Raw genomic sequence first — 144,179 nt, forward strand, 5'->3', positions numbered from 1 at the left:
TCAACGCATAACAACATTCAAACTAGAACAAACCCTCCCCTCCTCCCCGCTTATATGCCCAGGACCATTCCAGACTTCCAGTGCATGTCCAATGTGGGACTGTGAGCCCTTGACAATTAGCTACCAATCTTTCAATGCATTCATCATCATAACAAACAAACATAGATATGCTAATATAAATCAATTAATCAATGCTAGAGTAAAAGTACAGAGCAGTAAAAGTCCACTTATCAATTCTCAATTCACCTAATCTTATACAACACTCTAAAAATAGAAAATCTCTGAAGGCAAGATTGTGTGTTGTCTTCACATTTAACACGCATAAAACATGACATGCTACTCCTGTGTCCTCACTATAGTGCAATGACTGCCGTATTTGCAATCCTAATCCTACTCAATCTACAAAGAACCACACAACAAGTTTACACACATTCCCAGCCAGACTGACCTACGCAAAAAAACTAATTTTTCTCTGTCCCTCAAGTTTAATCTGCAATATTTAGCCTAATTAGTGGTCAATAAGATTGCCCATGTAAAACACGAATGATGAACAATTCACACAAAATCTTTACATTATCTTACGAATAACCAAATATTGAGAAATACAGCAAAACCAGCTCTCCCCACATCACCAAAATCACACACCGAACTATATCCCCGCCAAAGACACTTACATATAATCATAATTCAAGAAAATAAAGAAAAGCAGGTATTATATAGCACCGAAAATCACCCAGACCTAATTTCAAACTTATCAAAACCAAACTAGCAACATGTAGTCGTCAATTAATTATCATAATTATATATCAGAAAAAAAAAAAAATTAAAAGAAAAAACATAAATATATACTTATGCATATGTGTAGATCAAAGCAAAAACAAGAAGAATCACAGAGACATACCTCGCGAGGGATTCGAGAGAAAGAAGATGGAGAAAGGAAAGGGCTTTTAGAGAGAGAAAAAGAGAGTACGATCCCTCTCCAGTTCTCTCACAAAGTCACAAATAGTCTTGCCCTGATGGGAGAGTCCTCTTAAAGGATGAAGAGTAAGAGTACTTTTATATTTACCTGCGGGTGATAGAACTAGCCAATTATGGGTTACTATTTGAGTCCTTGGCGGATTCCGATTTTTCTTTGGAATGCGGAGTTCTTATTGATCAGGAATGTCTTAGGTCACCGACTCACCAACCGGTACTGAACGCGTTTCGAATTTATAATAAATTAAAAGATTGCAATAGACGGGAAGTTAGGGGCCTTAGGGCTGAGGTCATGTAGAAATCTGAGTCGTCCTTTGTAAAAGATCTAACGGTGATTATGGATTACAGGCAACTCTTGGCGGGGCTATGAGTCCATCCATGATGGACGTTGAAATGGCTGCGTTAGTCACATTTGATGGATTTTTAGCTTCTTTAAAACAACGACGTCGTTTTATATCTTTTGGAAAACAAAACAGTACATGGGCTACTTGTTTTGAACACCTTGTTATGTTCTCTCTTTTCTTCATAAAAATAAAAAATATATTTTTTATTAAATTAAAGTAAAAACATATTATTAAATATATTTTTTTTGTTTTGTCTTTTTAAGAGTTGGCAATTGAAAATAAATATTTATTTTTCGTTATTGAACACATCATTAAAAAAAAAAAAAAAATGATAACTATAAAAACATATTTTTTTTAGCTAAATTTTCATAAAATAATTTTTGAAATGTTGAATCGAAGGAGTTTTGTATAATTTTTTAATTATTAGTTGAAAAAATTGAACCAATTAAACTTGAACAATGGATTGAGCGATGATTTTTTTTTGTAACAAATAATACGTGTTGCATCAATAACAAGTAAATATAATTGTTGAGCTTGTTTAGACGCGTGAAGAAGGGCGACCTATTCCTAACTCACGTCTCCCATTTTGATCCATAAACTATTTTTTTATAAAAGTAAATGGATTAATTGCAAGGTTTTGTCAATTCCACTCCAGGGCTGGTCTGGTCCATCGTCGTACACATTCCATTCAGAGTAATTATTTAACATTTGACAAGAAATGTAAATAAACCAATATAACCCTTCCCCATTATTGCAATTAGATGTTCTCAACAATATACATATGCATATATATGTATCACAGAGATTGGGCGAGCTTCGACAATGACGGAGACCAACAAACTAGACAACAGTGATGGCTAAAGAAGTTCCCAACGATGGTGAGGCTTTGACATGGATATCACGACCCCAGGCTAAATTTCTCCAATGAGATGCAAGACGCGATTTGCTCCAAACATCAAACCGCGAAAGCGGGAACCGTATATGTGTATGTTTATATGGGATTTCATAATAGGGGTTTGAGATTTTTTTTTAGTAATTTATCCTCATAATTTGTTTATTTTTAGTAATATATCCATGAAATATTATATTTGCCCCTCTTACCATTACAAGAAAAATAATTTTTTATCACGGTTATTTTATAACTATAACCGCAGTAGAAAGTGAATTATTTTTAATGTAATTTAGGCAGATCTTTCAACCACGATTTTAAAATAACCATGATAGAAAATATATTCTTTTATCACGGTTATTTTTATAACTGTGGTGGAAAGTGAAACAAAAAAAATTGAAATCCCAGCTCCAATTTGGTGGCAGCAAAATTTTGCGCCCTAAGGTCCAGATAAATGAATTTTTTTAATAGAAAACATAATTAAAGTTTAGTCTCTCGTCCAAACCCTATCTTTCTCTCTCTACTCTCTTTCTCCCTCGTCGAAGCCCTATCTTTCTTTCTCAAACTGCTCTCTCTCTAGATGAAGAAGATGCCGACAAGATGATGTTGTAGCTTTGATATCGCCTCCCTATTCGGGTTCTCCATTTGGTTCGCCTCCTTATTCGGGTTCCCCTCTGGTTCGCCTCTCTATTTGGGTTCTCCCTCTGGTTTGGACACGACAAACAACCATTTGGAGCCACAATATCCTCAATTTGGAGCAAAAATTCAAGGTTTTATTTAATTTTGTTTTCTTGGATCTTTCTGTTAGCACCTGAGTTATCATCTCCCCATTGTAAACCCTAAATTTCAGACTCATGTAGAACAAGAATCCTGCCTAATCCTTCTCCGTTCCAATAGAAAACTCTACAGCTGGTCGATTTAGATTCAAAGAGGAGTAAGCTTGGCCATGGCTTCCATTTTTGCTTCAATCTTGTACTCTTTATCGGTGCTTCAACAGTTCTTCAATTTCATCCCTAATTGTGAGTTTTATTTGACTTTCTACTTTCTTTTAGTTTTGATGTTGTGAGATAAATTACCGAAAATATGAATTTAATTGTGAGATTGAGGTTTTATATATATATAATGGTTGAATCTGGTTTTTGGGGCTGCTTCGCTGCACTCCTTTATTGTGGTTTTTGCTGTCTTGTGATCTCTTTGTGGGTGTTATTTGGCTTGGATAGTTCGGTGGAGATTGGCATTGGGTATGCTTAAAGGAGAATGGGTTGTTGTTGATTTGTTCTTCTCCAACTGTAATACCCCTAATTTTGGAACACGGGTTGATCAAGTTCGCGCACAAAACTAGAGGATATCAAAACAATTAAAGTATTTCAAACAAGCACAGAGTACAAAAAGAAATAAAAAGAATAAATAATTCGTAGAAGGAAATTCTATTAAATAAAAATTCCATTAATAATTCTCCAAAAGTTACAACTCGGGAATCTCGTAAATCAAGGACCCCTGATAACATAATCCAATAATCCAATGATCTCTAAATAAAAATCCATTATCTAACAATAAGAAAATATCCTACATTGAAATAAGAAGAAAGAGTGGATAAGTCCTCCAGCTGCGGATCCTCAACCTTTAGACTTGAACTTGTAACAACCTGAAAAAAATAAATCGCGAGTTAAACCCTACGAGCAAGTTCTCTTTACCAGGCTTCTGAAAACCAATAAGTAGATCATCTCTGATCAAAACCAAACCTAATAAAGTTTTAAGTTTTAATAAACAATGATGCACATATATATAAATAATTATATATAAGACACTAATCACATCTATTAATAGGTTCATTAAATTTAAAATCATAAAATATAATTAAAAGAACATTATATTTAATTCCAAAACCAATAATAATTTTAAGTATTTAAATCACACAGTCAATATCTAGACTTTGACAAATCATCCATGTCACTACCAGTATTATTTTATTAATTTGTATAAAATAATACACTAACCTATAAGTACTAGACTATTTGACTTTAAGAATATCTAATCATAATCCAACTTACACAAACAGTAATCATAAATGATATATTTTAATCATCTAACACACAACAATATAATTAAACTTTGGCAAATCAGCCAAGCCATTATAAATATATTTATTTACATATCGGCAACTTAACCATGCCTCATTAAGTATGTTTAGTTATACATTGGCAATTCAACCATGCTTCCACAAGTATTCATTTATACCTTTAATTAGCAACTCATCCATACTTCCCATGTATGTACTTTATTTATACAAATACTTAGGCAATATATTTACGCTTCTGACAACTCATCCATGCCTACAATTCCACCATGTATTAACTTTCAACTTGTCAACAAGCTAATTCATACATAGCCATCTTATGCATATTATACGCATATCGTTAATTTAATAACGAGCCAATCAAAAGACAGCAAAATAAGAATGGTAATACTAACCATCTTACCTAATATATACATATACACATATATTATTTAATATATATATATGTATAACACCTTCCTTAATAATATTTGATTACTTAAAATCATATATATACGTATATATAAATATATATATATATATATATATGTGTGTGTGTGTGTGTGTGTGTGTGTGTGTACATACACCTCCTTCCATGGCAAAATATTCAATTAATTATATTTCTGCCAATTAAACACTACTAAACATCTTAGTAACACTCTAAGGCTCTCCAAATACCAAGAACACACCCTCTAATGGTTAATTTCAACCCTAACAAGCTTAAATTGATTCTGGGACATCACCGGACTGCACAGGAACTTTCCAGGACCCTGCACGCTTCTCCACGCGCCTTCACGCGCCTCCACACGCACCCAATTTATTTGCACGCGCTTCCCTATACTGGCAGGTGGCTTCACGCACTCACACGCGCTGTACACGCGCTACCACGCGCCAATTTCTCCTTCTTGCTGATGTGCCGCACTCTGGTTGGCTACCCTCCTCTCTGCTGTATGAGCTCACCTGCACTGGATCAGCCGCTCCCCATCAGCGCATCTCAGCCATTCAATTCTTGCGCGTACCATATCCCTGTGATCCGCGCCACACTAGATCCCTTTCTTTGATCAAACCTCATCCACTGGTCTCTAACCTGAGACGCACCAAAACTCCATGCGCCGCACTACATTGAATCAATCTATTTTGTTAATGGCTTTGATTCACACGCACACCAACCTATGCTATGCCGCGCTACACTGAATCAGAAGCCCCTTCTGGTCCGCCGAAACACACCCTCCCAATATATATAAATACAGAAAACATATATATATATATATATATATATATATATATATATATATATGTTTTCTGTATAATTTACCAAACAAATAATTGGAAAATAAATTCCTAAAAATGTCATAAAAATTCCAGAAAATTACAGGAACATTCCAGAAAAATAATGAAACCCTAATAAATCCTCTTGGATCACAGATCCACCTATAGATTAATTCTAAAATATATAAACAACACCTATATACACAATTAAAATCCGATAAATCCATAAATCAAATATAATAATTTATGTTTTTTTTTTTTTAATTATTCCTATCTAACTATGATTTAATTAATAAATTTAATTTAAAATTCTGATACTCAAGGTGATAAACTTATGGGTCCTAAGAGGAGAGTTAGAAAAGAACTTGTCTGAAGGTTTCGAAACGAAACCGACGCTTCAAGCTTTGATCGTCTCTTCCAATCTCAACGTCCTCCTTCGCAGATTCGGCCTCCTCTTTGTCGGCCTTCTCCTTATCTCTCTATCTTTCTCTCCCTTATTTTTCTAACATGTGTAAACCTTTAATCCTAAATCCTTATGTATATATTTATACACATTAAAACCTAAATCCTATTCCTAGTAGGACTACCAAAAATAATACTCTTTAAATAATATAATATATATAAACACATATTATATTACAAATACATATATATATCTCCCATAATTAACCATTGGTTAATTAAATCATATATCATATATATATATATATATATATATATATATATATATATATATATCCATAAATATATATATCCTTCTATAAAACTTATTAATTAATTATATTTTTATATATAATTAAATATATATATTTATAATTATACCAAAACTGATCATTTAAATAATAAAATAACTATGGGCTTTTATTAATTAACCTAGTAAGGTTTCATTCCAGCACAAGACCATATCATTTGGTCCAACTTCCCTTAAGCCCAAATCCAATTAATTTAAATAAATCAAATTATTACATAAACATGTAAATTAAAAATAACTAATTACAATTAATTCACAATAAAATAACACTAGCATAAAAATCACACGTAGTCAAATAAGCAACTTAAAACAACACAATCATGACATTCTCATGAAGCAAACCAACACACCAATTCATCAAATATAATCACGAAACATAATTTAATAAAAATAAGATCATTGACCATAACACTCCATTAAATAAAACAAATCATTTAAAAATAAAATAAAAGCAATTACTTCCAATTGAATCAAATAAATCATTTAAAAATCAAATAAAAGTAATTAATCCTAATTAATAAATCCTTTAAAATATCGGGGTATTATATGTTGAAATTAATCCACACTTGAATGGATTAATTTCAATATATACTCTCTTTCAATCTCATAAATTATCTATTATTTAAAGTCTTTCAATAGGCAAGTCAAATAAAAACATTTTCAGAAGAATGTGTCAGGATTTTAATACATCATATCACTGGGCATTGACTTCTTTCGGGTGGAGTATATTTTCTTTCACTTTATTTTCTAACGTTCTTTTATTTCACTAGTCATTTAATTTACAACTTCTTTTGGAAGAATATGCATAGATTTGCATTTAACTGTCAAACAAGACCATATTCCATGGAAGCAAGTAGACCGGCGACTTACCCTTTTTTCTTTATCGGTAATTAATCTTTTCCATCCTTTTCTTTGATGTGGAATAATGTGGCTTGTACTGAATTTGATGTTTTATGTTTTTCCTTTCCGCTTTCCATGTCGTATACGTTAGTCGTAGGTTTTTCATTCATTTTTCTCTCTTCTGTAATCTTGTTCTTTAGTCGTTGTTTTTGTGATAGGTTTGTAATTTCTCTTCCATTTCAATCTAAATAGTTACTAACATGCTCTTTTTACAGTATCATTTTGATCGAAGCAGTACCGTGAAGGTTGTACAAGATCCAATTGATTTTCTTTCTAAGCGCCTAAAAAACAAAATGCTTAGAAATAACATTAATTGGTCTTGTACACCAAACACCTTGATCCGGCTAAGTACCTCGATCCTTCATATGATTTTGATATAGAAATAAATGAACCAATTAAAAATCCATTATATATTTTTATTTATAATTTAGCTATCTGTATCATTATTATCTACTATTTTCCCTTTCTAGTGCTTTTATACTTTGAAAAGCACTATTACAAGGAGTACATGGAGCAAGAGAATAAACAGATGATTTCTTTCATGCTATTTATCCTTTTTAAATTGTTTTCAGCCTGTCGGTGATTCATTGCCTTTAAAATTTGTTCACTCAAAATGGTACTGATCAGTTAATCAGGATATGTAGTGTTGATATATTTTAAAAAATATAAATCAGTTAATCAGGATATGTGCATACACTAGTGTTGGTAAATTTAAAAATCATATGAAGCATTGACACTTAAAGAGAATGAACATGTTTCTAAATTCTTTAACATATATTTGTTCCTTAATATCTAATTTCCTCTTTAGTTTCAGTTTAGCCTGCCGCAGACATCTGTAGAGATGGCTTCAATGGAGAACTTACTACAAATCCCTCTGGACTCTGTTGGTTGCAAATCCCGTGGCAAGCATGGTTGTGCGACTCATCCTCGAAGCATCACTGAAAGGGTAAGAATTTCAATAAATATCACTCGTGCCGCAGTTGGACATCCTGATGATTTTACTGCTTTCATTTAATTCATATCCATTGTTTGTTTTTTCAAATTTTCTTTCTTGTTAGCAAGACTTCCATTCTAAAATATGTTGATAAGTTTGTCAATTCTGGAGATGTTACTTGATAAAATTAGTATCATACTTGGAAAGAGAAAATAAAAATAAAAAATAGGTGGATCAGAATATTCAAAATGTATTATTGTTGCAGTAGTTGTTAGTGTGTGTGTGTGTGTGTGTGTGTTTTTTTTTTTGGGTTCCATCTGAATAGTAACAAATTGGGTTGTGTGCAGGTGACTCCGGCAAGCTCAGGTGCACTTAGTTGCTTATGTTCTCCCTTTTATTGCTATGTGGGTAACAATTTTATTTTTTTTTTTTATTTTTTTTTTAGAGAATCTCAATTTAATCTTAATATATTATTCGCTTGCTTGGTTTAGTTTTTCTAAAACAGTTTTTTGTTTTTTTTAAAGAACCTATTAAGAGAATGCCATTCAAAATTTTATTAAAAAACCTTCAACTGCTCTATTAAAAAACTTTCGACATAGTTTCCCTCTAACACTGGCTATCACTACTTAATACAAAGAAATGGAAATAGGATCTCTTTATCTTTTTCCCATAGAGCTACAAAGAATCTTGAGGCTATGCATTCGTTATAACATAGAACTCAATAGTCAAAAATATAAATTTGAATACACTTTTAACTAGACTCAAATCACTATATGTGATCCCGCTTATCCATACTTGCACTTTGGCACTGCTATGATACCTCTCGATTCTAGAGCCACGGGTGATCAAGTCCGAGCACAGATCCGAGGGATATCAACTATCAATATGTAAATAAATTAATAATACGCTGAAAGAAATCTAAAATAAAAATCCTCAAACTTTAAATAATAAATTAATATAATTTAAATTCTTCAAATCCATACAACTCGAGAATCCATCTAGTGGACCCCTAATAATTCCAACTGATAAAACGTTTACAAAAATAAAATCCAAAACTAAAGTAAGAAAGAAAATCCTATATAGTCGGAAGAGTGAGGGTCTGTATCTGCATCAACATGATCAAGCTCTAAGCCTGGTACTAACGAACACCTAAAAAATAAGAGTGGGTCAGGCCCACATGCAAGTTCCAATCTACTATAATCCGTACATAAACCCGATACTCAGATACATCCTAAATAGCTCAACAATAGCTAAAGTAGTCCATATAGATATAAGTACACACTATAGAACGTTCGCTAGTCCAGTAGGTCTGTCTCAGCCTGAGTAGAGATACCATGCAAATCACACATAATGTGGTCATGTGTACCTAGACCTACCAGGGAACAACACCTATGTCCAGTTATCCATCCTAGGCGATATACACACCCTAACCGTGATCAGGAGACTCAAGCTCGTACCACGGTACCATAAATATATATATAAATTCCTTCCTAAGATTGAAAAATAAAGCAACCATCCATTATGTCGTTCAACTGTTTTAGTTGACAGGACATGCATCCATGTAGGAGTTAACTATTTTAGTTAATCCATTCCATATGTATGAATGGGTTAGAATTAGCGTTTTGATCTAATCCGTCCCTCCGTATGTCACCGTCCCATACCGATACATACAATGCAAATGATTCATAAATAATGCACAGTCAATTAAACATCAAATACATCCAAAGACAAACATAATAGCAATCAAATATAGACAAGGTCCTATTATGCATCTAGTATATGATTATAATCATAGATCCTCATTTTAAATTGTTAAAGTAATGGCAAACAATTTAAACCCATCCATTTCCATATAATTGACAGAACAAAAATTATAAAAGCTCAGCAATTAACAACCATAGCACAACATAATGCTAAACAGAATTGTAACTAAACACATTATACCAGAATGCCAAAAACAATACATCCATATTAGTCCATGTACTTTGCTAAAGCAACCCTAACAATTAAATCCTCCTTAATCCTTGACGACATGCAAATTAATATTCAAACTTCATAACGTCATTTAATCCTCAAATATAAACCCAAAGCATAATATATTGAGGCACAGAAGTATAAACTAAACACATTATATTTGAATGCCAAAACTACCTCCATACTAGCCCATTTAGTTTTCTAAAGCGAGACTAGCAATTACAACTTCCACTCCTCCTGACAGCATATAATTTAGTATCTAAATTTCATGATGTCTATAACTATAGTAGAAACCAACATTCCTGGGACTTAATAATGTTATATAAATCATTAATATAAAATCCCAAAATTACCTTTCAATTTAGTCTATTTAATTTGCTAAACAACTAGCAATTAAATCTTTCTCTTTCTTTGACAGCATGAATATTATTTTTTCTATATTTCATGATGTCCATTCCCATAGCCTACACCAATAAGCCTAGGTCTTTAATGTGTTATAAACATCATTTAAGAACCCCCATCAAAGTTCAGCATTGCCTTTTAGTCCCTGGAGTAACAAAAATTACAAAAATCCACGTACTGGGCACTTATTAAAATTGGAGCCGCCTCCAATTTTAAGTTGAGCCGGCTCCACCCACATTGGAGCCGCCTCAACACTTTATGGAGCTGGCTCCACTTCAACGGAGCCGCCTCCATTGAAGTGTGGAGCCGCCTCCACTTCCCCTGCCTGTGTTTTTCCTTCTCTGCTTCCTCTGTGTTGCCTTCTTCGTGTCCGGCAAAGCTTCAGCCCTCTGCAGTGGTGTAGCCACAGAGAGACAAGTGGGGGCAGTTGCCCCCACTGAATTTTTAATTTTTTAAAATTTTATATAGAAAGATTTTTATATTGGTATAATTGTCCCCTCTAAAATTTGACAATGCACGTATATATACCATATATATATATAACCAAAAGCCTCTAAAAATTGACAATGCATGTATATATATTAACACATATGTATATATAACCAAAAACTAATTCACGGTTATCTATCAATTATTACTTTTTCAGAAAATATGATATTTTTTTCACTTTCCTAAAATATTATATTCTTTTTCACTTTCCAAACAAAAAAAAAAAATTCATCAAGATATTCTATTATACTTTTGACTTTACCACAAACAAATAGATTGGTTCTATTACATCATCAGTCTACAAACATTTTCCACAATCCAAACAAAGCAAGCGGAGTTACCAAACAGAGACTCAATGCAACGGCAGACAGGTAATATGATATATTTTTTTTATCATCTAAATTTTACAATTATTATTTGATATTATAATTTTAGTTAGGAAAATTATTAGTTATTACTATCAAAATTATTTTAGGACTTGTTGTTCTTTCAAAATTTAGTTTATGTAATTGTGTTATTAATTATTATTCTGCAAATAAAACTTAGAATTTTTTATTTTTATTTTTATTTTATTTGCAGCCCAAATCAATGAAATCACAGATTCAATTCTATCAAATTTTTTGATAGATTGAATTATCTGCTTATAACTTATAAGGTTAGATTTAGTTATCATGATTTTTTATTTTTATTTTTTCTACATATGTGATATATTAGGACAATTAGGTAACTGTGTTATTTTCTTTTTCATTGAATATGATTTTTTTTTAGTATATTTAATTCAATGAATTAAATTTTGAAATAACAATGAATAATGTGAAAAATCATTATGAATGTACTGAATAGAAATATTTTAAATTTTACATATATTGTTTTGGTAAAAATTATATATATTTATATATATATATATATATATATATATATATATAATTGTTATTAAATATTGCCCCCACTGAAGGAAATTTTTGGCTACGCCACTGGCCCTCTGTCCCACCTTTTGTTAAAGATTTCTAAGGTTCAAATTAAGTCCTAACAATCCTAGAAACTTCTCCAACTCCAGAATGAATTACTTAACACAGGCTTAAACTATGAACGCAACAATTTATGTTTTCTCTGTTTGTCTTCTTCGCGTCCGGCGAAGTTCAACTCTCCGTTCTAGAATTTTTTTCTTACATTCCTAGGGTTCAATTCAAGTTCATTCAATCCTAGAAACTCCTCAAATTCTTTTGTGAAATTAATGACAAAAATTTAAAACAAAAACACAACAGTTCATAGTTTCAAAAACGAACAGGGGTTTAAACTTGTACAGAGACTCTATCATGCATAAAACATCCGTTTTAATAGTTAAATTAAATTCCTGGAGACTATAGAGAATGCACAGAACACAAGTTTACAGAAAGGAGATAGAATGAAACTTGCCTTAAGATTCCGGTTTGAAATCTTCACTGCTGTCTATGGAGTTTCCGACTAACGGACGACTACCGGCAACCTTCCTACTGCTCGATCCAGTTCTATTCCACCATCAACCTCTTCCTTCATCTGTGGCACACCTACAGTCTATAGCTGAAAGCTCTCTGCTTTTCCCCTCAAACCTCTCTGTTTCTCTCTTCTCTAGTTTTCCTCTATGTTTCTTCTCAAGATAATATGTCGTGAATAGGATTTGTAACCTAGCAGACCATCCTGTCTTATATATATATATATAGGTTCCTTTTAAACCCTAATCCCAAATCCAGCCCATTAATACGTCGGCTACCCTATTATACATAAATTAAACCCTAAACTTAATTATAAATACAACACACATAAATATTCTAAGCTACAAAAAAATATACGTCAATTAAGTTACGAATAATCAAATAATAATCAAATAATTAAATCACAAATACACCAATTAAATTAAAACACATAAACCATTACAATTAAATAATTAAAGTAAAACAAATAAATAATTCACAATTAATCAATTATGCAAATAATAAAATAAATAACAATTTCAATTAAACACCTAGCCAGAAAATTACATAAAAGTGCACATAAAACAAATAATCAATTAATCAATTAAAATACACATAAAACAAATAAATAAATTCCAGTTATATCCTTTTGAGAATTTGGGGTATTACAACTGCATAAACTGATACTTAGAATAACAGTTCATCTCATTTTTTTCTTCCTTATTATGTTAAATTGGTACTTTACTGATAGCTACGATCTACTGATAAATTATGGATCCACAATTAACTTCTAATGTAACACATTATTTGTACTGCTGTATTGTATCTTAATTTTAATTATTTATTTATTTTTTAATTCAGGGCGGATGAGGAACCTGTTGATACAAAGAAGCATCTTGAAGAGTCTTGCAAGCCAAAGTGTGTGAGACCTTTACTCAATTATAAGGTGTTTTTCGATAAACTATCAACTAAAATTTCTATTGCATTTCTAAAAGTTCACAAATATATATATATATATATATATATATATATATATATATATATATTCCACTTGACTCTGGTTAGGACATTGACTTGATTGTAACAGTTTTCTACGGAGTTTAGGATATATATATATATATATATATATATATATATATATATATATATATATATATCCTAAACTCCGTAGAAAACTGTTACAATCAAGTCAATGTCCTAACCAGAGTCAAGTGGAAAAAACTAGATAAATCAATAATCTCCTCCTCCCATCCTCCACTAGACTCCGTAGTTATAGATCACACGGGAACAGAAATCCCAGCCTCTCCTTTAATAGTTACTACCACAGTCACTGATAATGACACAAAGAAAATCATTGAACAAAATAATTTTACTAATCAATATTTACATACTATTGGGACTCAACTCGATAAGATTGAACTTTCCCTCACTCAGCTTACCATTCCACCTGTTATTTCCACCCCAATTGAGTCACCAATTATTTCTATGCCTACATACCGAAAAGGCCTTCCCATAGCCCTTCCTGATCCTTCTGTCATTCTCCAAATTGAGACTCTTCTCAAAACCATGGAGAAAGGCAAAGCTATTAAAGAAGATAAAACAATCACTGTTATTAATAATACTGATGATTCTGATAGTCCTTCTTCCACCTCTAGTTACCCCACTGATATCCAGCAAATCGAAAATGCTTTTTCTAATCTTGAAATTAATCGCATAATCAATAAACGTGTTAATCCAACTAGTCTTACCAAAAATTGGTATCCCAGACCGACATCTCCTGATCTTCAATATGAAGAAAGAAATATTCAAAATCAATTTTCTGTATCATCAGATAAACTTTATGAATGGAATATAGATGGTTTATCAGAACAAGAAATTCTTAATAAACTTAGTCATATTTCTATGGCGGCTAATAATTATGTTACTACACATAATCTTAGTCAACCAGAAATCGTAGATCTATTAACCTCAGGATTTTCAGGGATGTTAAAATCTTGGTGGGAGAAACATCTAACTGAAGATTCTCGAACACAAATCAAAAATGCTATTCAAAAGGATAATGATGGCCTTCCCATTTTTGATGAAGCCATAGGTCGTGCTATTTTTGATGGTGTTTACCCTTGTTTATACCATCATTGATCATTTTATAGGTACTCCAAGAAACATCACCTCCAGAATACATGACCAGCTCACTAATCTCTCTTGCCCAACCATGAGTGATTTTAGATGGTATAAAGATGTATTCTTATCCAGAGTTATGATGAGAGATGATAGTAACAAACCATTCTGGAAAGAAAAATTCATTAATGGATTACCTAATCTCTTTACTCATAAGATTAGAGATACTCTTAGTAAAGCCACAGGTAACATTGATTATGATACTCTCACATATGGCAATATCATCAGCTTAATCCAAAAGGAAAGATTAAGGATGTGTATTGACATGAAAATTAGTAACCAGTTACAAGATGATAGGAAAAGAGCTAAATATGAAATGAGAACCTTTTGTGAACAATATGGTGTTCCACCCATAGCTCCCTCCAGACAAAACCCCAAATCACAAAAGAAGAGTTACAAAGGTTACCATAGGCATTACAAAAATAGGAAACCAGTCTTTCCAAAAAATGAATATTATTCTCAAAAGCCTAAGCCTAAAAAGAAATTTAGTAAAAGGAATTTTAAGAAAAAGAATACCCCTACTGCCACAGATATTAGCAAAGTTAAATGCCACAAGTGTGGTCGTCTAGGGCACTTTGCAAAAGACTGCTATGCAAAAACAAAGATCAATCAGTTACAAATCCCTAGTGAAATTAAAGAATCTATTTACCAAATTCTTCAGTTAAAAGACACTGATGACAGTAGTAGTGATCCAGAAGTTGGTTCCTCTTCCCAGTCATCTGATACTCCTCCTAGTTCTCCCAATATTACACTAGGATGTAAAGATAGTTGCTGCAATCCTAATAAGTCACTTAATGTCCTTACAAAAAATGATGAACAAGAACATCTACTTATTGATTTAATTAGTAAGGTAGATGACCCTGAGTTAAAAACCTTATATCTTAAAAAACTTAAGATATTATTAGGCAACTCAGAACCTGAAGCCCCAACAATTAGTAAACCCAATTTTAGTCTATATAAAACTTTAGAAAGGTTTAATAACAAACCAAAAGAAGTCGTTATTCAAGACCTTCAAACAGAAATTAACATAATAAAAACTGAGATTAAAAATCTCAAGGCAGATCACCAAGTTACGAAAAATAATATTCAGGAATTAAAACAAAATCCTGCTTTTTCATTTACAGGAAAAGAATCTTCTGAATCTTCTGATGAGGAAACCTCTACTTATTCGGAAGCCTCAAAACATTCAAATTATTCTGAATCTTCTAACAAACTCCAAACTTTAAGTCACATTTCATTTCAAAAATGGTATGCTAAAGTTACCCTTATCATCAACAAAGATTTCAAACTTGAAGTCGTTACTTTGATTGATACAGGAGCTGATCTTAACTGCATTCAGGAAGGTCTCATACCAACTAAATATTATGAGAAAACCTCTGAAAGGTTGAGCTCCGCTAATGGTAGTAAAATGGACATAAAATATAAGCTATCAAAAACTCATATTTGCCAAAACAATGTATGTTTTAAAACATCATTTGTCTTTGTAAAAAATATGACTGATAAGCTAATATTAGGAGTACCATTCATCTACCTCATTTATCCCTTTACCACTTATAATGAATAATTAGTTACTCGACCTTTTGGACATGAAGTCCAGTTTAAGTTCCTCAGTCCTCATTCGAGAAAAGAGTCAAAATCAGTCATAGATTTTCCTGTTTCAAAAACAATAAACTTATTACATAGTAAAACTCAACAGTTGAGTTTTTTAAAAGAAGAAGTCAATTACAAAAGAATTGATGTTCAGTTAACTGAACCAGTTCTCCAAACAAAAATTCAAGATTTTGAACAACAAATTAAAAATACAGTTTGTTCTGATCCACCAACTGCTTTTTGGCATAGAAAAAGACATTCTGTGAAGTTACCTTACATTAAAGGCTTTAGAAGAAGACATAGTCCTACTAAAGCCAGGCCAATCCAAATGAGCCCTGAAGTTATGGAATTTTGTAAAAAGGAAATTAATGATCTTCTACAAAAGAAGATTATTAAGAAAAGTAAGTCACCTTGGTCGTGTCCAGCTTTCTATGTTCAGAAAAATTCTGAAAATAGAAAGAGGTGTTCCTCGTCTAGTTATCAATTTCAAACCTCTAAATAAGGTCTTAGAATGGATTAGGTATCTTATTCCCAATAAAAAAAATCTTATTAGTTGCCTCAGTCAAGCAGTAATTTTCTCCAAATTTAATATGAAGTCAGGATTTTGGCAGATTCGCCTTCACCAGAAAGATAGGTACAAAACTGCCTTCACCACTCCATTTGGTCATTATGAATGGAAAGTAATGCCCTTTGGATTAAAAAATACTCCTAGTGAATTCCAAAATATCATGAATGATATTTTCAATCCTTACAGTCATTTTTCCATTGTCTATATTGATGATGTGCTTATTTATTCCAAGTCAATTAATGAACACTGGAAACATTTGAAATCGTTTCTGGCTACAATTCAAAAGAATGGTCTCGTTGTTTTTGCTACAAAAATCAAATTATCCCAAACCAATATCAGGTTTCTTGGTTACCATATCTATCAAGTCCAAATTCGTCCTATTGATAGGTCTCTTCAATTTGCTGATAAATTCCCAGATCAAATTTTAGAGAAGTCACAACTTCAGTGATTCTTAGGGTCTTTAAATTACATTGCTGATTTTTACAAAAATCTCCGCAAGCAATGCAAGCCCCTATTTGATCGTCTTCAGAATAACCCTCCTCCATGAATTTCTGTTCATACTGATATAGTTAAATCTATTAAGTGTTATGTCAAGTCATTACCTTGTCTTGGCATTCCCACTACTGATTCCTTCAAAATAATCGAAACTGATGCTTCCGACATTAGCTATGGTGGCATCCTCAAACAATGAGTCAGTCCAAATGCACCTGAACAATTAGTTCGATTCCATTCTGGTGTTTGGACAAAAGCACAAAGTAAATATAGTACTATTAAGAAAGAAATTTTATCTATTGTTTTATGTATTAGTAAATTTCAAGATGATATTTTAAATCAAAAATTCTTAGTCAGAGTTGATTGTCAAAGTGCAAAATATGTTTGAGAAAAAGATGTTGAAAATATTGCTTCTAAATAGATTTTTGCTCAATGGCATGCTATATTAAGTATATTTGATTTTGATATAGAATATATCAAAGGAAGTAACAATTCTATTACAGATTTTCTTACAAGGGAATTCTTGCAGAAATCTGATGGCAGACAGACAGCCTCCCCAGAGGCCCCAACTAGTTAGACCCTTTTGACATTTGCTCCGGCAAAGCCCCAGTCACCAGATCACAAACCCAGTCACAATCCTCTGCTTTAGCAGTCACTAACAAATTCCAACCTCTTACTTCGCCACCCAGTTACAGATCAGCCCTAGTTGATCCAACCCTAGATCCTTTCTTAGACTCCCCCAAATCCCAGTCACAAATACCTACCTACACAAAGTCATCCAGTGATTATATAGAAAAACCTTACACTCCTTTGTTCTATATTGAGCCTTCCCTGAGTCACCTTACCGACCCTGCAGAATTAGTTAAAGCTTATTTCCTTCCTAATCTCCATTATTGTGCCAGTCAGCCTTTTAAGTCACTACAATTCTACAAGAATATCTTATATTCCATTAATTCCATCCGGATTAACCCAATTTATTATAAAAACAACCCCAAGAAAGTCATTTACCATTCACTCTACATCATCCGGATCATGTCTCTGGGAGAATGGGGATCTCACCCAGCATTAACCAAACCATTACCTGATCATGACTATTCCTACAATTATCATGATTATATGACAGCTTGGTCTGTTATTTTACTTCACCAGAATCCATCATTCACCCATTCATGGTTCCTTTGTTTTGATAACAAGTTTAATTACAAAGCACCAATTTCTACTTGGTTTCTTAAATGGTGGTCATCATTTGGCTCAATCACAGAAATCCTCCCTCTTACTCTAGTTGATCAAGTCACCTATTTCCACCACAACAAGTTACTCAGTCAAAACAATTGACCTCTGCCACTACTTTAAAGTCACACAAATCCATTCCTAAATCAAAGTTGGATTCCCTCAAGAAAATCGCAGCAGATTTAACTACTTGCATCCAAGAGATGTCACAAGAAGAAGAAGAAGCAGAAGATACCCCCTCTGCTGAAGAATCCAGTTACCCAGTTACCAACCTCTATGATGACCCAGTATTCCAAGACAGTCAAAATCCTTACGATGATCCTTACTAAGGGTTTTTTGGGAAACGTCAACATTACTACAGTAACAAGTCAAAGTCACTATTTCTACAGTAATTGTCGGCAAAATCACTATTTCTACAGTGCTCCCGACAAATAACTATTCATCTATAGTAACCGTCGGCACAAATGACAGGAATAGTAACTCACTATTCATCAACAGTTAATAGCAGTCTGAAAAGTCAAAAGTTACTTTTTGAAAGCTGAAAATTGCGCCTCAAATGTCTCTAGTCTCGCCTATAAATGCATTGGTCAGTCCTATTGCTCATCAGGCTTCGATTTCAGACTTCGTTTGAGAGAGTAAATACAAGCTTCGATATATTTTGTAATATTCAGTTCAGTTCTTTTCCATCCTTTCTGAGTGTAATACATCAACAGTATGCTGTATACATCAGACTATTATCAGTTACATTAAGTTTGTAAGTTATTCAGTTAATATTCTGTTGTAACTATTTTCAATAATAAAAGTTTGATTCAGTCATTTATTTTGTTTTAATATATAAATACTTGGTCGGTTATACACCGCCTTATCTATTTTAATACTTTACTTGTTTTAAGTTAAATGTGCACTTCCCCTTATATATATATCTATATATATATATATATATATATATATATATATATATATATATTCCTGCTTACAATGTTTGTAGTTTCTTGTCAAAAAAATATGTTTTTTCTCAGTTCTCTAACTTCTCTTGTGACGGAATCGGTTGTTTGAGCATCTTGTGAATTGTGTTTTACATTGCAGTTTAGTTTTAATGATGCAGGTTGGTATGCAATAGGTGGGCATACTATTATATATTATTGAGGTCGTTAATTGGAATCCTAGAATGCCTGAATAGTTACTGTTATATACTATTGAGGTGGGCATACTATTATATACTATTATACCCAGAATGCTCTATTTTTTTATTTTATTTTTTAAAGAATATGATGGATCATGAATATTGGAGAGTTGCATTTCTTTTTCACTATTAATGACATTTTATAAATGATTTGACTTCTTTTACAGGGCTTTTGTGTATGAAGTGCTTGGGTGTTAAGTTGTTGGAACGAACTATTTCATCTCTACTTAGGTCCCTATGCCATATAAGAAAGGGTAAGTTCCTCTGTGTGATTAGTGTTGGATTCTATGGCGTAATGAAATTTGATTCTTGAATCAAACTAATAGTGACACATTATGTAAATCCACAAAATCAAAGACTGCAAACTCTGTACATGAAGAGTCAGCATCTTCATTCAATATTACCAATCTGCTGGTTGTACCATGCCCTTCAGATATCATGCAGGTACAATTCTAGTCATCACTCATTTTCTATTTCTTGTCTTTAATAATCTGCTAGTTTTTTTTTTTTTTTTTCATGACTATCACTAACTATATATAATCTGCAATTTGACTAAACCACATATTAGTTACTAATCTGTTTAAAATCTTGTTTTCTCTTGTTTCATATTAAAATTGTTTAAGTCGGAATTAAATAAGTTTGAGCATTGTTTTATTAAGATACTTCCCCTCAAACTCATTAAAATATCTTTTTCTTAATGTTATTCCATTCCAACATTTTATACTTTACAAATATTATTATTTCACACCTACTTTTGTTTTTCTCAAATTACTTTTGTTGCACATTACTACTCAAATGATTTCTTTTGGTGATGGGATGTCAATGACCCAAGATATTGAGTTAATACGAAGAGTAGATCTTTCAATGTACCTTTATTATAATGCTTACTTTGATTGGTTTAATTTTGACAACTTTACAACTTGGTTTATATTCTCTGACTTCAACTATTACATCTTTGTAGGTCAAAGCTAGGATTGCGGTTGCCGTTACTTTTTTTGTTGCCGTTATATTTTTTGTATGGCTTATGAAGAAGTTGCATATATGTAATGGAAGAGAGAAACTAAAACAGAGTAAGAAGATATAAGAATTTTTGTCTTATTTTGGTATGGCATAAGAAGTTAGAAATTTATATATGGTTAATTTTTGTATAAAACAATGATTTAGAATTGGTTATATATATATATGATGTTATTGGTTAGTTGTAAATTATTTTGCTTATGATGCTATTTTTAATTTATTTAGTGTTTATTTCTGGAGTCCTTGCAAGGCTAGTAGTAAGGAAAAAGGAAAAAAAAGGCCTTGTGGGGGTTGCACTATTTTTTTTTTTTTTTTAAAATTATATAACATTTTCTACCACGGTTCTAAACCGTGGTAGAAAGCCCTTTTTCAACCACGGTTTTGCATTACCACGGTGCAAAACCGTGGTAGAAAGAACGACTTCACGATTGGAAAAAGAACCATGGTAGAAAGAAGACTTTCTACCATGGTTCGAAACCGTGGTAGAAAGAAGACTTACTACCACGGTTTTGCACTGTGATAGAAAGTCATGACTTATTACCACGGACTGTGGTAGAAAGTGTTTTCCACCGTGATAAAAAGTCAATTTTCTTGTAGTGTAGAAGTGGTTGGGTATGGTGGTGATACACACACACACACACACATACACATACACATATACGTATATAAATATACACACACACACACACACACACACATATATATATATATATATATGAGGTTTCAGATTGAATAATTAGGGTAATTAACAGGCTAGTGGCCTAGCGATACCAGACTCTTACTTCCCAAAGGGAAGTCAGGGGTTTGAACCTCGATAGAGACATGTGTGTGTAAGTACTAACTAGGAGAAAAAAAAAAAGAAAAAAAAAAACAAAAAAAAGCTTGGAGAATTGGGTTCGATTTGTGTTTTCTCGTGATGGATGGTGGCAGCAACGAACTCGAACGGTGGTGGAGTTTGGGATGGTAACAATGGCGATTAATGGTGAGAACGAGTCGACGATGGTAAGTGGTAGTTGTGGGATTGATGTTGCGGTGGTGAGTGGAGAGAAAAAGGCAATCAGTGGTGGAGGTGGCGATGGTGGTTGGTGGTGGCGACACCCTCTATAAAGAGGGGAGTCCATCATCTTCTTTGTCTGGTATTGAGGTGAAAAAAAAAAAATTTTTTAGTTGTTGCAGAGGGTATTATCGTCAACTAACATTGTTAAATGTTAAGTGTGTTGTTATCCAAGGTTGCTACACCTGAGTGGAATTGATCAAAATCTCAAGATATTATTATTATTATTATTTGCCACATTTTACTATTAAATAAATATAAATTTTATTTAGATAAGGTCATTTTTTTTCTGTTAGAAAAAGAAAATAAATGCCCCAATTCAATAAGTTGTAATAATGAATAATTAGAAATTTTTGTGTATCTTGTAACTAACTCTTAACATTCTTTATATATATAAAAAAAATTTCAGCTAGAACTTAGATTACAATAAATAAATGACTTAAAATTTTTTTTATTAAATTTTATTTTTCTAATCTTCTTTAACAATTGGGTATTTTTTTAGCGAGCTCTGTGAATACAGTAGTCATATCCTCAGTCACTCCGTCTCATATACCAGCTCACTCCTTCTCTCTCATCCGGTCGTCCCTATCTCTCATCCCTATCCGCTGACGACATGGCTCCAGTTCTCTTCCAATTGCCAATCGCTCCAGTTCCGATCTCATAGTCAGTTTCGGAGAAAAAATATGTGTGAGTAAAAAAAAAATTCGAATATCCAAACTCTCTGATGACTCTGTTGTATGGATAGGATTTACAGCACAAATTTTGAATTATAATATTTAGTGTATGTATAATTGTCTATGTGAATTGCGTCTTATTCGGTCACGATCTTGTGATTTTTTTTCCAATGTTTGATGATTGCCTGTTGATTTTTGTGTGTTCGTGGATTAACTTCTCATCACCAATTTTTTTTTTTTTTTTTCTCGTAAGCAAGTATCTCCATTTTGATCTCTTTCTCTGTATAAATCATATTAGAGTTCGGAAATTTTTTTCTCTGAATTAATTTCATATTAGTACCCTACCTTAGGGCTCTGCTATAATGTTTCTTTTTCTCTTTCCCTTTTAAAATTGATATAAATTATTGTTTTGAATTTTATTTATTCTTAATTTTTGACATTCATACATCATGACTGTATTGTTGTGTAATAATTTTATGCATGAATGAATTTCTGGTATTCTGTAATGTGTTTCCTTTGCTGAATTATTATATTGACGTTTAATAGCTTTTGAGATGCCTTTTCTTTTTCCCCCAAAAAATTTTTTTTAATGCAAATTATTGTTTTGAATTTTGCCTATTTATTTCCATGTGTTACTCAATTAGCTTCTGAGCTGTAACTTTTGATTAGGTTTAATTTAAGGACTTGACACTTCACGGTTATATTTGTTCTTTTTCATGATTAATTTAAGGACTAATCACTTCATGATCATCATTTGTTGTACAGATAGAAACTTTTCAGCATAACCTTCAAATTCGTTGTGATCTCACCAAGTCCATTATGTGTGACAAAAAAAATTAAATCTATTTTGATCTGATTTTTTAAGTAGAGCCATCGTGATGCATTTAAAACAATGTTAAGACTTGTATGTCAGTTTTCATTATTTAAACATTGATAATTTCACTTACCTCCCCTGAGGTTAGGCCTAATTACAGGCGGTACCCCTAACGTTTCAAATATTACACCGACCTCCCTCCAGGTTAGTTTCGTCGTAACAATCTGCCCCTCCCGTTAGTAGTCAACGCCGTCTTTTGATGATGTCAGCCTCCTCTCAGTGTGAAATACCACATTTGCCCTTAAAAAGGTTTCAAAGACATTTACACCCTCACTTTTCATTTAAACTTCTTTAATACCCTCAATATAAAGACAAAAAGACCTTCTATGTCTATATATATATATATCAACATACTATATCATCTCCTCTCTCCTCTGTACGAGTCTCTCTGAACTTTAATTTCTCTCTAAAATTCTATATACAAGGTCTCTCTAATACCATATGTTTGTCTATTTATTAACAAACACCAAAAGGTAAATAATGAATTTCAAGAAAACCATATTAAACATCTTGTCAAAGGGAATTTATAGGTTCAAGTGCAAGAGAACAATAAGAAGGCCATATATAGGAGTTTCTGATAAAAAAAATAGGAAACAAAGAAACCCAACTGTGACAACAAGAAAGAGTTAAAACATAGCTAATGCCAAGAACCAACAATTCAATACAATGAACTGTATGGGTGAATGATTTAGCTATCGGCAGTGCTGAAAGCCCCAATCGTTCAAGCCACCGGCGATACACAACGGTGAGATCAGGCAGCGTAGCGACAACACAACGACGATGAAGCAAGACCAATAAACAAACGGCAAACGGCAAAGCCTCGACCAACAACTAACCACCAAAAAAGTCAAAGGGGGACGATATAAACAGTCAGTTGGCGATTGTGGTATACCGACAAGCACAACCATCCACGAATAGAAGAACGCAATGAACCCCCAAATTGAAACAGTGCTGACAAAGCTTACATGGCAAATGATTTGGGTTAGTATTTTATTCTACTAAATTGAAACTCGCGATTTGGGTCTCTACTTGGGTCATTGAAGACGAGAAAGATTTCTCATAGTAGTCGATGTAGATGATGGGGACGCAGCGAGGAAAGACGGAGAGGAATTTCCAGGTCGTCATAATAGCCGACGAAGGGTATGAAGGCATGGTAGCCCAGAGGATGAAGCCGCCGTCATTGCTGGGGTAGGCGGTGGCGATCTCGGCGGTGATGAGGGCCTCCGGGTGCGGACCAGGTGAAGGGGGAAGAAGAGGAAACCGAGGATGGCGAACAGAGGGCCAGCGGCTTGGACCACATGTTCTTCGCCAGAGAGGTTGGAAAGAGAGAGGAGAGATCCAGTGACCTGGTTTGCTTCGTAATTTTTTTTCTGTGCTTTGATCGGTTGTTTGGTTGTTTTGTTTCTGTTTCCTAGGAAAAATGAAAATGAAAAAAAAAAAAAAAAAAAATCTAAGCTCAAGGGTACAAATGGTCATTTGTTAAAATAATTTGATAATATTTTATATTAATATAATAATAGAGGGTATATTAGTACTTTAACATCAATTTCTACTGGAATCTAACGCCAGCCACATTGAAGGGAGGTCGGTGTAATAATTGAAACGTAAGGGGTACCACCTGTAATTATGCCTAACTTCAGGGGAGGGAAGTGAAATTATCCCTTTAAACATTTAATTGAGAGAAAGCTTAATCAGAGAACCTATGCTTTTTCTTTTTCTTTTTCACTTCCACCCTTCGGGTTTCACCTCAATGATTCAGGGCAAAAGGGGAAGGGTTAGAAAATGTTAATATCCAATACATTTTTATTTAGAGTGGATGCTCTGATTATTTTGAGAGTATTTTGACAGACTCGTTTGTTTCTAGTTCTCTGTTGTTTAATTAACTCGATCATCATTAAAAAAGATTTAGCAGCATATGTTAGCTTAATTAACCTCATCATTAAGATTCTGGTTTATGTCATATTCTTGTTTTTTTATCAAATTGAAAACATTTTTATGTATGTATATTTTTTCTTTTATGATTTCCCTTGAGAATTCGATTATTCTCCCATGTATTTGTTGGTAGCTCAAAATATTTGGATATAGCATTCCCTATTGTTTGCTATTCTACTCTATATACTCTTGAATTATAAATATAAAACATACAAAATTAAGATTTAAGTTTCACTCTTTAAGTCATGGTGGGAAGTTAGCTCATGGTGAGAGTAACTCATCTAGTAAAATAGATTTGGTAGTTAGATCCACCTATATTCCTAAAATGTACTATTTGGCTAATTCCACCTATATTCATCTAACTTCAACTGGTTTGGCTAATGATGTGAATTGGATTATTTGACTTACAAAGTTGTGATAAGATCAGGTCAAATTTCCATGAAATATCTATTACGTTTTAGTTTCTCAGAAAATATAACTTGGCTGAGGAAGTGAATTAATCTGACCTTCTAAGTAAAGTTTCACTAGGCATTCAGTGGCCTAGTTGGTAGAGCGTCCAGCTCCCCGAGCGGGTGTGCCCCCTCTTTGAGTTCCTCCCCCTAGTTTGTCAGGAAAAAAAAATAGTACAATTTCATTTGCTTATAAAGAAAAACAGGAAAGAAGAAATTTCAACCCCCATTTCCCTTCCCTTCTAGTTTTCTGCAGCTTTACTGGTAGGTCAAGTTTTAAAATCTCTCGGACTATTTTGCAGTGAATGATTATTATTTTTTATTTGTTGGTTGCAGAAATAAAGGCATTCTTGGTTTACTGGGACAATGCATATGAATCTGTTAAAAGACTAATGGTATTTTTCGCCATTGGTCTGGTAAGTTGTAGTATCAATTATATGTTTGCTTGAAATAGTTGGCATGAATTGCTTATATTCAAATTATGAATTGGTTGGTTCATCCCATAATGTTGCTCACAGATTGCTTTTCCGTAATGCCAATTTTTGTGGTTAAGTTGAAGCTTACAGTGGAAATTTCATACATCAAACAGTGAACTTATGGGTTTCAATATGCATTTTGGGTGACCTCAATAATGTTTCTAGGATTTCTTGCTACTAATCTACTTTAGTTTTTTATTTTATATATATATATACATATCGAAACTACTTTAGTTAGTTCATAGAGTGCGAACTTCACTTTTCCTTTTGTTTATTTGGTCACAAGAACAGGACACCGGAGATTTAGGTGCCAAAGAAGGTATTTGTGATGCTGAAATAGTGTCACAGGTAGTATATTATGGGTAACGGAATTTTAGTGTCACAAATAAAAATATTCACGACACCTAGAAAATATTGTCACAAATAAATCCTTCAGTTGTGACTGCAAAATACTGTCACAAGTTGTATATTATAGGTAACATAAATTAGCTCTTACAAATAAAAGTATTTATGACGCCCTAAAGAATTGTCACAAATGGACATTTCAATTGTGACAACGCGTTACTAAAAGAATATTTTAAAGGCACACCAATTCTCTTTTTGGTTTCTTTTTTCTTCCTCTCGATGAAAGTTGGATTATATTTAAAAGAGGAACTACACAAAAATCAGGGGCATACCCTAGGAAGTATAAGAGAAGGACAAGGAAGTAATTAAAATCTATGCGAAGAGAGTTATATTTATCTTAACTAAAGAAACAACTAAGTCAAATGGCCATCAATCGTACATACGGCATGTATATTATTCAATGAAAAAAAATATTTGAACTGATAAATTAGACTTAAAATACATGAATCGATCTATAAAAACTTAAAATATATCTAAAGAGATAAAAATTCTTTTGTTAAATTATCACTAGAGTAGCATTGTTCTAATTCGATTTGTAGTGAGAGTGAGACATGAGGATCGAATAGATTCAATGTACACAAGGCTAAACCCTTCTCCAAGGTTCAACCCCACCTTCCCAAGTAACTTGTGGTCTTATACAAAGACTGAGAAAGACAACTCTTCTTTAAGGGTCTACCCACTATTTCCAAGAAACATGATAAAAAGACGAAAAAGGGCTAAACCCTTCTCCAAGGATCAACCCACCTACCCAATTAATGGTGAGTTTTATTAGGAACCCACCTAAAGAATTGTCAGGACATTTCAATTGTGACAGCACGTTACTAAAATAATTTTTTTTGTGACAGTGATTTTTTTTGTGAGGAAGTACCCCAATTCAAATATGTTTCGACAACGATTAATGAGAGAGCTAGAAGTTTGTCTTTTTTTGGAAGGTAAGAGAGACAAACACAATATATTTAATCCTTACTATATGCATCATATACACACATATTAACAATTTTCATACAGGTCTCTCTTTACTTTCTTCCAAACAAGCTATAGCTACCATGGAACAAACAGCCCACATAGCCATTCTACCAAGTCCGGGGATGGGTCATCTCATCCCCATGGTGGCTTTTGCCGACAGCCTCGTCCGCCACCACCATTTCTCTGTCACGTTTATCATTCCTACCACCGAGCCATCACCACCCAAAGCTCAACTTGAGGTCCTCAAAGCCCTTCCCAAAGCCATAAATTACGTCTTTCTTTCACCTGCTAGCTTTGGAGATTTTCCCAATGAAATCAATATTCCAACACGAGTTATTCTCACTGTAAGTTGCTCTCTTTCGCCCCTTCGTGCTACCTTAAAATCATTAACATCAACTACCAAGTTGGTAGCTCTGGTTGTTGATGTCTTTGGCACAGATGCGTTCGATGTTGCGAATGAATTTCATGTCTCGCCATACTTGTTCAGCACATCACCAGCTATGCCTTTGTTATATTTGGTCCACTTGCCAGAGCTTGATGAGAAGGTTTCGGGTGAATATAGAGACCTACCCGAATTGAGAATCCCAGGTTGCTTTCCGGTTCGTGGAAGAGATCTCATGACCCTACTCCAAAATCGGACAAGCGATTCATACAAGTGGGTTCTATACCACACAAGACGGTACAATTTAGCCCATGGGATCATTGTGAATAGTTTTACGGATTTGGAACCTAGAGCATTTAGAGCTCTACAAGCATTAAAAGAACCCAAGATGCCGATGATCTACCCAGTTGGACCGCTTATTCAGATCAGTTCAAGTAGTGGGTCAAACCGGTCCGAGTGCTTACTATGGTTAGACAATCAGCCAAGTGGGTCTGTCCTATTTGTCTCGTTCGGGAGCGGCGGGACCCTCTCTTGTAATCAAATGCATGAATTAGCATTGGGTTTGGAAATGAGTGGTCAAAAATTCTTATGGGTTGCTAGAAGTCCAAGTGATGAGTCCAATGCTGCATATTTTAGTGCCCAAAGCCAAAATGACCCTCTAGGTTTCTTGCCAAAAGGGTTTTTGGATAGGACCAAAGGCCTAGGACTTGTGGTGCCATCTTGGGCACCACAAATTGAGGTCCTAAGTCATGATTCAACTGGTGGGTTTCTAACCCATTGTGGTTGGAATTCAACTCTAGAGAGCATTGTTCATGGCGTGCCTTTGATTGCTTGGCCACTTTATGCAGAGCAAAAAATGAATGCAGTAATGTTAACCGAAGATTTGAAGTGGCATTGAGACCAGAAATTGATGAAAGTGGTATATTGGGCCGAGAAGTCATTGCAGAAGTTGTAAAAGACGTAATGGAGAGAGAAGAAGGGACGAAGCTTCGTAGCCGCATGAAGGACCTAAAAATTGCAGCTGCGAAGGTCCTAAGTGAAGACGGTTCATCAACCAAATCGTTGTACGACTTAGCCAGTGAGTGGAAGAATCAGAGAAGCATATAATAATTGACCATGGAGTTTCTTTCGGGTTTTAAGTTGGTCAAGTATGTATGTCTGCTTTCATAAGATTGATTATATGTCGTTATTCTATCATAAATATATTTAGATCATTCCCCTTGTCATTTTCAGTGGACTACCCCTAAAAGCAACCACTACTCCTGATGTGAACTATGTGGATTGTGGTATCTGTGTGGACAATAATGAAGAAAAGTGTTTTTCAAGCGAAACATGGATGAGTATAATAAACAACCATTTTTCTGTTTTGGGTTAAACTAGGAATTATATTACGTAGATTTACTGATTAAGAACTCTGTTCAAGGAGGTACGGCAATATATTATATACTTCAGGCAATACTTTACCCCCTTAAAAGAATAAAATAAATAAATCAATCAATCAATCAAATAAACTTTAGGCTATAGCCCATAAAGTTATCAAGTTAATTTAAAGGTTAAAACGTTCGACTTGGAATGCCAAACCCCATCACGCGGATAAACTAGTTTTGGTCCCGGATCATTGGTCTCGAACCAATTATGTAAATGCGTCAACTTTGTATTAGTTTTATCTTATTTTTTGTTTATTTTTCACCATGCAGGGAAGGAGTCAATGAAGGCCTAGTCTTGGCTCCATCCCTGTTACCATGTGATTGGCCCGGTCCAATGGTCTTGAGAATATATAATAATTTCTCTATCACGCCCATGTTCTATTTGGAATGATTTTGTCATTTGTGACATGTTGAATAAGGTCTGGGTATAGCCAGGATCTAGGGTGACATGTCTAGCTTTTGCTTCCGTGTTGACTAGTGATATAGTCGGGACCTTCGTCTCGAGACCATGTAATAATTTTCTTTTTGCAGGGCTATGAGTCATGAACGATGAATGGTTTAGGTTGGTTACATTTGATGACTTGAGCTTCTTTAAAACAACAGCGCAGTTTATATTTTTTGTAAAGATAAAAAATTAGTTAACATTTCTTGACGCTATATTTTATGTTTACTAACACAAACTTTTGACTACTGAGTCTCAACTATTTTCAAATAATCTAAATCGTCTGTAACCCTACCCCTCTCCGCTATTATTTTTATCCATGCCATTGTCATAGTCTAAGTCACACAATTCTTTTAAACAGGTATCGCTCTCATTATTGCATTTCGCCCGCACTCTTACTTATATTATCACTTTATGTGATTTAAATTTTGTCACTTTCACACACTCGCTCCTATTGTCGCATCTGCTTTATGTGAATTACGTCATGGTGACATGTGAAGAGGTTTGCAGTTCCCTATTGCAAGGCCAACCTGGGACGGTCAAAAATTGGGTTGTCACCATTTGACAACCAATTAATTGAGATGTTTCTCTAAAAAATGATGGTGAATTTTTTATTTTCAGAAATTCAAGCAAATGTATTGAGAAGGAATATGTACAGTACATAGGGTTGGGCCTAAAAGGCCTAGGCCCAAGCAAAAAACACTTATTACAAGTTTTACAAGGCACCTGGCCCATTCAAGCTTAATGCAAAATCAAACAACCTAGTTGACTTAAAGCCCAAGCCCAAGCCCAATAAAATAGCCTTGTCTAGCTGATGCCAAAGCAACCGTTAGAAAATGCTATTCAACCTCCTGGTTCCGTCCCTGCGCCACATCATGGTTGGTCTCACTCTTAACTTGTATCTATCAATTTTGGATCGTGCATAAAGTATTTTTGTGTCGGAATATATTAATTAGGTTTCACATTGTTGTTGTTTTCTTTTATTTTTTTATTTTTTTATTATATATATATATATATATATATATATATATATTTTGCAATTAAGTAAAATGAACTTTATTTAACATAAGGTGGTAATTTTGTTAGAAAAATAAAATAAATACCCCCAATTCAAAAACGTTTTAACAATGAGTAGCAAATAACCATTGAGAACTCCCCGTGTTTTTCTTATTCTTTTGAACATTAATTCGCCCTCATGTTTGTGAAATTCAATGTAAATATAGGTAAGAACTACCACCAATGTCCTAAAAAGAACGTCTCTCTTACATTTATTTTGAAACAGAGTAAATTACATAAGTTTTTTACTTACAATTCTACTGTATATGTGTGTATATATATTACTCTTACTTACAATTCTACTATATTAAAGTCTCCCCTATCCTTGTGGTTCTATTTCCCACCACATGAATCTTGCCCTCATGGAGCCGAGTTGAGGAGCTAAAACACACATGAATAAAGAATTTTCAGCCGACCAATAAGCATGTGGCCTAGTGGTACAAGGCTCCTACTTTCTAAAGGGAGGTCAAGGGAGTATGTGTGAGTTTCAACTAGGAAAAAAAAAAAAGAATAGTCAGCCGCCTTATCACCATTGTAAAGATTCGTTCTGGTCAGAGCCGCCCTTACTGGGCTGGGAGCCTATGGATATGTTTGGTATAGTGGAAAAGAAAAAAAAGAATAACATTAATTAAGAGAGAAGAGAAAAGGAAGGAAAGAAGATAATAGTGTTAATTACTTGTTGTGTTTGATTGATTAATAAAGAAAAATAAAAGAGATGATAGTAATTATGATCGGTGAAAGAAAGGGAAGGAAATTAATGTAATGAATTTATATTCATACCCTTTTTCATAGAATTTTCCGGAAATCGAAATTCCAATACCAGTTTATCTCACCAGGCCCCTTCGTGCTACCTTAAAATCATTAACATCAACTACCAAGTTGATTGCTTTGGTTGTTGATATCTTTGGCATAGATGCATTCGATGGTGCGAACAAATTTCATGTCTCACCATACTTGTTCAGCACATCACCAGCTATGTCTTTGTCACTTTTGGTCCATTTGCCAGAGCCTGATAAGAAGGTTTCCGGTGACTATAAAGACCTACCCGAGTTTGAGAATTCCGGCTTGCTTTTCCGTTCGTGGAAGAGATCTCATGACCGTACCCCACAACGGGACAAGGGATGCATACAAGTGGGTTCTACACCAAGCAAGACGGTACAATTTAGCCTAGGATCATTGTGAATAGTTTTATGGATTTGGAACCTGGATCATTTAGAGCTCTACAAGCATTAAAAGAACCCAAGATGCCGACGATCTACCCGGTTGGACCGCTTATTCAAATCGGTTCAAGTAGTGGGTCAAACCGGTCCGAGTGCTTACTATGGTCAGACAATCAGCCAAGTGGCTTTGTCCTATTTGTCTCGTTCGGGAGCGGCGGGACCCTCTCTTATAATCAAATACATGAATTAGCATTGGGTTTGGAAATGAGTGGTCAAAAATTCTTATGGGTTGCTAGAACTCCAAGTGATCAGTCCAATGATGCATATTTTAGTGCCCAAAGCCAAAATGACCCTGTGGGTTTCTTGCCAAAAGGTTTTTTGGATAGGACCGAAGGCCAAGGACTTGTGGTGCCATCTTGGCACCACAAATTAAGGTCCTAAGTCATGATTCAACTGGTGGGTTTCTAACTCATTGTGGTTGGAATTCAACTTTAAAGAGCATTGTTTATGGCGTGACTTTAATTGCTTGGTCACTTTACGCAGAGCAAAAAATAAATATGGTAATGTTAACCGAAGATTTGAAAGTGGCATTGAGGCCAGAAATTGACAAAAGTGGTATATTGGGACAAGAAGTCATTGCAGAAGTCGTAAAAGATCTAATGACGAAGCTTCGTAGCCGCATGAAGGACCTAAAAATGGCAGCTGCGAAGGCCCTAAGTGAAGATGGTTCATCAACCAAATTGTCGTACGACTTAGCCAGTGAGTGGAAGAATCAGAGAAGCATATAATAATTGACCATGGAGTTTCTGGGTTTAAGTTGGTCAAGTAAGTATTATGTCATTTTAAAATATGTATGTCCGGTTTCAGAAGATTATATGTCGTTATTTTATTATAAATATATTTAGATGGTATCTGTGTGGACAATAATGAAGTATGTGGATTGTCATATAAGTATAATTTATAAATGTGTTAATTTTATACGATATCATTTTTTTTGTTTATATGCCATTGTGTTCATCTGTGATGATTTTGTCACTCTGCCCTTTATGTGACTCATGGTCACATGTGAAGAGGTCCCCATTCCCACAAAAAAAAACAAAAGAAGGCACCAGGCCCATTCAAGCCCAATAAAAATAGCCTTCTCTAGCAGATGCGAAATAAAGTGTTTGAAAATGCTATTCAACCTTTCGTGAACCATTGTAATTCTTTAAATGGTGTCATGTCATTTTCCACCTCAAATAGATGTGACCAACAATATCACCCTTTTTTTTATTAACTTTTTGTTTTTTTTATTTCTCAATTCTATTACATTATAGAAATGAGGTTGTTGCTTACGTCCATATAAACACATGAAGGGATGGGATGGGATTCACCATATCATGGTTGGTCCTACTCTCAACTTGAATAAGTATTTTCCTATAGGAATATATTAATTAGGTTTCAAATTGTTGTTTCTTTTTTCGTTTATAATTTTGCAATTAATAAAAATGAACTTTATTTACCATAAGGTGGTAATTTTGTTAGAAAAATAAAATAAATACCCCAAATTCAAATACGTTTTAAGAATGAGTAATCACAAAGCTAGAAATTACTGTACATAAGAAAGCTAGCAAATAGCCGTTGAGAACTCTATGTGCTTTTCCTATTATTTTGAACGTTAATTCGCCCTCATGTTTGCGAAATTTCATATAAATATAAGTAAGAATTAAGTTATACGGAGTACAATTTTTTTAAAAAATGCTTCTCTTACATTTTGCATGTATTTTAATTCTTATATTTCATGCGCACTCTTTCTTTTAATTTCAGTATATATATATATATATATATATATATATATATATATATATAACTTGAATTTTGCTGTGGGTTCTCTCATTCATTCCTACTCCTGCAGCCCTCGGCGGCTCTGTATGACAGCGCAAGAATGTCTTACTTTAGACAGCTTTTTTAACTTTTTCTTACGTTTGTACTTGAATCACACGTCATGTGCACCAATTATGTGTCTCAGCGCAAGAATGTCTTACTTTAGACAGTTTTTTTAACTTTTTCTTACGTTTGAACTTGAATCACACGTCATGTGCACCAATTTTGTGTCTCTCTTACGGTCTTATCTTTAAATAAAAATGAAAGAAAAGTAACTCTTATGTTGAATTAATTAATTTATTTATTTGGACAGAAATAATTTTCTTATTCAAATTTAAATTTTGTATACAAACACAATATAATATTAATCCTTACACACTACATATATATATATATATATATATATATATATATATATGACTACCCACCTCTCCTGTGTCCATCTTGTTCACAAACATTAGCTCTCTCTACTTTCTTCCAAACAAAGTATGGAACAAACAGCCCACATAGCAATTATACCAAGTCCGGGGATGGGTCATCTCATCCCGTTGGTGGCCTTCGCCGACCGCCTTGTCCGCCACCACCACTTCTCCGTCACGTTTATTGTTCCGACCACCGAACCATCACCACCCAAAGCTCAACTTGAGGTCCTCAAAGCCCTTCCAAAAGCCATAAATTACGTCTTTCTTTCACCAGCTAGCTTCGAGGATTTACCTAACATCAGTACCGCGACGCGAGTTTATCTCACCGTACGTCGCTCTCTTTCGCCTCTCCGTGACACTTTAAGATCACTGACATCAACTACTAGGTTGGTAGCTCTGGTTGTTGATCTCTTTGGCACCGATGCGTTCGATGTTGCGAATGAGTTTCATGTCTCACCATACTTGTTCTGCACATCATCAGCTATGTCTTTGTCACATTTGGTTCACTTGCCTGAGCTTCATGAGAAGGTTTTAGGTGAGTATAGAGACCTGCCCGAGTTGAAAATTCCGGGTTGCATCCCGGTTCGTGGAAAAGATCTCATGAACCCGCTCCTAAACCGGAAAATCGATTCATACAAGTGGTTCCTTCACCACGCAAAACGGTACAATTTAGCCCACGGGATCATTGTGAATAGTTTTATGGATCTTGAACCGGGACCATTGAAAGCTCTGCAAGCATTGGAAGAACCTAAGATGTCGAGGATCTACCCGGTTGGACCGCTTATTCAGATCGGTTCAAGTAGTGGGTCAGACCGGTCCGAATGCCTGCTATGGTTAGATAATCAGCCATGTGGTTCTGTCTTATTTGTTTCGTTCGGGAGCGGTGGGACCCTCTCTTATAATCAACTGCGAGAATTAGCCTTAGGGTTGGAATTGAGTGCTCAGAAATTCTTATGGGTTGCTAAAAGTCCAAATGATCGTTCCAATGCTACATATTTTAGTGCCCAAAGCCAAAACGACCCTCTAGTTTTCCTACCAGAAGGGTTTTTGGATAGGACCAAAGGCCAAGGGCTTGTGGTACCCTCATGGGCGCCACAACTCGAAGTCTTAAGTCATGACTCGATTGGTGGATTTCTAACCCATTGTGGTTGGAATTCAATTCTAGAGAGCATCGTTCATGGCGTGCCTTTGATTGCTTGGCCACTTTACGCGGAGCAACAAATGAACGCGGTATTATTAACTGAGGATTTGAAAGTGGCATTGAGACCGGAAATTGATGAAAGTGGCATATTGGGAGGAGAAGTCATTGCAGAAGTTGTAAAGGATCTAATGGAAAGAGAAGAAGGGATGAAGCTTCGTAGCCGCATGAAGGACCTAAAAAAGGCAGCTGCGAAGGTCCAAGGCGAAGATGGTTCTTCCACCAAATCATTCTACGAATTAGCCATCGAGTGGAAGAATCAGAAAAGCATATAATAATTAATCATGGAGTTTGCTTTCAATTTTTTCTTTCATTATTTTAGTTTGTACGCACTATGAGTTTTAAGTTTGGTCATTTTATAATTCTGTCATTTTATAGTATAATATATATATGTCGTTTTCATAAAGATTATATGTCGCCATTTTATGATATATTTAGATCACTTCCTTGTCATCTTCAGTGGACTACCTCAAACCACTCCTGAGATGGAAGTGATTGGTCCTTGTCATCTACAGTGGACTACCTCAACCACTCAGTTCGAGTCTTAGGCGGGTTAAGCGGTCGCCTAAGCCTTAACCGATAAAAAAATTTCAAAATATTATGATTAATTTGTATATGATATATTGTAAATTGAACACTAATTCTAAAAAATTTATCTCCTATTTTTGTTTTCTCTCTCCTTTATATTCACGTTTTAACGCAAAGAGAAATTATTTATTTCTTAAAATATCTCATTTTTTTATTTATCTCCTAAAATATCTCATTTATATTTTTTTCTTTATTTATCTTATACATGTTTTTTTTACACAACACTATATATATTTAATATTTTTTCGATAAGTTGCACCACAATAAATATTTAGGCGTTGCATGGGGAATCGAAGAAACTTTTCATATTCTCTTTTCTAGATTTTTATTTTATTTATTTATTTTTTTCTTATTCCTAATGCTCACGTTCATTCTGATTTCTCTCCTCTCCTAGCAATCTCTAACAAGTTACTTATAACTTACAAGTCATCTCCCTTCTCAGTCCTCTCTCATTACAACATTTTATTGAAAAATTTACAGCAGTATTGAATTGGGGCTTTCTAAATCAGGTTATATTGTTTTTTTTTCTTTAATTATTTTTTAGTTTTACTAACTTTTGTTATTATAAATTTATATATATCTATATTTTTCATATATTTGTATATTTGTTTGTAAGGTGTGAGTCTTGTGACTATTTTTACCCATATTTTTTAATATGTATGCTAGAAAGTATGAATCCGAATTTGAAAAACTTAAAAAAAAAAAAAAAAAAAAAAAAAAAAAAAAAGGAAGAAGAAAGAGAAAGAGAAGAGTAGAATAGATAAACTAATTTAATCTCAAAAGGGATCTAAAAGATTTAGAAGATTATATAATAGTGAAAGAAAAAAATATCAGTGACTTGATTCACGATAAAATTATATCTACGATCAACTTACAAGAAAGATTAAATTGATTGACTATATTATCTATTATAAAAAATATTTTAATCACACTTTGAATATAATAATTTAATTAGTAAGTTTGCATCTCAAAAAGCAAAAATAATGATTTTTAATTAATTATTATTTAATAATTAATATATTGCATATTATGCAATAAAAAGGCCACTTTTTAATTTTTGCCTAAGACCCCAAGTTACATTGAGTCGCCCCTGCTCATGAGATGGAAGTGTTTGGTCTGTAGTGTTTTTAGATCACTTCCTTGTCATCTTGAGTGGACTACCTCAACAACCCTTGAGATGGAAGTGTTTGGTCGGTAGTGTTTGTGCCTTTGACAAGTGTTATAAGGTAATTTGTCTTATATTGGATTCGGATGAAAAAGTGATTGGGTATAAATGAGTGGGTATGCAGCACTACTTAACAGTTTTAGTGTTTGGGTAAATGGACAAGCGTCCACCCGTTACAGTTGGTATCGGAGCCAAACCTAGTTCTTGATCCGGTGTCACGCAAAGCACTAAGCTTGGAAGGCGTCCGGATCAGCTATCCCGAGTAAGCAGGGTGACCCGACCGCAATGAGGGTATTACGAATTCGAGTGGGGGAGAATGTTACAAGGGTAATTTGTCCTATATCGAATAAGGATGGAAAAGTGATTAGGTATAAATGGGTGTATACAGTATCACCCAACAACTTGAGTTTTTGGATAAATGGGCAAACGCCTACCCATTACAAAATTGATGCGAAATGCTATGAACATTTAACAAAAAAAAAAAAATTAAAAATTTTAAAAAAGGGAGGGCTTCTTCATTTTTATTTTGGATAAAAGGCTAAAAAGCTAAGGAATTATATTGGATCAAAAAATATGTACAAAAAAAGGTACTTCAAGCTATAACCCAAGCAAGCTGAGGAAAAGCCCAAGCCCATGTTGGCGCAAAAGCCCAAGTACTGGCGCAAATTGGGCCGAAATGAAATGTGCTAAAAGTACCACACACACTTGGCTTGAACCAATATATATTTGATTCAAACTCAAAAATAATATTAGTACTTGTAATGTTTTGGAACAATTAGTTTAGTAAAAGGGCCGAGTCTTTATAGCTCAGAGTTAAAACAATTAGTACAGGTAGTGAATTAATGATTTTGAAATTCATAATAATATTTGCCAATTTGTTTCTTTTGTGTGTATGTGCATGTATATTATTAGATGAAAAATGATATTTGAACAGATAAATTAAACTTAAAACATATAAATCGATTTATAGAAATTTAAAAATGTATCTAAACTGAATTATCGACTAAGATAGCATTGTTCTAATTTGATTTTAGACGCAGGGATGGAATAGATTCAATGTACAAGGCTAAACCCTTCTCCAAGGTTCAACCCCACCTCCCCAAGTAACTCGTGGTCTTACACAAAGACTGAGAAAGACAACTCTTCTTTTAAGGGTCTATTCACACTTGATAAAAAGACGAAAAAGGCTAAACCCTTCTCCAAGGGTCAACCCACCTACTCAATTAATAAATTTGGTCATATATGAAGACTAGGGGAAACTGCGTGCTTTGAATCAAAGCAATTTCAGAGCAATTCTACAAATTAAAACAATTCAATTCCCAAAAATTACAGCTTATTTTTACTTTAAGATAATGACATGTAATAAATCTCCTTTCACAATCTTAGTGCATGGCCTATGAAGTTTGAGTAAATTTGTAATTTTCTTAATTTGTCCACCTCTTTGAAAACTATATTGTAACTCAAACAAATTGTCTGTATATATATATATATGTGCTATGCCAACCTTTTCCCACCTAACATATGTAACAACAAAAGCTAAATACTATCACCATCTCTTTTCTTTGTAAACAAACAACACCTACCATGGAACAACCCTCCCACATAGCCATTCTAACTAGTCCAGGGATGGGTCATCTCATCCCACTAGTCGCTTTCGCGGTGCGACTAGTTCAACACCACCATTTCACGGTCACTCTTATAGTCCCTAACACGGGTTCACCATCCGAAGCCCAACTCGAGCTCCTCCAAGCCCTCCCCGAAACCATAAACCACGTCCTCCTTCCACCGGTGAGCTTCGAGGACTTGCCCGTGAAGGACATTAGTGCTGCAACACTAATATGTCTCGCCATGACTCGCTCTCTTCCTTGGCTTCGCGACACTTTGAGGTCACTGACAACAACCACCAATTTGGTGGCTTTGATTGTTGATCACTATGGGACGGACGCATTTGATGTGGCTCATCAGTTTCATGTCTCACCATACTTCTTCTTCCCAGCATCAGCCATGGCTTTGCCATTTTTGATTCACCTGCAAGAGCTTGATGAGATGGGTTCGGGTCAGTTTAAGGACCGACCCGAACCGTTGAAGGTCCCGGGTTGTATCCCGATTCATGGAAGAGACATCATGGACCCGCTCCAGGACCGGACAAGTGATTCGTACAAGTGGTTCCTTCACCACTCAAAGCGGTTCAACTTGGCAAAGGGGATAATTGTAAACAGCTTCATGGACTTGGAAATGGGGCCTGTTGGAGCTTTGCAATCCGAAGCAACCAGTAAACCCGCAATTTACCCGGTTGGACCACTTATTCAAACACGTTTAAATAGTGGGTCGGGGCGCTCCGAGTGCTTGGTATGGTTAGACAATCAACCAAGCGCCTCTGTTCTGTTCGTCTCGTTCGGGAGCGGTGGGACCCTCTCTTTTGATCAGTTACATGAATTAGCCTTAGGTTTGGAAATAAGTGGTCACAAATTTTTATGGGTTGTTAGATGTCCAAGTGATAAGTCCAATGATGCATATCTTAGTGTCCAAAGCCAAAATGACCCTTACGTTTCCTACCAAGAGGGTTTTTGGATAGGACCAAAGGCCAAGGACTTGTGGTGCCCTGTTGGGCTCCACAAATTGAGGTCCTGGGCCATGGCTGGACCGGCGAATTTTTGACTCATTGTGGTTGGAATTCAATTCTAGAGAGTGTAGTTCATGGCGTGCCTTGATTGCTTGGCCGCTTTATGCAGAACAAAAAATGAACACAATACTATTAACGGAAGGTCTAAAGGTGGCATTGAGACTGAAATTTGAAAAAAGTGGGACGAGACACAATTGCAAAAGCTATAAAGGGTTTAATGGAAGGAGAAGAAGGAATGAAGCTTCGTAATCGAATGAAGGATTTGAAATATGCAAGTGTGAAGGTCCTGAGTGAAGATGGTTCTTCTGCTAAATTATTGTCTGAGCTAGCCATCAAGTGGAAGAATCAGAAAACCATTTAGGATCGGAAGTTCACTTTTAAAATAAATAAATAAAACTAGCACTCACTTTGTATTTGTGCAAAGTCTCTGTCCTAATTTCTTATTGCAGAGTCTAATGTGATATGCTTTTTTTACAACGACCATGTTATTCCAAGCGGAATTTGTGGGACTCTCGTGGGTCCCACACATTTATGACATAGCTCAATTTTTTATTTTTTATTTTTTATTTTTTTAACGTGCAATGATGGAAATTTATCCACTCAAGAAAAACGTAAAAGAATCCATTGGTTAATTTCAAAAGTGTACACATGGTCCAAACTATATTAAGAAATAATAATAATAAATTATATAAGCAATAAAGCTAAATTTTGAAAATATTGTTATTCTTAAGATGTCTTTTAAAAAAAAAAAAAAAAAAAAAAAAGAGGAATTCAGGTATACAAAGACCTATTTATTTTAGTTTGTCTTATTTTTAAATTTTCGATCTTCTCTATTTAATTTAGATATTGTTGTGAATTTGATCTCTAACAGTTTTTTTTTTTTTTTTCTTCACAAAATTCATTACCAAATTAAACAACTCAACACCAAAATCATTATACTATTATAGCGTGCTCAAGAAAAACTTAAAAGAATCTATTGGTTAATTTCAAAAGAGAGCCAACTCAGTCCAAAAAAAAAAGCGCCATTACTTATTTATGTACATAGTCCAAACTATATTAAAAAATAATAATAGAAAATTATACAAAAAAAAAAGAAGCAATAAAGCTAAATTTTGAAATTATTGTCATCCTCAAGATGTCTTTTTTTTTTTTTTTAAATTAATTTTTCATGTCTACAAAGTCATATTTATTTTAGTTTATCTTATTTTTAAATTTTCAATCTTCTCTATTTAATTTAAATTTTGTTGTGAAATTTATCTCTAACAATTATTTTCTTTTTACAGGCCATTTTTAAAACATGCATCCCATGCCTTGTAAATATCTTAAAGTTTCTAGAATCTAATTTTAAACTTCTACCGCTAATAATTTATAAATGTTACTCCCTTTGTCCCTTTTTTATTATCTATTTCGTAAACTGTGAGTCACAGTTTACGAAGTAAACAACAAAAAAGGAGCCAATGTAGTATCTAATTATTCTTAATTGTTTTTTCTTAGAATTGTATAATAGTCTTCTAAATAAATAAAAAAATCAATTGTGTCTGTTGCACCAAGCAAAAGACATATCTGGACAGTTCATGTAATACATATATTCGCAGGTGCAACTAGTAAAAAAGAATATGTAACTGAAAAATTGGATGCGTGTAACTGAAGCAATAAAATTTTTCTTCTTCTAAATAAAATAAAACATTGTAGAATCCAATTACAAAATTCTACTAATGCTTTCGCGATATTAATTTGTATTGATCTTAGCGCTCAATCGTAAGTCTCTCCACCTATAAATAGAAGTGACATGACTCGTTTTAGTTTTCAATATTACTTCATATGTTATTGATTTATTTGAATCAATGAGACTATTCAGAGTCCAATATCAAAATTCACATTCTCAATCGAATTCTATTTTCATATTACTCACGCGTAAAACCTACATTCTACTTAAAAATATATATATATAAAATCTCAATTCATTTTATTTTCAAGTAAAATTTAGATATATGTAAGTATCTATTTTTTTTTTTTTTTTTTTCCCGCCTAGAATATTTTACACCAAATGATACAAAAATATTACTAATTATCAACAATTGCGACCATTCAGACAAAAGAGTGTAAACTGCTTTTCTGAACCATCACAACTTTTCCAAAATTTTCTATAAAATGAACTCCAAATCCCTTGAACATTCTCACACAGGCCACAGTTTCTTTGTCCACTCCACACACACAGACACACATCTTTTCTTCACACATCTCCACACCACACAATGGCTATGAACACATTTGATGCTCTCATCGCCCTCCACGAGGCAGAGAGGCGCATATTCGGACGATTGATAGATATGGGCGCAGATACGAAAATGACAAAGAAGATTATGGCACTATTAATGTGGTTGGAATCAGAGGGAGGCCTAAAAGGCCTTGTGAAGAAGATCAGTTCGCAGACTGACAAAGTCATGGCTGTGGTCGGTGCAGAGGCTGAAACAGCATTAGGATTTCTCGAAGCGAATGCATTGTCACCGGGGGCTTCGTCCATTAGTATGCCAGTAACTTTAGACCTAGCCAAACCCGTTCCAGACTCCTTCTCTCTCATCGACCTTTTCGAAGACAAGGAAAGGGCTTCAAATGGCATATCTCACCTCGTCAATGGAGTTTGTGAGATGATATTTAGAGATATATTGGAGGATAGGTGTAAGGAAGGGAATGGTAGTGTTGCCATGGCAGACATTGTTCGGAAATTGGTCGTCGCTGAGGGCAAGAAACCTGGTGGCCTGGAAGTGGGGAAGAAATCGGCAGTGGTGGCTTCTTCGGGTTCGAAATTGAACCCGTATGCCCAAGAGTGGCGGGTTTCTCCTGAGGAAGAAAGGTGCTTGTTTGTCACCTTCTCAAATGGTTATCCTTTATCCGAGAACCAAATTTTCTGGTTTTTTACAAGGTAATGGTAGATAATGCGACTGGTCGTTGTGGCTAATTCTAAGAACATGGTCGAATTTGGTTTTTTTTTTTTTTTTTTTTTTTTTTTTTTTTTTTTTTTTGTACTGTGAAGTTACGTCAATTATTATAAATATATATATATATACACACACATAACAGTGATACTTACACATCCATGATCCATGCATGCAAGCACATCATCGTGTGTATATATATAGCATCACTGTTATTATTATTGACATGAATATAGGAGTATATGTACAATATGATATATGTGTCCGCGCGTACATGAATGTTTGTGTGTGAGTGTGTGTTTTTTCCAAAAATGTGATTAAAATTTCTTAGATAAGAAATCATATATAACACATTTGCATACATTATATACACGATTACAGGTAACCAAATATGTTTCATATATATGGTAATATTTAATAATGAGTTTTGTGAATGTGATATTATATGTGTGTGTGTGTGTGTGCAGGAGATATGGAGAATGTGTAGAGAGAATATATCTGCACAAGCCAATGGATGGACCAGCGCTGTTTGGGAAGATAGTGTTCAAGAAGAAAACAATACCGGCCTTAGTACTAAACGGAAGAAATCAAGTCCGGTTCTACATAAATGACCGTCCTATGTGGGTCAAGAAGTATCGATCACCAACATTAACGATCACGACTAATACCCGCAATGCTTGAAATCAACATGTTTTAGTCTCTCCCTCCGGTCTCATCATGCATCTGTCTTTGCTATTCAACTTTGGAATAATATATGTGGTCTCTAAAGATGATGTTGCTCTAAATTTTTAATGTATTTTGATCGAGGCATGTTATTATCAATCTCGTTTTGATGTATCTTTCAATTATTTTAATGTATTTTGAGACATCTCATTTTGATGTATTTTGTGACATCATCTCTTTCAAATTATAAGTTGTATGTTATAAATGTCATTCAAATTTTTTGAGTCTTTTTTTTTTTTTCTTTATTAATTCTAAATTTCAATCAGCCTTCCTGCAATTATTTTTTTATTTTGAATTTGAGAATTCAAGAGAATTAAGAAATTTACACATTTTTTCCTATAAAATGAAAAGAGAAAAATAAATTTGGATCCTCTGCAACGCGATGTCACGAAGTGATTCCTAAGACGCTTGGATGATGGAAGACACGCATGCTGGTTGGCAAAGAGTAGAGTTTGACTGGGAATAGTTTCAGGGAAGGGGCGTGCAGGTGCACATGATGGTATCTCTTCAGAGTTAAGGCAAGTCGACTCGGTTGAGTGCGAGGAGCTTATCGCTGGTCGTGGACTTGACTATGAAGAAGGGAGTTGGCCATCCCTGCACAAACTGGTCGGGAGCTGGTGCTGTTCCCCTGACAAGGCCAAGGCAGGCCGAAACCAGTCAGCATGTATCCTTGGCAGGGCAGGTCGTGGTGGCTGACCAAGGTGCTTGCGCGAGCTGAAGCAACGCCTTGGTGCCACACGGACCGTGCCGCTACGCCAAATCTCTAGGCCCGTGACAAATGGTATCAGAGCAGGAGTTTGGGTTAAAGCACGGTGGGGTGCCCCCTTATCGGTCCGGGAGGGGTCTAAGAATGAAGACGGTGCACTGAAGTTGCGTCGATGAGAAGGAATCAATGCAGTTGGGGGGAGAGCTTTCATTTCCCTATGAAGAGGCGTCCGTTGAAGTTGCGCACTGGAGGGCCAGAGGGCCGCGCGCACCAAAGTTCGTGCTTAGTCCTTGGGTGATGCAAACCATGGTGAAGGGCGAGCATCAAGTTGGCAAGAGGCCTTTGCTTACTCGGGATGTCGCCGAGGCGGGATGACGGAAAAGAGTCACGTCCTTGAGGAGTGGACGTCCCCTTGGTCCGAGGCCTATCATTGGGCTAGAGTGCAGTGTGGGGAGCTGTACAAGGAAGCGATGGTGGGAAGACGAGCATACCGCATAGAGGCAAACTTTGGAAGGGAGTGGACGCAGTGGTGAAGCGCCGCACTACGACGAAGGCGTCGCAAGATTTTGGGGGGGGGGGGAGAATGTCACGAAGTGATTCCTAAGATGCTTAGAAGATGGAACACGCATGCTGGTTGGCAAAGAGCAGAGTTTGACTGGGAATGGTTCCAGGGAAGGGGCGTGCAGGTGCACATGATGGTATCTCTTCAGAGTTCAGGCAGGTCGACTCGGTTGAGTGCGAGGAGCTTGTCGCTGGTCGTGGACTTGACTATAAAAAAGGGAGTTGGCCATTCCTGCATAAACTGGTCAGAAGCTGGAGCCGTTCCCCTGACGAGGCCAAGGTAGGCCGAAACCAGTCAGCATATATCCTTAGGAGGGCAAGTCGTGGTGACTGACCAGGGTGCTTGCGTGAGCTGAAGCAACGCCTCGGTGCAACACGGGCCGTGCCACTGCGCCAAATCTCTAGGTCCGTGATAGCGGGATCTCTTATTTTTTTTTTGTAAAATTAGCCAATTAAAAGAAAGACACGACTTTTGATAAATCTAAAATAAAAAACACGACTTTTGATAATCTAAAATAACAACACTCTATCATAATTCAAACATTACTGAATTAAGTTATCAAACGATGTGACTTTCTCTTAACCCTTAAAATATCAAATATCTTTGGTTAAGTTTTAATTCCTTATTACCTTTCTTACACTAAAGATAAATAGACATTGTTAGAAACACAAATATATCCCAAAGAAGAACAATATATATATATATATATATATATATATATAATTTTATTTGTGAAAATTATTTGGCAGAATTTTTTTTAAAAAAAAAATGCATTAAAATTGTGTGGTGGCGAGAGACAATTGGGCCTCTGGAAAAAGTGCTGTAATTTTGGTCACCCTGGGCTGACCCCACTTACGGGTTGTTAGTTTGGACCCGTCACAGACAATAGGTCATGAGTTCACACATATTGTTGCGTGAGTGTTACACACGGCAAAGGTCGCGTTTAAGTTTAAGGCAAACACGGCATAACATCTTCTACATTTAAAGCGCCTTTAAAATCAAATATCCGCAAAAAAAGCAATCAGACCCACGTCACCGAATCCACTTTTGTACAAATGCTCACCACGTCAGCTTTCTCATTACGTCCCCTGCCTCCTCTGCAATTCTCTCTCTCGCTCTCTCGTTCTCTCTCTCTCTCTAAACTCCTCCCTCCGTTTAGATCTCGTCAACCATTACCGTCCCGCGCTCACACAATGATGAACTCCTCCTCCACCGCCTCCTCCAAAACCCTAACCCCGGACGGCGGAGATCGCCAGCGGTCCCAACAAAACGTCGTCGTGATGCGACACGGCGATCGAATAGACAATTTTGAGCCCCTGTGGGCGGCGTCGGCGGCGAGGCCGTGGGACCCCCCTCTCGTAGAAGCCGGCAAGGTCCGCGCCTTCTGCACCGGCCGGAAGCTCCGGACTTACCTAGGGTTTCCGATCCACCGGGTCCTCGTCTCGCCGTTCCTCCGCTGCATTCAGACCGCCTCAGAGGTGGTCACCGCCCTCTGCGCCGTCGACGGCGATACCCTCGTGAATAGTGACGGCGTCAAAATTGATCCCTCCAAGATCAAGGTCAGATCATATTCATATATATATATACACACACACACACATATATATATCTTTATCTGTGTATTCATTATTCATTTTATATCAGTATTGAATCAGCCCTGAGTTTCTGATGTGAGAAAAAAATTTCATTGTGTTTGGATTCATGATATTTTTTGTTGGGGACTATTCATATTATTGGCAGTAGATTTATGAAGTTTTGGTTGAATCCATCAAATATCAGTCAACTAAATAATTGATTATTGCTCCTGACAAAAATTTATGTTGGATGTCAATCAACCTAAAGCAACATTTTTCCTAGTGGACTTTCCGTTCAAGGAACTGAGTAAACATAAATAATTGATTCTGCTGATCATATTATTGAAATCTGATCATAAATATAATTTGATTTTGTTGATCATATTATTGAAGTCTGATCGCAATTATTTCTGGGATTAAATTGAATTGGTGTTTAGTTCTGAAAAATTGATGTTGGGTAGAAATCAATTGAATATATCACAAAGTATTAATCTTTCATTATGAAGAATTATGGGATTCAATCATGGTTTCGCTTGTTTTTTGGATCTGTCATGCAAAACAGGGACTATTCATATTATCATAAACAGATACAATAACTGATTCTATTAATTAGTTATACCATTTTGATGTTGTGCAGGGACTATTCATATTTTTTTTTTTTTTTTGGTACTTATCAAAAAATAAATAAAAAATGTGAATACCCTTGTTTTGAAGATAGAACAATCAATTCTATATCTTCACAAATATTTTTTGAACTTTTTTGGAAGCAATTCGTTGTTTACCTGGTGTTTCTGAATGAGAAAATTCAATTTTTTCATTGCATTTGGTGCTAGTTCACTGAATGTATAGTCAGTTTTCGTGGTATTTGACAATACTCTGTTACTAATGATGCAATAAAATATATAGATCAGCTAGCTTTCTGTTGTCAGTTTTAATTTTGTGATTCTACTTACTGGTGTAGACTGCAGAAGTTGTAAAACAAGTTAAGAATAGGAACCCAGAGTACATGTTCTAGTGCACGTCTATAACAGGATCTTAATGTACATTTGGGATGCTCTGTTTCTTGATCCTATGGAATAATTGCTTCACATTTGGACAATGATCAAATCCACAAAAAGGCTGTGGGTAACATGTTTGAACCCTTTCTATACATTTTTCAGGTCTCCGTTGAGTACGGATTGTGTGAGATGTTGAACCGGGAAGCCATAAGAGCTGGTATGGCTCCTAAAGATGGAAATTTTGATTTTAAGATCTCGGAGCTTGCAGCTTTGTTGCCAGCTGGGACACTGGATAAATCTGTCGAACGAGTCTATAAAGAGGTACACTCGGAACATATTCCTTTAATGTTTCCTTTATAAATGAGAATTTCTTGGTGTGTATTAGCACATATGCAGATCAACAAAAATTATCATATGTACTGACATTCTTTGCTCGAGGAACTCAAGTTGCCACAATGGGAAGAGACTGTGATTGGTGCAAGGACTAGGTATGAGCAGATTATTAAAGCCCTTGCAGATAAATTCCCTTCGGAAAACTTGCTGCTTGTCACACATGGTAAGCTTCATTTCATTTTCAATTGTGGTTTTTCTTGTACTTTGTTTCACCAAGGAAGATAAAGATACATTCTTATGTTTGAGATACTCGTAACTAGAATATGATTTCTGTCTTTTGCAACCCTGTACAGATAAAGATGTCTCTATATTTTTAATCTACAACTTAATGGATTTCGCAATCGCAAATGTGAGCGAAAAAATTGAATTGTGTTCTGCGTTGCCTTTGGTCTAATTTCTCCATAGCATTCATTCGCAACGACTAGCCCTTTCTCTTTTTCTTGTCTAGTAAAAGAGACTTTTTATTGCATATGAAATTTTAGGATTTCAAGCAACTACAGTTTTATCCCCGAAAAAATGTTATCAGATTATGTATTTTTTATTTATCTTTATGCAGTTTTTCGAGTTTTTGATTTATTATCATGTGTTTTCAAACAAGTGTTAGCATTGTTAAATTGTACCCACCTTGTGATTGTGCAGGGGAAGGGGTTGGAGTTTCAGTTTCTGCGTTTTTGAAAGATACTACCGTATATGAAGTAGAATACTGTGCATACTCACACTTGAAAAGATCCATCTCCTTTGGCGAAAACCGGTCATTTACTGCTGGGGATTTTGAGGTGTTTACTAGCAATGGTAAAACTGGTATAAGTTATTACCCCTCGGGTGCCATCTCCGATGAGACTTTGAATCAGCCGGACGTTGTGTAAACTCTTTCCTTCCCTGCGCCCCATTTTTTTGGCATGTTTGCCTGAACCTCAGATATATCCTTTGGAAATTTATAATATACTTGCTGATGCTCATTGAATTTACTCATTAGTATGTTTTTGGTTCTTCACATCATGAAAGGAATTGTTTTCTATTTGAATGCTAACATTTGAAAAAGGAAAAACAGAAAATGGGAATGGTCGAGTGAAATTATTGTGTTCTTTCTTATGATACATTAGGTACAGTAGTTTAGATTATGAAAATAGGATTTGTGAATCTAACCCACCCCAAGGAAAAAAATAAAATGAAAATGAAAACTGATCCCTATTATATGTGTAACATTTTTCGTATGTCAATCCTTTACAGCTATCAAACTTTAGATCTCATGAAGCCTAAAGAATAGCAATTGCTACCATAGATTTTATAGATCTAACTATTTCTAATTTAGCAAGTGAGTATATATTCTACCATCTTTTATTTGATAATTAAGAAGTGTTTGTTTTATAAAGATTTATTGCATTTATAAAGAAGTGTTTGTTTTATTGCATTTAAAAGAAAAAACAAAAACCCAATGAGTGATCTCACCAACTGCAATCATTTCTATAAAATATAAAACAAAGTAGAAGGTAAAGTTGGTGCCTTAGTTTGTTGACCAACTGAATTTGTAGGTGTGTTATTAAAATAAATACAAAACAAAATAAAAGGTCAAAGATAATAGTAAATGAGAAAATGGTAACATTCACAATTGTCCATTTATGACAAATTTAGCGGAAATTATTGTAGCATTTATGTGGTATAGATTATGACAAATTTAGCGGAAATTATTGTAGCATTCAACAGTGGTAGACTAATTTAGCGGAAATTATTGTAGCATTCAACCGTGTAGATTATCGGTTATGTGGTATATTGGTAAAATAATAATAATAATAATAAATAAGAATATATGGTATTAGATATCTGGAAAAAAAAGTTAGATAAATAATTTTTTATGTTCCGGTTTCCAAAACTCGGCTCGTGTTAAGAGAAAGATTATATATATATATATATATATATATATATATATATAAAAGGTTGTTCACCAAATTGAACCTCTTTATTCCACACTGGTATGTATTACGGGTGGCAAATTACAATACGATACAAGTTAAAAGGGTTTGAGTTTGGCATAAAAGGATTTGGGTCATAAAAGGGTCGACATGATTAACTTATTTTCTTAACCGTGTCGGGTTAGGATTTAAGGGTTTCTGTGTAACCCGTTTATGACCCATTTAACTCAACATGTTATAATCTTGAATATAACCTATGTAATATGTTACCTGTTTAAACCCAATTACTATACATAATTAACTCATTTCAACATAAACATTGTCTATGCTTGTGATTTTTTTTTTTTTTTTTTTTTTTGAATATTTGTGTTAATTATGACAAAATTTTCTATTATTTAGTATTCGATTAAATAATAAATGTCTCGTTTTGATAAACAGGTCGGGTTAACACATTTACCTGTTTAATAAACGAGTTGGGATAGTATTTAGAATTTTTGATACGATTATTAAATGAGTTGGGTTTGTGTTTACCTATTTAGTATAATACCCTTAAATCGACACGACATGAACACGACCTACGAATTGTTACCCCTAGTATGTATGTATGTATGTATGTGTGTGTGTGTGTATATTACACTCCTAAAATATGTTTACAGTGCATATCACACATTTCACGTACAAAAAACACCCATAAAGTTTCAATTTGGTATAAATAGGTCCCTCTAACAAATTTAAACCTTAAGTTTACTAAATTACCCTTACTGAACCATTTTATAAAATATATAAAATTAAATAATTTTGTAAAATGACTGAAAACGCCGACAATGGACAAGTAAAGATAAAAATAAAAAACAAAAAACAAAAATAAATTGCAAATTAAGGAAAACAAATATGTTTCAAACTCCGAAAACCAATGCACACTGATACTGTGATTTTTTTTTTGGTTTAACCGTGTTGGTACGAAAAAAATAAATAAATAATTTTTTTTTTATATAGAAAATAATAAACTGAAATCTCAAAAAATTTAAATCCTTATTCCTTAAATTCTCAAAGTTAAAAAAAAATAAAATAAAATAGATATATATATATAGAAAAAAATTTCAATATATATATATCTAAAAGATAATGTATACATAATACCTCTATACTATGAAATTAATAGCATATATACCCGTTGGACATTTTCGAAAAAGTAAAAAGGCAAAATGAGTATTACACTACTAATTTATGTCAGATTTTTGTTTGGAGAGTATTTTTATTGTGAAAAGATTAAGGATATTTTTTGCATACTTTTTCAAATAAGAGTAAAAGTGTTAGGCGAAGTATATTTTAAGGTGTTTTGTACAATTGTCCTATATATATTTAATTTATTTTTTATGCTTCTTATTTAACTTCAATCAATCTTGTTTAGAATATAATCTATAATTAAGAACAAAGATGATTCAAAAAAAACCCTACAATATTCTCTAATTAAGAACCATGGATTATGGTTCATAATGGATAAGAACTTATAAAATATACCCGCAACTAGCATGGTAGAGCAAACTGGTGCATTTATGTGTTCGATAAATAACGCACACCCAACCGACTTTTTTTACGAATTAGCTCATTGATGAGTTGAGTGACTGCTCATCTCCCCGCAAAGAATTGTCAGTTCTCACCTTCAAACTATTTACCCATCCTTACAATTTTATACTAGTAAATTTATGTTACAAATGAAACTTTCACGGTGTATATATATATATATATATATTTATTCTTTTAAGTACATTACAATCCATGTTAAGACTCTATATATATTTACAATTTCTAGAAAAATCTCAATCTTCTCAAATCTTATTCAATTTATCAATTTAAAAAAAAAAAAAATCAACATACTATAATCCTCTATTTCCCTACTTTGCTACACAAATGTATAAGATTCTAACCCAACACTCTACATATGTCATGCAAAGTCCACTTCTACTTTCTGCACAAATGTATAAGATTCTAACCCAACACTCTACATATGTCATGCAAAGTCCACTTCTACACTCACACGTGTGTCTACTTGGCTCAACCTCCTTCAAATTGACGAAATGTAACAATGAGCTATGAAATAATAAGACCTAACCAACAGCTTAAGGTTAGTGGCCTAACGATACTAGACTCCTATTTTTCAAAGAGAGATTAAGGATTCGAGTCTCGATGAAGACATATATGTGTGCACGTACCAATTAAGAAAAAAATAATAATAAGACCTAATTTTGTGGGGTTTAATAAATGTACACCATCATTTTTATTTATTTATTTATTTTCTTTCTCCTAACTCGTACTTACACACCACTTCCAAGAAATTGTTTGCAATTCTTGGCCTATGTCTTGTCTTCTTTAAACTGAACCGAACCATTTTCCCTTTCCCTTTCCCTTGTTAAATTACAATACATGTTTTATTTATTTATTTATTTTGAAAAGGTAAGCATTTTATACCCAAAAAATATATAAAAATAAAAAGCCTAAGGCAAAAGGCCAATTGCAAACAATATAAAGGACATAAACTTTGTATACAAGAACAGAGAAACCAAAGGGGAGCCAAACTAAAAACAAAGAAGAAAAAATACATGTTATAGTTATAAACAAGCAGCAAAATCCAATAACAGTCTAATGCTGTTTAATTCTTGACTCTGCTAACAAGAGTCTAAACCAGACTGAGTACCCATTGCAAATCAGAATTTCTCTAACATGCTTTTCACTACAATAACCATTTTTTAAGAGCATCAAAACCAAATACTTGCAAGGCTTCATACTCAACTGCAGAATATCTCAGTAATTTGTCTGACTTAAAACAGCCCAATCTGTCAAAACAGAGAAAAAGGACTTCCAAAACCAATCAATCAAACCGATTTTCAACGCCCACAGATGTAAGCTAGTGTTTCTCTCTTTTCATGTTTCCATGTTTTGTCATTCCAAAATAACCTAGTGTTTCTCTCTTTCCATATAGTATATTATATACCTCGTTCTATTTGCCTACCGCCTAGCTTTGCTTCTTAAGTTTTCTGAAATGCCAACTTGAATGATTAGCTCTTCATCATCCCAATGTTGATGGTTGAATGGTAATTTAATTCATTTTTCAGTTGTTGAAACAGTAGTTAGTCGCTGTGTATTGTCCAAACCCTAGATTTTGTACTTGTCACAACATCACCTTGATTCATTAGATGGATCTAAACGAGATTAAACCACGTACGCAACACACAGAATACTAATAAAGCGAGCAGTAAAGCCCATTCAATTACAAGCACCCTGCAATAGATTCTTCATATTAATTCCAGTTCAATCATCAATGCAGCTTGTTAGAGTCGTAAATGGACCGCATGCAGTTTCTTGATTGTAAGACTTACTGTAGAACATTACATTAATAAATGGAGGGTGGAAATTGCTTACCAAAGTTGGTATTACGTGTTTAATCTCAAGGTCTTCATAAGAACAATGCAGCATCTTAATCCAATTTGCTCATCAAGGACAAAATGACGGTTTGATTTGCTTCGACTTCTGGAACATTTGTCTTGCCATAGTCCTACAGAAAATCACAAGAGCTCTTAATCACAAACATTTCTAGAGACTATGTAAGTGGAAATTTCAGAGGTCTCATGAACATAGATCAAACAAACTGCAGCTTCATACTCCATTTAGCTGCTCAGAGGATTGATAGAAACAATAATATTCAGTCTTGCTAGATTTCATATTTTCTCCTTGTTTCTTTCTACCCAAGGAATTCACAGGAATGTAATGCTTCATTGCACTTTAAAAGTCATTATTTTAAAAATAATAATAATAAATAAATAAATAAAACTACCACCCTTTATTTTAAAACTTCTCTTCTATAAACACCTAACGTTATGTAATTTGCAAAAATTTCAATGAAGCAAGTTTTAGCTGCTGTTAATAGACTCTAAAATCAACTTGTCAAGCAGGGAAATTAATTGAAATATGGATTATTTGTAAGGAATTGATCACTTGCAACAACATAAAGATTAAGCCAGCTGATATGTCCACTGATCAGATGGAAAATCAGTGCATAGAATTTTTCTATTTCTCACTACACACGTCTCAGGTAAGGGGCCTAAGTTCTGATGTGCGAAAAAAAGATAACAGTCTAAAAGGATGAACACACTGATAAAATTCCAACCTAAATTAGCTTTAAATGCAAAAGTTCGATCATGAAAACATATCTAGAGAGATATTTTCCAATAACATCACCCTCAGTTGTTCATAATACAATTTTAGAACTCTTTACACAAGCTCAACATTCTTTATCTACAATAATACAGGCATACCATATACAACATGTGAAGTTTGACCTAATGAAAAGGCCTACAGAAGAATATATCAAGAAGAAATGTATCAGCTTTCAACAAAAAACACCAAATGAAAAGGCCTACAGAAGAATATATTAATAAGAAATGTTTCATACGAGCTGATGAGTATCAAATACAACATCAAGTTACCTACATCAGAATTCAGAATACTGAGCCTATTCTACTATGAAAAAAAAGGCTGACATGATCACCTTCTGGTGCAACTCCAGAGCTACTTTGGGAATCCAGGCTAACGATCATATTCCTAGACCCAAGTGCTTCTTGCCAGACATAATATCGTTTTTCTACTTCATGAAGACTAAAGAATGACTGAATAGCACAGAAAGTAAAACAGTAGCGGGACATGTTTTAGAAACACAATTCTCATAAATAGATCATTTCCGGGTTTTCTCTATTCTCAACAAAGAAAATAAACTAGTAAAAGGAAAAACTGTGCTTATTTGCCTCTGTGTCCTCTCTCAAGTCTCAACTAGAATTTGTTCAAGAGGAGAGGCTTTAATGATTTTTCAAGAAAGAGCCAGAGAAAGCCAAAATCTTTCCATAACTCGGATGCGACAAAATTACAAAGATCTTGAGATCATATCTATTCATCACGCGCTTTCGGGGGAATTCCAAGTTCAGTCCTTATACTTTCACCCAGCTCTTTAGCATCTCCCACCTATAAAATAACACAAGGCTATAAATGAACTATTTGGTAAAATGACAATCATACAAGGATATGCAATGTAGTTAAAAGGAAATGGAAGTGCTGAATAACTCAACAAAAAGAACTCAAAAAGGAAAAGAATGGTTTAGAATTAGGTATGGAATTCATTTTCTCTTAAATTTTAGAACCTGCATCACCCCTCCAAAAATAAAAAATAAAATAAAAAAGAACAAAAAGGAACAACTCTGCATTTACAATTTTTATTCCCTTGTGTTTAATGACTGCCTAATTAATATATTTCAGGCAGCTACAACATCTCCTTTATTTATATACTTTTCTTTTTGGCTAAGAAATTACCGAATTTCTCATAAATAAACCAAAATATTACTCATCTAACAAGATCACCGAGGAGCTAAAATCTGAATAAAGACTCCATATCATATAGGACAATACATGAGACAGAGCTCAAGGCTTAGAACACTTGGATAATGAATGACATACTTTTATGAAAAAGTGAGTGAGTTATTAATGAAAGGGTTTTAAAGCAACACACAGTGGGAATTCTGGTAATAAGGGTGGTTTAGTTTGAAAACAATAATAAAGACATGTAGGATTTTAGCAGAAGTGTACAAATCAGTGAAGTCTTGTTCTAGCTATTTGAGGTCAGTTACATACATCCCATGTTGCAATTACACTATTTAGAACCATAAGCCAGTCTAATCAAATTTTGTCACATCTTCCCTCACTTTTACGATCCACGGCAAATTTGGTTCTTCACTTCAATGTGGACATAAGTTGTATATTTAAACATAGAAAGGACAAGGCAAAAACAGGGCAATTGTATATAAAGAAATGCAAGGAAATTGCCTAAAGAAAAAGAAGATATTGCTCTGAAAGAGCCAACCAGAAAAACAGAAGCAACTAGGACATCCCATCATTTGAGATCAAAAGACTGCAAAAATTCCATGAAACTATATAAAACAAATAATATTGAAACAAAGACTACGAGACTATAACCTAAAGAACAAAATATCATTGAAATGAATCCTGCAACCTAATATACAAGACGCAGTGAGACCCCTAAATATTAATACTTTTATCCCTTTGAGATTTGAGTGTCTAATTGGAAGTTGCTTTTCCAAGATGGCTAGTTCTACTGCATCATTACCTTTAGAGCTAGTTTGGTATGGTGGAATGAAATAAAAGAAAGTGGAATGGAATGATTTTTTTTCCATTCTTGTGTTTGGTGCCAATTTTAAAGTTGGAATCATCATTGTCCACTATTCTTGGAGAATGGTCATTCCATTAAAATCATTCCACATTCCAACAAAAGGAATGACCATTCCATTCCCTACTCATTCCATTCCCACCTCCATTCTCATTCCATTCCAATTCATTCCACCACACCAAACTAGCCCTTAAAACTGTGAACCCCATATCTCCAATCTCTCTTACATTTTGAAACGTGAAAACTTGAACCCTGACATTCTCAAATTATTAAATGAATCTAATTTTCTTACTGAAAATATATATATATATATATATATATATATATGGATGAAGATTTGAATTTATTGACAATCAAGTTGACACATTAATAGGCAAGAGCTTTTGCTTTCTAAGGTTGTTTGATTGTTTAAAGAATTTTTCGAAGCCTCCATGCAGGAAATTATGTTAAGCACCCAAACCCTTTCCTTTCTGCTCTTTTATAATTTTTTTCTCACAAAATTTAACCTTTGCCTTTGGATGTTTTTGGGAGCCTTGGATAAGTGGAATTGAAATAACAAGGTGAAAGGAATTATCCAAAATATGTTCCATGCATGAATGATATTAATCAAAGAAATATTTTAGCTAAATGTATGTCTCCTACCACTACACTGTCCCCTCCCTCAATTCTCAGAATCCAATATCGAATCCTAAAATCCCCCATTTCGAATTCATCATCCAAATGAAACAAAAGCTAATTTTATTGAAGCAATGCTAGTTAAACCAAAATAAAAAATGCAAAAAAAAATTACTGGATTCATTCACGAGCTGAGAAGGTTCATCACAACTTTCTCAATATTTGGGGAAAACACGGCTGTCTGAATTTAAAAAATACCTTGACATTCGGGTAGGTAGACTAAAATAAGTGTCACAAAATCCTATAAAGCAAGTATTTTTCCCTTTTATTAAGCTGGTTTGCTAATAAGTCTAAGGATATGATACTTGGTAGAGTAAATTTTGTTGCTTCCAGATGAATTTAAAAGCATTGAGTATTAAGATTCTTCAAATGAGAACCCAAATCAGCTGTGTCAACAATGCCATTCCTTTTTGTTTTTTTTGTTTTTTTTTTTTTTTTTGTACACTTGGTTGGTTCATTCATTGGATGTGAGTAAATTTTCTTCTTTAATATTTGAGGGCAGAGATAAAATTCCTACTGTAGTTCATATTTCATGGAAGATATACCTATACCATAGAATATGAGCAAAGCAAATTAAGAGAATCGAAACCATATAAATCGTTAACTAGCTAAACTAAACGTGAGCCTACAATCAAAACCATAACAAGTCCAAATAGCGATCTAGGAGGAAAATGATAGGGAGTTAGAGAGTCTATATACACACACATAGAGAGAGAGATAGAGGGACGGCAAGAGGAGCGTACCGAGTGGATGCCGGAGGCACGAAGGGTCCCGACGGTGGCGGAGGCGGTGGCGCCGACGAAGAGGGAGGCGACGGCAAAGGCTTTGAGGGGCATGAAACGGGAGTCCCCGGCGAAGCCTCTTCGATAGGAGTGTATGCCCCATACCAACTGAACGGTGCTTGCGGCGGCCCACCACCAGTAACCGCCGCTGCCACCACCATCCCCCTCCGCAATTCCTTCCATTTGATAGTGTTTTTACTCTATTGCCCTCTTTAGCCTTTCCTTCGACTCCTGTAACAATATCATCAACCCAGCACCAGAGTGGCGCACACTACTCAATTTCTTCCATTTGACAGTGTTTTTACCTTATTACCCTCTTCAGTCTTTCGATTTTTGTTTTTTTAATAGAAAGAATAATTCACTTTATAGCCATTTTGGACTGCATTCTATTTTTTTGATAACTCGATTTACACGTTTAATTATGAACTGGTTAAGCATGTCCTTTGATAAAATTGAAAATTAAGTATTAAAAGTTTTAAAAACTGAAATTTTAAAGTGGTAATTAAAAATAAATATTATTTGAAATCTTTTTAAATTTGTAGCATTCAACATTCAGTGATAAGTGATATCTCTGTCGTTTGAAATTTTATCCTATTTTAAGTGACGCTTATCGTTTTCAGAAATATTCAAAATGCAATCGTTTTAGAGATATTCAAAATGCGTTATTAAATGCACTTAATTGGATAAGTGCTTAATACATTTAGAATTAAGAGCTAAATTGAGTAATCAAACAGCACCAAGTCTTATGAACAAGTTAAGTGCTTACTTAATGTAATTTAAATATACACTTAAAACGGAATACTGACAATTTAAAATATATATATATATTAAAAATATTAATTTTTAATTACAACCTAAAAACTTCAACACTTGAAATTTTTAATTTTTAAAATTTTCATATTTATGTTAGTTTGTAATTTTTTTTTTAAAACCCGAATTTACAATTATTTAAGCCCAAATTTACAATGAGGCCTAAAACACCCCTTATTCATTGGGCCACACCCAGTCTTTATCTTTACTCATACAACAATCTCACAAACAATGACATCATGACATTCGTTTTAAGATTCCATCAATCTCAGTTGGGTTTTCCATCACGTCTGGGCTTGTTTGTTTGTTGTTACATGTGTTAGTTATGACTTTTTGGTTTCTCCATTGTTTGGTGAGATACAAGTCAAGTCATAGTATGAATTTTATCCTTTCACCAAAACAATTTTCTTAAATCTTTATTAATCAAACGAACTTTTGTAGTCTCTGATTTTCAGTTATTTTCTTTGCTGAAAAGATAGTCTTAAAAGTTTCTACTCTCAAAGAACATTAGCCCATAAAGACAGTCTAACTGTGTTTTTGAGTTCTGAAAAATTAGCCATTCCTGATAGTTTTCAGTGTACAGGCAGAGTAGGGACTAACCCATAAAAGAAACCTAAGAATTAAGGTTCCGTTTGTTTGTTTTGAGGATATATATATATATATATATATATATATATATATATATATATATATATTATTTAAAAATATATAAGTCAATATTTATTTTTCGGTACTTGTCAAAAGTATAAGTCAATATTAGGATCGTGTCAAACTACGTTGAAAATAACTTGCCAAAAATTAATACGTAAGTTATTTTTGTTAAATTTTAATATATTTTTTCTTTGTAAATATTGTATGAAACATTATAAAATAAAAAATATATATTTTACATCCAAACAAATAGTGGCCTAAATAAATAACTTTGACCTAACTTACAAAATGATATATATATATATAACACACACACCCGAATTTAAATAATACGAATTTGCAAGTATCTTTGAAAACATTGGAAAACATTGGAAGGTCAAACATAAAGTCAGAATCTATGGATTTCATGAATGATCTAGTACTATATATATTGATTAATTTTGTCCGAGTTTGACAAAAGCAAACCACAATTCCGACTCAACTAAGGTTAGTTCTTGTTTGATATAAGAGAGTCAAACATAGAACCTCCGCATTAATTCCAGGGCGGCAAAATCTGTGGACAAAAACCTAAATCTTGCCTATGTAAGGTCAAACCTAATTTCTGTACACAGTGATCACTTTCAAAACCAGTGTTATTTTAACAACCTGACTTTCACTTGCACTAAGCAATGGACATCATGTCACAAATTCTTAACAAAAATTAAGAACAAAAAGAGTTGGAAGAATAGTTTATTAAGCTATCCATATCCCTCATTCCCTGTTTTGAATTAAAAATAAACTTAAATTAAATCTTAAAAGGAAATCTAAAAAAACGAAGCAAAATCACTATGTTGGTTTGTCATCCATGTAGTATAAGTCTAAAATTGTTGTAACCTGATTACAGCAGTTCACAGAAGAAACCAAAGCCGACTTTGGTTGGTTACTTGTAAATTTCAACTTGCTCAAGATTGTAGTAGATTCAACCTGCACGGCAATAGCAAATATAATAAAGCTATAAATCAGTTATTCACTCAGTGAATCAAGACAAGTGCATGCATTTTTTTATTTATGTTTTTTTCAAGTGCATAATGTTCACATACCGTGAACAACTACATAAGAAGAATGAGCACATTGTCACGCCACCGCCAAAGTCTGCCCCTAGACTTCTCTAAGCTTGTGTGGAGTTAGTTATATAGAGTTGCAAAGATTTGTAGAGTGGTCTACCATATCTTAGATACTCCTTGGTAGCGTTCTAGAACCCATTGCGTTGGCTCGATGACACATGTACATATCTCCGTCATTCATTGTAAGTTCATTTATATACACCAAGCGCACAAAGGCAGTCTGCTAAAAATTTGAAGCCATCGGACTTCTTTTAAAGATGTTGCATTCCATAGGAAGGCAAAAATGTTGACCATGCTGCAAACCTTCACCAAGCCTACTCTCTAAACTCTCTAAAACCTTTAGAAACCCCTACTCTCTAAACCAAATTATACATATATCAACAAACTAGCCAGCATATTTTTAACTAACAAGCATATTTTTGTCAAAACAAATCATTATTTACCGTTGGAGAACAATCACAAATCAGAAGAGAATTCCAAAATCATCACCCCATTCAACAGGCTAGCTTCCATATAAAAAAAAATTTCCAACGTTTCTCTCCGTATCAACTTCTTCCAACACCATTTCTACCTCTATCCCACTATCCATCTCGCACCTCTCCCTATCAACTTTTTCCACCCTAATGCAACATATATGTGCATTTCACAAAAGCACAGTTCACCGATCTGCTTCCTTCAATAATCCATATAATGGAAACTAAACTGCAATATGCTATTAAAATTTGTGACTTCCAAAAAAAAAAACCTTTTGGTTCCCCAATTGGAGCAGCATCTTCGGCATCTTTCAATACCGTCACCCAATACATCACTAATCCACCCTAAGAGCGACCACCAATGACTATCAATACCAATGGTTTAATCCATGACACCATAATGACAATATATCAATTTTCTTCTGTTTCTCAACAATGACATGGAAACATTTTTTTTTCTTTGGTAACTAACAAATTCTAAATAAACAATACAACAAAAGGCTCAGATTTGATTTCTATCCTCAAATAGAAATCTGCATTGCAGTACAAAAAGACAAATTGACTTAAAATGAACAGTGACGAAGAGAAGAGGAGTATGAATATGACTATCAATTACAATGGTCTTGAGTGATGGAAAGAGAGAAAAGAGCATTTGCTCAATGTTATCACAAACATCCATCATAAACTAAAGTCACAAGTCCAGTGGCCATAGCAAGATGTAGCAGTGACTGAAGGAACCCTAAAAAAAGGCAGATGATTTGTTGATTAAATAAAATCAAACAACTTCACCTGTAATTTCAAAAACGAGAAGAGGATGCAAAAATTCGAGAGCTTTGAGACCTAATAGGAAATTTATTTCAACCTAAAATCTTCCTAAATTTTCTATTTCAATAAACAGGCTCTTATCATAATTATTTATGGACAATAAGGAAGAACGGACCTCTTTTCTGGTAGAGTGTATACGTACTTTCTATGAGAAACAAAAATAGACATAATCAAACACGTCTTAGAATAAAAGCACTCATAAGAAAATTCATGTCTCAAATTCCAGAGGATCGGTACGACCAGACATTTTTTCTTAACAAAGAAAAAGTAACAATCCAGGCAATTCAACCACTGGTAGATTTCACAAAAAATGTGAAGTCACAGAGTTCTCATTCTCAATTTACTGCTTGTGTAAGCGCTCAAAAACACCAGTAATGAGCACACTAAAATAAATACAAAAATACTTGTTCATTAATAGTCATAAATTAAAACAGAGAATAGCTTAATGACTAAATTTAACTAAACCAAACTCACGCATGGAGCATTTAAAATCATTCATCAATTTGATCAGGAGCCAGCAAACTAACAAGCATATTCGTCAAAACAGATCATTATTTACTACTGCTGTACAACAAAACAAATAGATTATTCACTGCTTCACATATTATCCATATAGCAGAAAAGTTAGATCACAGATCAAGACAAAATATTATATAAAGACTAATTATAAATACCAAAACAAATTATGAAAAAACAGCTAATTCATGACAATAAATTAAATCTCGTCAGGAAACAGGTGGATAACTATACTGAACTAAACCAAACTCTTGCGTAGAGCCTTTAAAATCATTTATCAATTTGATCAAGAGCCAGCAATCTAACTATGATATTCGTCAAAACAGATCATTATTTACTACTGTTGGCACTTGTAGTTCACGTGCAACAAAACAAATAGATTATTCACCGCTTCACATATGATCTATATAGCAGAAAAGTTAGATCAGGATCTAGACAAAAAAATAATATAAAGATTAATTATAAATACTGAAACAAATTATGAAAAACGGTTCTTTAATGACTAAAATTAAATCTAATCAAAAAAAGATCAATAACTATATTGAACTAAACCAAACTCACACATGCCTTTAAAATCATTTATCAATTTGATCAAGAGCCAGCAAACTAACAATCAGACTCTTCAAAACACATCATTATTTAGGGTAACTAAAAATGTCCCCCATACCATCACACCCAACTGTAAAATCACACAATTTCATTCCCACAACAATAATCTTGCATTTCCTTTTCAGTATTAGAAAAAAGAACTACAGCTTTAAATTAGCAAGAAAACAGAGAAGGTTTTAAAGTTAAATCAATAACAAGTCATTTGATAATTCATATTTACATCTGCAACTAATCAAAAACAAAAATAATCAACCTCTTCCTCTATTTCACTGAACTCATCACCAAAACCTCTTCCTCTATTTCACTGAACTCATCGCCAAAACAGATAAAAGAAGACTAAACAAGTTACAGCTATCCTCCATTTCATCTTTTAAGGTTCTGATTCGTTTTACCACCATATGAGATCACAAAAATAGGAAGTCATAGACCTTCAAACAATCAAAAGTCCCCCAAAGGATCAGAATCCGCGACGATCTGATCTAACCCTGCAACCACCAAATCATGTTCTCAAATCCATAAATGAAAGCCCTCAACTTTGAATGTTCATAACATAAATAGAAAAAAGCCCTGAACTTTGAATGTTCAAAACATAAATAGAAAACTATACCTTTATAGGAGCTTCAGAGACTTTGTATGAATCAGGGGTTATTGATGCCAACCACAAACCAGGAAATGCATTCTGCAAGAATTATCATTTATACCAAGCATTAGGCACTGATCAAAATTCAAAAACAGCAGAAAAAAAAAAAAAAAAAAAAAAAAAAAAAAAAAAAAAAAAAAAGGAAAAAACACACACACACACACCCAAACAGTAACAGAAAAATCAAATAGTGAAATTTGAGTATATTCTCACATCGAGTTGTTTCTGAACAGCCTTTACTCTCTTCCTTGGCCGCCTTGCCGGCTTTGATCCGGTCATCGCAAAGATATCCTCTTCAATCTCCTCCCGAGAGAGAGGAATCGAGAACTTTCTCTTCTTCTCCCTCCTTTCTTCAAAGTTCGCTTCAGGACCACTTCGCAACCAGATCGATTCCTGCCGATTCGTGGTCGCCGGAGGCAATTGAGCTTTATTCTCCGGCGACGATGCTCCTCCGACTTTAGATGTTCCTCCATTCACATTTGGTTGCTTCTGTATCGGCCTTCTCGGCCTCAAATTCCAAGTCTTCGCCGCCAATTCCTCCACTTCTCCAACTGTAGAAGCTTTTCCTTCATCTTGAACATCATCAAGCTTGTTCTTTGTACGGAAACGAATACTCAACTTCGATCTGGCTTCTTTCACTCCACCATAACCGTCCGAAATCGTCGATCTTTTCTCCGAACTAGGGATCATGTGATCGGAATATGTAATAGAGAAGCCATGCTTGCTACTTTCAGGTGCTTGATTCTTCGGATTCTCGGATGCAGAACCGTTGTTGGAAGGAGAAGCGTAGCCAGATTCCGATTCGGAAGCAGATTCGCGCATTGGAGATTGTCTCGGAGCGGAGTTGAGCAGCGGAGATTGCCGCTGAGCCGAATCGGGCGGCGGAGATTGATGCGATGACGAGTCGGCGAGTCTGCGGCCTCGCTGATGGTTGTTTGTGTGGTTCTTCGTCCACTTCAAGCGAGGCAGCGAGAAGTTGTGGAGAGGTTGGGACTTCGCTGGAACAGTCGACGCCATGGATATTCCTCTATCTAGTGTTTCAGATTCAGAATTTTGAATGAAACACCATCGATCGCTCAATGTTTCTCTCTCTAACCGATAAAACAGAGATTTTTTCGCACTTCGATCGACAAAAAACTTCAAAATAGAAAATTGGAGAGAGGTGATGTGGAGTTTCTCTCACAAGTCACAACGATTGAGCATAGATTTTTCTGTTTTTCGATCGTCTACGAAGCTTCATTGTTTGTGATAACCCTAGAAACAGATGATTCTAGAAAGATATGAAAAGGCAAAGAGGCGATGAAGTGTTTTCTCTATCTAAATTAAATTACAAAGACATTCAGATATACATATATGTGTGTATAGTCTTTGATGGGCTCAAGATCTTTCAATGGAGAAAATCAAAACCCTAAGAACTCCGAGAATTGTAGAGAGAGAAGATCGGAGAGAGAAAGAGGACGATGGCTTGGAGAGAAGGTGAAATTGAAGTGAGGAGGGGAGGGGGGGGGGGGGGGAGTTGTGACTTATGTCAAGAATATGAGAACGGTTAAGATACTGCTGAGTCTGGAACAGGAGGGACTTTGTTTTACAGTTTTACCCTTCATGTTCACTTGTATGGATGTATTTTTCTAAAATTAATCAAGGTAAGAATTAAGAAATTGCTTTAATCTTTCCAATAATTGCATAATACATGTGGAATATGAGATTGAATGATAAGTTATAGAATGCCTTAAGGGATCCGGATCACCTTTAATTAAAAATTATAGGAGTCGGGCACCATAATCGTGGACACAAATATACTTGTTATAATTTTTTTTTTTTTTTTCAAGCATTGGTGTCAACTTCTCGAGACATTTCATTGTTCACCTATGAAATTATAGAGGTCAAATATGGTGCTTTAAGAAATTTGACACCGCCAACGTTCAACAAAAATTATAATGGTCGGACACAGCCATAGTCGACCCAATTAAATATTATATATATATATAACATATTTGTCATGATCTTTTTATTTTTTATTTGTTTTGTAAAACATGATGGTGTTGGTCTCTCGAGACATCCTAATTATTTATCACCAAAGTTGTAGAGGTCGAGCATGGTACTTTAAGAGATCTGATCACCGACTATCAAAAAGTTTAGAGATCTAACACCACCATTGTCAACCCGTAAATTATATATATTATAATTTTTGTCTTACATGCACGGTGTAATTTCTAAAAAATAAAATTTGTGAGATAAGAGTTTTTATCACTTGATTATTGAATATTAAGATATTCTAACCTTAGGAGAATGATTAAAGACGGTGCAACTTAATGATACTTTCACTGTCTCCAAAAATGGTAAGTCAAAAGGGTTGAAATACTAAAAGAAACAAAAAAATAAATAAATAAATAAGGAGGAGGCAATGTAGTAAATCATATGTGAATGTGGGATGGGTAAAAATTAATATTTTGACCCACCAAAAAAATTATTTCCAAATTTGCATAATAAGGTGCATTTATCATCTCATTATATCCCTCTTAAATTTTTAGTTCATTCATTTAATTACAGTAATCAATATATATATATATATAAATTTAAGAGGGATATAATGAGATGATAAAATATACACACACACATTTATTTATTTATGGTATAATTCGAGTCTTTACTATTCTCTTTCAATCTATTTTTCTAACAAATATTATAAATTGCTGAACAAACATATAAAAAGGCAAAGTATATATATATATATATATATATATATATATATATATATATATATATATATTGATTACTGTAATTAAATGAATGAATTAAAATTTAAGAGGGATATAATGAGATGATAAAATATACACACACATTTATTTATTTATGGTATAATTCAAGTCTTACTATTCTCTTTCAATCTATTTTTCTAACAAATATTATAAATTGCTGAACAAACATATAAAAAGGTAAAGTATAGAAAAACCCCCTCGACTTTTAGGCTTTTCCAATAAACTCCTCTTGTCTATTTTTTTTTTTTTACCAAAGAACCCCTCTTGACTTGTAACATTTTTTCAATAAATTCCTTATCTAATTTTTTACCAAAGAACCCCCCTCAACTATCTAAAGGGAGTAGAAGAGTTGATATTTTGACCAAAATACCCTTTTATATAAATCTTAATTCTTTCAAACTTCAAAAATCCATCTCTCACAAACTGTACATTTAAAAATTGTAAATAATATATGCACGAAAAGCTTATGAAATAAGGAGTTCAGAAATATAAAATTTGTACAACAAACATTCATAACCGGAAAGAAATAGGCAATCTAAAAATCTACTTCAACATTCTTATTTTATTTTTTAAAAATAAAATAGTCGAGATATTTGTAAGAAAATTTTCAGGATTATTCATTTACATATGGAGCCAAATATATATAAAAATAAATAAATAAATAGTCCCAGTAAAGATCGATTTCATAAGATATCATATTTTACATCAATGTATTTTTATTCTTTTATAGACTTACCATTTAAAAATAAATAAAAATGAATATTCGGTCTCTATTAGGGCTAATATTTTTATATGTTATACTCCATATGAAAATAAATAGTTCTGAAAATTTTCTTGCAAATAATCCGAATATTTTATAAAAAATAAAATAAAATAAGATTGTTGCAGTAGTTTTTTAGATTGTCTATTTCACTCTTGTTATGAAGTTTTGTTAAGCAAATCTTATATTTCTAAAATCTGTGTTATAAGCTTTTCGTGCATATATTATTTGTAATATTTTGATGTACAGTTTGTGAGAATTTGAAAAAATTAATATTTAAATAGATAGTTGAGGGAGGTTCCTTGATAAAAAATTAGATAGAGGATTTTTCTTTGGTAAAAAATTAGACGATGTTACTGAAAAATGATACAAGTCGAGAAGTGTTTTCTGTATTATGCCCCATATAAAATACTCGTCCAGTAAAGTGACAAAAATTTAATACAACAATCATCATTATTGTATTAATCGTATAATAATTTTTAAGTCCAATCACCACATATAAACTTTGGGTTGCAATTGAGCCGAGCTGAGCTGAGCAAGAGTTGGTTTGGGCTCGGCTCGATGATGGAGTATCAGTGCTAAAGTTGAGCTCAAGCTTTTACATAGACGTTCGAACTTGTCTAGGTTAGGATCAAGAACGTTTGAGCTCTCGGCAATTCTATTATCGAACATAAACAAATATGTCATATTCACTGTGGAAAAAAAATAGTATATCATATTCACTTTTCTATTTGTGTACAAATTTATATATATATATATAGACACACATATAGGAGATTTTCGTAAATACAATTTTAGATTGTTGAATCACATATATACAGACGTGAGTCACGTGAGTGAGTACATATATTTACTTAGCAAATTAAATCAGTCATTACTGTTGCTTACCATCCAAACGAAAAATAAAATTGAAAATGTGAGAGAACCAGAAGCCGAGAGGAAGGGTTGAAGACGGTGATGAAAGTATGCAAATTAAGAGCGGTTCATTTTTTATAGATTTTTTTTAAAAAAAATTTAAGTATGCCGTAGAGCGGATATTAATTTCATGGCCATTGAATGCCATTAATTTCATGGCCATTGAATGCCATTATGTGAAAATTGAAATAAACTATTTAGCTATTATAACATTTTTCTTACAATATGAAATTAAAAAAATCTAAGTGCCTGATTTTATTCTTGAAAGCTTCGTATCATCTCTTTTTAAAGCTAATGACGAATGGTTGAGAAACTTCATGGACAACTTTCTTGTGCACTTACATACTTATCATACGCATTGTGACAAAATAATAATAATAAATAAATAAGAGAAGGAGAGTCAACAATTAGGTTCCAATCGGAGCCTGCATTTTTTTTATTACATTTGTGTTACAACATAACATGTAAGTGTTTTTTTTTATTTTTTGGTATATAACTGAAAATTCAAATTCAAATTTTAATTTAATATTCGGAACCAATTTTGCTTATAATGGAAAGTAGATGACAAATTTACATTGAAATGCTACCATCTTCAATCTTGTGTATAAATTTTTTTTTATGTAAATCTGGTATGTCACAATAGATTTATACAAAAAAAAAAATTAAATTATTTATTAGCATGGACCTTACATAATTTTTATAAAAGGAAATATGTTCATTTGGCTGCATAAAAAGGTTGGATAAAATATATAATAATTTTACACATTAATAACATAATAATATATCTTAACAGATAATTAGAGATAAAAAAAAAAAATTACATATCATATATAATAGTGTATATTTTATACAAAACAGTGCTTTCAGTAACTCCTGGAGATAAAACAAACTACTTGCTGGAGATGCTGTCAAGTGCTAGTATCATCCCTGTATAACTTACAATTTTTTATAATGAGAAATAAATGCCTCGTATTGAGCTGTCAAATTAAACATAAACATATTATACATATATATAAATATATATTTTTTAATGTGATGCCTTGGTTCACTATCTAATTAATGTTTATTAACCAGGATTATAGTAAGGACAAAAAGGAAAGAAAAGTAAAAATAAAAAATAAAAAAGATAATTTGCACTCACACTTTTTGAGGTTTGGGTCAACGTGACTTAGCGGATGGTCAACGTCACTAGCTTACATTGACACTCTGATGTTTCAAAAGTCATATTTACCCCTCATGCTTGTGAATTGACAAAAATAACCCATCATTATTCTATACACATCGATGCTGCCCTACACACATACGCCGTCCCACACATAAAGCACTGCACCGCACCCAAACGCCGCCATCGCCACACACATATACACACTGTCACTGCCACACACATACGCCGCACCCCAAATCGCCGCCGGACTCGCCGCACCACAACTAGCACCACAATTGCCGCTGGACTTTGCGCACCACCCACACACAACACCACACCCCAAATACCGCCACCACTACACACACAAAAGCATTGCACCCCAAACCGTCATCGGACTCGCTGCACCACAACCGCCACCAGACTCGTCGCACCACCCACACACAACACAACACCCCAAACGCTGCCACCGCCACACATACACATACATACACACAACCACCTCCACTGCTACACACACATACACACTACAACCACCACACAGACACACACACAACACCACAACCACCGCCGCACCAAACACGCCTCCGGACTCACCCGATTCGAACCAGAGAGTTCGTCATCGCCAATCTCCGAGCATTCAATCATTCAACAGCTCCGATCTGATCTCGCGGCGTGCTTTGGTGGCCGTGGGTGTGGTTGAGGAAATGGAGCAACGGGTGCAGAGAGAGAAGGGGTAGGGATCTGGGTTTGGTATTTCAGAATATTGTAAAATAAAGGATATTTTGATCGTTCAAAATTTAGTTTACAGAGTTATATTAGTAATTTATATTTTTTATGTATTTGTTGATTAAATCAAATATTAAAATAGTTATTTTTATATATATTTTTTTATAGAGGGAGTGTGTATGAATACTTTTGAAATTGAAGAGGTGTCAATATAACTAGTGAGTTAACCCGTTAGTGAGTAGTGTTGACCCAATTTTCAAGGGGTGTGTAAGGGCCTGTTTGGAGTTTGTAGTGTGATATAGTGTAGTGTTTTAGCCTAGAACAGAACAAGTGTTGTGTGGTGTAGTGTTCTGAAAGGAGAACAAAACATGTTTGGCGATGAAAATTTGCTTTGAGAATTTTGGAATAGAAATTATTATAATTTTTTTTAATGATTAAAATTAATTAATTACTTCACTTGATTAGTTTGTAAAACAAGAATTACAGAGCTTGATTAGTTGATTTAGAAAAAAAATTAAAACAAAAACCATACACCACAAAGAATTGCAGTTGCAGAGACAGAGGGAGACTAGGGCAATTGGGAGGCTGAAATGATTTGCCCTAAAAATGGATTTGCAGAGTTGAGAACGAGAATAGAGATGGAGGCGTTTGGGAGGCTGAAATGATTTGCCCTAAAAAAAAGGGGAAGTCCAGCATTGATTATTAATTAGTCACAGAAACCCTAAAGTTGGCTACATCTTCAGAAAATTTTCGTATCAGAGAACAAAAATGGCAATCGTCTCCTTTGCCTCTCCTTGCTCCTTCCCCCACCAATCGCAACCATCTTGTCTTAGGTCGGAAAGCCAAACGCAACGATTTCTTCTCTCTCACTGAAACCACCATCTACCTCCTCCAACCGCCCAATCAACAAAACCCCAAACCAAACACTCCAATTTCCATTCCCTTGTTGGTTAGGGTTGAAGAGATCGAAAATGGCAAAAACTGTGCCCTACATCTCGTCTCTTAAAGGAAAATGCCCAAAAAGGTTTCCGAAACAACTCAATTTGCTACATATGGTTTTGGGTACCAAAAGTTTGCAGTTGCAGAGAGAGATCGAAAGAGAGATTAGGGCAAGTTCAGAGTTGAGAATCCAGATCCGGCCACGGGCTGTGAGGATCCAGTGGAGACGACTGGTTCAGAGCTGACGAAGAGGGAGAGAAAGAATAGAGATGGAGGCGTTTGGGAGGCTGAATGATTTGCCCTAAAAAAAAATTAAAACAAAACCCCTACAGGTTTGCAGTTGGAAAGAGAGAGAGAAAAAAAAAGAGAGAGACTGGCAAGTTCAGAGTTGAGACGAGAATAGAGATGGAGGCGGAACACTTGGAACAAGTTTTTTTTGTTCCAACATTTGGCCCAAACAGTGCAAAGTGTTCTGATACTGTTCAAACCAGCAAAACCTATGCCAAACATGTTTTGTTTCTCAATAGTGCTCAACAGTGCTACTGTAACACTGTTGAGAACAAAACAGAACAAAACATCCACCAAACAGGCCCTAGGTGCAAAAAAAAACGAAGTAGCCCTAGAGTAGGCCGTCAAGTCAATTTCAGAATCCACCAGAGGATATGAGCCAAACCTTTGCTTTGCTTAAATTGGGTGGGTACATAAAATACATAAACAACTAAATCCATTGAGTTTACAAAACTTTTTATATGTATATAGACTATATAGTATATATATGTATATATATAGAATCCACCAGAGGATAGATCTCACAATTACTAAGGAGAATCCAATACACACGTACGGCTGTCAAACAAAGTCACATACTTTTAAGTTTTAAATCATTGGCTAAGGCCTATTTGGTGCGCGTTCTATTTTTGGTACATTTATTTTTGTAGGGTATTATTGCGGTGAATTTAAAAATATATATATTTGATAAAAAATATTTTATTTTGTATAATGTTTAAACATTTCGTAAATAATAATCGAAAATTGAAACATTAATTTAGTATTTTTATATATTTCAGCACTATAACAACTGTAATGATAAACAATAAAAAATAATATATATATTTTTAATTTAAAAAACTCTTGAATGACATTTTTAAATTAACCATAATATTTTTTTATACTTGAAACTTTTTTTACCAAACTTGTTTACATGTTTTTGCTTCAAAAATATATAACAACAAATGAACATTACCAAAAATACTTTCGATTACTATTTAAATAATTTTACAACAAAACACTTATTTTGTTCGAATTAAAACAAAATATCAAAAACAAAACGCGAACGAAGCAGAACTTATGTATTTTAATACGAGATAATTTTGTGATGCGAGAGTTTTCTTGTCTATCTTGGGTGCAATGGAAAATAAAATAAAGTAAAATATTAATTCTGAGATGATAAAAATAAATAAATAAAGGAAGAAGAAGAAAATAAAAGAAAAGGTGAGGAGAGGACAGGAGAGTGTTTGTGTAGCATATATTTTACTGTCATGTTGTTGGTTTAAAATGGCTTCAAACTGAAGTTTACCAACCTTGCTCATAAATGTGCCAACACATGAATTGTCAATTTATGCAATATATTAATGAGTGAATTTAATGAGAGAACGTGAAAAATACTACCTTTTTTTTAGACACGGTCAAACTCTCTCCTTTTCTTCTTCTTCTTTCCTGTTTTTTTTTTTTTTCATAAAATAATAAAAAACAAGATTATGTCTAAAAAAACAGAAATTCAAGAATGCAACTTAAACTAGTTGGACAAAAAGAGCATCGTTCAAGCCCAGCTTCAATATTATAAAATTATTAGCAGGCTTTAAGTTGAAGTGTTCAACGGAGGCCCAAATTGACTCGTTCAACTAAGTCCAGCTCAAGAATATTTTTAAACCTCGTGTTAGAATTATTATTATTATTTTCTTTTGTTCTTTTGTCATGGCAAATAATAAAATTAGGATTGGCAAATTACGATACGACACAAGTTAAAAATATTTGAGTTTGGTATAAACAAGTTTTGGTCATAAAAAGGTCGACACGATTAACCCGTTTACCCAATCGTGTCGGGTTAGAGTTGAGGGGTTCAACCTGTGTAACCCGTTTATGACCCATTTAACTCAATATATTATAATCGTGAATATAATTTAGGGTAAAGTACAGAAAAATTCTCTCGACTTGTAACCATTTCTGGTAAACCCCTCGTTTTATTTTTTACCAAGGAACCTCGCTCGACTTGTAATCTTTTTCCAATAAACCCCCTTGTCTAATTTTTTGCCAAACAACCCCCTAACTATTTGAAGGGGGTAAAAGAGTTGATATTTAGACTAAAATGACCTTTTATTTAAATCATAATTATTTCGAATTTCAAAAATTCATATCTTACAAACCGTATATTTAAAAATTGTAAATGATATATGCACGGAAAGCTTATAAAATAAGGATTCAGAAATATAAGATTTGTAAAACAAACATTCATAACCATAAAGAAATAAGCAATCTAAAAATCTACTCTAACAATCATATTTTATTTTTACTCAATATATTTGCTAGAAAATTTTCAGAATTATTCACTTACATATGGAGCCAAATATATATAAAAAATTAGCCCCAACAGAGATCGATTTCATTATATATCATATTTTGCGTCAAAATATTTTCATTCTTTTATAGACTCGCCATTTAAAAAAAAAAAAATGAATATTCGATCTCTATTGGGGTTAATTTTTTTATATGTTATGCTCCATAAGAAAATGAATAATTCTGAAAATTTTCTTCCAAATAATCCGAGTATTTTATAAAAAAATAAAATAAAATAAGATTGTTGTAATAAATTTTTAGATTGTCTATTTCTCTCTGGCTATGAAGTTTTATTAAACAAATCTTATATTTCTGAAATCCTTATTTTATAAGTTTTCCGTGTATATATTATTTGCAATATTTGGATGTACGGTTTGTGAGATATGAATTTTTTAAATTTATCATAATTAAGATTTAAATAAAATGATATTTTAGTCCAAATATCAACTCTTTACCCCCTTAGATAGTTGAGGGGGGTTCTTTGGTAAAAAATTAAAAAAGGGAGATTTATTGGAAAGGGCTACAAGTCAAGTGGGGTTCCTTGGTAAAAAATTAAACGATGGGGATTTACTGGAAAATGTTACAAGTTGAGGAGGGTTTTTTGTACTTTGCCATATAACTTATGTAATATGTTACCTGTTAAAACCTAATTATTATGGATAGTTTAGTCATTTCAACGTTTATGCCTTATGATTTTTCATTTTATTTTGAATACTTTAGTTAATTATGATAAATTTTTTCTATTGTTTAGTATTTAATTCAATATTAAATGTCTCGTTTTTATAAACAGGTCATTAAACCAACAGGCCTGTAGCCTAGCGGTACAAGGTTCCTACTTCCCAAATGGAGGTCAGGGGTTCGAACCTCAGTAGAGCTAGTGTGTGTGAGTCCCAAAAAAAAAAAAAAAAAAAGGTCATTTGGATTATTAAAATTTCTATACAAATATTATTCAAGTCCAATAAGGAATACAAAAATTAGTATTATAATTGAAAATTTATTTCATTATTTACTTTTATTAGATTTGTAATACAATTGTAAAAAATATTCTACAAAATCAGACATTGAACCATAAATCATGTTCAGGGGGCACAATGTAATAAAAATTTTTTTTTTTTGGGGCAAGACAATTTTAAAATTTTAAAGAATTGTACATTCAAAAATAATTTTTTTATTTTATTTTATTTTTAAAAAAAGTTGAGCGAGCAATTTTAAAATTTTAAAGAATTATATACAAATATGCAAATTTTTTAAGTTGAGCCACGCTGCCCCTTAAATTGGTTCCATCCATGTACAAAACCCATCCTTGCCTTGCCCCTGCCTGTCTCACCCCTCCCAGTTTAATAAACGATTTTGAACAAGGATGGAAATGAGAATGCAAATGCCGTTTCCTGCCCAAACCGTCTAGTTGCCATCTCTAATCAAACAAAACCTGATTATATTTTTTTATTCATTATTGACTATATTACTTTTTCAACACTGATGATCAGATGAAGTTGCATAAAAAATACTAATCCTCAATTAGGATGGGCGGTTTGGGTCGGAACACCATCCTCGTTCTCATTCCTTCCCTGTTTAAGATAGTTAACCTAATTTTTATTCAAAATCATTTATTAAACGAGATGGGATTGGGATGAAAGGACAAGTTTATAAGGTCAATGGTTTCACGCCTCTCATATGCAAATAATTATTTTGAAGAGTCGTGATATTCAGGCAGAAAGATTAGACCTACAAAAAAAAAAATTAATATGGTAATCATATGGTCCCATTAACATGTCCATTAAAACAACATGAATATATTGTCTCTCGTGTCCATCCTACATTTTTAGGATTACTTAACTAAGATCCTTGTTTCAAAAATACCTGTAATTAAAAATTCCTTAAATTTATTTTATAAATTTTATTAGATGTGCAATTCAATCACCATAACTTTGTTTTAAAAATTTTATCAAAACACTCTCCCTCTCCTTTAGTTATATATATATATATAGAGAGAGAGAGAGAGAGATGTTTAAGACTATGCGAAATTATATAGATAGATGTATAAGAATATACAAAATTTCGCAAAACATACAAATAACAATAATATTAATAATAAACACAAGGGGCTCCCCGCCTTGCCATATATACATAATATGTATTTTACTATATATATGTAAGAAATTTAATAGAAATGTTAGAAAATGTCCTTCCTAAAATTTTAAATTTCTAAAAATATATGATAAATTTTTCTTGTATTTTTTAAATTCATTTGATTCCTTATTAGAAAAAATGTTATATTCCTTTTTTTAGTTAAATCTTAATTTTGTTTTCCTTTCAAAGTTCTTTTTTTTTTTTTTTTTTTTTTTTTTATGTTTTTCTTTAGTTTTAATACATTTTTTTTTGAAATTTATTTATGTTTGTCATTGTTTTTATTAAGATTATGGTGTATCTTTAAAGCGACTGAGGCTAATTAAGTTAATGAAAAGCATGGGGTAGTTGATTTTTTTTTTTTTAAGTACACTACAATCATTGAAATCCTAGCTCCATGATCAAAATTCTTATGCAAGAAATCAATAACAGACTGAATTGGCTCGTCAATCGAAAACCCTCCTCAACCCTTCTCACTCACTAAGTACTGTAAAGTAATATATTTGTGTATCCTGATTATGATCAGGAATCAACGATGTGAATTGAGAAAAGGGTGAGAGAAGAAAATAAAGAATGGTTTAACTATGAGATATTATTGGTAATTGAGATTTTTTGGTAATTGGGATTCTGTGAGGATAATTTTGTTATTAAAATTTTATCTTTGTAAGTGTAATATAGTTATAGTGATATATCACCGTTGACTTAAGTTTTTGGTCTGAGTATTCGGTGCAAGCATCATTTTCTTTCCAATCATTTTCCTTATTTGAAGGGAGTGTGAATTAGAAAAACAAAATAAAATAATATATAGAAATACAAATAAAATAATGTATAAGAAAAAAATTATAACCGTGAACTTTGCCATTCCCTATCCTCAATACTAACATTATTACTTGGGACCAAAAGATAGTTCTGTAATCTTTCAGAAATATTTAATTTGATGCAATGAATTTTAAAAAATAAATAAAAATTGCAAGAAAAATATAAATACATTGGTGATTCGGTCTTTTTCAGAAAAGCCACACAAAACCCTCGACGGACTGTGATATTGCATCGTCACTACTTTCTTCTTCGACACCGACGACGCATACACTCTCTTCACCGCAACCACAATGGCTCAACAAGGCGAAATTCCGGCACCTGCTCCGCCAACGGAAGAGGACAACAACCGGTCCGCGGCGGCGAAGCGACCTCGTGACGACGGCGATGCGGAGGCGTCGGGAGGTACCGGCGGCGATGCACCGTCGCCGAAGCGGCGGCTGAAGTCGGTGCAAGACGTGCTGTTCAGAATCGTGGTTCCCTCGAGGCAGATCGGGAAGGTTATCGGCAAAGTAGGGCATCGAATCCAGAAGATACGAGAAGAGACCAAAGCCACCATCAAAATTGCCGATGCTGTCGCGGTGAGTTTTTCTTGGCTGCTTAGAAAATGTAGATTTCCACAAGAAATTGAGGAAACAAAGAAGAAAGGAGTTTTAATTTTTGTTAAGATGAATGAAGAAAATATGCGCTATAAGCTAAAAACTGTTTAACATGGATATGCATTACTCTGTTTAATTCATGAGAAAATATTAAAAGAAGAGTCTCTATTGATTAAGAAAATAAAAGAAGGAAATGGGGGGTTGAGGTTGGGTGGGGAATATCTTTTTTTATTTTTTTCACCTTCCCTTGTTAATTTTGACCAGAAAAGACCAAACTCAACTAAAACACAGTTGTAATCTTGTTGAAGCTATATTTGATAGCACCGAATAGGCAATTTGAAATTGCAATAGGATAAAAATTAGTTCAAAGTATCCGAGAGTGCTTTCTGTGTTTCTTAGGTTGTTCTTTGTTGACAATAAGATGTTGGTTTCCATTTTCCGGAAACAAATTGAGGTACACAAACACTTGGCTTACATCAGTAGTAATATTTTTCACTCTGCCACTAAACTTAGATACCCATAGAGTTCAAATTGATATAGTTTGAGTTGCATATCGGTAAGATTAATTTTCTATTTTGTGGTAGTTGATACATTTATGTTTTATTAAAACTGAGTTTATAATACTCAATTGTTTGAAATTGAGATTACTTGTTTATAAAGTAGAGTATGTGAATAAGGCATACGATAAAGAGCAATGAACTTCTGCACATGTTCTTAGAGGAGTGCTAGAGGCAATTGTGATTGTTGTTAAGAGTGCTAGAGGGCAATTGTGATTGTTGTTCCTCAGCTTTTAGATCGCCCATGGAACCCATATGAGCCAATGGCCAAGAAGTGACAGTCACGCAGTTGTGACTTGCTAGAATTTCTCATGTTCTTAATGAGACTTTTTTCTGGTTCAAATTCCCAATTCCAGAGAATCTGCTAGGATAAATCTTTTAATACATATTTTTTAGAATTGAAAAAGAAACAGATTTGCTGCTGATGCTGCAGAAGAATGAATGAAAATAAGGTCCAATGATAAATCAATAGATTAAAAAAGAAAGACATTATAAGAATGTTGTTAAACCAGGAAAGCTGACTAAAAGGGGGAAAACCAGGAAAGCTGACTAAAAGGGGGAAATTACCAAATAGACTTTAAAATAGTGTCTTTATTTGGTCACTTTTAAGTTTTAACCTCTTTTAAAATTTTTGTGGTGAAATTCCCATTGTTCTTTATACCATTTCTTCACAATTACTGTTATTTTATATCAAAAGAGGTTACTTGTCATTTTTCTCAACTAAAAACATGTAAATATCACACTGGAAGAGGTAGTCTAATTACTTTGCATCTGCTGCAGTTTCTATCACTTGGCTTAGGAAGTAAGTACTGGCTTGCTAAAACTGTAGTTTTTTCTTTTGTGCAACTACTCTGTGGAAGATTTACAAATTGGAACATAATGGCATTTTCTACTCCCTTCTGATATTTGCAGCGACACGAAGAGCGTGTAATCATCATAAGTTCTAAAGACAGTGACAGTACAGTTTCTGATGCAGAGAATGCACTCCATCAAATAGCCAGCTTGATCCTCAAGGTGATATTATTATACCATTATACTTAACTCAGTGCCAATGCTAGTACCACGAGTGGTAGTTGTCAATTTTTTATCCTTTAATGTTGTGGCCTTTATGCATCGATACTATGAGCTTGATGCATATAAGTATATTTCTTTTTCTTTGTTTCTTTTTTTGAAGATTGGAAAGTAGTAAGTACCAATATTTCTTTCCTTTAAAATCTATCATCTGCAATTGTCCAAGAATCCATCATTTAAAATACTTACTTCCTCTTTATTGCACAGAGTTTATGAATTCATCGTTAGTCCATTAAAGTCTCTTTATCTCATGATTGGAGTTGATCCAAACAAGTACCAACAACAGGGGTGTGTAATGACGTTAGGGAACCAAATATATCCATTAAGATCTGTGCATTTTTTACTAGTCCCATAAACAATGCCCTTTGTTTTGCTTTTAGTACGTTTTGCAAGTTTCGCTTATTCTAGAGCTTCTCTATGTTTAGTAGATGGATTTTTATTCTTATTTTTGAGCTTCACCTTTCTTCTAGCCTCTAAATGGGAAGTGGAGAGTCAGCCCATGTTAATGATCAGTGAAAGAGAAAATCGGAGTTGTGAAGAGGTTTTTGGGTGTGGAGAGAGGTAGAGTGTGAGTGTAGGGTTGGTGGGGTGTAGATAGGGAGGGGGGCCTTGTAGTTGCTGAAAAGGATCCTAGAATTCTCCTTTATAAGCAAGTGGAGGTGGTTTGATTCAATAGTGGATAATGAGCCAAGTCAGTACAAGGGTCAAGCATAGAATAGAGTTGCGACTTGTCTTTTTCATTATTTGATAAAAACTAACTTATAAAGCCCAAATTTGATCAATATTGGTGGGAATCAGACACTGATTAGAAGATTTAAAAAATAGAGAAATAGTGCACAAAATGGCTGATTGGTGAACCAGAAGTATGATTGGATAAATGGAAGTATGGTTCAGCCATTTGGGCAAGCTGTTTAGTTATTCTTTTTGCACAAGAAATTGCTAAGTGCCCTAGTTTGGGCAGGAAAAGGTCTTATCAGGTTACTCCTCCTAAAGAAATGATGGTTCTCTATCTGACCTTAGACATAATTTCCTTTCTAAGTTCATTGTTGAGTTAATATTGTTAAGTGCCCAAATGAACCAGTTTCTACATATGGATGGCTTATGGAATAAAAAAGGGTTTGCACTGTGTTCAGTATAGGAGTGGGGCTTATAAACTATTTCCGAGAGAGGTTGTCCTCGAGCTTCCTGTATATGATCTTAGGGTTCCATTTGATACTTGTTGATATCCTAGGTCTTTTTCACTTATCACAAAAGATATATATATATATATATATATATATATATATTTTTCATAGTGGCTGATTCTTCCATATGAATGTATGCATTTGAAATCATATCTGACACGAGCTTCATGCAACTATGATATGACAGTTGATATATTTTAGTTATTGTAGTCTTATTGTGAGTTTTTCCCCTTGAGTATAGTCTTATTTTGAGTTTCTGTGAAGATTATTACTGTGCTCATTTTTATAGAAAATTTGGGTTCTAAGAAGGGAATTTGGGCTTATATTGATTACTTGTTAGAAAGGGCTAATTATGGAAGGTAGTTTTGTGCTTTTAGGCTTTGTTTTTGAAAGCCTTATAAATATGCCTTTAGGGTGAAAACTATATAGAATATTTAGATGGAATGGTAAGTGTTGAGTTATGAACTCTCTCTTTCTCTCTCTCATTTTTCTGCTACCTTCCATCATTAGCTTTATCACTAATCTTATATTTGCAGGCATGTAAATTTACTTTTTTGCTGCTAGTCTGTCTTCGCTATACCATTTCCTCTTGTCTGAGGGGCTGAGGAGATGCTTTTTGCCATCTTGCTCCTATCTGTTCTCTCCTCTCCTTTCTCCTTCCTCTTCATTTGTGAACGCAGGTCCTAGAAGATTGTTGTTCCTTCCCTATCCTATCTTATTTCTTCTCTTTCTCTTCCCATTATTATGTCTTTCTCTCTTCATTTTTCCAAAATATAGCATAATCTTCATCCATTTCCACCAAATATTCAAAGAAATTAATTTGGTATTAGAATGAATATCATCTAAGGATATTAAGATGAGGAAAAAGAATTCATCTACTTGCATTCTTAATACTCCTCTTCATAATGGTTAACCAGGAAACAGATATTGAAAATTAGGAGTTTATTAGGGAATGCAACCAAATGCATGGTGGCTTTGCACCTATGTTATGTCACTTTTGAGGAACCCAGCCAGGACACCATGGAATGTGATTACAACTCTTCACGTTGCCTACATTATACAGTTCAATCTACTTCTATTTATTCATGCATACACACAGAATAATGCAACTGGAACAAGATTGAGGTGAGACTATAATTTTGTTTAAAATCAAGTGTGAAGTGATAAGTACATGGATTAAATTACCATGGTAGTGACTTGAAAAGTTCAGCACAAGCATTTGATATATAGAAATATAATACGTACACTGTGTTCTGTGTGGTCACCTCCTATTTACTGTAGTGAACATGACATGACATGGACACATGAATGAGATGTTTGTGGAGACGTTAACTGTTGCAAATATAATGTGAAAAAGTAGAAGAATTAGTAGAAAAAGGGAAGAAATGAATGAAGAGGGAGAAAAGCAGTAGAGAGGAGGAAGAGGAAAAAGGAGATGGATGAAAAGGAAAGGTATTCACCTTATATTGAAATTGCTTGCTGCCTTAGACAGGAAACCTATTTGGAGTAATATGCAGTAGGCAAATAGGTCCGTCACCAATGATTTCCTAGTTTTTTTTTTTTTTTTTGTTCCCATCTATATGGTGATGTGTATATGCAAAGAACATGAGTCCGCAAACCCTAAAAGAATATATTATTCCAGATTTTGTATGTAGACCCCTGAATTTTTCATATTTTAAAAGAACAAATTATTTCAGATTTTGAATGTTAACCCTTGAATTTAATGTATTTTCAGTTTATAGAACTGTTATCTCACTCTGCAGTTTGCTATAATTGCATAACAGCCTCACTAATTAAGAATTTTTGGTATAATTCCTTGCTCTTTTATTTTTATTGTGTTTGCACTCGACTCCTTTAATCCTCTTTTTAAATAAGACATTTCAGCACTGTCTCCATATCACAAATTTTAGGAAGTAGAAGGATGACATGACACTTAGACAAATAGGTGTACTTGATACTCTTGGCTTGGATACTCTCTCTTCCCTTCTGAAGACCATATATACCTGTTTGAAGGTTGAATTGTTTACTTCATAACGGTTGACTGATGAGATGAGTATTTTCTCTTGGTTTGTTTATAGGAAGATGACAACAATACCAAGGAACTGAAAGTTGGTGGAGGACATTTGGCTGCAAACACATTGAGGCTTTTGATTGCTGGTTCCCAGGCAGGTTCTTTGATTGGAACATCTGGTCAAAACATTGAGAAGCTGAGGAATTCCTCTGGTGCCACCATCACGGTTCTCGCTCAAAATCAATTACCTTTGTGCGCGTCCACTCATGAATCTGATCGAGTGGTACAGGTGAGCATTTGATTGCTGTCAGTTTTGAACTGAAACAACTTAAAGTTGTCTCAATTATACTTCCTCTTTAACCTTGTAGGATTTGGATAATTCAATAGTATGTTTATTGAAGAAGCAGTGAAGGAGAACTTGTTTACTGATTTTTACTGCGAGCTTCTAGATTTATGCCAGGATGCAAGGAGGCAACAGAATAATTGCCTCTAGTGGATTAGGTCAGAACAATGAACGGAGCCTGCTTATTTAATTAGCTTAAAGTATGGCTTAAGTACAAACTGAAGTTCAACATCTTGACAGAGGTCATGTAAACTGTGTCGTGACTTATGTTTTAAAGTTCTGTTTCGTGGATATATATTTTTGTATCGCTGAAGGACCCAACATAAGATTCATCAGGCTGCCACTTTCCAAACAATCTGATGTTGTTGAACTCCTCTAATCTAGTTGTAAGGCTGGGAGAATTTGGGAGACGCTGTTGAAAGGTAGAGTGCAAAGGAGGGTTTGTCCAGCCCCAAACTATATACGTAGAATTTGTGACTCCAGGAAAATATTACAAGAAGTTAGAAGAGAAGGTAGCTCTTCCTGACAATTACAAATGCAAGGAATGTCTGCAATTGTTTCCAAACTGTGAGAATGAAACATAATTTTGGTTAAGTTTAGAAACGCAGAATGCGTAAAAACATAGAATACAACTTACATAGAGTGTGTGTGGGCGCGCGTGCACGTCTGTGTATGTCTAAATATTTGTAAAATATATAGTATATAAGAAGGCAAAGCCACATTGTGTGACAACAATGCATAGCCACATTCGTGACAACAATGTAAAGCAGAAGAGTAGGCCTCTCGTGCACCAAAACTTGTGAAATGTTAATATAGACTTACCTCACAGATGTAATTATGAAATGCCAAGATAAATTACTTCTAATGTTAATAAAGACTTACTGTCTATTTAGCCAAACTTTTCGTGTAAATTGTATATGTTTTAGAAACAATCTTTTCACTTGTTACCAGTTGAAGAGGATAGAGGGGGAACATAGTAAGCTCCATCCATGAAGTTAACTGGCTTAATAAATAAAGAGCTAAACTGAGGTATTGTAACTAATATATATATATTTATATATATGTAATTTCATAAAGTATTAACGTTGTAAATCTTTCTGATTTAACATTTGAATAAATAATTGTTTCAATTTAATGTTGTTGTTTGCATGTGTTCTAGAATCTTGAATAGTTTTCAACCCAGTCTATGAGAGTTTTGATGGTCTTGGAGGAGTTCTGATGGGAAATATGTAGTTTGAAAATTATATTCAACTTTCGTTTGATTACCATAAAATTGTGAAGTTATTAGTAGCGTCACTGGAAACAATTTGTAACCTAAACCATTATTAAATTCCAGTTTAAGGTTTATTCACTGGATGCAATTTCATGGTGTCATTGGACTTTTGCCCAGCCTTTGTATTTTTTTACTGCATCATGCTTGCATATAATGAGTAATAAAAGGAGAAAAAAGTGCCCTGTTGATTTTGCTTATAGCAAGATGTGTATGAAGGATATGGTCAGCACTATTTTTATTTTTCTTGAAAAACTCAGGTTCATTGCTTATTTCTGCTACTGAAACTACTGAAAAATGATAAGCATTTGTGGTAAATCCAGTTATCAGGTGATGTTCATGCAGTACTGAAGGCTGTGGAGGAGATTGGATGTCAACTAAGGTCTAATATCAAATTCTTGATTGAGACCAGTTGCTATTTTTTCTTTCTTTCCTTTCCATTTTTTCTTTCTTTCCTAATTTTTTATCAATTTAATTTGCCTAGGGATAACCCACCTAAAGAAGTTATTTCTATCAGCCCGACATACAATCTTGGTTTTATTCGACAACATCAACAACACGTGGACCCATCTTCAGGTTATTTAGTGCCTTCCAGATGCTTATTAAAAAAAGAAAGAAAAAGAGTGCCTTTCAGATCAGAATACTTGTATTTTCAACCGCCGCATTCTGCAGCTGTGTCACATCTTTAATATTTTTTTCCTTATAACGACATCATCTTTAGGACAATCAATCTTGCAGCTGATTATGTAACTCTGGAGATGCTTATTGCGGAAACATTGGTTGGTGGGCTGATTGGGAGGTCTGGCTCCAACATCTCAAGGATCAGAAATGAATCTGGGGCAACAATCAAGGTACACTGATCTTTCTTGTCCACAAACTACTTTTCTCTATCAAAAGCAAACTAGCAAACTGTTTGACTTTTTAATTTGTTTCTTTTTTTGGTTGCAGGTATGCGGTGGAAAAGGCGAACAAAAACATAGGCAAATCCATCTTGGTGGTAGTACTCAACAGGTAAATCAATCAGCCCTATTATAAATGTGATTTCTGATTACATGGCTTAGTTGTGGTGGCAAGACATCCTGACATACAGCGTCGATAAGTGATTTAGGCTTTATGACCGCGCATCCTGTTCTTATGGGGAGCATTTCCATGCAAAAATGAAAATAGAGAATTCAGAAGATGCCCAAAATTTGGAAATTTTAAATTTTTGTTGGATGAGATTGCGTGTAAACCTAATTACTATATTTTAGTAATTTAGTATTTTTGAAAATTGGTAATTACTCCTATCATTGTCTAGTTACAAGTTATGTGCTTCAAATTCTTAAATGTTTGCTAGTTTTGTGAAGGATTTTGGAATTTATTTCTCAATGTTCTCATCTTGTTAAAGTTGTTGATGCTTAACAGGTTGCTTTGGCAAAGCAGAGAGTCGACGAGTACATATATTCCCAGTTGATACAAACTGGTGGTCAAAGGTCAGTGTTAATTTCATACTCCTTTGAATGTTATTTATTTCCTCCTATGCTGTGAACGTATATTAACTTGTTATAAGAGTTGCTTATTGTTGTCTTGCCAATTTACTCTGCCTCGGAAAAAAAAAAATTCAGGAGAAGTTACGAATCCAAGTTTTAGGATGATATATATAGATGGTTACACTATCTTTAATACTCTATGTGACAAGGACAGAGATGATTATTAGCGTAAAAGGGTATTAGTCAAAATACCATGTTGCATGGGCATGGGCATGGGACAAATTGTTGACATGATTAGTCTTTAAAAGTAGGACATAGGAAGTGCAATGAATATACATCCATACATATGTATAGGGCTGTAAATGAGCCAAGCCGAGTAATGGTGCGCTCGAGCTCGGTTCGGTTAAGGCTGTTCGAGCTCGGCTCGAGCTCGAATCGAGCCTATAAAATTAAGTCCGAGCTGGGCTCGGCTGTGTTTGATGAGCCTTGAGCTGAGCTCAATAGCTAGTTTACCTTTTATTTTTCATTTCCTTTACCTTTTATTTATTTATTTTTTCTCTTTTTTGGTACTCCGCATCCAAAGATCTGGAACAAAACAAAACAAAAGTTTGAGTGAGAAATAGATTTTCAGTAGTAAAAAGACAACAGTTTGAGAGAGAGAGAAGGAGAAAGAAAATGATAAATTTGGTTGAAAATTAACTTACCAGAGTTGATTTTGATGGAAGAAGTTGAGAGATGCACATATCAACAGTAAGCCCCCAATAAGCCCCAAAAATAGTTTGAATAAAAGAAGATTTATGAAGAAAACAAAGAGATTTTTGGGAGAGAAAGAGAAATGTGATTGGAAAAAATGGCAGATTGGTGGCCATTGAAGTAGCGTGACTGCTGCGTCTACTGGGAAGCAAATAATGAAAGTGAGAATATAGATACGTTAGGGTTAGATAGATGTACAATTATATAAGACGGGCTTGGTCATCTTGGGCTTTACTTAAATGAGATTCTGTTTTTGTGATGGAAACAAAATTATTTGGGTTGGGTTAGGTTTCATAATGGGTTTTGTTTTGTAACAGTACAAAATTGTTTGGGTTGGGTTGGGATGAGTTGAGTTAAGAGATTAATTTTTTTTGAGGTTTTTATAAGTGGGCTAAATATATATTTTCATAATATTTATAATATATTTTTACGAGCTTGAAATGAGCCTTAATTGAGCTTTGTTCACGGACAAACGAGCCGAGCAGGGAGCTGTTTGAGCGTGGCTCGTTTATTAATCGAGCTTAAAAAATCTGTTCGAGTTTGGTTCGTTTATTAAACAAACGGACACGAACCGAGCTCTTATTGAAAAAACTTTTGGAACTATTTGTCGAATGTTTGGTTTATTTACAGTCCTATGTATTTACATGCATGATACATTATTACATGGGATTATTAACATCATTTTTTTTGTGCACCATGCTGTCTCATCCTCCTATTTCTAGTTTTCAAATTTCTCTCACATGTGCATGTGCACGCACAAAAGGCACACATTCTATGATACACAATCCATGAGAATAAGGATTGGATGCCCTTCTAGCCCATGGTTGGGCAGATTAGACGCCCATCATGCTAGTCACATTTCAAACCTAGTGAGTAGTGACCTAATGAGAACCAACCGTCCACTTGCGTGTCAATGAGCAGCATAATATATTTTAATGTAATAAGCAATTTTAATGGAAAAAAATGAAATTACACTAATGCACGCACTTGTACGTATGTATATTGATAATCTCTCCCTGTATTCTTTGCAAACTTGCATGAGCAATCTCCTGATCAGGAATTATGATTATTCATTACTTATAAAAATTAAAGGTAATATTTGTTGGTTGTAATTTAAATTGGCGTATGTCGATCAATGTGAAGATTAAGACAGAAAAGAAAATGAGAAAGACATGAATACCCTTTAGCACAATTATTTATTTATTTATTTTTTTCCTGAATCCTTTAGCACATTCATATCACAAATATTTTGCATGCAGTGAAGGTCAAACAAAAGGGTCCTTTTCATGAATGTCAATTGCTCGGGATTTTATTGGCTGGAAATCTCTACACACTTTTGAATTTATATTGTATGTTCTTGTCCCATGAGAATATTTATTTGTGTTATTTTTGTGCCTGCAGTTATAATGAAGCCGTAGTGATGACAGCCCTTAATCCTGCCTTCACATCTACTACCACACAAGAAGTTCCAGCCTATTCCACACAACAAGTTCCAGCCTATTCCACACCACAATTTCCCGCCTATCCAGGTCTGTCTTTCCATGCTCCACCAATGTAGGTGTATTTAATACAGGCCTCTTTTTGTATGGCCGATGAATTTAATCACCCCTTGATGTACAAAATTGTGGCCGAATGGTGTTTGTGTGAGGTAATATTGTATTGTATCAATTGGTTTTAGAACAAATTTCAAATATATTATTAGAGAGTAGTAGTATTTTTTGATCCAATCTTGTGTTAAGTGGACCCGAGCTGTGCTTTAATGCAAACTTTTTAAAGAATTGCAGGAAATAAATTTGAAAATTTTGTTATTCATGGTGTTAGTTAAAACTTTTTATGAGCCAAATTGAGCCGTGGCGATAAATAACATGGGTTTGAAGCACATAGTGTTATTACAGGTTGGACATGCATTCAAGGAAGAGACCATTCTCTTCTTGGGTTCCATTATTTTGTTTGTTTTCATGTGATAGAATGCATAACAATATGTTCCTATTAATTTGTTTATGTCATTTAGATCTAAAATCCCAACTCTTTTACTCTCTTTTTGTCATTTTTCTTCCGGTAATCATCACCTGCCGCCGGTGCTTACCATTATCTTGTGTTAACCAGCCGGAAAATCATCCTCTCTTCACGCTCTGTTTTACCCTGATTCGCGTAGTGGACTTGCTAGTGTTGCGAAACATCACTTCTCTCTCCGGAGGACGTCGCCTGTAATGTTGGTGGGGGTGGTGGCCTGTATTGGTGGTGGGAGGTGTCTCGTTGGTGGAGAGGAGAGAGAAGGAAGAGAGAAGAAGATGGATGAGAGGCAAAATAGAAAAAAAAAAGAAAAATAGGTAGAATCGGATTTTCAGATTTATTTTTTTGTGAAAAAATAATCAGAAAGGCTTATTTACACATTTTTTTAAAAAAATGATGGACTGAAATACATATTTAAAAACAAAGAGGGATTAATTTTACACACAACCTATATTACAAGGGTTTTTTTGCACTTAACCTTTTCTATAAATGTTATATATGCGTGTGTGTCTATATATATATATATATATATATATATATATATATATATATATATCCATTTTTTTTGACAAAGCTAAACCTTAACGATGAAGGAAACTTCCTCCACACCATCGATGTGCCTTAATGACATAATAATTCATATTCATATTTAATTTTTAAATATATAAATAATAATTTCTTTTTTAAAAAAAATTATTAACATTCTCTCACTTATATTTAAAATGGACAAGTGTTATTCTAATATTATACCATGTCAACAATGTGGAAGAAATTTGTGGACATTGATGAAGAGATAAATATATATTTTTAAATTATTAACGTGAGTGGTTGTCAATAAATTTTTTTTTTAAAAAGCACAAGCCAACGGGTTACATATTATGTGAATAGTTCAGTATCAAAAGTTGATGTTTCCATGCATGACTGTCTATATATATATATATATATATATATTTTTTTTTAAAACGTTTTTTTAATTCAAAGCACAAGCCAACGGGTTACATTTTATGTGAATAGTTCAGTATCATGTGAAAAGTTGACGTTTCCATGCATGAGTGTCTATATATATATATATATTTATATTATTATTTTTAATTATTATTATTATTTTTTTACTTATCAAAAAAAAAAAATATTTTTTTTGGGGAACATCAAATCGGAAGAATACTAAAAACAAAACAGTTATAAAAAATGACTCAGAAAAATCCAAATCAAGAAGTGAAAAATTTGTAAGATAATTCTGTCAAAAATAACGACAAGATTTTGAGATCCATTAATTAAAAGGTAAGTTGCATCAACTAGTAAACAGAGGTTGTTTGTTGCCACAAGAAAAAGGCGAGGGCCGTATTGTGCAAAGTTTTGAAATTAGAGGGTGGTTTAGTGTACTAAGGCCTTCAAATTATTAATGATGCATGACAAAATTCTAGACCGTTCATCAAGTCAATTTTATTATTATTTAGGTAGAAACGATCCATTGAGAAAAATTCACTAACTTTATCTTGTGGGCCATATCATTTTTTAGCCGAAAACTTTCCTTTCGGATTCCAAAATTGCGTTTTCTTATCGGTATAGGGGGCCTGATGATTATTTTGTATTTTTTTATTCGAGACCTAAATGAAGTCGAAATGCTATGAGATTTTATATTTAGTAGTTTTTTATTGATTAGGTTTTTATTCTATTTTTTTGAAATTTTTAGAGTGAATTCAGTTTTAGTCTTATTTCTAGAATTATTTTCATTATATTATTAGTTTTCTTTTAATGTAAGTTTTCGCATAATTTAATTTTTAATTAATAATATTTTAATTACTTTATAATTTTTATTTAATTAAGATTTCATGGCAGCTTTTTCTCATATGGTGAGAGTTTGAGGTTTGGTGTTGATGATGCAAGCAATTTCGTCGCATTAGTTGGCCTTGAAGAGGCCCATTGAAAGGCCCTTATTCCTTTTCACAATCAACCCTCACTTTCACAACATTTCCTAGAATTCCCAAGTTGGCTGCTGTTACGGGGTCAAATCACTAATGGAACTTGGGCCACTAAGTCTCAACCGAATCCCAACCTTTGATTTTATTAAACATAATACAAATGAACCAAATTCGTATAAGGAACCAAGAAGTTCCAGCCTATCCAGACAAGAAGTTCCAGCCTATTCCACACAAGAAGTTCCAGCCTATTCGGGTCTGTCTTTCCATGCTCCACCAATGTAGGTGTATTTAATACAGGCCTCTTTTTGTACGGCCGATGAATTTAATCACCCCTTGATGTACAAAATTGTGGCCGATTGGTACTTGTGTAAGGTAATATTGTATTGTATCAATTGGTTTTAAAACAAATTTCAAATATTTTATTATTAGGGACTAGTATTTTTTGATTCAATCTTGTGTTAAGTGGACCCGAGCTGTGCTTTAATGCAAACTTTTTAAAGAATTGCAGGAAGAAATCAAATTGAGCCAAGGCGATAAATAACATGGGTTTGAAGCACATTAGTGTTACAGGTTGGACATGTATTCAAGGAACAGACCATTCTCTTCTTGGGTTCCATTATTTTGTTTGTTTTCATGTTATAGAATACATAACAATATGTTCCTATTAATTTGTTTACTAATAATTTCGAAATTTGTACTAACATGGTTCATGGTTCATGGTTCCAATTCTAAGAATGAATTCAATGCTATTTTTTTAAAATAACATAAAATAAATTCCGTTTTTTGAGAACATCACAAAAATTGAGAATGGTTTTGTGTAAAACAAGGGATGTGGATATTATTTAAAATATAAATTTAATTCAAGCCTAAGTATGTCAAATACATTGTACAAATTGTATCTACTCATGATTAGTGTAATGCACAAGGCTACACATTCTGAAGCTTGTTTTAGTACTAATTCGATCTCCACACGAACACAACCAGTAGAAATTTTTGAGAGCGAAAATATGAAAATTCATGGACGGATTATAAAGATAGAATGACACTCTTCTTTATTTATTTATTTTTTTAAAATGAGCAAAATGATACATCACAATTATCTCATGAGAATGGGGATTAAAAATTAAAAATTCTTCAATAATATTGTACAAGGAAATGTCTAATTACTTGTGCCAAGAGATAATCTTCAAAAAAAAAAAAAAAAGAAAAAAAAGAAAAGAAAGTCTGATGTATTAAAGATTCTTAATTTAAAGTTTCAAAAATAAGTTGTGTGTATGCCTATGATTCAGAAACCTTCCTTGATTGTCAATTACCATCAACCTAAAACATAAGCAACAAATAACTTCATTACTGCACAAGAATATAATTATAAAAACAAATTTTAAACAAGAATTCATACCTTACAACAAGCCAACAGGTATTAAATGGAAAAGATAATAATAAGAGAATCCAAAGCCATTGTTAAGGCTTCCTTTCTCTCTCTCTTTATGCTGAGAGAGAAAGAAAGCTTTTCTGCTGGATTAATTGAGCATGAATTCATCAAAAACTGGAACACAATAACAATAAGTAATGTGAGTTAGTATCTAAATATCTAAATATTGTCCTCTATAAAATTTTCGATTGTGTGCATTAATATAAAACAGAAAAAGAAAAAGAAATAAATGACAATATTGGCAAGCTAACTAAAAATTGACATACATAATATGCTATGAAATCATCCAAGTTTAAAACAGAATTAGGAAAGCAAGAAACAGGAGATATAAATTGGACGCTAATATCTTTACATGCTGATATAAAAATATTATATATATGCGTGTGTGTGTGATTATATAAACATTCATGCATGAAAAAAAAATCTGATTGATCTAAAGAATGACATCTATAACAAGAAACTAAAGAGAACATAAAATCTACGGAAAAAAAGAAAAAAGAATAATTGATTTAACTAATATATCTGACATACATAATATACTAGGAAATCGTCCAAGTTTAAAACAGAATTAGGAAAGCATGAAAATGGAGATATAAATTGGACGCTAATATCTTTACATGCTGATATAAAAATATTTTATATATGTGTGTGTGTGTGTGTGTGTGTGTGTGTGTGATTATACAAACATTCATGCATGAAAAAAAAAAAAAAAATCTGATTGATCTAAAGAATAACATCTATAACAAGAAACTAAATAGAACATAACATCTACAGAAAAAGGAAAAAGGAAAAAGAAAAATTGATTTAACTAATATATATAACAAGAAGATAAATTAATATGCAACAAAACAAAGATTGAAAAGATTATATAAAACAACGCAACCAAACTCTGTCAAACTGAGTTTGGATGATAAGAAAGAAAAGATATATATATAAGACTTACCTAGACTAATAGATGATGGCATGATGCTGAGATCGTTCTGTGCAGAGAGGAACGAAGAGAGGAGATTGAGAGGCTAAAGATGTTTGGCAATTAGGAAAGTTATTTATATATACTAATTGGGGTTGGGCACTAATTAGGATTTATTCAATGGGAAAGATTGGCTTTTAAGTCACGCAAGTCTGTTTGAAGTGATAACAATGTTATGTATCGTAATTTAATTGTGTCTCAAAAATTTAAGTCTAATTAGGGTTTCTATTTTAAACTACTATTTGTTAAGAAATTTCTTGTTACACAAGTTCTCAGGTTCAAAGGAATTGTAATACTCTTGTTTCAATAAGAAAACTAGGGCTTAATTTATATAATTTTAGTGCTGGATATTATTGAAAAATAAGAAAGTTTGTTAAATTGTGACTAATTTCTTTTTTGGATTGGAATTTGATTTTTCAGTTGCACTTTCTTTTAAAAAGGTTCTTGTTAGGTTTCAACAACGAGTAATTTATTTATTTACCGAAAAAAAAACCCAGTAATTATATATATATATATATATATATATATTCAGTAATTAAATTATTTCTTATATTAATTTGAGTTAGTAAAACAACTGATTGATTTTCAGAAAGAATGAGTTGAAAAAGAGCTGAGTTGACTAAACACGCTTTAAGTCAAATCATTTTTGGGTCTGGATTTTGGTCTTTGCGCATTGTAGATGTTCAGGCTTTTTCTGTTTTGGGCCTTCTCTTGTTGACACGCTCTGTGAATACTTTACTTGAGTCAAGTGTAGAAAACACTCTTACACTTTTTTTTTGGTTGAAAGGTAAGCTTGTATATATATAATAAAGGAGTAGGATGTACCTGTAGTGCTACAATGCGCACCAAAAGCAAGTGCTACAATGAGCCACAAAAGTAAAAGCAACAGCACCAAATGGTTACAACCAACAAAGCAATAAAACCACTTCTAAGAGTGAATACAAGAAACTGCATCAGCATCAAATGGTTTAGCACCTCCAACAAGCAAACATCAAATACTAGGGCATCAGCCATGAGTGTCCAGCAGTGATAGAACAGCCTTTGAAGCATAGGATTTGTAGATCATTATATGACACTACTTGGCTGAGGTCTGAGCTGTATCTCAGAGTAACAGAAGCAAGTCTTGCTCTCACACTTGATTTAATCTGAGACATTACATGCTGTGGAGAAGAAGATTTATTCCTGAAGGCCCTTGAATTTCTCTCCATCCAAAGGAAGTATACTGCAGCAGAAAGAAGAAGCTTGTGAACAAGGAATTTCTGTGAGATCCAATGGGTAGAGCACCAAGCAATCAGGTCAGACCATGAGTGAGGCTGAAATGTGAATCTTGTAACTTCTTGAATGACCCTCCAAATGTGGGAACTGTAATTGCAGCTGAAGAAAAGGTGGTCCAAAGATTCATAATCTGAGTTACACAAAAATCTAGCATTTGTGTTATGCTTGTTCAACATGGGCTTTGAATCTAGGGTGTAACATCTATTCCTAACTGCTAACCAAGTAATGATACCATGTTTAGGAATATGGTACTTGAACCATAGAAGGTAGTGCCAAGGAAAGATAATTGAAGGAGGAGTCAAGTAATTCATGGTATGTGCTAGAGAGAATTTGAGTGTAGGACTTGGCAACCAATCAACTGTGTCATGTGAAGTAGAGGGTGGGGCAATTCTGTAGAGCTGGGATAAGAAAACTTGTAACTGAAAGTATGCAGGGAGCTGAATTGTCTCTGGAATAACCCACTGAAGGTTGGAAATTAGGCTATCAACTGAGGCATATGCGTCCAGTTGAAGAATTTCCACTTCAAAGAGTTGTAACTGGGTGACAATTGGACCATTTGGAAGCCAAAAATCTAACCGCATCATTGTATCAATTCCAGCTCCAACCTTGTATCTTACACTCTTCGTGTGCTAAAAAACACCATTAAAGTTTTAATTTATGCAAATAGGCATCTCTTGACACATTTAAGGGAGAGTTGGCCTAAATAGTCTTTATATACACATTTTACATACTATTTTATGGGATTAAATGCAAAAAACACCCCTACCAAAAATTAAGTAGCCTTAAGTGCATATAAATTCTTATATTATCAGAGCAAATTGCTCACTAATACTCAATTTTGACCAATTTTTTTTTTATAAAAACCCCAAAATACCTTTGATTAAAAAATATTAATTTTATTTATTCTCTCTCTGTCTGTCTTATTTCTCTCTCATCCATCTCTATCTCCCATCATTAATACACTAGCCTTCTTATTTTTCTATTTCCAGGGGTTATATATATATATATATTAATTAGTACATTTATATATCAATGGATCCTGTAAAAAATACCTGGATCTTCATATATGCATGTAATTGATGATGAGACATGATTTGTATTTTGCAACATGCTTAATTGATCAGAAAAATTCCCTCCTGGCCAAATGGAATTGCTCTCCCCGGCAACATTGACAACAATTCTTCCAAGAGTCCATTTATAATGGCTCCAGACCCAATTTGCCTAATTTGCACGGTGAGAAAATGGTTTGTAATGATAAAGGTTCTACAGCGACGCTGCGTGTGTTTGTGATGAAAATGTATAACAATCAACTTAGAGAAAGAAAATATATTGTTAGGAGAAAATATATAGAGATTTTTTTTATTTATCTTTTTGGAAAGGTGAGAGAACGATCCTTAAAAGTGGGTTAAATATACACAAAATATCCCCATACTATGAGATTATTAGCATACACCTTGGGCATTGTTCAAAGAGTAAAAAGGCAAAACAAGTATTACTTTATGTGCATATTTCTGTTTGAGGGGGTGTTTTCGCACTAAATTAAAAGAATAAGGGATTATCAATTAACACAATTTTTTTTAAATAGGGGATAAAAGTGTTACGCGAAGTATACATTAAGAGTGAAATAGATTATTATGAGGTTGTAGTGATGCATTGGCTAATCTAGTGAACACAGTCAGCAAGAAAACCCAACAAGTGAAATGAATCAATTATGAACTGCCAATGTAGATCGAGTATCAAAAGTTCTTTAAATCCACCATAAAAGCACAATTAGGATGATGTGTGGCTTATGGTAACCATTGAATAGCTCATGTGCCATAAGAATGTTTTTACTGAGTTGCCTGCCTTTGGCAAAAGTGTTTTGGGTAGGGCTAGTTAATAAAGGACGTGTGGAGCTAAGCTTCAATGCAACGAACTTAGAGATAGATATATTTATAAATTAAATTACAACATGAGATTGACCTAAAGTCATAGACAATAATGAGGTTTAGTATTTTAGGAACTAGGGCTATATATGAGTTGTTGATTTCTGTTAACATCCTCCATGAGATGGAAAAAATTCCTTATAGCAGTTGTGACCTCATGACCAATGATAGGCCATTAGTGCTTGAAGAAACATGAAATATCATGGATCCATGCACTTCCATTTGCCAAGCTTGTGAAACAATGAAGAGGAAATTTGAGTTAAGAGCCTAAAAGCTAATTTTAAAACCCGAAAGGTATGTTCCTCTTATGACTAATTAAGCCCAACTTAACCACTATAGAGGAATGGTCTGAAATTCTTAGAGGAAAGAAGTGACATTGAGCTTGAGGGAATAGAGTCATCCAAACAGCATTAATGAGGACTATGTCTAGCTTTCTTGAAATATTGGCACAACTAAAGCTCTTGCTAGACCAAGAATGAAAAAACTAGTAAATCTCATGTCTTCAAAACCATTTATAGAACACCGACTATCTGTAGATATATATATATTTTTTTTGTGGGGTTGGGATAATTAAATTAGTAATTATATTTTTGTTTAGTGTCTTGGGCCAAAGTAATTGAATTCTTTTTCTAATAAGGAATATAAATAGAGAATTTGTTATGAGCTGAGTAACATGTCAAGTTGACGGAGTCTTTGAAAGGATCGGGTGAATTGACCCTCAAAAAAAAAAATTAATTAATTAATTTCTTGTATTAATGTGATGTGAAAATTGTGAATTACATTACTTTATGATTTTCATGTTCCGGGGAAACTTGGTGGACTTGGCCCTTTGCACTACTTTAGCTTTGCAAAAATAAGACGAAAAATTATGCATGCTCCTTGATAGTTTATGGAGTGCTTTCAATAGCCCGACACAATCATCGATAAAAACAAAACAACATAAAATAAAGCTTAATATTGTATAAAGCAGTGTTGACATGTTGTACTCAATTACCAAATGTTGAATGCAACATTTATGTGGAGACGGATATAAATATTGGAAATAATTACTATTTAAGAAGGATTTGTACTTTCTGTATCAACAATAGTAATCAATAAAAAAAGTAAAAAATTGATTGATTTTAAGATAGAAAGGGTTGAAAAAGTGTTAAAAATTAATTTTGACAAAACTAAAATTACTAATTTTTTTTTTGAATAGTAATGGCTCGGGTAAATGCAAATCTAAAATTAGTAAAATAAAATTAAAAAAAAAAGTAAATTGTAAGCGAGTTGGGTATTTGAGTTTGTATTGTACGTAATTGTCCAAATTATTAGGTATAATATAAGATTTTGAAAACTTCGGTTATTTCTTTCATAAATTCTTAGTGTTAGGTTTAAAGACACAAAAATGGACAAAAAAATATTTCGAAATTTGTACTAACGTGGTTCTAATTCTAAGAATGAATTCAATGCTATTTTTTAAAAATAAGATAAAATAAATTCTGTTTTTTGAGAACATCACAGAAATTGAGAATGATTTTGTGTAAAACAAGGGATGTGGATATTATTAAAAATATAAATTTAATTCAAACCTAAGTATGTCAAATACATTGTACAAATTGTATGGAATACCTCTGCACTCTACTCATGGGTATTGTAATGCACAAGGCTACGCATTCTGAAGCTTGTAATAGTACTAATTCGATCTCCACAAGAACACAACCAATAGAAATTTTTGAGAGCAAAAATATGCAAATTCATGTGGTTGATGGATTCATGAACATAACCAATAGAATGACACTCTTTATTTATTTTTTCTAGAAAAATGAGCAAAAGGATACATCACAATTATCTCATGAGAATGGGGATACAGAATTCTCTGTTATTTAAAATTTAAAAATTCTTCAATAATATTTTACAAGGATATATCTAATTACTTGTGTCAAGTGATAATCGTCAAAAAAAAGAAAAAAAGAAAAAAAAAAAAGAGGGTCTTATATATTAAAGATTCTTAATTTAAAGTTTCAAAAATAAGTTGTGAGTGTGTCTATGATTCATAAACTTTCCTTGACTGTCTGTTACCATCAACCTAAAACATAAACAAACAAATAACTTCATTAGTGAGCAAGAATATAACTAAAAAAAGAGTTTTTTTTTTTTTTTTAAATTAAATATATTTTAGACAAGAATTCATACCTTACAACAAGCCAAGAGGTATTAAATGGAAAAGATAATAATAAGAGAATCCAAAGCCATTGTTAAGGCTTCCTTTCTCTCTCCCTCTATGCTGCCATCAATATCTTTATAAGATAGTGATTGGCTGCATAGAAAGAGAGAGAAAGAAAGCTTTTGGCTGGATTAATTGAGCATGAATCCATCAAAAACTGGAACATAATAACAATAGTAATGTGAGTTAGTATCTAAATATTGTCCTCTGTAAAATTTCCAGACTGTGGTTTAATATAAAACAGAAAAAGAAAAAAGAAATAAATTACAATATTGGAGGCTAACTAAAAAAATGTGAGTTAGTATCTAAATATTGTTCTCTGCAAAATTTCTGGATTAGGATTGTGTGGATTGACATAAAACAGAAAAAGAAAAAGAAATAAATGAAAATATTGGCAAGCGAACTAAAAATTAACGTTCATCATATACTAGGAAATCATCAAAGTTTAAAACAGAATTAGGAAAGCATGAAACAGGAGATCGATATAAATTGGACGCTAATATATATATATATATATGTTTGTATGAGTGTGATTATATAAACATTCATTCATGACAAAAAAAAAAAAATCTGATTGATCTAAAGAATGACATCTATAACAAGAAACTAAATAGAACATAACATCTCCGGAAAAAAGAAAAAAGAAAAAAGAAAAAAGAAAAATTGATTTAACTAATATATATAAACAAGAAAATAAATTAATTTGGAACAAAACAAAGATTGAAAAGAGAAGGTTAATAAATTAAACAACGCAACTAAAATCTGTCAAACTGAGTTTGGATGATAAGAAAGAAAAGATATATATATAAAAGACTTACCATGTTTGCATGTTCTACCAGAGACTAATAGATGATGGCATGATGCTGAGATCGTTCTGTGCTGAGACGAGAGAGGAGAGAGGAGAGAGGAGAGCTAATTAAGAGCTAGGCTAAGGGGTATTTATATATATACACTTTGGGGTTGGGTACTAATTAGGGGTTAATCAATGGGAAATAATGGCTTTTAAGTCACGCAAGTCTGTTTGAAGTGATAACAATGTTATGTATTGTAATTTAATTGTCTCAAAAATGTAAGTCTAATTAGGGTTTCTATTTTAAACTACTATTTGTTAAGAAATTTCTTGTTAGGCAAGTTTTCAGGCTCAAAGGAATAATTGTAATCCTTATTTCAATAAGAAAACTAGGGCTTAATTTATATAATTTAAGGTGTTGGATATTATTGAAAAATAAGGAAGTTTGTTAAATAATTTAAGGTGTTGGATATTATTGAAAAAGGAAAAAGGAAAAAGGAAAAAGAAAAATTGATTTAACTAATATATATAACAAGAAGATAAATTAATATGCAACAAAACAAAGATTGAAAAGATTATATAAAACAACGCAACCAAACTCTGTCAAACTGAGTTTGGATGATAAGAAAGAAAAGATATATATATAAGACTTACCTAGACTAATAGATGATGGCATGATGCTGAGATCGTTCTGTGCAGAGAGGAACGAAGAGAGGAGATTGAGAGGTTAAAGATGTTCGGCAATTAGGAAAGTTATTTATATATACTAATTGGGGTTGGGCACTAATTAGGATTTATTCAATGGGAAAGATTGGCTTTTAAGTCACGCAAGTCTGTTTGAAGTGATAACAATGTTATGTATCGTAATTTAATTGTGTCTCAAAAATTTAAGTCTAATTAGGGTTTCTATTTTAAACTACTATTTGTTAAGAAATTTCTTGTTACACAAGTTTTCAGGTTCAAAGGAATTGTAATACTCTTATTTCAATAAGAAAACTAGGGCTTAATTTATATAATTTAAGTGTGGGATATTATTGAAAAATAAGAAAGTTTGTTAAATTGTGACTAATTTCTTTTTTGGATTGGAATTTGATTTTTCAGTTGCACTTTCTTTTAAAAAGGTTCTTGTTAGGTTTCAACAACGAGTAATTTATTTATTTACCGAAAAAAAAACCCAGTAATTATATATATATATATATATATTTAGTAATTAAATTACTTCTTATATTAATTTGAGTTAGTAAAACAACTGATTGATTTTCAGAAAAAATGAGTTGAAAAAGAGCTGAGTTGACTAAACACGCTTTAAGTCAAATCATTTTTGGGCCTGGATTTTGGTCTTTGCGCATTGTAGATGTTTAGGCTTTTCCTATTTTGGGCCTTCTCTTGTTGACACGCTCTGTGAATACTTTACTTGAGTCAAGTGTAGAAAACACTCTTACACTTTTTTCTTTTTTTTTTTTGTTGAAAGGTAAGCTTGTATATATATAATAAAGGAGTAGGATGTACATGTAGTGCTACAATGTGCACCAAAAGCAAGTGCTACAATGAGCCACAAAAGTAAAAGCAATAGCACCAAATGGTTACAACCAACAAAGCAATAAAACAACTTCTAAGAGTGAATACAAGAAACTGCATCAGCATCAAATGGTTTAGCACCTCCAACAAGCAAACATCAAATACTAGGGCATCAGCCATGAGTGTCCAGCAGTGATAGAACAGCCTTTGAAGTATAGGATTTGTAGATCAATATATGACACTACTTGGCTGAGGTCTGAGCTGTATCTCAGAGTAACAGAAGCAAGTCTTGCTCTCACACTTGATTTAATCTGAGACATTACATGCTGTGGAGAAGAAGATTTATTCCTGAAGGCCCTTGAATTTCTCTCCATCCAAAGGAAGTATACTGCAGCAGAAAGAAGAAGCTTGTGAACAAGGAATTTCTGTGAGATCCAATGGGTAGAGCACCAAGCAATCAGGTCAGACCATGAGTGAGGCTGAAATGTGAATCTTGTAACTTCTTGAATGAACCTCCAAATGTGGGAACTGTAATTGCAGCTGAAGAAAAGGTGGTCCAAAGATTCATAATCTGAGTTACACAAAAAACAAGCATTTGTGCTATGCTTGTTCAACATGGGCTTTGTGTTGGGATTTATATGCCCTGGCATAGCAAATTCCTGTTTGGATTAATTGACATATGTTCCTAACGTTTCTGAAATATTTATGTTTTATACAATTGGTGAATTCAATGTATTATATTTCGATTCACTATGAAATTGATAGTGTCCATGTAATTACAAGAAATATTTATATATATGTATGTGATGGCAATCAATACATGATATATAAATAGTAATTATAAATTGTTCATAGTCAGTAATTATGGATGGACTCATAATTAATTAAGACTTGAACTGGATCCGCGTTAGGTTGAGATAGATTGCGAGAGCCGTCGTATGCAATTACTCCCTATCACCGTCATGGCATTTGACCCTTAAGCATGAGAAAAGTATAGACTCTTTTATTAATTAATAATTACTTTGATTTGTTCGGCGGATTCTTCGGGATCCTTAGACCGACACTTCGGGTAGTTATGTAATTAATAGTTAGAGGGTTATATTTTCAATATTTGCATCATTGCTACTTGTATTTATTTTGTATTGATTATGGTTGATCACAAAGTAAATTCGAAGGCCTTCGTATGATTTTAGACAAAATGATTTATTATATATTTATTTATTAAATTATTATTTTTGTTAAACAAATGTTTTATTGTGATCGAGCCAGAAATAATCAGAGGTACCAAAATAGATATATTAATTAAGTAGTCGGATTGATGGCTTTATTTATCCGATAACTAATTATGCATAGAGGGGTCAAAGTGCAATATTGACTTAGAGGTTATTTATTATTTAATTGGAGTTCAATTAATTTCTTTTAGTGGAGTAGAAATTAATTTATGAATTAATTGAATTGGGTCCATGGACCGGGCCAATTATTAATTCATTGTAACCAATAAAATAATAGGCCCAATGGATTCTCACTCATAGCCCAACTTGATATTGGAATCATATTAGATTTGAGACATGTGAATTAGAGATTGAGAAGGATTAGTTGGTTCCTTTTCTTTACCTTTATGTTGCCTATAAATATACACGGTCTATGTATATTTTAGGGGTGATTTTTAGTAGAAGGAAAAAATGAATAAATATTTTCTCTCTCTAGAAAATTAGGGTTTATGTTCTCATCTAATGGAGGCTCCCACAAGCCTAGTTTTCCAAGGTCATTCATGGAGGCTTATGAGTGATTCCTAAAGGCAAGACCATTACCAAGAAGATGGAGATAGAGATCTATGGAAAAAGGTGTCTAGTAAAAGGGATCTACAATAAGTGAGAACATTCACTTTAAAGGAGAGATCTAAGGTTTACTCAAACCTTGATGTAAGTATTCAATCTTTTAATTGAATGGTACATCATGTTTTATTTTTGCATAAACTTGTCTCTATGTAATGAATCAAGATCTATGAATTAAAATCCCTCGAAAAGTTTTTTAAACTAGCACGTTTCCCAACAGTGGTATCAAAGCATGGTTTGATTCATTACTAGAGATCATGATTTTATGAAAATTCATCATTCATGGATCCAATTTTGATATGCATATATTTATTTATTGATGTATGTTGATGTATGAATTAATATATTGATATATATTGATACATGATGATGTATGTATAATTGTGAATGGATGATGATATGTGTTTTGGGCCATGGATGAAGCTTATAGGAATATTGAATGTAATTTTATTTTTGGATGAATGTAATTAAGGCTTTGATTTAGCCGTTTGAAAGTTCAATGATGTAATTTAATTTTTTCCATTGTATTTCAAATTGTAAATATTTTTAAAGCCATGTAATCTTCGTCAAAGGATGTTATGAAGCTTCAAGAAGGTCCAAAAAGGTTAAATTATGCTTCAGTAATTTTCTGGAATTTTTTCAAATTTTTTGGAATTTTTCTGGAATTTTTTTAGGCTTAATTTAATTTTCTGGGAAATTTTCTGATTTTCTGAAATTTTTCGGCGTTTTTCCGGTGGCCGGAGCATCGCTGGCGGCGAGAAGAGGCGTCGGAGAAGGCTGGGATCAGATGTGGTGCAGGTGGGGTGAGCCTGGCGCGTGAGGAACACGTGCCAGGAGGAGACATATGCTGGCGCGTGCATTGCACGCGCCAGCCAAGGTGGTATGGCCTCCACGCGCGTGCAGGCGCGTGGGGGCGCGTCCCACGCGCCCCACGAGCGTGCCAGCGCGTCCCACGCGCCCCAGGCGCGTGCCAGCGCGTGGGGGCGCGTGCCTTCACCTGCAGCATGCCCCAGGCGCGTGTAAGCGCGTGTGGGGCCATCCAGGCGCGTTCCAAGCGGTGTTTTGCTTCTCCCGGTGCGTACCAGCCTTATGTGGGTGTTTGCAAGCCGATGGATGATCCTCGCGCAATACTTAGAGTGGTTAAATGTTAAAAGCTGATTCCATTGGCCATTTTATTTGCTTTATCTGTTATTTGTTTATTTATGCGATGTATGAAATGCATGGAATATATAATTGTTAATTAATTATTATTCATGCATTGGATCCATGATATTTATTTAAATGGCTTGATTTATATTAATTAAGTTATGAAAATTAATTGGATCTGATTACTAATTAATTTGAGGGCACTTATTGGGAAACGCAAAATTATTTTTTGTAAATTATTTTTAAAGTGTGCTTCAAATTAAATATTAGTTCTAAATTTAATTGGATTAAAATCAAGACGTTTTGCATGCATTATATCATGTAAATGAATAAAATGAAAACCCTAATTATGGATGATTAAAAATTGAGTGGGAGCGGGGATTTTTATATATTGCCCCATGACTTTTGTTATTAACATCATTGTAATTAGATCTTCAAAAATAAGGCCCCACGCATGATTTGAAGAGTCTTAATATTACAAGAATGGTTATCTCATGAAAATAATAATAATGTTCATTGTAATTAGATCTTTAAAAATAAGGTCCTACGCATGATTTAAAGAGTCTAGATTATAATGACAAGATATTTAATGTTTTATTTTTCATTAGAGCATCAATAACGTTATACACTCAATCTAAAATCAATAGTGTTAGCTCCCCAACGGAGTGGTCTATATTAGGTGATTTTAGAAAGGCTAAACATAATCGGGAATCATTTCATATAGATAGACAAGGCATTGTCTTAAGAGATATGGAAATGATGGGATTTGCCCGCCAATAGTAATAATGAACTTCGCTAACCGAATAAGTTATTGGCGTATTGGTTATTCGATTTTTCATGCAGTGGTTAAGGGACCCACATACTATTTTAATGGAAGTGCTCACCTAATAGTCAATGAATCTCAACAATAGTAATAATGAACTCCTCCAACAGGATAAGTTATTGACATATTGATTGGTTGATTTATTATGCTACAGAGTTGAGGGACCCGCATTAATTAAAAGGGATTGTTCACCAATAATGATAATGATCTCTTGTTCGATTGAGATTTATTATATTATGTGGTTAACAAACTCATTTTAATTTTAAATATGCATGACAGAATTAATAATTCACCTTGCATGTTGTATGAATGCATTTATATTCAGATGAATTATGTTTAATCCATTTTATCTGCTTGCTTACATATTCTATGATATTGGACCTTATTTATAATGACTGGAAAATGAACTTAGATATTTTATTCACAACGTAAGGGTACAAAATGTGTTTATTACTCCTATACCTATCTCTTTTACTTTGAGATACCAAATTTGACATTAATGCTTTTAATAATTAGATAAGGCAAATGATATGACTTGGTGCAATATTTTAGAGTTTAGCTCGAATATACTCTAAAGCTAACATTTGTATTATTTTATTTTCTTCAAGCATCATATTAAATGTCAATGAGATATTTTGGTGAGATTAGATAGAGCATATGCCTAAGTACTGTGTCAAATTTAAATACCATCAAGATAGCCTCATGAACTCCAGTTTGAAATCAAATTTTGGAAAATGATTGTTTATTATTTAAAATTAGCCGGAGATCAATAGGGCTGACTTGGGTGGTAAGTTTCAAGTTGACATGATTATTGTCTTGTTACCAAACTCGTTCGATTCTGTTATAGTGAACTAAATAAGGAATCAGTTTGAGTTCACACTCGCTGATATTCTTATAGAATTGGTAACAGATAAAGGGATAATCAAGAGTATGGGCGTTCCTATCAATCTAACCTAGTCTATACCATATTCTTCTAGGCCCAAGTGGATGGGCAAAGCAAAGAAGAAGGATGATAATAGGACTAGGCTAGCACAAAACATAGGTATCTAAAAGGTTAAAGGGAATAAGGCAGTGTATGTTGAGGGCGAATGAAACTGTTTCTTTTGCCGTTAACTAAGACACTAAAGGACAAACTGTCTAAGCAATGACGTGGCATAGGAAAATATATATTTAATCATTGAGCCATGTTATGTGGTTGTATCTATTGATTCCTGATGGATAGATTCTGGAGCCACTAAATATGTTTGCAATTTATTGTAAGGATTTCAGGAATCCAGAAGCCTTGATGATATGGATATATATTTATCTTTTGACATGATGCCAAGGTTGTAGTTAAGTCAGTGGGAGTATTACATCTGAAATTAGAGAGTATGAGGATATTAGTATTAGAGAACTATCTTTATGCACAGAAGTGAAACGCAATCTCATTCTTATTTCACTTTTTGGCTTATAAAAACTAGATCGTTATTTTGTAAAACTGGTTTTATAAAATTGAATAGATATGTGATTGCTTCTGGTGCATTGAAAGATGGTTAATATACTATAATCACAAGCTCTTAAGATTTGCAGGATGTAGAAACTAATGTTGCATCTTCTAGATTGAATGTTAAGAGAAAATTTGTTATTCCTGACTCATTGTATTTTTGGTGTCTATTTTTGGGTTGTAATCAATCAAAATGAGATTTAAAGATTGGTTAAAGAAGGTTTATTACCTAGTGAGGCAGAGGAGCCTAAACCAAACTTGTGAATCTTGTTTTGAAGGATAGATAACTCAAAGGGCTTAATCAGCCAAATGAAATAGACATAAAGAACAATTGGAGTCGGTACACACGTACACGTGTAGTCTTATGAACATCCAGTCAAGATTACTCACGTTTTGGATAAATTTACCTGTTGCGACACAAGTCTTATACTTTTGGTATATTCCGAGAGGGTCAAGACTGATGTGGAGCACAGATTAGGTAAACTTATCAAGACACTTCGATCTGATCGAGTATTTGAGTATTTCTTGGGATAGTGCAAAGACTATATGGTCAATGAGGGTGTTGTGTACCAGTTTTCCGCAATTGACGCTAAATTAATTTAGGTGTCAAATAGGAATAACAGAATTCCACTTAACATGGTTAGATCTATGATCAGTAATGCCACATTATCTCTTTCATTTAAGAGTTTAGCGTTAATGACATCGATGCGCATTATGAACTGCATTCCATCTTAGTCTGTCTCAAGGATATCGTTGAGCTGTGTTTTTGACTAAATATTAGTTTGAATCATATGCACATATGGGGTAGTCTTGCACACGTGCGTTTGATATGGACAAGTAAGTTGGAATCAGATCATAGGCATGCTAGATTTGATAGCTACTCTAAATGTCACTAGGATGGATTATTTTATGATCTCAAAAATAAAAGTTGATTGTTTTCACTCACTGTTTATCTATAGGAGAATCATATTATGAATCACATACTTAGTAGCATAATGTTAGAGAATTTGGTATGAGTACCAGATGTACCACATGTGAACACACTTATTATAGAGATTGAGAATAATATATGAATTCCCTATTGATGCGTTAGCATCATCTACTACACAGATTCTTGCATCGGTACATTGATGTAGTGGGAGGATTATCATCCAATTCGACAGAATCATGTTTTTAGGTGAGACCATTATGGACATCCCTGTTAAACATGAGTTGAACCCAGTAAGCTACACGGAAGCGTGAACCGATGTGGATACAGATCGTTTTGGTGAGTTACTATGAAATCAGAGTTGGAATCTATGTATTCTAATAAATTCTGGGATCTTGTAGAACGTTCTAGTAGGGTGATTCCTATGGAAGGCAAGTTAATCTATAAAAAGATACCAGAAGATTTCTTAGTGAATAAATCATGAGTGTACAAGGGAATGTCATTATTTTTCTTAATTCTATATATTGATGACATCCTACTCATTTATAATGACGTAGAAGTTTTGTCATCAATTAAAAGGTAGTTGTTCAATTACTTTTAAATGAAGGATTTTCAAGATATAAGCTATATTCCTAGGATCAAGCTTTTGCAAGATCAGGTTAAAAGGAAAATAGGCTTATCTTAATAATCCTACATTGATAAAGTTTTGACCAGGTTTGGTATGCATAACTCAAAGAATGAGTTCTTGCTTTATTGATATGGATCGCTCTTTCTAGTAAGTAGTTTTTCAAGACTAGCAGAGGAGTTTGAGCAAATGAGACTGGAACAATATGTTTCGGCATATGAGAGTCTCATATATGCCATGGTCTATACCAAACAGGACATCCGCTACATAGTAGGGATAGTCAGTAGAGATCAGTCCAATACTGGACTTGACAACTGGTCTATTGTGAAAAATATCATTAAGTACCTAAGGAGAATCAATGATATCATACTCATTTATGGATGTGATGATATGGTCCTAGTCAGGTATGCTAGTTCTGATTTTCAATCAGAAGTAGATACTATGAGGTTCATGACTTAGTGTATGTTCACTTAATGGAAGGGAAATCAGTTGGTAGATTGTCAAGCAGATTTCAACTGTTGACTCAAACCTGCAGGTGGAATATATTGCAGCCTTAAAGGTGGCAATATAAGCCTATTGGTTTGATCTCACTGATTTAGAGGTTGTGGAGCATACTAGCCTGCCTATCGAGCTATATTGCGACAATAGTGCAGAAGTAGTCCAAACCAATGACCCAAGGTTCCATAGATGAACAAAATACACTGATAGGAAGTATCATGTTCTACATGATATTATCCGGCAAGAAAATGTACTTGTAGCTAGAACATTGCATTGGAACACAACTTTGTTGATCCATTATCAAAGGTGTCATTGATCAATAATTTTGATCATCATCTGGATAACATTGGAGTTAGGTGCAATTTGAATTGGCTATGAGGGCAAGTGGGAGCTGTTGGGATTTATATGCCCTGGCATAGCAAATTCCTGTTTGGATTAATTGACATATGTTCCTGACGTTTCTGAAATATTTATGTTTTATACAATTGGTGAATTCAATGTATTATATTTCGATTCACTATGAAATTGATAGTGTCCATGTAATTACAAGAAATATTTATATATATGTATGTGATGGCAATCAATGCATGATATATAAATAGTAATTATAAATTGTTCATAGTCGGTAATTATGGATGGACTCATAATTAATTAAGACTTGAACTGGATCCGCGTTAGGTTGAGATAGATTGCGAGAGCCGTCGTATGCAATTACTCCCTATCACCGTCATGGCATTTGACCCTTAAGCATGAGAAAAGTATAGACTCTTTTATTAATTAATAATTACTTTGATTTGTTCGGCGGATTCTTCGGGATCCTTAGACCGACACTTCGGGTAGTTATGTAATTAATAGTTAGAGGGTTATATTTTCAATATTTGCATCATTGCTACTTGTATTTATTTTGTATTGATTATGGTTGATCACAAAGTAAATTCGAAGGCCTTCATATGATTTTAGACAAAATGATTTATTATATATTTATTTATTAAATTATTATTTTTGTCAAACAAATATTTTATTGTGATCGAGTCAGAAATAATCAGAGGTACCAAAATAGATATATTAATTAAGTAGTCGGATTGATGGCTTTATTTATCCGATAACTAATTATGCATAGAGGGGTCAAAGTGCAATATTGACTTAGAGGTTATTTATTATTTAATTGGAGTTCAATTAATTTCTTTTAGTGGAGTAGAAATTAATTTATGAATTAATTGAATTGGGTCCATGGACCGGGCCAATTACTAATTCATTGTAGCCAATAAAATAATAGGCCCAATGGATTCTCACTCATAGCCCAACTTGATATTGGAATCATATTAGATTTGAGACATGTGAATTAGAGATTGAGAAGGATTAGTTGGTTCCTTTTCTTTACCTTTATGTTGCCTATAAATATACATGGTCTATGTATATTTTAGGGGTGATTTTTAGTAGAAGGAAAAAATGAATAAATATTTTCTCTCTCTAGAAAATTAGGGTTTATGTTCTCATCTAATGGAGGCTCCCACAAGCCTAGTTTTCCAAGGTCATTCATGGAGGCTTATGAGTGATTCCTAAAGGCAAGACCATTACCAAGAAGATGGAGATAGAGATCTATGGAAAAAGGTGTCTAGCAAAAGGGATCTACAATAAGTGAGAACATTCACTTTAAAGGAGAGATCTAAGGTTTACTCAAACCTTGATGTAAGTATTCAATCTTTTAATTGAATGGTACATCATGTTTTATTTTTGCATAAAACTTGTCTCTATGTAATGAATCAAGATCTATGAATTAAAATCCCTCGAAAAGTTTTTTAAACTAGCACGTTTCCCAACACTTTGAATCTAGGGTGTAACATCTATTCGTAACTGCTAACCAAGTAATGATACCATGTTTAGGAATATGGTGCTTGAACCATAGAAGGTAGTGCCAAGGAAAGATAATTGAAGGAGGAGTAAAGTAATTCATGGTATGTGCTAGAGAGAATTTGAGTGTAGGACTTGGCAACCAATCAACTGTGTCATGTGAAGTAGAGGGTGGGGCAATTCAGTAGAGCTGGGATAAGAAAACTTGTAACTGAAAGTACGCAGGGAGCTGAATTGTCTCTGGAATAACCCACTGAAGGTTGGAAATTAGGCTATTAACTGAGGCATATGCGTCCAGTTGAAGAATTTCCACTTCAAAGAGTTGTAACTGGGTGACAATTGGACCATTTGGAAGCCAGAAATCTAACCACATCATTGTATCAGTTCCAGCTCCAACCTTGTATCTTACAATCTTCATGTGCTAAAAAACACCATTAAAGTTTTAATTTATGCAAATAGGCATCTCCTGACACATTTAAGGGAGAGTTGGCCTAAATAGTCTTTATATACACATTTTACATAATATTTTATGGGATTAAATGCAAAAAACACCCCTACCAAAAATGAAGTAGCCTTAAGTACATATAAATTCTTATATTATCAGAGCAAATTGCTCACTAATACTCAATTTTGACCAATTTTTTTTTTATAAAAACCTCAAAATACCTTTGATTAAAAAATATTAATTTTATTTATTCTCTCTCTGTCTTTCTCATTTCTCTCTCATCCATCTCTATCTCCCATCATTAATACACTAGCCTTCTTATTTTTCTATTTCCAGGGGTTATATATATATATATATATATATTAATTAGTACATTTATATATCAATCGATCCTGTAAAAAATACCTACAATTGGATCTTCATATATGCATGTTATTGATGATGAGACATGATTTGTATTTTGCAACAGGCTTAATTGATCAGAAAAATTCCCTCCTGGCCAAATGGAATTGCTCTCCCCGGCAACATTGACAACAATTCTTCCAAGAGTCCATTTATAATGGCTCCAGACCCAATTTGCCTAATTTGCACGGTGAGAAAATGGTTTGTAATGATAAAGGTTCTACAGCGACACTGCGTGTGTTTGTGATGAAAATGTATAACAATCAACTTAGAGAAAGATAATATATTGTTAGGAGAAAATATATAGCGATAATTTTTTTATTTATCTTTTTGGAAAGGTGAGAGAACGATCCTTTAAAGTGGGTTAAATATACACAAAATATCCGCATACTATGAGATTATTAGCATACACCTTGGGTATTGTTCAAAGAGTAAAAAGGCAAAACAAGTATTACTTTATGTGCATATTTCTGTTTGAGGGGGTGTTTTCGCACTAAATTAAAAGAATAAGGGATTATCAATTAACACAATTTTTTTTAAATAGGGGATGAAAGTGTTACGCGAAGTATACATTAAGAGTGAAATAGATTATTATGAGGTTGTAGTGATGCATTGGCTAATCTAGTGAACAAAGTCAGCAAGAAAACCCAACAACTGAAGTGAATCAATTATGAACTGCTAATGTAGATCGAGTATCAAAAGTTCTTTAAATCCACCATAAAAGCACAATTAGGATGATGTGTGGCTTATGGTAACCATTGAATAGCTCATGTGCCATAAGAATGTTTTTACTGAGTTGCCTGCCTTTGGCAAAAGCGTTTTGGGTAGGGCTAGTTAATAAAGGACGTGTGGAGCTAAGCTTCAATGCAACGAACTTAGAGATAGATATATTTATAAATTAAATTACAACATGAGATTGACCTAAAGTCATACACAATAATGAGGTTTAGTATTTTAGGAACTAGGGCTATATATGAGTTGTTGATTTCTGTTAACATCCTCCATGAGATGGAAAAAATTCCTTATAGCAGTTGTGACCTCATGACCAATGATAGGCCATTAGTGCTTGAAGAAACATGAAATATCATGGATCCATGCACATCCATTTGCCAAGCTTGTGAAACAATGAAGAGGAAATTTGAGTTAAGAGCCTAAAAGCTAATTTTAAAACCCGAAAGGTATGTTCCTCTTATGACTAATTAAGCCCAACTTAACCACTATAGAGGAATGGTCTGAAATTCTTGGAGGAAAGAAGTGACATTGAGCTTGAGGGAATAGAGTCATCCAAACAGCATTAATGAGGACTCTGTCCAGCTTTCTTGAAATATTGGCACAACTAAAGCTCTTGCTAGACCAAGAATGAAAAAACTAGTAAATCTCATGTCTTCAAAACCATTTATAGAACACCGACTATCTGTAGATATATATATATATTTTTTGTGGGGTTGGGATAATTAAATTTTTAATTATATTTTTGTTTAGTGTCTTGGGCCAAAGTAATTGAATTCTTTTTCTAATAAGGAATATAAATAGAGAATTTGTTATGAGCTGAGTAACATGTCAAGTTGACGAAGTCTTTGAAAGGATCGGGTGAATTGACCCTCAAAAAAAAAAATTAAATAATTAATTTCTTGTATTAATGTGATGTGAAAATTGTGAATTACATTACTTTATGATTTTCATGTTCTGGGGAAACTTGGTGGACTTGGCCTTTGCACTACTTTAGCTTTGCAAAAATAAGACGGAAAATTATGCATGCTCCTTGATAGTTTATGGAGTGCTTTCAATGGCCCGACACAATCATCGATGAAAACAAAACAACATAAAATAAAGCTTAATATTGTATAAAGCAGTGTTGACATGTTGTACTCAATTACCAAATGTTGAATGCAACATTTATGTGGAGACGGATATAAATATTGGAAATAATTACTATTTAAGAAGGATTTGTACTTTCTGTATTAACAATAGTAATCAATAAAAAAAGTAAAAAATTGATTGATTTTAAGATAGAAAGGGTTGAAAAAGTGTTAAAAATTAATTTTGACAAAACTAAAAGGGTTGAAAAAGTGTTAAAAATTAATTTTGACAAAACTAAAATTACTAATTTTTTTTTGAATTGTAATGGCTCGGGTAAATGCAAATCTAAAATTAGTAAAATAAAATTAAAAAAAAAGTAAATTGTAAGCGAGTTGGGTATTTGAGTTTGTATTTTACGTAATTGTCCAAATTATTAGGTATAATATAAGATTTTGAAAACTTCGGTTATTTCTTTCATAAATTCTTAGTGTTAGGTTTAAAGACACAAAAATGGACAAAAAAATATTTCGAAATTTGTACTAACGTGGTTCTAATTCTAAGAATGAATTCAATGCTATTTTTTAAAAATAAGATAAAATAAATTCTGTTTTTTGAGAACATCACAGAAATTGAGAATGATTTTGTGTAAAACAAGGGATGTGGATATTATTAAAAATATAAATTTAATTCAAACCTAAGTATGTCAATACATTGTACAAATTGTATGGAATACCTCTGCACTCTACTCATGGGTATTGTAATGCACAAGGATACGCAATCTGAAGCTTGTAATAGTACTAATTCGATCTCCACAAGAACACAACCAATAGAAATTTTTGAGAGCAAAAATATGCAAATTCATGTGGTTGATGGATTCATGAACACAACCAATAGAATGACACTCTTTATTTATTTTTTCTAGAAAAATGAGCAAAAGGATACATCACAATTATCTCATGAGAATGGGGATACAGAAGTCTCTGTTATTTAAAATTTAAAAATTCTTCAATAATATTTTACAAGGATATATCTAATTACTTGTGTCAAGTGATAATCGTCAAAAAAAAAAAAAAAAAAGTCTTATATATTAAAGATTCTTAATTTAAAGTTTCAAAAATAAGTTGTGAGTGTGTCTATGATTTAGAAACTTTCCTTGACTGTCAGTTACCATCAACCTAAAACATAAACAAACAAATAACTTCATTAGTGAGCAAGAATATAATTAAAAAAACAGTTTTTATTTTTATTTATTTATATTTTTAAATTAAATATATTTTAGACAAGAATTTATACCTTACAACAAGCCAAGAGGTATTAAAGGAAAAGATAATAATAAGAGAATCCAAAGCCATTGTTAAGGCTTTCTTTCTCTCTCTCTCTATGCTGCCATCAATATCTTTATAAGACAGTGATTGGCTGCATAGAAAGAGAGAGAAAGAAAGCTTTTCTGCGGGATTAATTGAGCATGAATTCATCAAAAACTGGAACACAATAACAATAGTAATGTGAGTTAGTATCTAAATATCTAAATATTGTCCTCTATAAAATTTTGGATTGTGTGCATTAATATAAAACAGAAAAAGAAAAAGAAATAAATGACAATATTGGCAAGCTAGCTAAAAATTGACATACATAATATGCTATGAAATCATCCAAGTTTAAAACAGAATTGGGAAAGCAAGAAACAGGAGATATAAATTGGACGCTAATATCTTTACATGCTGATATAAAAATATTATATATATGCGTGTGTGTGTGATTATATAAACATTCATGCATGAAAAAAAAAGTCTGATTGATCTAAAGAATGACATCTATAACAAGAAACTAAAGAGAACATAACATCTACGGAAAAAAAGAAAAAAGAATAATTGATTTAACCAATATATATGACATACATAATATACTACGAAATCGTCCAAGTTTAAAACAAAATTAGGAAAGCATGAAAATGGAGATATAAATTGGACGCTAATATCTTTACATGCTGATATAAAAATATTTTATATATGTGTGTGTGTGTGTGTGTGTGTGTGTGATTATATAAACATTCATGCATGAAAAAAAAAAAAAAATCTGATTGATCTAAAGAATAACATCTATAACAAGAAACTAAATAGAACATAACATCTACAGAAAAAAGGAAAAAGGAAAAAGAAAAATTGATTTAACTAATATATATAACAAGAAAATAAATTAATATGGAACAAAACAAAGATTGAAAAGATTATATAAAACAACGCAACCAAACTCTGTCAAACTGAGTTTGGATGATAAGAAAGAAAAGATATATATATAAGACTTAACTAGACTAATAGATGATGGCATGATGCTGAGATCGTTCTGTGCAGAGAGGAACGAAGAGAGGAGATTGAGAGGCTAAAGATGTTCGGCAATTAGGAAAGTTATTTATATATACTAATTGGGGTTGGGCACTAATTAGGATTAATTCAATGGGAAAGATTGGCTTTTAAGTCACGCAAGTCTGTTTGAAGTGATAACAATGTTATGTATCGTAATTTAATTGTGTCTCAAAAATTTAAGTCTAATTAGGGTTTCTATTTTAAACTACTATTTGTTAAGAAATTTCTTGTTACACAAGTTTTCAGGTTCAACGGAATTGTAATACTCTTGCTTCAATAAGAAAACTAGGGCTTAATTTATATAATTTTAGTGCTGGATATTATTGAAAAATAAGAAAGTTTGTTAAATTGTGCCTAATTTCTTTTTTGGATTGGAATTTGATTTTTAAGTTGCACTTTCTTTTAAAAAGGTTCTTGTTAGGTTTCAACAACGAGTAATTTATTTATTTACCAAAAAAAAAAACCCGGTAATTATATATATATATGTATATATATATATTTAGTAATTAAATTACTTCTTATATTAATTTGAGTTAGTAAAACAACTGTTTGATTTTCAGAAAGAATGAGTTGAAAAAGAGCTGAGTTGACTAAACACGCTTTAAGTCAAATCATTTTTGGGCTTGGATTTTGGTCTTTGCGCTTTGTAGATGTTTAGGCTTTTCCTGTTTTGGGCCTTCTCTTGTTGACACACTCTGTGAATACTTTACATGAGTCAAGTTTAGAAAACACTCTTACACATTTTTTTTTTTTTTTTGTTAAAAGGTAAGCTTGTATATATATAATAAAGGAGTAGGATGTACATGTAGTGCTACAATGCGCAGCAAAAGCAAGTGCTACAATGAGCCGCAAAAGTAAAAGCAACAGCACCAAATGGTTACAACCAACAAAGCAATAAAACAACTTCTAAGAGTGAATACAAGAAACTGCATCAGCATCAAATGGTTTAGCACCTCCAACAAGCAAACATCAAATACTAGGGCATCAGCCATGAGTGTCCAGCAGTGATAGAACAGCCTTTGAAGCATAGGATTTGTAGATCATTATATGACACTACTTGGCTGAGGTCTGAGCTGTATCTCAGAGTAACAGAAGCAAGTCTTGCACTCACACTTGATTTAATCTGAGACATTACATGCTGTGGAGAAGAAGATTTATTCCTGAAGGCCCTTGAATTTCTCTCCATCCAAAGGAAGTATACTGCAGCAGAAAGAAGAAGCTTGTGAACAAGGAATTTCTGTGAGATCCAATGGGTAGAGCACCAAGCAATCAGGTCAGACCATGAGTGAGGCTGAAATGTGAATCTTGTAACTTCTTGAATGACCCTCCAAATGTGGGAACTGTAATTGCAGCTGAAGAAAAGGTGGTCCAAAGATTCATAATCTGAGTTACACAACAAACTAGCATTTGTGTTATGCTTGTTCAACATGGGCTTTGAATCTAGGGTGTAACATCTATTCCTAACTGCTAACCAAGTAATGATACCATGTTTAGGAATATGGTACTTGAACCATAGAAGGTAGTGCCAAGGAAAGATAATTGAAGGAGGAGTCAAGTAATTCATGGTATGTGCTAGAGAGAATTTGAGTGTAGGACTTGGCAACCAATCAACTGTGTCATGTGAAGTAGAGGGTGGGGCAATTCTGTAGAGCTGGGATAAGAAAACTTGTAACTGAAAGTATGCAGGGAGCTGAATTGTCTCTGGAATAACCCACTGAAGGTTGGAAATTAGGCTATCAACTGAGGCATATGCGTCCAGTTGAAGAATTTCCACTTCAAAGAGTTGTAACTGGGTGACAATTGGACCATTTGGAAGCCAAAAAACTAACCGCATCATTGTATCAATTCCAGCTCCAACCTTGTATCTTACACTCTTCATGTGCTAAAAAACACCATTAAAGTTTTAATTTATGCAAATAGGCATCTCTTGACACATTTAAGGGAGAGTTGGCCTAAATAGTCTTTATATACACATTTTACATAATATTTTATGGGATTAAATGCAAAAAACACCCCTACCAAAAATTAAGTAGCCTTAAGTACATATAAATTCTTATATTATCAGAGCAAATTGCTCACTAATACTCAATTTTGACCAATTTTTTTTTTATAAAAACCCCAAAATACCTTTGATTAAAAAATATTAATTTTATTTATTCTCTGTCTGTCTGTCTTATTTCTCTCTCATCCATCTCTATCTCCCATCATTAATACACTAGCCTTCTTATTTTTCTATTTCCAGGGGTTATATATATATATATATTAATTAGTACATTTATATATCAATGGATCCTGTAAAAAATACCTGGATCTTCATATATGCATGTAATTGATGATGAGACATGATTTGTATTTTGCAATATGCTTAATTGATCAGAAAAATTCCCTCCTGGCCAAATGGAATTGCTCTCCCCGGCAACATTGACAACAATTCTTCCAAGAGTCCATTTATAATGGCTCCAGACCCAATTTGCCTAATTTGCACGGTGAGAAAATGGTTTGTAATGATAAAGGTCCTACAACGACGCTGCATGTGTTTGTGATGAAAATGTATAACAATCAACTTAGAGAAAGACAATATATTGTTAGGAGAAAATATATAGCGATAATTTTTTTATTTATCTTTTTGGAAAGGTGAGAGAACGATCCTTAAAAGTTGGTTAAATATATACAAAATATCCCCATATTATGAGATTATTAGCATACACCTTGGGCATTGTTCAAAGAGTAAAAAGGCAAAACAAGTATTACTTTATGTGCATATTTCTGTTTGAGGGGGTGTTTTCGCACTAAATTAAAAGAATAAGGGATTATCAATTAACACAATTTTTTTTAAATATGGGATGAAAGTGTTACGCGAAGTATACATTAAGAGTGAAATAGATTATTATGAGGTTGTAGTGATGCATTGGCTAATCTAGTGAACACAGTCAGCAAGAAAACCCAACAAGTGAAGTGAATCAATTATGAACTGTCAATGTAGATCGAGTATCAAAAGTTCTTTAAATCCACCATAAAAGCACAATTAGGATGATGTGTGGCTTATGGTAACCATTGAATAGCTCATGTGCCATAAGAATGTTTTTACTGAGTTGCCTGCCTTTGGCAAAAGTGTTTTGGGTAGGGCTAGTTAATAAAGGACGTGTGGAGCTAAGCTTCAATGCAACGAACTTAGAGATAGATATATTTATAAATTAAATTACAACATGAGATTGACCTAAAGTCATACACAATAATGAGGTTTAGTATTTTAGGAACTAGGGCTATATATGAGTTGTTGATTTCTGTTAACATCCTCCATGAGATGGAAAAAATTCCTTATAGCAGTTGTGACCTCATGACCAATGATAGGCCATTAGTGCTTGAAGAAACATGAAATATCATGGATCCATGCACATCCATTTGCCAAGCTTGTGAAACAATGAAGAGGAAATTTGAGTTAAGAGCCTAAAAGCTAATTTTAAAACCCGAAAGGTATGTTCCTCTTATGACTAATTAAGCCCAACTTAACCACTATAGAGGAATGGTCTGAAATTCTTGGAGGAAAGAAGTGACATTGAGCTTGAGGGAATAGAGTCATCCAAACAGCATTAATGAGGACTCTGTCCAGCTTTCTTGAAATATTGGCACAACTAAAGCTCTTGCTAGACCAAGAATGAAAAAACTAGTAAATCTCATGTCTTCAAAACCATATATAGAACCCCGACTATCTGTAGATATATATATATATTTTTTGTGGGGTTGGGATAATTAAATTAGTAATTATATTTTTGTTTAGTGTCTTGGGCCAAAGTAATTGAATTCTTTTTCTAATAAGGAATATAAATAGAGAATTTGTTATGAGCTGAGTAACATGTCAAGTTGACGGAGTCTTTGAAAGGATCGGGTGAATTGACCCTCAAAAAAAAAAATTAATTAATTAATTTCTTGTATTAATGTGATGTGAAAATTGTGAATTACATTACTTTATGATTTTCATGTTCCGGGGAAACTTGGTGGACTTGGCCCTTTGCACTACTTTAGCTTTGCAAAAATAAGACGAAAAATTATGCATGCTCCTTGATAGTTTATGGAGTGCTTTCAATAGCCCGACACAATCATCGATAAAAACAAAACAACATAAAATAAAGCTTAATATTGTATAAAGCAGTGTTGACATGTTGTACTCAATTACCAAATGTTGAATGCAACATTTATGTGGAGACGGATATAAATATTGGAAATAATTACTATTTAAGAAGGATTTGTACTTTCTGTATCAACAATAGTAATCAATAAAAAAAGTAAAAAATTGATTGATTTTAAGATAGAAAGGGTTGAAAAAGTGTTAAAAATTAATTTTGACAAAACTAAAATTACTAATTTTTTTTTGAATTGTAATGGCTCGGGTAAATGCAAATCTAAAATTAGTAAAATAAAATTAAAAAAAAAAGTAAATTGTAAGCGAGTTGGGTATTTGAGTTTGTATTGTACGTAATTGTCCAAATTATTAGGTATAATATAAGATTTTGAAAACTTCGGTTATTTCTTTCATAAATTCTTAGTGTTAGGTTTAAAGACACAAAAATGGACAAAAAAATATTTCGAAATTTGTACTAACGTGGTTCTAATTCTAAGAATGAATTCAATGCTATTTTTTAAAAATAAGATAAAATAAATTCTGTTTTTGAGAACATCACAGAAATTGAGAATGATTTTGTGTAAAACAAGGGATGTGGATATTATTAAAAATATAAATTTAATTCAAACCTAAGTATGTCAATACATTGCACAAATTGTATGGAATACCTCTGCACTCTACTCATGGGTATTGTAATGCACAAGGATACGCAATCTGAAGCTTGTAATAGTACTAATTCGATCTCCACAAGAACACAACCAATAGAAATTTTTGAGAGCAAAAATATGCAAATTCATGTGGTTGATGGATTCATGAACACAACCAATAGAATGACACTCTTTATTTATTTTTTCTAGAAAAATGAGCAAAAGGATACATCACAATTATCTCATGAGAATGGGGATACAGAAGTCTCTGTTATTTAAAATTTAAAAATTCTTCAATAATATTTTACAAGGATATATCTAATTACTTGTGTCAAGTGATAATCGTCAAAAAAAAAAAAAAAAAAAAAAAAAAAAAGTCTTATATATTAAAGATTCTTAATTTAAAGTTTCAAAAATAAGTTGTGAGTGTGTCTATGATTTAGAAACTTTCCTTGACTGTCAGTTACCATCAACCTAAAACATAAACAAACAAATAACTTCATTAGTGAGCAAGAATATAACTAAAAAAAGAGTTTTTTTTTTTTTTTTTAAATTAAATATATTTTAGACAAGAATTCATACCTTACAACAAGCCAAGAGGTATTAAATGGAAAAGATAATAATAAGAGAATCCAAAGCCATTGTTAAGGCTTCCTTTCTCTCTCCCTCTATGCTGCCATCAATATCTTTATAAGATAGTGATTGGCTGCATAGAAAGAGAGAGAAAGAAAGCTTTTGGCCGGATTAATTGAGCATGAATCCATCAAAAACTGGAACATAATAACAATAGTAATGTGAGTTAGTATCTAAATATTGTCCTCTGTAAAATTTCCAGACTGTGGTTTAATATAAAACAGAAAAAGAAAAAAGAAATAAATTACAATATTGGAGGCTAACTAAAAAAATGTGAGTTAGTATCTAAATATTGTTCTCTACAAAATTTCTGGATTAGGATTGTGTGGATTGACATAAAACAGAAAAAGAAAAAAAAATAAATGAAAATATTGGCAAGCGAACTAAAAATTAACGTTCATCATATACTAGGAAATCATCAAAGTTTAAAACAGAATTAGGAAAGCATGAAACAGGAGATCGATATAAATTGGACGCTAATATCTTTACATGCTGATATATATATATATATATATATATATATATATATATATAAATATATGTTTGTATGAGTGTGATTATATAAACATTCATTCATGACAAAAAAAAAAAAAAATCTGATTGATCTAAAGAATGACATCTATAACAAGAAACTAAATAGAACATAACATCTCCGGAAAAAAGAAAAAAGAAAAAAGAAAAAAGAAAAATTGATTTAACTAATATATATAAACAAGAAAATAAATTAATTTGGAACAAAACAAAGATTGAAAAGAGAAGGTTAATAAATTAAACAACGCAACTAAAATCTGTCAAACTGAGTTTGGATGATAAGAAAGAAAAGATATATATATAAAATAGATGATGGCATGATGCTGAGATCGTTCTGTGCTGAGACGAGAGAGGAGAGAGGAGAGAGGAGAGCTAATTAAGAGCTAGGCTAAGGGGTATTTATATATATACACTTTGGGGTTGGGTACTAATTAGGGGTTAATCAATGGGAAATAATGGCTTTTAAGTCACGCAAGTCTGTTTGAAGTGATAACAATGTTATGTATTGTAATTTAATTGTCTCAAAAATGTAAGTCTAATTAGGGTTTCTATTTTAAACTACTATTTGTTAAGAAATTTCTTGTTAGGCAAGTTTTCAGGCTCAAAGGAATAATTGTAATCCTTATTTCAATAAGAAAACTAGGGCTTAATTTATATAATTTAAGGTGTTGGATATTATTGAAAAATAAGGAAGTTTGTTAAATAATTTAAGGTGTTGGATATTATTGAAAAAGGAAAAAGGAAAAAGGAAAAAGAAAAATTGATTTAACTAATATATATAACAAGAAGATAAATTAATATGCAACAAAACAAAGATTGAAAAGATTATATAAAACAACGCAACCAAACTCTGTCAAACTGAGTTTGGATGATAAGAAAGAAAAGATATATATATAAGACTTACCTAGACTAATAGATGATGGCATGATGCTGAGATCGTTCTGTGCAGAGAGGAACGAAGAGAGGAGATTGAGAGGCTAAAGATGTTCGGCAATTAGGAAAGTTATTTATATATACTAATTGGGGTTGGGCACTAATTAGGATTAATTCAATGGGAAAGATTGGCTTTTAAGTCACGCAAGTCTGTTTGAAGTGATAACAATGTTATGTATCGTAATTTAATTGTGTCTCAAAAATTTAAGTCTAATTAGGGTTTCTATTTTAAACTACTATTTGTTAAGAAATTTCTTGTTACACAAGTTCTCAGGTTCAAAGGAATTGTAATACTCTTGTTTCAATAAGAAAACTAGGGCTTAATTTATATAATTTTAGTGCTGGATATTATTGAAAAATAAGAAAGTTTGTTAAATTGTGACTAATTTCTTTTTTGGATTGGAATTTGATTTTTCAGTTGCACTTTCTTTTAAAAAGGTTCTTGTTAGGTTTCAACAACGAGTAATTTATTTATTTACCGAAAAAAAAACCCAGTAATTATATATATATATATATATATATATATATATATATTCAGTAATTAAATTATTTCTTATATTAATTTGAGTTAGTAAAACAACTGATTGATTTTCAGAAAGAATGAGTTGAAAAAGAGCTGAGTTGACTAAACACGCTTTAAGTCAAATTATTTTTGGGCCTGGATTTTGGTCTTTGCGCATTGTAGATGTTCAGGCTTTTCCTGTTTTGGGCCTTCTCTTGTTGACACGCTCTGTGAATACTTTACTTGAGTCAAGTGTAGAAAACACTCTTACACTTTTTTTTTTTTTTTTTTTTTTTTGTTGAAAGGTAAGCTTGTATATATATAATAAAGGAGTAGGATGTACCTGTAGTGCTACAATGCGCACCAAAAGCAAGTGCTACAATGAGCCACAAAAGTAAAAGCAACAGCACCAAATGGTTACAACCAACAAAGCAATAAATCAACTTCTAAGAGTGAATACAAGAAACTGCATCAGCATCAAATGGTTTAGCACCTCCAACAAGCAAACATCAAATACTAGGGCATCAGCCATGAGTGTCCAGCAGTGATAGAACAGCCTTTGAAGCATAGGATTTGTAGATCATTATATGACACTACTTGGCTGAGGTCTGAGCTGTATCTCAGAGTAACAGAAGCAAGTCTTGCTCTCACACTTGATTTAATCTGAGACATTACATGCTGTGGAGAAGAAGATTTATTCCTGAAGGCCCTTGAATTTCTCTCCATCCAAAGGAAGTATACTGCAGCAGAAAGAAGAAGCTTGTGAACAAGGAATTTCTGTGAGATCCAATGGGTAGAGCACCAAGCAATCAGGTCAGACCATGAGTGAGGCTGAAATGTGAATCTTGTAACTTCTTGAATGACCCTCCAAATGTGGGAACTGTAATTGCAGCTGAAGAAAAGGTGGTCCAAAGATTCATAATCTGAGTTACACAAAAATCTAGCATTTGTGTTATGCTTGTTCAACATGGGCTTTGAATCTAGGGTGTAACATCTATTCCTAACTGCTAACCAAGTAATGATACCATGTTTAGGAATATGGTACTTGAACCATAGAAGGTAGTGCCAAGGAAAGATAATTGAAGGAGGAGTCAAGTAATTCATGGTATGTGCTAGAGAGAATTTGAGTGTAGGACTTGGCAACCAATCAACTGTGTCATGTGAAGTAGAGGGTGGGGCAATTCTGTAGAGCTGGGATAAGAAAACTTGTAACTGAAAGTATGCAGGGAGCTGAATTGTCTCTGGAATAACCCACTGAAGGTTGGAAATTAGGCTATCAACTGAGGCATATGCGTCCAGTTGAAGAATTTCCACTTCAAAGAGTTGTAACTGGGTGACAATTGGACCATTTGGAAGCCAAAAATCTAACCGCATCATTGTATCAATTCCAGCTCCAACCTTGTATCTTACACTCTTCGTGTGCTAAAAAACACCATTAAAGTTTTAATTTATGCAAATAGGCATCTCTTGACACATTTAAGGGAGAGTTGGCCTAAATAGTCTTTATATACACATTTTACATAATATTTTATGGGATTAAATGCAAAAAACACCCCTACCAAAAATTAAGTAGCCTTAAGTGCATATAAATTCTTATATTATCAGAGCAAATTGCTCACTAATACTCAATTTTGACCAATTTTTTTTTTATAAAAACCCCAAAATACCTTTGATTAAAAAATATTAATTTTATTTATTCTGTCTCTGTCTGTCTTATTTCTCTCTCATCCATCTCTATCTCCCATCATTAATACACTAGCCTTCTTATTTTTCTATTTCCAGGGGTTATATATATATATATTAATTAGTACATTTATATATCAATGGATCCTGTAAAAAATACCTGGATCTTCATATATGCATGTAATTGATGATGAGACATGATTTGTATTTTGCAACATGCTTAATTGATCAGAAAAATTCCCTCCTGGCCAAATGGAATTGCTCTCCCCGGCAACATTGACAACAATTCTTCCAAGAGTCCATTTATAATGGCTCCAGACCCAATTTGCCTAATTTGCACGGTGAGAAAATGGTTTGTAATGATAAAGGTTCTACAGCGACGCTGCGTGTGTTTGTGATGAAAATGTATAACAATCAACTTAGAGAAAGAAAATATATTGTTAGGAGAAAATATATAGCGATAATTTTTTTATTTATCTTTTTGGAAAGGTGAGAGAACGATCCTTAAAAGTGGGTTAAATATACACAAAATATCCCCATACTATGAGATTATTAGCATACACCTTGGGCATTGTTCAAAGAGTAAAAAGGCAAAACAAGTATTACTTTATGTGCATATTTCTGTTTGAGGGGGTGTTTTCGCACTAAATTAAAAGAATAAGGGATTATCAATTAACACAATTTTTTTTAAATAGGGGATGAAAGTGTTACGCGAAGTATACATTAAGAGTGAAATAGATTATTATGAGGTTGTAGTGATGCATTGGCTAATCTAGTGAACACAGTCAGCAAGAAAACCCAACAAGTGAAATGAATCAATTATGAACTGCCAATGTAGATCGAGTATCAAAAGTTCTTTAAATCCACCATAAAAGCACAATTAGGATGATGTGTGGCTTATGGTAACCATTGAATAGCTCATGTGCCATAAGAATGTTTTTACTGAGTTGCCTGCCTTTGGCAAAAGTGTTTTGGGTAGGGCTAGTTAATAAAGGACGTGTGGAGCTAAGCTTCAATGCAACGAACTTAGAGATAGATATATTTATAAATTAAATTACAACATGAGATTGACCTAAAGTCATACACAATAATGAGGTTTAGTATTTTAGGAACTAGGGCTATATATGAGTTGTTGATTTCTGTTAACATCCTCCATGAGATGGAAAAAATTCCTTATAGCAGTTGTGACCTCATGACCAATGATAGGCCATTAGTGCTTGAAGAAACATGAAATATCATGGATCCATGCACTTCCATTTGCCAAGCTTGTGAAACAATGAAGAGGAAATTTGAGTTAAGAGCCTAAAAGCTAATTTTAAAACCCGAAAGGTATGTTCCTCTTATGACTAATTAAGCCCAACTTAACCACTATAGAGGAATGGTCTGAAATTCTTGGAGGAAAGAAGTGACATTGAGCTTGAGGGAATAGAGTCATCCAAACAGCATTAATGAGGACTATGTCTAGCTTTCTTGAAATATTGGCACAACTAAAGCTCTTGCTAGACCAAGAATGAAAAAACTAGTAAATCTCATGTCTTCAAAACCATTTATAGAACACCGACTATCTGTAGATATATATATATTTTTTTTGTGGGGTTGGGATAATTAAATTAGTAATTATATTTTTGTTTAGTGTCTTGGGCCAAAGTAATTGAATTCTTTTTCTAATAAGGAATATAAATAGAGAATTTGTTATGAGCTAAGTAACATGTCAAGTTGACGGAGTCTTTGAAAGGATCGGGTGAATTGACCCTCAAAAAAAAAAATTAATTAATTAATTTCTTGTATTAATGTGATGTGAAAATTGTGAATTACATTACTTTATGATTTTCATGTTCCGGGGAAACTTGGTGGACTTGGCCCTTTGCACTACTTTAGCTTTGCAAAAATAAGACGAAAAATTATGCATGCTCCTTGATAGTTTATGGAGTGCTTTCAATAGCCCGACACAATCATCGATAAAAACAAAACAACATAAAATAAAGCTTAATATTGTATAAAGCAGTGTTGACATGTTGTACTCAATTACCAAATGTTGAATGCAACATTTATGTGGAGACGGATATAAATATTGGAAATAATTACTATTTAAGAAGGATTTGTACTTTCTGTATCAACAATAGTAATCAATAAAAAAAGTAAAAAATTGATTGATTTTAAGATAGAAAGGGTTGAAAAAGTGTTAAAAATTAATTTTGACAAAACTAAAATTACTAATTTTTTTTTTGAATAGTAATGGCTCGGGTAAATGCAAATCTAAAATTAGTAAAATAAAATTAAAAAAAAAAGTAAATTGTAAGCGAGTTGGGTATTTGAGTTTGTATTGTACGTAATTGTCCAAATTATTAGGTATAATATAAGATTTTGAAAACTTCGGTTATTTCTTTCCTAAATTCTTAGTGTTAGGTTTAAAGACACAAAAATGGACAAAAAAATATTTCGAAATTTGTACTAACGTGGTTCTAATTCTAAGAATGAATTCAATGCTATTTTTTAAAAATAAGATAAAATAAATTCTGTTTTTTTAGAACATCACAGAAATTGAGAATGATTTTGTGTAAAACAAGGGATGTGGATATTATTAAAAATATAAATTTAATTCAAACCTAAGTATGTCAAATACATTGTACAAATTGTATGGAATACCTCTGCACTCTACTCATGGGTATTGTAATGCACAAGGCTACGCATTCTGAAGCTTGTAATAGTACTAATTCGATCTCCACAAGAACACAACCAATAGAAATTTTTGAGAGCAAAAATATGCAAATTCATGTGGTTGATGGATTCATGAACACAACCAATAGAATGACACTCTTTATTTATTTTTTCTAGAAAAATGAGCAAAAGGATACATCACAATTATCTCATGAGAATGGGGATACAGAAGTCTCTGTTATTTAAAATTTAAAAATTCTTCAATAATATTTTACAAGGATATATCTAATTACTTGTGTCAAGTGATAATCGTCAAAAAAAAAAAAAAAAGAAAAAAAAAAAGAGGGTCTTATATATTAAAGATTCTTAATTTAAAGTTTCAAAAATAAGTTGTGAGTGTGTCTATGATTCATAAACTTTCCTTGACTGTCTGTTACCATCAACCTAAAACATAAACAAACAAATAACTTCATTAGTGAGCAAGAATATAACTAAAAAAAGAGTTTTTTTTTTTTTTAAATTAAATATATTTTAGACAAGAATTCATACCTTACAACAAGCCAAGAGGTATTAAATGGAAAAGATAATAATAAGAGAATCCAAAGCCATTGTTAAGGCTTCCTTTCTCTCTCCCTCTATGCTGCCATCAATATCTTTATAAGATAGTGATTGGCTGCATAGAAAGAGAGAGAAAGAAAGCTTTTGGCCGGATTAATTGAGCATGAATCCATCAAAAACTGGAACATAATAACAATAGTAATGTGAGTTAGTATCTAAATATTGTCCTCTGTAAAATTTCCAGACTGTGGTTTAATATAAAACAGAAAAAGAAAAAAGAAATAAATTACAATATTGGAGGCTAACTAAAAAAATGTGAGTTAGTATCTAAATATTGTTCTCTGCAAAATTTCTGGATTAGGATTGTGTGGATTGACATAAAACAGAAAAAGAAAAAGAAATAAATGAAAATATTGGCAAGCGAACTAAAAATTAACGTTCATCATATACTAGGAAATCATCAAAGTTTAAAACAGAATTAGGAAAGCATGAAACAGGAGATCGATATAAATTGGACGCTAATATCTTTACATGCTGATATATATAAATATATGTTTGTATGAGTGTGATTATATAAACATTCATTCATGACAAAAAAAAAAAAAAAATCTGATTGATCTAAAGAATGACATCTATAACAAGAGACTAAATAGAACATAACATCTCCGGAAAAAAGAAAAAAGAAAAAAGAAAAAAGAAAAATTGATTTAACTAATATATATAAACAAGAAAATAAATTAATTTGGAACAAAACAAAGATTGAAAAGAGAAGGTTAATAAATTAAACAACGCAACTAAAATCTGTCAAACTGAGTTTGGATGATAAGAAAGAAAAGATATATATATAAAAGATTTACCATGTTTGCATGTTCTACCAGAGACTAATAGATGATGGCATGATGCTGAGATCGTTCTGTGCTGAGAGGAGAGAGGAGAGAGGAGTGAGGAGAGAGGAGAGCTAATTAAGAGCTAGGCTAAGGGGTATTTATATATATACACTTTGGGGTTGGGTACTAATTAGGGGTTAATCAATGGGAAATAATGGCTTTTAAGTCACGCAAGTCTGTTTGAAGTGATAACAATGTTATGTATTGTAATTTAATTGTCTCAAAAATGTAAGTCTAATTAGGGTTTCTATTTTAAACTACTATTTGTTAAGAAATTTCTTGTTAGGCAAGTTTTCAGGCTCAAAGGAATAATTGTAATCCTTATTTCAATAAGAAAACTAGGGCTTAATTTATATAATTTAAGGTGTTGGATATTATTGAAAAATAAGGAAGTTTGTTAAATTGTGCCTAATTTCTTTTTTGGATCGGAATTCGATTTTTCAGTTGCAGTACTTTCTTTTACAAAGGTTTTTGTTAGGTTTCAACGAGTAATTTATTTATTTACTCAAAAAAAATATATATATCTAATAATTATGTGTGTGTATATATATATTCAGTAATTAAATTACTTCTTATATTAACGTTAATAAAACAACTGATTGATTTTCAGATGGAATGAGTTTAAAAAAGTGATGGGTTGACTAACAGGCCTTAATTCAAATCATTGTTTAGGCTTTTCCTGTTTTGGGCCTTCTCTCATTGGCCCACTCTAAAATACTTATATAAATAGGTCAAGTGTAGAAAATATTACTATAATATGTTTACCATATCACACACTTTGATCATGTTCAAAAAAACACATCTAAAGTTTCAATTTATGCAAATAGGTTCTTCTTGAGCATTTAAGGTAAAGTTTGCCTAAATTGTCATTATATACACATTTTACATATTATTTAAAACGGTTAAGTGCAAAAAACACCCCTATTATTTAAAAATTGTGCAAAAAACACCCTTACTAAAAAATAAGTGCATTTTAATCCTTGTATTATCAATATTTAGAGCAAATTGCCCCTGATGGTCTCTTTTGACGAATTTTTTTATACAATACCCTTGATTAAAATATATTAATTTTATTTCTTCTCTATCTCTTCGCTATCATATTGCTCTCTCTTCCATCTCTATCGCCCATCATTAATACACCAGTCTTCTTATTTTTCAATTTGCAGGGGTTATTTATATTAGTACAGGTGTGTGTGTATATATATATATATATGTTTCAAAAATATTACTCACTTCCCTCAAGGTTAGCTCCATGGTAACATTTTTTCTTTTCCATGAAAGACAATGCCAATCAATGAACATTTTTTGTTGGTTTTGAATATGAAATGTCATATTTGCCCTTACTATAGTTGCAAAAACATCTCAACCATACTTTTGTATTAAAATTACTTGTATACCATAATAGAAAACAAAAACACCTTTGCATGTCATCTTTGTAACCCATCACTAGATTGAGTAAATTATACGGACTTTTCCTATGATTTGTTATAATTATAGAGGCTTCCTCATGGTTTGAGAATTTATTCGAACCTTTCTTAAAGATGAAAATATCATATACGGACCTCTCTTTTAGTAGTATCAACGTCGGTCAATGACAGAATGTGATGACGTCATGTGTAAAATTTATAAAAAATTTCATAATACACTTGTCTCTACTAATTAATATAAAATTTGCATCATTTTTCTATGTTGTATACATGAAGCAAAAGTCTCTGATGGCCACCATTGGCAATGACTATTAGGTTTGGGGATTTGATTCAAAGTGGGTATGTGTCCATTAGAGACGATAGTAGGGATTCAAATCCATCCAATGATTTTTATTCATCAAATTAAAGTGCAGAGGATTCAATTAATCCCACAAATTTTTTCTCACAACTGTGGCAATCAAACAAATGCCAAATCTTTGGATGCTTTGTTTTGGAATCAAACAATTGAAAAGGGTGAAGTGGTTCAATTGAAGAGGGTTAAGTGGTCAAAGGATTCAATCCCACAATTTTTTCTCTGCGTCTCGACCATGCCAAAACTCCACTGAAGACCAACCGAGAAGCTTGAGCATTGAGAACTGATCAGCATAGTCCAATAGAGATAAAGCGTTAACAACAGCGACAAACCAACACTAAGACTTCAGTCAGAGCCAAATCGGAAAAGCTTCAAGCATCTTCAAACAGTGAGCTCAACCACAAAAGTGAAGAGCTCCTTCATCGAAAGGTTTAGAGAAGATCTGGCGAAGAAAGAAGTTAAAAATATGGCACCGTTGAAAACTCCGAATGGAAACCTCCTCAATGTAGAAATTTTTAATAGGGTGGGCGAATATTTCTTTGGCTGGGCTAATACTAACATTTATTTATTTATTTATTTTTTTTGAATGAGCTAAAATTATCTATAGTAAAAAATAAAAAAATTGGTGTGGGCTCAAGCCCACCCATACATCCTTGGAACGCAACATCTCTGTTTGCGCTTGGCACAATAGCTTGATATTTTTCTTGTGTAATGTTTAACTGTTGAGCCTGTATATATATATATATATTTATTATAAGAGTACATTAGTCAATTTATTATTTAATTTGTTCAAAAGTCCTTATTTGCACAAACTAAAAAATGTAGAGGGTTTATTGAATAATAGGGTGATAATTGCACATTTTGTACATAACGAGATTTTTTTTGCACTTAACCCTATTTAAAATTACATATTTTGTGAAGAAAATAGGCACAGAACAAAATGACGTTATTTAGCACATGATGGGCGTTGATACACACTCTAAATATACTATAGGAGTGTTTTTATGTATTTAAACTTAAAAACTATTGTTCTAAATATACTATAGGAGTGTTTTTATGTATTTAAACCTAAAAACTATTGTTGTTTTGAATTCTAACACCCATTTTTTCCTATGTAAATAATTATTACATTCAGCTTAGATTGATTGTCCAAATAATTATGGAAAATAAGATTTAGTAGATTTCACTTATTTCTTTTTTTAAATTCTTAATATTATTACATTCAAGATATGGAATCCATGCTTTAAAATTGAACAAAAAATATTGCAAATTTTGAACAAAAAATTGAACAATAGCATTAAAAATGAATGACATTAAGTCATAATTGTCGTGGGATACAAAAATCTTTTTTATTCGTTCTCTTCACAACAATATACACAAATGTGATTTTCAATTGAAAATGAGCCTTTTCGGATTAAATCAAGTTACTCTGTGACTGTTTAAAAATTGTTAATCCAACAGTTCAACTTGTCCATATAATCCAATGTCATCCTTAAAATTCACCATACCAAAGTAGAAAATCACAAAGCAACAATTATAATTAACGGAAATTTTTAATTAGTACTCCACAATGTGACTGCAATCTGTAATTAGATGTTGAAATGGACAGGATGTAACTTAAACAGAAATAGAATAATCATGCCCTTGTCCCAAATAATAAACAATTAAGCAATAAACTAAATCACCGAAAACAAACTAACAAATGTTTATACCAACAAAGCAACCAGTATAATACCCGTAATTTATGTATAATTATATTTTTATGTATCTGTATCGTTATTAAATTAATGAATACTTGAGATAAGGGATTGTCTTTTAAATTTGGAGGAATCCTAAATTATCTCAACTACTATTTATCACTCTATTTATATTTTTACACGTTATATCAGTAGTAAGAGGAAACATACGATATTCTATAATAATAATAAAAAAAAAAGGAGAGCAAGAGAGATAGAGAGATCTGACGTTGTGTCTATTGTCGGAAAAAGGAACGGTGGTTGGGCGTTTGCGTAAAAAGGAAGGATTAGCATTTTCCAGGCAAATTAATCTTGCTTTATATTTTTATATATGTTTACAACTTGATTTATAAAAATGTTAGAGAATTAATCTAGAATGTTCTAGCGTATTTTAGTCGATTGTTTGATATAAATCTATGATTATTGAATATATGAACCTGATTAGTAGATTAATATGTGGTTGCTACTCACTTTTTGGTATTTAAATAAAGTATAATATGGAGTTGTAGATGTAACTCTGTTGGATCTAATTATATATACATATGGGTTCTAGTATATATTTTACCACATGCACTCTATTGGGTACTTGCATATTTTCATCATGGAAATTGATTTATAAATTCTACCTCTCTGTAACAGGTGCTATCTATATTTATCTATAGATTGAATTAAATATATATACTGGCATCAACTCAATTAACTGTGTAGTGTACCGTCTAGATGCTAATGATAATATATATATATATATATATATATATATCTTTTCTAGATAATGTTGAGAATGAATTTTGTGACCTGATTGTAGGCCTGGGATTGAGTTAGATGACATGGAACTGTATTGACTTCCGTAATTTTGGTTTGTTACCAAGTTCTGGGCATGAAAATCAAATTGGCATGTTAGTGGATTTGTGTAAGCCAAATTGCAGGACAAGTGAATGGGAGAGAGTGTGGCCTACCCCATATGAATTTTGAATTGGATTCAGACTAGATGTGTTTACTTTCTAAATCTGTTATTTTTAGGGTTCACTCTTGTGTTCGAAATTAAATGTTATTTTTAGTTGATTTTTTAAGTATTTTGCATTAAATAAATTAGGAAAAATAGTAATTATATTTCAAAAATTATAGAATATTCCAGTTTACTCTTTTTCATCATATTGAACACAACTGTGATGCAATTCTGATTTTTAGATGATGTCTAGATAGTATAACTGAAATAAAACTTGAAAAAAGTATTATTTTCAGCACTAAAATGGAGAGTACAGAAAAACTTTTAAGAGATAGATTCTGAATTTTTGCAGGGTCATATATCTAATGTTAGGGTATGTCCAGAAATTTTATACTCTCACTAGTTGGGTCTTTAGGGTTCCTTTCTTTTAAAATTAAAAGTGTATTTGAGTGTATTAATAATTAACTGATGAGTTTGGATTAGTCGAAGGGATAGTCAGGGATTGACCCTATGATGACTTTTGGGTATAGTCAGGGACCTGCCTATTTGGGAGTGCACTACCCTTTTATTATGGCCCTGGGTCTAATGAGCCCTTATTATGTGGACGTGGTCAAGGGCTATCTGGGTGAGTAGACGTACCATCCAGCCACATGTGTGTATTTGGTAGTCAGGTACTACGCAATTCACACCATTTATTTGGAGTGGAGCCAGGGGCTCATGTGATATGTGAATTTAATAACAGTAAATAATGGTTAATTAATTAGTTTATAATTAACTGGAGTTAAGTAATTTATTTTATTAATGCACTTATTGAGTTGCTCATATATATGGAAATATAAGGTAAGGTTAATTTGCTGAACGATAATTGTGTTTAGCATTTATTGCTGAGTTTGTGAGCTCACCTCATTATCACATTTCAGATACACGTTGAGTAGGAACGTGATGAGATCACATGATGACGATGGATTTTAGCTAGCTTTTCGTATTCTTTGGTTTAGTTCAATTTTTTTCATTGTTGGGATCATTGTAATAAGAATGACGATATATATATATATATTTTTTTAGATTTAGTTTAGTTTGTCCAGTTATCATGGATTATTTTCGACTAGGTCGATTACTATTATGGTTGTACCAATTTTATAAATTAGAGGGAGATTTACATCTACTACTTTATTTGATTATTTATTTATTTATTTTTTTCTATAAAGTTGGAGTTATATAAAGAAAGTCATACCAAATCTTAATACGAGATAAGAGTTAGTGTATTTAAGATTTTGGGGCGTGACAATACTTCTCTCAAATTTATGTCTAAAGCTTGAAAAATCAATCAATAGGAGAAAATCTGCATCAAAAACTGGGAAACGAGATGTAAGTCTCAGCGTCCACTAACCCGATTATTTCAGAGTTCTACCATGACATCATCATGATAACACTACGATGACATCATCACAATGACGTCATAGTCCATGCCCCACCACCGACTGTTTTTTTGTTACTCATAAATAAAATAATAAATTACACTAACTTCTTTTAAAGTTTGGACAAATTACACAGGTACAGAGTATTTAACTTTTTTAATTTTTGACCTCCCTAAAAGACTCAATTCTCCCTTTTTTTTTATTTCTCTTCTTATAAATACTAGATTATCCTACCTATTTATTATTTCTTATTTTAAAAAAACTAATCAAACGCTAAAAGGAAATCTAATAAAATGACATGAAAAATATATATATTTTGAAAAATTTAATAATATGAAATTGATATGATTTTTTTTTTTCTTTTCGTAATTTGTACTCACTTGCACACACATTTATCTATTGAGGCTTGAATCCCCTAACATCGCTGGCCACTGGCCCATTGATAAATTGGTATGAAAATTGATATTGTATTTAATGGCATTTCATGAAAATTTTATCATTTGATGTCAAAATATAAAGTTATTGAAATTTTTTAAAACAAGGGAAAAGATAATTTAATCATTTTTTGAATTTTTATTGTGTCTATGGGCATACAACTCAAGCAGCTGCAGCCACGTTATGTCTATGGGACCTATACGTGAGACCCATTTTCGATATACAAAAAGAAACAGTCTCCGCCAGAACTCATTGCTACGTAATCCCTCCTGCTTCCTTCTCGGGAGTCGGGACACTTTACTTTCACCTTAAGCAGGTCCCTTCAGCCAACTCATCATCTTGCCCATTTTGCCTCCTCACGTCTCAGAATCTCCTAAAAATATAAAATTTATTTTTTTGGAATGTAAAACAATTATATATATATATATATATATATTTCATTTTATTATTATTATTATTATTATTATGATCATCGTCGTTATGGAGATTTGACTATAAAATAGGAATGCTAAGTTCTGGATGTTACTGTTTGACTTGGTCCTTTTAGTGTGACCAGCACGATCAGAACTGACTTGTGGGAATAATTCATTTGTCATTGTTGATATGTATTCCATTGCATAGCATTGTACAATCAATAAACATAATGCTTTTGAAAAATTGAATATATTTTGTGGTAATCTTACTGTCATGAATTTTATGTAGGATGGAGGAGCTGATCCCAATCTTGCTGCAGTATGTCAGAAGCCGCCAGAAAACTAGTGGATTTGTAGTGTTGATTGCTCACAACGCTCGTACTTTTGATGTTCCCTTTTTGAATAATGAATTCTCTCGCCACTCATTTGAGGTTCCTTCAGATTGGCTGTTTCTGGACACACTTCCTCTGGCACGTGAAGCAATGAAGTTGGGAGGTCTGTCTGTCTGTCTGTCTGTCTCTCTCTCTCTCTCCCCTTGTGTATCTCAGGAGTTTGACTTGGTTGTTTTTGTCAACAGGATCGAAGGTTCCTGCAAAAACATCTTTGCAAGCCCTCCGTGAGTGTTATGAAATCCCATTAGTTGGTCCAGCTCACCGAGCCATGTCAGATGTGGACGCATTAGCATTGATTCTGCAAAGGCTGACTTTTGACCTGAAACTGCCAATCTCTGGCCTTGTTGAAAAAACCTTTAGAGCCTCAGACTCCAGTAACCCAAAGAAGAAGAAGTTGTTTTGAAAGATCTTTTAGAGCCTCAGACTCGATTAACCTAAAGAAGAAGAAGAAGAAGAAGAAGAATTATTGTGTAGTTTTGTTGTCACTTGTACATCTGGTTATAGGGATGTGTGTGCCCTAGTAGAAGAGGTACTCGTGACCACCTTGTGTTCGCTTGCATGAGACCTATTATCCGGTTGAGGCTGTCTTATGATCCAGTGAAAGTCTATAGTGTGTATACTTATGTATATTGACCTACGTATTTATTGCATGAGTTGGACTAGGATGTATCGTTTCTCGGGTCTCTGTTTGGGATATAATAGAAAGGGCTTGTTCGTGAGTTTTGACCCACCTTTGTTGTTATCTTTTCAGGTCCTCAATAGTTCCAGACATAAAGTCAGTTCGTGCAGAGCAGAGGTCAGACTTTATCACTCTTTCGGTGTCATAGACGTAGGACCTCCACTATGTTTTCGCTATCATTTATTATTTCTGAGTTAGACATTTATTTATTTCGTCTTTAGTGGGGATTTTTATTAGGGGTCCACATGGTATGGATTCCCAAGTTGTACTCTAGAGATTTATTATTATTATAATCAGAGGTTTTGTTATTTAATTATTAATTTAGTTTTCCCTCTCAGCGTTGTTTATTTATTTTATATTTTTTTTTTCTTATATTTTGTGCTTGCTTATTATTGATTGGCTGATATCCCTTGACTTTGAGCGCGGACCTGATCAACCCGTATTTCGAAATTAGGAGTATCACATCATTCAATTTGTTCAGCTGACCTGACTTGAATATAAGTAGGACTTAATATTTTAGTTAATCTATTCTCTTATATAAAATAGGTAGGACTTAATTGATAAGTTAATCCGTCCCTAGAATGCCACCATCCCATACCGGTGCATTAAACCACATAATCCAATAATTGATGTAACGATTAAGGAAATACATCAAACAATCCAAAAATAACTATGATAATATGATATCAAGTTATTACAAAATAGGAATGACTTATTATTTATTTAAGGTTTTTATATCATATGTCCTACATAAACTGAATCTTATACATATGATGATATTTTATTATACCGACACATAAGCATTCTTCATATCCAATTCATCCTACACATTTAATCTCAATTGCTAAAACATATTAAAAGATTAAATCCATTCGTTTGTTTAAAATATTCAAATAGCAAGCATCATTATGATTGAGTCCATTTAAATTTTTTTAAACCCAAACCTAGTTCCTATTCAATGTTCAGGAATCCTAGGCATGTTTCTACGTTCCATCATTCCACAGATATGAAAAATACATAATTTAAACATGTAAAAATTCACACCGGAAATCAAATCAAAATCATGCATTTATCAATTCATAACACAAGAACAGATATGAACCAAATTCATAAAACATATGTTCTAATCCAATTAAACATGCATAATTATTTAATTTTATGTGTTTAATAAATTCTGAAATTTCCTAGGCATGTACAGAAACACGAATCAAAGGGAAAGAGATAGAAGAAGAACTTGCCTTAAACTTTCGGATCGAAAGTTAAACTTCTTCTTCCTTGATCTTCTCTCTACAGGGTTTTTTTCCTTCTTCCTTCTTTCTATAATATATCACGTAAATATTTCTAACCCCCTTTTACAACCTATAACTATATATTTATATGTTAAATAAAATAACCCTAACCTTTTTCCAAATCCAAGTCAACTTAAAAAAAATAAATATTAAAATATTAAAAAGGTAAGTAAAATATATTACGTATATAATTTATGTATATCTTTATTAAATAAATAAATTATACAAATCCTATTATTTATTAATGGATTATCCAATAATACTTAAGTTACCATAATATTATAAAGTAACTTAAAACATAACACGTATCAAATCTATGTATATTTTTATTATTTAAATATAAAACATATACATCAGATTGAATATTACTATTCAAGTTACCATAAAAGTAATTAATAAATTAGTTTCCCTTATATATATATTAAAAAGGTAAGTAAAATATGTTATGTATATAATTTATGTATATCTCTATTAAATAAATAAATTATACACATTCCATTATTTATTAATGGATTATCTAATAATACTTAAGTTACCATAATATTATAAAGTAACTTAAAACATAACACGTATCAAATCTATGTATATTTTTATTATTTAAATATAAAACATATACATCAGATTAAATATTACTACCCAAGTTACCATAAAAGTAATTAATAAATTACTTTCCCTTTTATATATGTATATAATATATATCTATATATATACATGCACAACTATCTTGGGTAATAATTTATACACATCCAACCTCCTATTCAAGTAATCCGTGTGACATAATTGGTTGGCCTATGACTATTAACCATAACCATAAAAGAAAAATAAAATAAAATAATAAAAGAAAAGAAAACATTTAATTTACAATTAATCAAAACACCATTTAAGCACATAATCTAATTAAACAATTAACACTTAGACAAATACAAATAATACATAGACACATAATCAAATAATCAAGTAATGTCTAATTCAATTAAACACATAAACAATTAATCTAATAATCAATTAAATAATTAAAAATACAATTAAAATTAAATAATTAAAAATACAGTTAAAACAAATAAATAAATACCGAGACTATCATTTTAAAATTAGGGGTATTACATATACACTCTAACCAACTCAACAAGAACTATATAATCCGTGTCTATATATATATATATATCCACACTATGAACTCTCACTGGACTATGATACGGGTCTTAACCTGAGTAGAAGGTAACATGCAAAACGCACCTGAGTGGGCATGACTACCTAAGCCTAACAGGGTACACTTCAACCAGTATAGCTAGCTACGTGTCCTACTACATATACGCTCCCTAACCGTCAACTCTGAGACTCAAGCTCATGTCACGGTACTATAATAATATATTTAAAATCCGTTCACATTCATCCATAAGAAATCCAGTAAGTCGTTCAGCTTATTCAACCGCACAGACTTAAGTCGTTTAGCTTATTCAACCGCACAAACTTATACATAAGGAGGATTCTATTTTTATAAATCCGTATCCTTATTCCAAAGTAGGTAGGACTTAGCAATTTGAGCTAACCTAAACCTAGTATGTCACCGTCCCATACCGGTACATACAATCCAATCCATCCAATAGTTGATAAAATACATAATCAATGCACATAGCAACTGAACCATAATAAGCATAAATAGAAATATAGACTAACATGCTTACTCCAGTTTCTGATAGATCAAAATAATAAGACATATCAATTAATTCCATGATGAACATAAATTAAATAGATAAGCATCATGTTCATCCCATATCTCCGTTACAAATTATCTTACTTGAGCATGCAGATAATTTACTCTTCTCGTCCATAAAACCATAACAAGTCTAATAAAAACCATATTAATTATCATACTTGTCCACTGTTAATAATATCATATTAATAAAATTTCCACTCACAGAGAATCAACAAATTAAGGTTCAGTAATTTAAAATTCCTCTGCACTGAAATAAAACAATTTCCATCGAGACTTACCAATGTTCAAGCTATAAACACATACTGATTTATTAAGCATTAATCCACTCTCACAAGTGTTAACTAGACTTAGAATATCTCAAAACACCCAAGTATAGCTTCCTATAGAATCTGAAAATCCCAAAATCCGAGTTCCGTAGCCAAACAAATTGCAGAAAACGTAAAACTAGAAGCTTTTTCAAAGAAAGAACCTGCTCTCTCTTCAAAGAAAGAGCCTGTTCTCCTAGTCTTGGAGGCGGCTCCAAGACCCCTTAGAGCCGGCTCCATGTTCCCATGGAGCCTGCTCTTTCCTCCAAAGAGCCGGCTCTTTGAAATCTTGAGTCGTCTCTTCTCTGTTCTTCATCCCTTTTGCGTCCGGCGATTTTCCGACGAACTGTTCTTCATCCCTAGGGTTCCTAAGTGTCTTAATTAGATTCCAGTATGATCAAAAGCCATTTAAATTCCTTATTCAACCAACGATACTAATTAATCATGAATTATACCACATAGAATTTAAACTGGAATGTTTTTCCCATCCATGAACACACTGTTCAGATGAACACCCATACGAACCCTATTCAGTTTAATGTTGTCCCAAGGTGTTCCAAAACTGATTAAACCCCTTTATTCATTAATTAACATGAATGCAATTATATGGTATACAGGAAAACATCTAAACAACAGTATATGATTTCCAAATATCGACAGTTTTAACACAACAGAGGCATGGAAAATTTCAGTTTAAATTTAAATCCTTATATTCCCTGGAGTTGTATTAGATGTGCGAAAAACACGAGGCAAAGGGAAGGAGTTAGGATTAGAACTTGCCTTACACTGACGTTTTCCTCAATTCCTCGGCGAGATCTCTGTTTGCTTTCTTTGGTTTATCTCTGCCTCCACTGTCGTGGATAGGGTTTTTTTAAAAACCCTAGGCAAAACTCAATACTTACATTTATAGGTTTTTACAAGAAACCAAATTTTACTTCAAGCCCTAATTTGAATCCTAGCCGGCCCATAGACCAACCAAATTTACGTCGGCTTATAACTTAAACCTAAACAGAATTAAAACCCTAACGATATTTTCATACTTAATAATTAATTAAACCATTTAATAATTACTTCAATTAAAGAAAACAATAAATTCTAATTTAACGTAATACAGAAAAATAAAAACAATTTTATAATTAATACAGAAAATCACCATTAAATAACAAGTCATCAATTATTGCAAATAAACACGCCAATCAACAATTTAAACAATTTAAAATTCAATTAAAATAATAAATTAAATACCAAAACTATTCTTTTGAAATTAGGGGTATTACACAACACGAGATGGGTCTAAAATCATTCAAGGTAGTGGGATTGGGGACCTTTGGAACCACGGAAATGTAAGTAGAGTTGATCTCTCTCAGCAACTGCCCATTGGTGAAAAATTCTCTTACAGCTTTGGAGATGTCATTATCCCAACATTCTAAGCCCTCTTGAAAAAGTAAGTATTGTAGCCATCAGGACCTGGAGCTTAGAGTTCTTTAGAGAGAAGAAACACTGTTTGATGTCCTCCATAGATGGGATGCTAATGAGATTAGCAATAAAGGACTCAGGGATGGACTTGCTATAGTTTTCATGAGTGGACTGGAACCAAAGTAGGGACCAGTATTATTTCCAAGAATAGCTTGGAAGAACCTCAATGCTTCATCCTTGATGACTAGGATAGAGTCAGTGATCTCCCTACTTGCTAAAGTGAGCCTACTAATTTTCTTCCTGTTGCACTTGTTATTGAAAGTTTTCAAAAAGAATAATGTATTTTGGTCCCCATCCTTCAGCCAGTTAACCCTAGCTTTCTGTTAAAAAAGTTGTTCCTTAGCTTTAGAAAGTTCAATATACTTCTACAGAAGAATCCTTTCAGTGCATCTAACCCCTTCATTAGATGGATCATCATCCAGTCTAACTTGGCATTTTTGAAGCTCATCCTTAGCAGCCAACACTCTATTGGATAAATCACTAAACTCCTTGTTATTGAGTTGTTTCAACTTGCACTTGAGCATTTTCAGCTTCATGACCACCTGGAACATGGTAGAGCCATCAATCTATTGGGACCAAATAGTAGCAACAATCTCATTGAAATCTCTATGGTAAGCCATAAAATTGAAAAACTTAAAAAGGGAACTTCTTTTTAGGGTCCCGCTCCCTACATTTAATCACCATAGGTGAGTGATCAGACACTCCATACGGAAGGAACTCACAGCAGGAAAGAGGAAATGAGGATGACCACATATCATTACATAAAACCCCCTGTCAAGTTTCCTGGTTATGTTAGCTACTCCAGGACTTTTATTGGTCCAAGTAAACCTAATGACAGAGTACCTAAGATCAGAGAGCTCAGCACTATGGATGCACTCATTGAATTCAATGATACCACTATTCCATCTACCAGAGCCACCAAAAGTCTCCCTAAAGTGCCTCATGATATTAAAGTCACCCATAATTGACCAAGGAGATTGACACATAAGAGAAGCCAATACAACCATGTCAGACCACAATCTTCTCCTTTGCAAGGCAGTATTGTAAGCATATACCACTGAGATATAAAAATGTTTCTGATCATCAATAGAAGTCACACTACAATGAATGTGTTGTGCCCCATCAGACATTCTATGGACAGTCAGAACCTTGGGATTATACAAGATCCATATCCTACCCAAAGGAGAGTGGGGGTAATTGTGAAAAAGTTTCCATGAAGGAGCAATCTTCATATGGACGGCAGTGACATTAGCCTCTTGAATTTTTGTTTCAAGGATGGCTAAAAGATGTAATGAATGCTCATTAATGAGCTTCCTTATTTCGGTTTGTTTTTCAGGGGAATTGAGACCCCTAACGTTCCATGCTGCAAAGCTCATAAAGAAGGTGAGCATTCAGTGACCTGGTTGGGGTCAGGTTCACCCCTCTTCTTCTTTTTCTTCTTCTTCTTGATGGTGCCCTCGATGCAGATAGAATCCTCATTTGGGGTAGAACTAGAACAGCCAGAGCATGAAGTGTCATCACTGATAGGTGCGGGTCTTTGAGTGGTACCCCTTCCTACAACAATACAATCAGGATGTTGGGGAGCAGTTGCAGTAGTACTAGGCATCTCCTTAATAACAATAGGGTCCTTATTTGTGGCCTCATCAGTGTGTAAATCCCCACATTTGCCTATAACAGACTCATCCAGCTTGTTTTTCATGGCCTTGGTTGTGACTGTATCCTTCCGTTGTTCTGTGTTAGATATCCCATTAAGGCAGTTCCCCTTCACTGGAATGTGGTTCAAAACTACATCTAGGGCCTCCCTAAGCAATCCTTTTTCCTTGTTCACCGCAACCTATTCCTTATTATGATTGGTGACAGGGAGGGGAACAGCAGAGGGAGGCTGTTTTGTATATGGACAGGTCCTCTCTTGGTGACCAAAACAAAAGCAAGAAGAGCAAACAAGAGGTTTCCATTGGAAATCAGCCTCAATGCCAATGATCTCACCAGTAGGAAGCTCGATGTTGAAAGATTCTACCAAAGGCTTGGAAGCATCAACTTCGACACAGATTCAGGCATAACTAATTCTTTTTTTTGTTTCAGTGCGTTCATCAACGAATAAAGGTCAGCTAACCGCACTAACAGCATAGCTGAATCCCCTAGGGGTCCAATACTCAAAGGGAATGTTATAAAATCGGATCCAGAGATGAATGAATCTACAAGACTCTTTAGTAAGCTATAATCCCTTGTGCCATTTCTTCAGAATAAGAGGTCTACCAACAACCATACAAGGACCATTCTTAAGAACTTTGTCACAATCAATCTTAGTGCCAAACTTGAAGATGAAGAAACCTTTGTCATCAGCAAGAACATCAAGTAACCCAAAATAGCTCCACATCTTCATGGTAACAGTTTTGACAAGGGAGTAAGGCAGCTTATTTTGGATGAAATATCCCACAATGGAAGACCTCCATTCATCTTCACCATCACCGGTAATCTCCTTCGGCATGGTAACTAGGGGAGGGGAGTTGGTAGAAGGGGGTGGTGGAATGAATTCAAAATTCATCTTAGGGGCCACCTTATATCCGCCAGCTACAACGTTAGCCCAGCTCTTAGTAGGTAGAGGAGGTCTAGAGCTTGAAGAGGCATGAGCAATTATTGGGGAAACGTATCCAGAACCACAGTTGCTACTCTTGTGTAAGGTGACAGCTTGGTCAATAACCACATCAGCTGAAAACGTGGGACATGACTTGTCTTTGGTAATGGTAGGCACTCTCACAGGTGGCGCGTGAAGAGCTTATCCTCTAGAGTGGCCTTTAACATCCTTGACCTCCTTCCCTGTCCCTCTTTGGGAGCCTCTAGTCTCCACCATTTGCCTAGACGGGCTTGTCCAATGTGGCTTTGGATGGTCTGTCACCACTAGGGAGTTGACGTTCCTTCAACAGAGCTAGCTAAAGGTTAGCAATCATCTCTCATGCTTGTGCCAGTTCAACATTTGCATTCGCAAGCAATTTAGCTAGAGTATCATTGACAACCTTCTTAGCTAGAGCAGCGGCTGCTATCATAGGAAGCCTCAAGATCAGCCACATTAGTGGGTGTGATTTGGATATTTTCAAGACTGAGGTGAGACGCCAGCAAGGTATTGGATAGGTTTGGTGGTGTAGTGGTTTGTGGGAGGAGAATGTTTGGGCCAGAAAGTGGTGATGAGGGGTAGGCTGGTGGTTTCATTGATTTGGTCTTACCCATAGTTAAATCTAGTGGGCAAGGTTAGGGTGGTGGCGGTGGGTGGTGGGAGGAGATGGTGAGAGAAGGGAGAGCATTTTTTTATTATTGACTTTTAATAAAATTCATTCTTCCCAACCCGCTCATTTGCCACCCCTACAATTCACATAATATTTTTTTTTGAAAGAATAAGGTAGGTAAGCAAAGCAAAGAAGAATGAAGGTATATATATATATATATATATATATATATATATATATATATATATATATAGTACTGATCTCTTGCTCCCCATGAAGTAAGAAAATTCTTCCACACTTTTTATAGTGACCATTAGATTTAATCTAATGGTCACACATTCTAAACTTACCTATAGCTTTCCTTTTAATACAAAACCACTATTACTCTTTCTGTTTTCTAAATTTAATATTTACCAGTACAATTAATTATAACAATAAAAGGTAAATACTAAAAAAATAAAAATAGAAATCTCTTCAGCTCTCGAAATCACGTCTCACCATTAATTGGAATTTTTTTTTCTATAATTTTTTTTTTTACAAGTGTTGCAAAATTGTATCCATGACTTAGTACTAAAGTTGACATTTTCTGTTTGAATGTAAAAAATACATTAAAAATTACACTATTGACATACAAAACAACGAAACATCAACTAAAAAATAATAAAAAATTATACAATTTAAATTATTGAATACCTCCCTAAATGCATGCTATTTAAAAATTAGAAATTCAATCTATTTTTCTCTAACTCTTTGTCACAAATTCTAACTAGTTATGAACACATCCCAATTACTCATCTGTCATAATAAATCGCACAATATATATTTTTTCTAGTTTTACTATAATAACAAAAATTTATTGACGTAATGAGGAGATTCACAACAAAACATGTTATTATTCTATGAAATTTTAGATTTTCTTTGTAAATTAGTTCTTTTTCTTAATATTTTCTTTAATACTGTTATTATTATACTATCATTATTTTAATTTTTTTTAGTACTTACCTTTTATTGTTATAATTAATTGTATTGGCAAATATTAAATTTGGAAATTAGAAATAATGATAGTGGTTTTGTATTAAATCATTAGATTTAATCTAATGGTCACTGTAGAAAGTGCGGAAGAATTTTCTTGTTCTATGGGGAGCAATAGATCACTACTCTATAAATATATATATATGTGTGTGTGTGTGTATACGTACAAGTAGGGTAGAAAATAAAGAAGAAATATAAAAAGATAATTTGGTCTTAAAAGTTGAAGTTTTATAGTTTCAAAAAAAAAAGGGAGGAAAGAATCATTAATTACAACTTCTATAATTGAGTTTTTCAACCAATCAGATGTGCAACTGTGAATGCGCAGTTGATTGCGCGACTGTGTTTAACATTCCTCTTTGTTAGAAACACTACTTCAATGTTATTTTTAATATATTTTTTAGACACTATTTTTTTTAGGTGGAAATAGAATGGTCATTTTTTTTGTTTAATGGTGAAATGATGAATGACTATTCTCCAAGAATGGTGAATGGTGGGGAATGATGATTTCAATTTTGAAATTAGGCACCAAACACAAGAATTAAGTTGTGTAGTTTTTCAGGTTGGTTACACGAAACATAGTAATATGTATTAATTTATTACCCTGAATAATTTTCAGGGCATAGTAGTGTTGGCAGAAATTCGGATTGATACGTGTGTTGTGGAGCCGATACACGTACATACTCTAAGAAAGAAAAAAAATAAATAATCAATGATTGTTTATTTATGCGCAATACAAATGGAGGTTTCTACTCCCTTATTTTAGGGATAACTTGGGTTGGGTAACCCGAACCCAACCTGATTTTTTACGGGTTTGGACAATCATTTTAATAATTAAGGTTGGGTTTGGGTTGAAAAATCTCAATCCGAATTTAATTAGGGTTGGGTTTGGGTTGAAAAATCTCAATCCGAATTTAATTAGG

At 33.1% G+C, this 144,179-nt stretch overlaps 11 protein-coding genes and 3 pseudogenes across 12 annotated transcripts in view; 8 read left to right on the top strand and 6 right to left on the bottom strand.

The window, feature by feature from the left end:
• LOC132299165 (dnaJ protein homolog) overlaps nucleotides 1-1,044 on the bottom strand; it is a 7,726-nt gene extending 6,682 nt beyond the window's left edge. Inside the window, exon 1 of the mRNA XM_059795643.1 lies at nucleotides 902-1,044. The gene's annotated coding sequence lies outside the window, so the exon portion shown is untranslated. The remainder of the gene's footprint in view (nucleotides 1-901) is intronic.
• Nucleotides 1,045-22,212: 21,168 nt separating this feature from the next.
• On the top strand, nucleotides 22,213-29,130 carry LOC132299168 (hydroquinone glucosyltransferase-like; annotated as a pseudogene).
• LOC132300979 (hydroquinone glucosyltransferase-like) lies at nucleotides 29,021-32,975 on the top strand (annotated as a pseudogene).
• Nucleotides 32,976-34,262: 1,287 nt separating this feature from the next.
• Nucleotides 34,263-35,878, top strand: LOC132299169 (hydroquinone glucosyltransferase-like). Its single transcript, XM_059795645.1, has one exon. It carries the CDS (start codon nucleotides 34,341-34,343, stop codon nucleotides 35,745-35,747), a length of 1,407 nt encoding a protein of 468 aa, XP_059651628.1. The 5' UTR covers nucleotides 34,263-34,340; the 3' UTR covers nucleotides 35,748-35,878.
• A 2,881-nt stretch (nucleotides 35,879-38,759) lies between these two features.
• Nucleotides 38,760-40,325, top strand: LOC132298614 (hydroquinone glucosyltransferase-like; annotated as a pseudogene).
• A 1,778-nt stretch (nucleotides 40,326-42,103) lies between these two features.
• LOC132300980 (uncharacterized) lies at nucleotides 42,104-44,588 on the top strand. Its single transcript, XM_059798281.1, has 2 exons — nucleotides 42,104-42,771; nucleotides 44,378-44,588. Exons 1-2 carry the CDS (start codon nucleotides 42,104-42,106, stop codon nucleotides 44,586-44,588), a joined length of 879 nt encoding a protein of 292 aa, XP_059654264.1.
• A 1,181-nt stretch (nucleotides 44,589-45,769) lies between these two features.
• LOC132299170 (uncharacterized) lies at nucleotides 45,770-48,770 on the top strand. The gene is made up of 4 exons (XM_059795646.1): nucleotides 45,770-46,334; nucleotides 47,510-47,668; nucleotides 47,795-47,903; nucleotides 48,380-48,770. Exons 1-4 carry the CDS (start codon nucleotides 45,831-45,833, stop codon nucleotides 48,604-48,606), a joined length of 999 nt encoding a protein of 332 aa, XP_059651629.1. The 5' UTR covers nucleotides 45,770-45,830; the 3' UTR covers nucleotides 48,607-48,770.
• Nucleotides 48,771-52,992: 4,222 nt separating this feature from the next.
• Nucleotides 52,993-57,612, bottom strand: LOC132299171 (uncharacterized). 2 transcript variants are annotated; one of them, XR_009480032.1, is made up of 3 exons: nucleotides 57,298-57,612; nucleotides 54,197-54,663; nucleotides 52,993-53,203 (listed from the first exon to the last, which is right to left on the bottom strand). XR_009480032.1 is itself a non-coding variant. In XM_059795648.1 (2 exons), exons 1-2 carry the CDS (start codon nucleotides 57,517-57,519, stop codon nucleotides 54,589-54,591), a joined length of 297 nt encoding a protein of 98 aa, XP_059651631.1. In that variant the 5' UTR covers nucleotides 57,520-57,612; the 3' UTR covers nucleotides 54,058-54,588. The 2 variants fall into 2 exon arrangements, 1 of the variants encoding a protein (XP_059651631.1); XM_059795648.1 differs by lacking the exon at nucleotides 52,993-53,203 and having other exon boundaries at nucleotides 54,058-54,663.
• Nucleotides 57,613-62,409: 4,797 nt separating this feature from the next.
• On the bottom strand, nucleotides 62,410-64,460 carry LOC132299172 (uncharacterized). Its single transcript, XM_059795649.1, has 3 exons — nucleotides 63,177-64,460; nucleotides 62,931-63,002; nucleotides 62,410-62,808 (listed from the first exon to the last, which is right to left on the bottom strand). The coding sequence occupies exons 1-3, from the start codon at nucleotides 63,978-63,980 to the stop codon at nucleotides 62,803-62,805; spliced, it is 882 nt and encodes a 293-aa protein (XP_059651632.1). The 5' UTR covers nucleotides 63,981-64,460; the 3' UTR covers nucleotides 62,410-62,802.
• Nucleotides 64,461-75,905: 11,445 nt separating this feature from the next.
• Nucleotides 75,906-86,827, top strand: LOC132299173 (uncharacterized). The gene is made up of 9 exons (XM_059795650.1): nucleotides 75,906-76,343; nucleotides 77,831-77,932; nucleotides 81,252-81,473; nucleotides 83,121-83,179; nucleotides 83,282-83,373; nucleotides 83,536-83,648; nucleotides 83,746-83,808; nucleotides 84,202-84,269; nucleotides 86,421-86,827. The coding sequence occupies exons 1-9, from the start codon at nucleotides 76,056-76,058 to the stop codon at nucleotides 86,575-86,577; spliced, it is 1,164 nt and encodes a 387-aa protein (XP_059651633.1). The 5' UTR covers nucleotides 75,906-76,055; the 3' UTR covers nucleotides 86,578-86,827.
• A 27,418-nt stretch (nucleotides 86,828-114,245) lies between these two features.
• On the bottom strand, nucleotides 114,246-115,148 carry LOC132300981 (uncharacterized). The gene has a single exon (XM_059798282.1). It carries the CDS (start codon nucleotides 115,146-115,148, stop codon nucleotides 114,246-114,248), a length of 903 nt encoding a protein of 300 aa, XP_059654265.1.
• A 6,003-nt stretch (nucleotides 115,149-121,151) lies between these two features.
• Nucleotides 121,152-122,009, bottom strand: LOC132300982 (uncharacterized). The gene has a single exon (XM_059798283.1). It carries the CDS (start codon nucleotides 122,007-122,009, stop codon nucleotides 121,152-121,154), a length of 858 nt encoding a protein of 285 aa, XP_059654266.1.
• An 11,429-nt stretch (nucleotides 122,010-133,438) lies between these two features.
• Nucleotides 133,439-133,943, top strand: LOC132300984 (exonuclease DPD1, chloroplastic/mitochondrial-like). The gene is made up of 2 exons (XM_059798284.1): nucleotides 133,439-133,643; nucleotides 133,726-133,943. Exons 1-2 carry the CDS (start codon nucleotides 133,439-133,441, stop codon nucleotides 133,941-133,943), a joined length of 423 nt encoding a protein of 140 aa, XP_059654267.1.
• Nucleotides 133,944-139,014: 5,071 nt separating this feature from the next.
• On the bottom strand, nucleotides 139,015-140,382 carry LOC132300985 (uncharacterized). Its single transcript, XM_059798285.1, has 3 exons — nucleotides 139,729-140,382; nucleotides 139,402-139,548; nucleotides 139,015-139,326 (listed from the first exon to the last, which is right to left on the bottom strand). The coding sequence occupies exons 1-3, from the start codon at nucleotides 140,380-140,382 to the stop codon at nucleotides 139,015-139,017; spliced, it is 1,113 nt and encodes a 370-aa protein (XP_059654268.1).
• Nucleotides 140,383-144,179: the final 3,797 nt, after the last annotated feature.

This window comes from Cornus florida, unplaced genomic scaffold (assembly GCF_030987335.1).
Source record: "Cornus florida cultivar Cherokee Brave unplaced genomic scaffold, ASM3098733v1 CherokeeBrave_3.0.0_Hap2_Chr03, whole genome shotgun sequence".
Classification (NCBI taxonomy): Eukaryota; Viridiplantae; Streptophyta; class Magnoliopsida; order Cornales; family Cornaceae; genus Cornus; species Cornus florida.

Coding starts and splice junctions, on each gene's coding strand:
- LOC132299169 (XM_059795645.1), top strand. CDS start 34,341: ATGGAACAAACAGCCCACATAGCAATTATACCAAGTCCGGGGATGGGT.
- LOC132300980 (XM_059798281.1), top strand. CDS start 42,104: ATGGCTATGAACACATTTGATGCTCTCATCGCCCTCCACGAGGCAGAG. Junction 42,772..44,377: donor ATTTTCTGGTTTTTTACAAG/GTAATGGTAGAT, acceptor GGTGCACTGAAG/TTGCGTCGATGAGAAGGAAT.
- LOC132299170 (XM_059795646.1), top strand. CDS start 45,831: ATGCTCACCACGTCAGCTTTCTCATTACGTCCCCTGCCTCCTCTGCAA. Junction 46,335..47,509: donor TTGATCCCTCCAAGATCAAG/GTCAGATCATAT, acceptor TACATTTTTCAG/GTCTCCGTTGAGTACGGATT. Junction 47,904..48,379: donor CTTGCTGCTTGTCACACATG/GTAAGCTTCATT, acceptor GTGATTGTGCAG/GGGAAGGGGTTGGAGTTTCA.
- LOC132299171 (XM_059795648.1), bottom strand. CDS start 57,519: ATGGAAGGAATTGCGGAGGGGGATGGTGGTGGCAGCGGCGGTTACTGG. Junction 54,664..57,297: donor GTGCCTCCGGCATCCACTCG/GTACGCTCCTCT, acceptor GTTATTTTATAG/GTGGGAGATGCTAAAGAGCT.
- LOC132299172 (XM_059795649.1), bottom strand. CDS start 63,980: ATGGCGTCGACTGTTCCAGCGAAGTCCCAACCTCTCCACAACTTCTCG. Junction 63,003..63,176: donor CTGTTCAGAAACAACTCGAT/GTGAGAATATAC, acceptor TAATTCTTGCAG/AATGCATTTCCTGGTTTGTG.
- LOC132299173 (XM_059795650.1), top strand. CDS start 76,056: ATGGCTCAACAAGGCGAAATTCCGGCACCTGCTCCGCCAACGGAAGAG. Junction 81,474..83,120: donor AATCTGATCGAGTGGTACAG/GTGAGCATTTGA, acceptor TGGTAAATCCAG/TTATCAGGTGATGTTCATGC. Junction 84,270..86,420: donor ATACAAACTGGTGGTCAAAG/GTCAGTGTTAAT, acceptor TTGTGCCTGCAG/TTATAATGAAGCCGTAGTGA.
- LOC132300981 (XM_059798282.1), bottom strand. CDS start 115,148: ATGAAGAGTGTAAGATACAAGGTTGGAGCTGGAATTGATACAATGATG.
- LOC132300982 (XM_059798283.1), bottom strand. CDS start 122,009: ATGCGGTTAGATTTTTGGCTTCCAAATGGTCCAATTGTCACCCAGTTA.
- LOC132300984 (XM_059798284.1), top strand. CDS start 133,439: ATGGAGGAGCTGATCCCAATCTTGCTGCAGTATGTCAGAAGCCGCCAG. Junction 133,644..133,725: donor TGAAGCAATGAAGTTGGGAG/GTCTGTCTGTCT, acceptor TTTTGTCAACAG/GATCGAAGGTTCCTGCAAAA.
- LOC132300985 (XM_059798285.1), bottom strand. CDS start 140,382: ATGAGCTTTGCAGCATGGAACGTTAGGGGTCTCAATTCCCCTGAAAAA. Junction 139,549..139,728: donor CTCATTTCCTCTTTCCTGCT/GTGAGTTCCTTC, acceptor ACCATGTTCCAG/GTGGTCATGAAGCTGAAAAT. Junction 139,327..139,401: donor ATGATCCATCTAATGAAGGG/GTTAGATGCACT, acceptor CTTTTTTAACAG/AAAGCTAGGGTTAACTGGCT.